General features: G+C 42.1%; 2 protein-coding genes and 1 pseudogene across 2 annotated transcripts; 1 reads left to right on the top strand and 2 right to left on the bottom strand.

Annotated features, from left to right (window-relative positions):
* Positions 1 to 5,324: 5,324 nt before the first annotated feature.
* LOC144494465 (5S ribosomal RNA) lies at positions 5,325 to 5,442 on the bottom strand (annotated as a pseudogene).
* Positions 5,443 to 43,738: 38,296 nt separating this feature from the next.
* Positions 43,739 to 80,514, top strand: serinc1 (serine incorporator 1). Its single transcript, XM_078212740.1, has 10 exons — positions 43,739 to 43,897; positions 50,163 to 50,324; positions 55,715 to 55,908; positions 57,412 to 57,491; positions 58,895 to 59,032; positions 59,465 to 59,634; positions 62,036 to 62,126; positions 65,173 to 65,314; positions 75,504 to 75,734; positions 79,056 to 80,514. Exons 1-10 carry the CDS (start codon positions 43,859 to 43,861, stop codon positions 79,192 to 79,194), a joined length of 1,386 nt encoding a protein of 461 aa, XP_078068866.1. The 5' UTR covers positions 43,739 to 43,858; the 3' UTR covers positions 79,195 to 80,514.
* Positions 80,515 to 81,183: 669 nt separating this feature from the next.
* hsf2 (heat shock transcription factor 2) lies at positions 81,184 to 107,146 on the bottom strand. Its single transcript, XM_078212739.1, has 12 exons — positions 106,923 to 107,146; positions 106,391 to 106,499; positions 101,078 to 101,205; positions 98,919 to 99,043; positions 97,537 to 97,612; positions 96,187 to 96,248; positions 94,454 to 94,535; positions 94,232 to 94,362; positions 90,415 to 90,663; positions 89,430 to 89,535; positions 85,739 to 85,808; positions 81,184 to 81,879 (listed from the first exon to the last, which is right to left on the bottom strand). Exons 1-12 carry the CDS (start codon positions 107,040 to 107,042, stop codon positions 81,584 to 81,586), a joined length of 1,554 nt encoding a protein of 517 aa, XP_078068865.1. The 5' UTR covers positions 107,043 to 107,146; the 3' UTR covers positions 81,184 to 81,583.
* Positions 107,147 to 144,179: the final 37,033 nt, after the last annotated feature.

The following is a 144,179-nucleotide window of genomic DNA, read 5'->3' as shown; positions in this document are numbered from 1 at the left end:
TCTTCGTCACTTCCTCAAAAAACTCGATCAAGTTCATGAGACACGACCTCCCCTTCACAAAACCATGTTGCCTCTCACTAATACATCCACTTGTTTCCAAGTGGGAGTAAATCTTGTCTCGAAGAATCCTGTCCAATAATTTCCCTACCACTGATGTAAGGCTCACCGGCCTGTAATTACCTGGATTATTCTTGCTACCCTTCTGAAACAAAGGAACAACATTGGCTATTCTCCAATCCTCTGGGACCTCCCCTGTCGCCAGTGAGGATACAAAGATTTCTCTCAAGGCCCCAGCAATTTCCTCCCTCGCCTCTCTCAGTATTCTGGGGTATATCCCATCAGGCTCTGAGGACTTGTCTAACTTAATGTTTCTCAAGAACCCCAATACCTCCTCATTTTTGATCTCAACATGACTCAAGTTATCAACACACCCTTCTTCAGACTCATCATCCACCAAGTCCTTCTCTTTGGTGAATACTGACGCAAAGTACTCATTTAATACCTTGCCCATTTCCTCTGGCTCCATGCATAGATTCCCTCCCCTGTCCTTGAGTGGGCCAACCCTCTCCCTGGCTACCCTCTTGTTTTTTATATATGTATAAAAAGTCTTGGGATTTTCTTTAATCCTGCTGGCCAATGACTTTTTGTGACCCCTTTTAGCCCTCCTTACTCCTTGCTTAAGTTTCTTTCTACTTTCCTTGTATTCCACACTTGCTTCGTGTGTTCCAGCCTCCTAGCCTTGACAAATGCTTCTTTTTTCTCTTTGACTGGGATCACAATATCTCTCGCTATCCAAGGTTCCCGAAACTTACCATATTTATCCTTCATTTGTCCTGAATTCCAACCAACCTGCACTTGAAAGCCTCCCACATGCCAAATGTTGATTTGCCCTCAAGCATCTCCCCCCAATCTACATTCTTCCGTTTCTGCCTAATATTGTTGTAATTAGAGGTAACAAAGACATGGATGCCAGCTCCAGCAGCAAAGCAGGGAGTTAACAGAGGTGCATTCATGATAAATGGCAATGAATTGAATATCTATATTAAGAACTGGAAGATTAGACTGTCTGCAGGATTAATGACACCAGTTTCCTTGGAGACAGGTATTTCCAATGTTAGGATCTGCATTTCTGCCTATCTGGATTCACTGCTGACCTTGAAGAATATTATAATTAGCAATGTCTGTGGTGGTTATTTCCCCTTTTCTCACAGCCGGTTCAATCTGGTGCCAAATGAAGGAGGTGTCTTGCCATGTGGCAGCAATGATGCTAACAAGACTCAGATAGGCAAATCAAATTGAAGAACTCACACTGAACAAACCGGGGAGTTAAAAGCACTTTAAAAATTTTAATTAAATTTTCATTTTCAGATAATGAAATAAATGAATGACTGTATTAAGATAAAAGATAAAATAAAGATAGACATTGAAAAAAAGATTTTTTCCTGTTTTTATAAAGTTTTTGGTTATTGTGCAGAAAATTGACATTTCACAGATAGAACATTAGCTTTTTAGAGCTAGTAAGGATGTTCAACACTAATTTGTGAAGTTTAACTCTGTTAAAAACTTATGTTACATCTTACTCAAGAGCAGGAGAGTGGGACTAACTGAATAACTCCTTCAAAGATCCAACACAGCCACAATAGGTTGAATGAATGCTTTTTGTACTAGATGGAAGCATAGTGGAGGACATGCCCATATCTACATCAATGGGGACGACGTGGAAATGGTCGAGAGCTTCAAGTTTTTAGGTGTCCAGATCACCAACAGCCTGTCCTGATCCATCCATGCCGATGCTATAGTTAAGAAAGCCCACCAACGCCTCTACTTTCTCAAGAGGCTAAGGAAATTTGGCATGTCCACTACGACTCTCATCAACCTTTATAGATGGACCATAGAAAGCATTCTTTCCGGTTGTATCATAGCTTGGTATGGCTCCTGCTCTGTCCCAAACCACAAAAACTACAAAGGGAGATGAACGAAGCCCAGTCCATCATGCAAACCAGCCTCCCATCCATTGACTCTGTCTACACTTCCCGCTGCCTCAGAAAAGAAGCCAGCATAATCAAGGACCCCACACACCCCAGACATTCTCTCTTCCACCTTCTTCCGTCAGAAAAAGGATACAAAAGTCTGAGGACACGTACCAACCGACTCAAGGACAGCTTCTTCCCTGCTGCCATCAGACTTTTGAATGGACCTGTGTTGATTTGGTTGATCTTTCTCCACACCCTACACCCTACACCCTGTAACAGTACATTCTGCACTCTCTGCTTTCCTTCTCTTAGATATGCTTTGTCTAACACGCAAGAAACAATACTTTTCACTTTATACTAATGCATGTGACAATAATAAATAAAATCAAAACATGACTCTATGATATGCCACCAAAAGTGAACATTTAGGATTAAGGATAGTGTTTATACAGCACCAACTGAATTATACCGAATTGCTGATGAATTTGCTTTGGATTTGCATTGGCTCTACAAAAATCCATCCATTCTTTCTGGTTTTCAAATCATAGTGCAGTCTGTGACTGGGGTTTTATCATTGTGACAGTCAGAGTATCTGTGCCCACAACAATTTGCTGCATCAGCAACAATAGAAAATATTTTTTTCATTATTATCGCGAGGAGATGAATCAAAATTTACATGATTTTGCGACTGAAATTCCAAATTTGTTAACCTTCTTGACAAAATTTTTGACATGTCTTTGCTGAACCCAGGTTGCTATGAATGGATGAATAAATGTGTAGGTGAGATAGTTTCTCCATGCAGCTTTCTTTTTTGTGGTTTATTTGGATGATTCAATACGCCCAGTTATGATAACAGGAAAGTTGCTCCAATGATTAGTGTATTGTTAAAGTCCATGTGCTCACTGTATCTCAGCAGTGTCTCCATGAAGTGACCCTCTTCACAGAGTGTAAGTGCGCTGCCCTCAGCCAGACAGGTGTCAGACCTCTCAGCTGCAATGTGAAGACCTCAGGGATGTCCTCATTGCATCCCATCATCATCTGTGTGGAATCTTTTGGCAATTAAGGTTTCACAGGCATCCCTTCCTTCTGGCTGGTGCAATGGCCATTGAGCTTTCATCCTCACCTTCCAGGACCTCATCACCTTCATCCCCTTTGACCTCGTCCTCATCAGAGGAGACTCTTCCATCTCTTCATCGTGCAGGTCCTCCCTCCTTTCCATCTCCAGGTTGTTTAGAATGTAACAAATCACATTGATGTGTGACACCTTCTGGGGAATCTACTGGAATGCACCGCCAGATCTTTCCATGGACTTGAAGCTTATTTTCAAGATCCCTATGGCATCCTCCAGCAAAGCCTGGATTGTGGCATGATCCTCATTCTACCTTCCCTCAGCAGGAGTCCGAGGCTGCCACACGTCCTTTTTTCTGAGGAGCCAACCTTGTAGCCTGTGTTCACTCTCAAAGATATCAGTGATCTGAGACCGGTTGAGGATATATGAGTCATGGTTGACTCTGGGGTATCTTGCGCAAATGTGTATGATCCATTTGTTATGGTGGTAGACCAGCTGAACATTGAGCGATTGGAAGTCTTTACAGTTGACATAGTGGACTACTTGGTGCCAGAGAGATTCTAGAGTCATATGAGTTAATGGTACCCTGCACCTGTGGGAATCCAGAAAGCTCAGAAAATCCCAGTGCTCTTGCTTCCTGGCTCATCTAATCTCTATTGAAGTTGAAATTGAAGTTGGAAGTCCATGACCTCCAGGATGTATTTTTGAGTGGAGACTTGCAGGATCCTGTACAGACCCCCACTGGAGCCCTGCAAAGAACCATTGTTGTCGAAATTGAGTGCAGCAGATATTTTCACTGCCACTGGCAGTGGATGCTCTCCAAGTTCCTGTGGCACCAAATCCTGCAGAAGATGGTATATGCGAGTGACCAGTGCCCTTGACATGCGGCTGTCTTGGTGACAGTGTTTCACTCTCATCTACAGGTTGCACATGCACCATCTATACACCCTGGGTCTAGCAAGCTGCCTCCAATTAATGGCTGTCTGGAAATCATCCTCTGAGTGCAGAGGAGGCCTTGCTGCCCCAGTCTTGAGGATTCTGCTCTTCCCTTTTGCTCAGCCAGGTACGTGCAGTACCTTGAAAAAGACTTCCATTGACAGTTCAATGAATTTCTATCATCCTCCAGCCACCTGTAATTAGTTTCATTTCCCTTCACACTTGAATAAACCTCAAGTACCCCATTGATCCTGACTACAATGTTGACAGAGTCTAAGCCTGACTGACAGCCTGTGATTTCATCAAAACGATTCTGGTTTGCAAAAGAGGAAGTGAAACCACTTGAACACCATCATGTCCCAACTTCATGATTCCCTTCATGACCCCCTTCAAGATCCCACTCATGGGCTCCCTTCATGACCCCATTCATGTACCCCCTTCATGGCCCCCTTAATGTCCCCCCTTACAACCCTCCCTTCATGCCCCTCTCCCACCCTCACTGGGCAGGAGCCAGACTATGAACAAGTGCAGTGGCTGAGAGGATTGCATTGGGGTTTCATATGGCGCTGAATGCACGAGACCCCCTTATCCAACATGAGCTGCACCGGGTGCGATGTGGCCGGAAAACCGTGGCCACTGTCTCTTAGTGTTTTATGGAGCAATTTATATTGTGAGTAATATGCCACAAATGTAACTGTAATGTCTCTGTGAATATGAGGCTTTGATTGTGAAAAACAATTAAGAACCAGAGGATCTTATGTGGTTACATTGTAGTTACATTGCTGCATTTCCGTTAATAAAGACACTGACATCATGCAGACATCAATGCGTTGAATTCAGACTTAATATTCAGTTCATGTGAATTAATGTGATCTCTATTGGGGAAGCAATTGCTGCTCCGTAGAATTCCTACAGTGCAGGAGGAGGCCATTCAGCCCATCAAGTCTGCATTGACTCTCCAAAAGAGTATCTTAACCGGGTCCCTGGCTCTGTGAGACAGCAGTGCTAACCACTCTGCCACCCCATAACCTAATGCAGAGAGAAAGCAAAATTTAAACCCCCTGCGCTCGATATCTATTAAGTAGCTTGTGTCTGACCATAAGAAGATGACAGATTAGATTTGACTGTGACACCTTGTGCGCTGCCAGTATTCACAACCCAGATTTCTACAAGAAGGTTGTCTAGTTAGGTGAAATCTGAGAGTTTCAATGGAACATTTCAGCCGGTTCTGTGATCCCAGGAGGGAGAGCATTCACAAGATGCAGTGCATGCTGGGCCAAATGGCCTCCTTTCAAAGAACAAAGAAAAGAAAATTACAGCACAGGAACAGGCCCTTCGGCCCTCCAAGCCTATTGCACCTGGTATTCCCAGGCGGTCTCCCATCCAAGTACTAACCAGGCCTGAGTCTGCTTAGCTTCCCAGATCAGATGAGATCGGGCGTTTCCAGACTAGCATCGCACTGTCTCATTCCATGATTCCATGATATCAAAGGAGATCCCAGCCAAACATCACACATCCCATTCAAATTAATCATCAGAAAATGACAGGCAAAGTATCATACCAAAAATTGTACGCGCATTTCCGAAGCACAACCGAATAAATGGGACATAGCAAAGACAATGACTAAAGCCCGCAAGGTCCATCTGCTTTTGTAATACTGCTCCTGGGACTTGTTATCTAATAAATTGTTATGTGTAACACAACCCATGGAACAGAATAGGAGGAATTGCCAGTTTGGGTCTTTCAACAATACCAGCCAAGTAGGTTAAGAATTTAATCACATTCCATCTGCACAGAAAGCAATGCAACAAATAAAAATAGTAGGATTAAAATGATTAATAACAATTATTGAAATAAACTAGATGCTATCATATTGACTAACTCTGAGCAAACTGCAACCTGCAAGCGTGACTTAAGCTTCAGAATCCGAATAACCCCTCAAAATAAACCGTGTTGTGCTGCTGCCTCCTCACTCTCCAATTTCATTTCCAGTTTTGTTGAACTGTGTGCTCAGGTGTCTGGAACTAATGGTGATGACAAACAAAATGAACGCATTTCAGAATAATGATAGTCTAGTAGCAATTTGTCTGCAGAGTCCATTGAACTGAAAGCGGTCTGTAATAAGCACTGTCAACAGGAATCACCTCTGCAAGCCAACATTATATAAAATAGTCCCTGGAAAATAAAAATCCCAACCTTTATTTTCAGCTGTATTCTGTTTGGCTAATGATGTCTTATGACTAATGATGCGCTTACACTTGATCTGTGCAAGACTAACAAAATGAAATCAATTAGATAAAAATGTGCCATGCCAAATAATTCCATATATGTTATAGTTTCAAAGTTTATTATAAAAACTTATAAAGCATGAATTCTACATTTTTTGAAACAGATATTTGAGAGGCCTGTTTTTATGGGAATCTTTCCACTTTTTCAATTCTTATGTATAAAACTCTACTCTGACAGATGGATCCACTCAGCAATTGTATATAAAAGCTAAGCATCTTAAGAATTCCAATTCAGCATATTTTCATTTTCTGTATAAAACTGTTTTTATGTACTTACTTACCAAGCAGCAGAGCTACAAGAAGCTTATACGATCCACTCAGCAGCCTGTGTAATGATTAAAATCCAGAGGGAAAGGTTCAGCAAAAGAACACATGTTGGTCTATATTTGTTACTGGCTATCTCTGCCTGGCTGATTTTGATGTGAGCATCACATTGCGTCTGTGATATCATGACATCAGCCAAGCTTTTTTCATCCTTCACAATGGAGGCAGGTCTGAGGGAAAACTCAAACCTATTACCTTTCAGGATTCCGCAAGACAATTTTGTGAAGATAATTATTTAAAGTCAAATTGCCTGCCATTTATACTCTCAATTACATGTTGTAAATTCATTGAAAGTTTAAAGAAGTGAAAACTCCCCATGATTAACTATTGCAATAAATGTAATTCTTTATAATTGCACATGACATACACGGCATCAAACAAACACTGACTTAATATTAGGACATGATACATTTGCAAAACTGTCAACATCAGCAAAATCATGAAGAAAACATTTATAATCACTAAGGGTGACATTACTGTCAAAAACATCTAAACACTTGAGCTATGATTATAATTAAGAATGACAGACATCAAAACAAGTCACACTTTAAATCATGTAGAGCCACTGTCAATCTTCATTGCTTGTCAGGTCTACTTTTCATAGAGGCACACCAATGTAAAAAACGCTGTTAGAGAATGGGGCCACTTTAAAGGAAAAAGACTTGCATTTATATAGCGCTTTTTAACAAGCACTGGGGTGGGGAGGGAGGGTGGAGATTCTCCCAGCATGCTGTGCTGCTCTAGCAGTGCAACGGGCCAGGAGACATCGGCAGAGACCATATAGCAGGCTCCCCGCTGGTCGCTGCGGCCCCTGCGTATCTCTGGCTTCAGGATTTTTGCAGTAATCAGATCTGTGATAGAAATTGGCATGGAGTTGATCTAAATATTGAAATGCCTATTTTCATTTCATTAGCAGGCCTGGGACTGAAGTCTCCGGACCCACTCGCGTCTCCCCACACCACCAGGAGTGGTTCACTCCAGTGGGGGTTACAACAGCTCCCACAAATGGGAAACAGGTGGCCGACCCCGCTGGAGGGAACAGAGGCCATGGAGATAAAAGCAAAATACTGCAGATCCTGGAATCTGAAACAAAAACAGAAAATGCTGGAAAATCTCAGGTTTTGTTTCAGAGGCCATGGCGGTCCCCCCAGGAGGTCAGGGTGAGGGGGGGTTCCCCCGGACAGTGCCAGCCTGGTCCCCTAGTTTTGCCGAAGGTGCAAACTGGCAATGCCCAAGGTATCTTGGCACTGCCCACTGGGCATCGGCAGTACCAAGGGGGCAGGGTCAGTGGGGGGGGGGGCACGGCCAGTGGGGGGGGAGCAGGGCCAATGGGGGGCAATCAGTGGAACGTCCCGCTACCACTCTGCATTTGAGATTGGTGGCAGAGGGAGGGAGGATGGTGATTGGGGCTGGCCATCTGAGTAGGGGAATGTTTGGGGCTTTCGGTGGGTCGGGGCTGCCCAAGGGCGGGGAGGAGGGTGGTGGTCAGCACTGCTGGGAGGTGAGGGGTGGGGTTGGGGAGATCGGGGCTGGCCGGGAGGGGGGTGTGGGGGCGGTTGGGGGACAGGGGGAGGGATAAGGGATTTGATGCAGGAGGCCGGTGATCGGGGGGGTTCGGGGTTCGGCAAGGGCAACACTGGTCAGCGATCGGGCTTAGCTGCCTGTCTCTCCAGTGGGAATAGGTCCCGCCCACTGATTTTCAGAGTGAATTACGCTCAGGCACTCTGCAGTGCTCAGAGTGTGGAAGATTCAATCTGAAAATCACGCTAAAAAAAACGATGGGAGTTACTCCAGTTTTCACGCAAATTTGGCACTTAGAGTTTTTTTGGGAGAATCACCCCTCCCCCCCCATCCTCCAGAGTGCTTTGCAGCTAATGAAGTACTTATGAAGTGTGGTTACTGTTGTAATGTAGGAAAAATGCAACTAATTTGCGCTCAGCAAATTCCAACACGCAGCAATGTGATGACCAGATAATCTTTTTTTTGTCATGTTGAGGGATAAATTTTAGCCAGGACACCAGGGATAACCCCCTTCTCATTTTTTTACTCATTCCTGGGCGTCGCTGGCTGGCCAGCATTTATTGCCCATCCCCTAGTTGCCTGAGAGCAGTGGAGAGTCAACCACATTGCTGTGGCTCTGGAGTCACATGTAGGTCAGACCAGGTAAGGATGGCAGAATTCCCTACAGTGCAGAGGGAGGCCATTTGGCCCATCGAGTCTGCACCGACCACAATCCCACCCAGGCACTATTCCCATACTAGAGTTAATTTAGCATGACCAATCAACCCAACCGGCACATCTTTGAACTGTGGGAGGAAACCGGAGCACCTGGAGGAAACCCACGCAGACACAGGGAGAAAATGTGCAAACTCCACACAGACAGTGACCCAAGCAGGGAATTGAACCTGGGTCCGTGTGAGACAGCAGTGCTCATCACTGTGCTGTCTTGACTTTTGTGCTCAAGCCCTAGAGTGGGATTTGAATATCGAACCTTGTGATTGAGTTGTACTGAAGGTGCTGATCTGAACCTACTGTTCTATGAGGTAAGACTCCAGACTACCATATTAAGTGCAGCATTGAGTATATTATATATTATATGTACTGAAATTGAAATGCACTTTACAGCAGAAACTTTGCATGAGCCAGGTTTTACTGTAAGCAATGAATGAATGGCACCCACCATTACACACTAGCTCATAGAACTTCCATGGAGTTTTGTCGGGCAATTTGCTGTCAGCAGGACATCCAAACAGTGCATTGTGTTCCAATGGGTATCTGATACCCATGCAAACAGGGTAAGCAGATTGAAACATTGTTAATGAGTAGTACAGATGTTGAACCAGGAAGTGTCTGTGAGGAAACATTGAGTTTAATATTAAATCATGTATAGAAAGTGAAACAAAGAGAATGAAAGAAATATACAACTGAGTAAGGGGAGAAAGGAACAGTTTATTTCTTAAATCTTTAACATTGATGAAAAGCTGAAGTAATGAGGCTGCACATCCGCTACAAGTTAATTTTCAGTGTCAGAGATGTTGTTTTCAGTAATTAAGACTTTCAACATCATCAGAAAATTACTTCGATTGGAATGGACAAGCCATAACCTTTTGCACTCAGTTTAGTCCATATCTATGATGTCAGTACAGAAAATTTACACTTTTCAATACATTTGAAGCAATGGATCCTGGACAGCAACTTCTGGATTTTCAATTTTAACAGTGCATGTCCATTCACCGGACAAAGAACAAAGAACAAAAGAACAAAGAAAATTACAGCACAAGAACAGGCCCTTCGGCCCTCCAAGCCTGCACCGACCATGCTGCCTGACTGAACTAAAACCCCCTACCCTTCCGGGGACCATATCCCTCTATTCCCATCCTATTCATGTATTTGTCAAGACACCCCTTAAAAGTCACTACCGTATCCACTTCCACTACCTCCCCCGGCAACGAGTTCCAGGCACCCACCACCTTCTGTGTAAAACATTTGCCTCGTACATCCCCTTTAAACCTTGCCCCTCGTACCTTAAACCTATGTCCCCTAGTAATTGACCCTTCCACCCTGGGAAAAAGCTTCTGACTATCCACTCTGTCCATGCCTCTCATAATCTTGTCGACTTCTATCAGGTCGCCCCTCAACTTCCGTTGTTCCAGTGAGAACAAACCAAGTTTCTCCAACCTCTCCTCATAGCTAATGCCCTCCATACCAGGCAACATCCTGGTAAATCTTTTCTGTACCCTCTCCAAAGCCTCCACATCCTTCTGGTAGTGTGGCGACCAGAATTGAACACTATATTCCAATGCGGCCTAACTAAGGTTCTATAAAGCTGCAACGTGACTTGCCAATTTTTAAACCCAATGCCCCGGCCGATAAGGCAAGCATGCCGTATGCCTTCTTGACTACCTTCTCCACCTGCATTGCCACTTTCAGTGATCTCTGTACCTGTACACCCAGATCCCTTTGCCTATCAATACTCTTAAGGGTTCTGCCATTTACTGTATATTTCCTATCTGTATTAGACCTTCCAAAATGCATTACCTTACATTTGTGCGGATTAACCTCCATCTGCCATCTCTCCACCCAAGTCTCCAACTGATCTATATCCTGCTGTATCCTCTGATGGTCCTCATCGCTATCCACAAATCCACCAACCTTGTGTTGTCCACAAACTTACTAATCAAACCAGTTACATTTTCCTCCAAATCATTGATATATATTACAAACAGCAAAGTTCCCAGCACTGATCCCTGAAGAACATCACTTGTCACAGCCCTCCATTCAGAAACGCACCCTTCCACTGCTACCCTCTGTCTTTTTTGACCGAAAGCTTATGGTATTTGCTACCAAATAAACCTGTTGGACTTTAACCTGGTGTTGTGAGACTTCTTACTGTTTTTTGACCGAGCCAGTTTTGTATCCATCTTGCCAGCTCACCTCTGATCCCATGCGACTTCACCTTCTGCACCAGTCTGCCATGAGGGACCTTGTCAAAGGCCTTACTGAAGTCCATGTCGACAACATCCACTGCCCTACCCTCATCAATCATCTTCATCACTTCCTTGAAAAACTCGATCATGTTTGTGAGACATTGCTCACTGATTTATCTCTAAGTAATGGTGAATGCTATTAGCCTTAGTTGAACCAATAATTTTGCAAATAACCAACATTTTTAACCTACTGAAAGAAAAATGAATTAAATGATATACTATACTCTGGACCAAGAATCTCAGCACATCCAACTGCGAATGGAGGTAGACAATTAAATAACTCACTGGAGGTGGAGGCTCCACAAATATTCTCATCCTCAGATGGGGGAGCCCAGCATATCAGTGCAAAGGACAAAAACCGAGACATTTTCTACAATCCTCTGGAGGTCCTCAGCATCACAGAGGCCAGCCTTTAGCCAATTCAATTCACTCCACATGATAGCAAGGACTGGCTGAAAGCACTGGTTACTTCAAAAGCCCTGACAATATTCCAGCAATAATACTAAAAAGACTTCTGCTCCAGAACTTGTCATGCCCCTAGCCAAGCTGTTCCAGTATTGCTGCAGTACTGGTATCTACCAAGCAATATGGAAAATTGCCCAGGTATGTCCTGTACACAAAAAGCAGGACAAATCCAATCCAAACCAATTACCACCCTATCAATCTCGTCTCAATCATCAGTAAAGTGATGGAAGGGGTCATCAACAGTACTACACTTACTCAGCAATAGCCTGCCCACTGATGCCAGGGTTACTCAGCTCCTAACCTCATTACAGGCTTGGTTCAAACATGCACAAAAGAGCTTAACTCTAGAGTTGAGGTGAGAGTGACTGCCTTGACATCCAGGCTGCATTCCATGGAGTGTGGCATTAAGGAGCCGTGGCAAAACTGGTGTCAATGGCTATCAGGAGGAACTTCCCAAAGCCCCTTGGATATAATGGGTGTGTCCCTGACACCACCTGAAATCCTCGGCATCTTACTGCAGCATATGTGGAGATTCCATCATGACTGAAAAGCTTTGAAGAAGTTTTGATAGCTTCTAATTTCAGATTTGCCATTCTTCACTTCCTTTTTAAACGAAACACTGGCCTTAGATACACCACTGCTCTGCATCTAGATGCTTCGATGCATATTTGTAAACTAACAATGGAGTTTATTCCTTTGGATATCCTGACTACAAATATTTGTGTGGAGACTACATTGTAAGCATATGGTGGTGCAAGGATAGATTGATTATATGCTCCCCTGTGGGTGGGTTTAAAGCTGCCGGGGAGGAGAGTAAAATCCAGGAGCCAGTCTGCCCATCACTTACCTGCCTGCCCCTGCCCTCCACAGCTTTAGCTGTGCATTGTGTTTACCCCACAGCTTTAGCAGTGGTTGGGTTTGTGTCAGGTGGCCTAGGCCCTTAAGTGGAATTTAATGTCCACTTAAAGGCCTTATCCTGCCGTTTCATGATTAAATTGGTGATGGGAGAGGCATCTCCAAGCACCTGGCGTAGCAGTTTTACATGTGCAGGCTGATAGCAGGTGAGGGAGTCCCTATTTAGAGGGGCCCCTTGACCTCTTTGAGGCCCTGTCCCAAAGTTTTGCACCCCTGCTGAGGCTTCTCTTCCCAGGACCTGCCAAATCCAGGCCCCATTCCCGCTCTCCCAATTTAGCACCTCACAAGTCCCCAAACACTTACAAAGTTGTGATCCAGCTCTGAACTCAAGCCCAGTTTCGTTCCAAGTATCAAACATTTTCCTACCAAGGCCTTCCACTGCCTACCCATCTCCACAACCAGGCTTCCGACCACCCCCTGCAGACCACCAGGAAAGTAGTACTGAGCAAGTTGTTGGAGCTGTAGTATGACAAGTCCCTGCATCCTGATGGATTTTATCCTGGGGTCTTGAAAGAAATGGCTAGTGAGATAATTGATTCTTTAATTTTAACTTTTCAAAATTCTCTAGATTTAGGGAAGGTTCTATTTGATTGGAAAACATTAGCAGCTAATGTTATAGCAGGGCACTTAGAAAATTTCAAGGCAACCAGGCAGAGTCAGCATAGTTTTGCGAAAGGCAAATCATGTTTAACCAATTTATTGAAGTTCTTTGAAGAAGTAACATGTGCTGTGGATAAAGGGGAACAGGTGAAGCTATTGTTCTGGTATTTCCTGAAGGCATTTGATAAAGTGTCATATCAAAGGTTACTGCGGAAGATAAAAGCTCATGGTGTATTGGGAGTAACACATTGGCATGGGGAGAATATTGCACAGCAAACAGAAAATGGAGAGTAGGCATAAATGGATCATTTTTTTGGTTGGCAAGATGGGTCAATGCCCACTTCCCACCCCCATTACACCTCTTACCCCATCCCACCTATCCTCCACCCAAAACCCCATGACCATCACCATCCCCCAACACTACCTGACAGGTCAAGCATGTAAAAATCCAGGTCAAACTATTTATACCTCCCATATGATAATAAGGTCCAAAATCCTGGTGTGTTCCTCCCCCCCCCCCCCCCACCCCCCCGCCCTTCCTCCAGATGGGCATCAGGTTTTTAGAGAGGTATCATATCATACAGCTTTACTGAGACGGCACAGACAGCTCTGGCCTTAGAAATTGTTGGGAATATTTTAGGTTTTGGTTCCTCTGTTATTGTTGTAACACATCATTGACAGCAATCAAATGGGCCCCATTCTCCCATCCCGACGCGTATGTGTTTTGGCACATCGCGTTGGGAGATGCGTGTGTCGACCATTTCATGGGATTCGCGCATGCGTTCCGGAGAGTGTGCGCGATCGAGACCACACTGGAAACTGGCAGAAAGGCCACCTAAGTGATTTCAATCTATTTTTCATGTAATTTAAATGTCATTATTGGGCCCGGACTGAATTCTCCAGACCCGATAGCCTCTCCCGTCCCACCGGCGGAGTTCAGAGTAGCTCCCTACATTTGGGGAACTAGCAGGAGACCCTGCTGGAGTGAAGGGAGTTTCGAGTCTGACCTCCCACTGAAAAAACAATCATGATTTACATCAGTTTTCCCGCCAATTCAGCATTTAGAATTTTTTTGGGAGAATCAGGCCCACTCATTCCAATGACATTCTCTCACCCACCCTGGAATTTAGGAATCTGACTAGAAAACAGAGAACACCAGGGTGGTGAGATGCAAGTAGAATGTACTGATTTTAAATTTAAAATGTGCCGAATTTTCCTGCTAAATATTTTGAGCTGAGACACAGGTTGTGAACTATTCCGATTTAAGTATCTGCGTGGATTAGTCACTGAGACAATATAATTTCTACCGAAGTTAGCTACATAATAATAGAACAACATTTCAGACAAATGTTACAAAGGGATAGAGCATGCTGTTTTAAATACACTGGCTAAAGTATAAAGACAGTGCCATCTGTTCTCTCAGTTTTTATTTAAAAAACAATGAATAAATAGGGGTTAGGATTTATTTATATGCTGACAGATTTTGGGACATCCTACCAGAATCTGTAATAGCTTTTAAAAAGGAAGTGGATAAGTATTTTTTAAAAGGAAATAAAAGGAAAGGGAATACGGGAGTAGGCTAGGATAGGGTAATGGGATTAATTGGATAGCTTCTTCAGAAAGCCAGACACAGGCTGACCTCCTTCTGTGCTCGGAAATGCTACAAATCTATGGACATTAATTTGAAAATTCAGCCCAAATGTGGATCACATCATACTGAATTGTAAAATTTCAATACATTTTCTATCCCGGAAGAAACCTGATATCAAAATATGGGTCAGCTGTGTAAAATGAAAATCAGTTGTCCTGTTTTGTAGTCCCATGTGACTTTAGGCTGTTCTTCCTCACTGACAACACAGATGATCAACGATAATTAGAACACGTGCAAAAAAAGAACCCTGAGCTCATCTTCGACTTGCAATCTCTGCTTCACAAAATACAGAATGCAGACATCTTCTTTTGCTCCACAGTTCTGAGATTACACAGCTTTCATACTCAAACTAATGCCGGTGACGTGAAGGCAGGCACAATGATTTTTCTGAGCAAGATCTGGGAGATTGAAATATGTGGAGCGCCGGTTGAAAAGTGTGTTTTGTCACCAGACCAGAGCTTCCATTCTTGTTCAGACAGTACAGCTGGTGCATCCATTTTTTAAAAGAAAGAACAACCTCTTTCAGCTTATCTGACAATAAAGAGCAGTTTTTTCTGGAGAGATGCTGTCAATTGGACTCAAGTTGAAAGGCTGTTATACCCATGGTGATGTGCATTTATGGTTTCTATCGCATTTTCTAAAATGATGAAAGAGCAACAAACACTGTTGATTAAACACCACGATACCAATGCAATATGATACAGCAACAGCTTTCAGCGATATAACCAAGACAATAGCAACTGTCACAGTTAATACCAGCATGTGGAAACAAGTGAGAACTCCATTGAAGAGTACTTTATAACATCCGCCCTCTCATTATAGCACTCTAGAATAAGATGTCACGTCGGTGAGGTTTATAACAGGCTTTTAAAAATGGGAATCAGGCAAAGGGAATCCTTCAGGGGTACGCAGGTAATTATAGCCCCCGAGGGAAGAGGGACATGGCCGGACAGTACCCTGGCACTGCCCACTGGCATTGCCCTCTGTGTGCCTATGAGAGGTTTCTATGCGCAAGGAGGGGACTTTATCTTTTTTTATTACCGGAGATTGGGGAGGTGCCCCGATTTATGGATTTGTGACGTTGCTGACTTTTTCTGGCCCTGCCGCCCGCCCCCCCCCCGCCCTCCTCCCCCCAGTTTGATGGTATGGGCCATGCCTCTATTTGTTTTGCACCAAGTGCTGGATTCTCTGGTGAGAAAAGTCGGCTGTGCAGCCGGCGACCGTCACACTGATGCAAAAATGATAAAATTCCACCCATAGATTAACCACCCTTTCCATTCTGAAAAGGATGGGCCCCAAATACTGCGCGAAGCCCTTTGCCAATTTGATGCCAGACATTTCATTTCCTTAACTGTGACAAGAGGTTGTCAGGCAGGAATGCAGGTGCATCAAACAGCTCAGTGTACCTAACCAAAGCTGCTCCATCAATGTCCAGATCTGTGTCCTCTGCAATAAAACCCCTGTGTGACCTTGCCTTTTGGTGAGCTGGTACACAAGCCATCCTTTATTCCTAACCTGGTTGCAGCCCAATTAAGCTGGTGCCTCACCACTGACTGATCCTGACTGTACAACCCTCTAAAGTATATGCAGTATTAATACTTGAGATGGTAGCTGTGAAAATCAGATCAAGTGATGGTGGACCACATGGCAGTGGGGTGGGAGCAGGTCCAGACGCATGCCCAGTCTCCATTGTATTTTTTACCGGTGATGGCCTGTTCATTCGTGGACCAATTGAACCTGTAAGTGGCCAATTTGTGGCCACTTAAGGGACTCCTGCCACCACGATAGGGGAAGCCGGTGCCAAATGCCCAGTGATACTGTCACTGTCTGTGTGGAGTTTGCACATTCTCCTCGTGTCTGCGTGGGTTCCCTCCAGGTGCTCCGGTTTCCTCCCACAGTCCAAAGATGTGCAGGTTAGGTTGATTGGCCAGGTTAAAAATTGCCCCTTAGAGTCCTGAGATGCGTAGGTTAGAGGGATTAGCGGGTAAATATGTGGGGGTAAGGCCTGGGTGGGATTGTGGTCGGTGCAGACTCGATGGGCCGAATGGCCTCCTTCTGCACTGTAGGGTTTCTATGTTTCTATGTTTCTATGATACCTGGTGGACTGGTGGCCAGAGAAGTGAGTGACTCTCCATTTCAGGCCTCCTGTGCCAATTAGAGCCCCGCAAATATCCTGTGCCCACTCTACCCCAGCCCCTCAGTCTGCTTGCCAAAGGCGGCCAGTTTGGCCCCAGCAATACCCTGCACTTACCGTGAAGTCCAGGCTTTGTTGCAGCTTGCTGCCCTCCAGGACTCGCTGCAGTCCCACCAGTGGCCACCACTTCTGGCAGCTCTCAGATACAAGACTTCTTCCCTGATGAAGTGGGAAGTCCCACTTCAAACCAATTACTGGCCCCATGGCCATTATAATTTAAGCTTCTGGAAGAGAGAATGAAAAACTACAAGTGCCAAAAATCTGAAATCAGAGAAAATGCAAAGATTATTGATCAGATTTAATGGTGATACATCCACTTCTGTTTCTTGCCAACCCCTCCAAAGCTTCTCAGCCATAACGCAGCTTCTTTAGGTGGTGGAACCATTTTGATTTCCTTTAGCCCAGCAATGGCATTTGTGGGTGACTGTTGGGTAGAAATAAACTTCAGCTTTTGTTCCTGCTTGATGCTGTGGAATCTCCTGTGGACCTCCCGTCACAATCTCTGGCTGGTGACCAAAGTACTGATTCAGCTGATGAGCTTCTCCCAATGAAGATTACTTTCCCACAATGGAATGGGCAACTGGAGAAGGAATGAAATGTCAAGCAAACATTGCTGCTCTCTTAGAACGGACCACATGGACAAGCAATCTGCATTTTCAAAACCTCCTGGTCTATCTTTTAGATTTGACAACCAAGTTTTCGATGAACACAACTGTATTGCCAAGTTTGTTACTAAAGGGGATTAAGAAGTCCCTGTGCAACTTGTAAAATACTGTGTTCACAATGAATGGATTAATTAAAACATCATTTGGTAATTATAATGCATAGCACAAATACAAAACTAATTTGATATTTTAGACCGTGGGTATGCTATCAGGAAACAGAATGACATTCATTTTCAGTTCATTACAGCCAGGATCATTGCATTTGTATTTCATAAATATTTCTTTCTTCTAGGTTGCTGCAAATGTTGGCATTTGTTTTGTAAAAGCAGGATAATCATTGGTCCTTGGAGACTTAGGTAAAGGGTGACTCAGCAACACAAGGCTGAGAGATGCTGACATGCACCTGCTCGTTTGTTGTTTATCTGAATATTTTGCATCTTTATCAAAGTATTACTTTATCTATCTAATCGCTTGTTGAAAATATCAAATGTGTGATCAGAAACTCAGAGTTGAAATTCCCCAACTAAGTGGAGCCACTGAAGCCAGGTCAACAAAATCAATTCTCTTCCACAAACTTATTTGCACACATATTAATTTATTTGCAATTTCAGACTGTCTTTGTGTTATCTAATGTTGTGAAGGGAATTGACAAAGATAATCCAGGCAAGTTAGTCACTAAGGTGAAGGGTTCAAACACCAGGGAGGAAAGGAAAAAAATAGTAAGTTTCATATAAGAATCAAGTCAGGCTAATCATTAGCCCATTTACCTTTGAAACAGGTAGCATTAATCAATCAAGAGAGAGTTACATTCTGTAATTCAAAGGATCTTAATTTAAATTATTGGATAATTCAGGCTGAATCACATTCAAAAATGATCCAGGACTCAATTATTGCAGTTTTCTAATTTGAATTGCTGGTTAATTTGGTTTGTTTTCAAAAAATTATTTTGATGTTTTAGATGTGATTCTGGATAAAATGAAAAAGAAAAATACTTGCACTGATATAACATTTCCACAACTCAGCACCTCCCTAAATGTTTTACAACCAATGAAATACTTTTGAAGTGTTTCTACTATTGTAGGAAATATGGCAACTAATTTGTGTCCAACAAGATCCCACAAACAGCAATGTGATAATAACCAGTTAATCTGTTTTAGTGGTGTTGGTTAAGGGATATCTATTGGACAGGACACTATAGAGTGCTAGAAGCTACATACATTAAAACACAGGGTGCTATTCTTTACAGACCCCAAAGAACATGTACAACAAACAAAATAGGTGACAACTATTCACTGGTTCATTCCCCAGGCAATGCCTTGACCAATCAGAGTCAACCTGCTTGGTTTGAATTTAGACAAAGCTTGGCAGTTAACTATCAGTCATCAATTAATTGGTGTATTCTTCATGTAGCACCTCTACCAATCACAGTTCATTTGCCAACCAATGAAGTATAAATTGTTGTTCCCTTAACGTTTGGTATTCTTGCAAATATCCTGATGAGTGCAAGAGAAAAAGCTTTAATATGTGTCTTTTTTCAGGAATACTCAAGTTCTATGGTGGCTTTACAGAATAGTTATGATAATAAGTGATGTGGATCACAATGTAACAGTGACATTAGTAGTTATGTGCAAGAGACTCGACACAGCAGAAGTAATAGTCTGCACTCAAGGGAGATGTGCTTACCTGGACACTCATCATGCATATTGCGTAGAAAGTATAAATAAATCAGTTTGATGTAACAGAATCCCTATAGTGCAGAAAGAGGCCACTTGGCCCATCGAGTCTGCACCGACTCTCTGACAGAGTATCTTGCCCAGGCCCTATCCCTGTAACCCTACGTATTTACCCCATTATTCCACATATCTTGGGACACTAAGGGAGCAATTTAGTATGGCCAATCATCCTAACTGAACAACTTTAGACAGTGGGATGAAACCAAACCACGCAGAGGAAACCCACACAGACACGGAGAGAATGTGCCAATTCCACACAGTCACCCAAGGCTGGACTCAAACCTGGGTCCCTGGCGCTGTGAGGCAGCAGTGCTAACCATTGTGTCACTGTGTCACCCTGAGTCAAATTACATTTGCTCCAGATAACTTGGGCTATGAAACATGATAGCACCAATGGTGAAGCCAATCTAACAAATCATTGGTACCATTGGCAGAGCAAACATAGAGTGAAGTTGGAACAAAACTTAATTAAAGTGACCATCTGCAAAAATACCTAAAGAGGATGCAAAGAGGAAAGCAGTAGCAATGGCAGTATCCGACAAGGAATCACTGCTTCTAACCTACCTGATTTTCCACCTCAAGGCATGCACAGAGGCCAATATTGGAAGTTGTGGCTATCAGGCAGCCTCAGGTCTCCTTACCAAACAGCAAAAGCACACAGTCAGTTCACCCTCTCCATTGTAGTAATTATCGCTGATGCAGTCCTCCTGAGACAGGATAGGCGAGACCTCTGCAGACTTCGAATCTGTCCTAAAAGCCTTTGATGTGTATCTTACTTTGAACCTCACTGTCTGTGAGCATGATTAAATCATAGATCCCAAAGATCAGAGGAATCAGTCCAATCATTTGTTACTGACCTGTACAGGCTAGCTAGTCATTGCAAGTTTGGAGCATTGAAAGACAAACTTATCTGTGACTGTATTGTCATCTGAATTTTTGATACAGAGCTGACAGAATTCTTACAAACTCAAGAAAACCACAACTTGATCGAGCACTTCAATGAGTTAGCCAAACTGAAATTAGGAAGAAAAATCAGCTTCTTATCTACCAACATACCGAAGCATTGGAGAAATCCTCTAATTACCTAGGCCCAAAGGCCGCAGCTCTGCCGATTCAAAAGCCCCCCAAAATGGCCAAAAGGGCTGGAAACTCTACAATAGCCATCTTGAAGTGATTACATGCAACGCAAAGAAGTAGGAGAGCTACCAAGATTGCCTAGATGTGAGCAAGGAGTGTTTCTGATATGAAGGGACAAAACGCTTCTGGAAATTTAAAAATCTCATAATTGAGCTGTAACTCCCGTCCCCAACCTATGTCCAATTAGAGAATCAAATGGGGGAAGTTAAAATGACAACAGAACTTAAAATGAGTCCCATTTTATTTTCCGGATGCAATAATTGGCACTGGGGTCATCTGGCTGTTGTTTTTGGATAACAGCCAGACGGTGATGATGCATGTGCCCCTTTCCAAGAAATAATTCTCCTCTCACAGTTTCCAAAATCTAGGTGCTGCTGATAACATGACTGCACTGGGAAAGCATGTAGTCTTCATAAGTGACATGGTTTCAGAAATACAGGTGAGTTCAGTACATTTTTGGTGTATTCCAGGGACATGAAAATGGATCCCAAGGTTGTCAGTTCATTCAATCTGCATTTATTTGTGTCTGAATTTGCTGTTGCCGTCTTTGAGGCTGAAATTATGCTACAGATTTGTGCATTCTCTGCTTCTCCCAATGGACCTATACTGAAAGCACAGGAGGCATGTGTCACACACCGGCACAGGTCTCATTAGTGGATTCAATTTGAGGGCATGTTGAGGCTTGCCCTTGCTATCCTGAGAATTGTAAAGAATTGACATTGACATAGGGATATGGACATGCTGGCACTACCATCTCTTAAACCAAGAGACAAACTTTTAAAAATCAAGAAATTTGGTATAAAAATCAAGAGTTGCTATTTTCTTTCAAACATGAACTAATATAGATTGACAATCTGTTTATAAATCTTCTCAATGTCTTATTTAATCTCTAACTCTTTACAATTTTATGTTGCTGCATCTGAAAAGGTTTTTAGAAATCATTTTTAAAATCCTCTGATTCCTGCACCGATCAGGGAAAGACCTGCCTCCACCCTCTCCCTCCACCCCACCACAGTCACTATTGGCTGGAACAGTAATCTCCTGATAGAATGAAACCTAACCTATCTGCCCCAATTCAACACATCAATGATACATTTATCTACAGCAGAGTGACTTTCATCATTTCCAAATTCAAATTAGAACTATAGAATCCCTACAGTGCAGAAGGAGGCCATTCAGCCCATCGAGTCTGTACCGATCACAATCCCACCCAGGCCCTATTCCCGTAACCCCACATATTTATCCTGTTAATCCCCTAATACTAGGCCAATCAACCTAACTATTAAATTATTCAAAATAACCGCAGTTAAGTTCATACAACTATATAAATAACTGACAGGGAAAGACCTTCTGGTCTGTTTAGTCTATGCTAGACAATTGTCATAACCTGTGTATCGTGTATAAACACCTCCCATCTATAAAATGTAAAGGTTTCAATTATCAGTTCCAATGGCTATTTTTAATCATCATTTTCATTTACAGTTTTGTTATATTCAGGAGGAGGGATAGGATGACTTACCTCTTTCCCCACTCCTAGTTTGGCCACAGAAGTTTTTGTACAGGATATGCTTACAAATTCAGTGAATGTGTAACTAAAAACTAAAAATAAAAGACAGGTTTCGTTGAGTTTTTAAAAAGAGAGTAGTGATTATTGTACTTAACCTGACTTAGGTACTTCTGGATTCAAAAACATTGAACAATATCTTCAATCTTTTTAGTATAACACATGAATATTCTTATATAGAATACTTAGTGAATGGTTCACTTGCACTGCTCTTTTAACACTAATAGACAGCAATTTGCAATTCTGCAATAAGCCTTACACAGCAACATATCACAAAGTGTTTTGCCTTAAAGACAACAAAACAATGGCTGCTAATTGAGAATGGACATTTTAAAAATGAAGAGTAGTTTGCGAAATGAAAGGCACAATGGAAGAGTAATCCAAAATTTTGCAGATGCTGGAATCTGAAACAAAATGCACGAAAATCTCAGCGGGTCTGAAAGAAAAAAAAGATTCACATTCTCCCCCGTGTCTGCGTGGGTTTCCTCCGGGTGCTCCAGTTTCCTCCCACAGTCCAAAGATATGCAGATTGGGTTGATTGGTCATGATAAATTGCCCCTAGGTGTCCCAAAATGCGTACATTAGCGGGATTAGTGGGGTTACGGGGAAATGGTCTGCGTGGGATGCTCTGACGAAGGATCATCTAGACTCGAAACGTTGGCTCTATTCTCTCTTCACAGATGCTGTCAGACCTGCTGAGATTTTCCAGCATTTTCTGTTCTCGTGGCACAATGGAAGAATGTTTTGTGAAGTTTTTTTAAAGCAGAGAAGGTGGAAAGAGGTAAATACAGAGTGACTAAGTAAGCAGCGATTAATAGTGACAAAGCAAAAAACAATGGGATGTTTGGTGTTCAATGAGTAGAGGGGGTATGCAGGAATTTGAATATTTGGTCAAAAATTTAAGTCTGCTCTAAAGGGTTTCCATAGTCCCCAAGCAGAGAGAAAGAAAGGCACTGCCAGCACTCCGGTCCTCTGTGTCACCCTCTACAGCCTTTCTATCATGGGCGACTATCTCTTTAGAAGTGATGAGTGTTGCTTTGTAAAAAGTGGTGAGGACTGAGAGAAATATGAAAAAGCCAGTGGCAACATTGGAGGCCTCCAGAGCCTGCTCTCTACAGGTTGCAGATCAGCAAATAGTCAGCAAACCCGTCCAAACCGACCCCCCGAGCAAATGGTTCAACCAGGGCTTTCAAGTAGGAATTTGGTAATTACTTGAAAAGGAGCAATCTTCAGGGTTGCGAGGTGAAGGCAGGAAGATAGCACCCAATGCAATGCTCTTTCGGAGGATGGGTGTAGACATGATGGGCCAAATGGTCTTCCTTCTGCTGTGTAACAATGTTGTGATTCTGAGTGTCAGCAACAGAAAATCCTCAGATATAACCGACCTCTCACGAGTTTGCGAGAGAAGCTAAATTTGACCAAGAAGTTGTGTCTCTCACATCAACTTCATGAGAGAGGACAGTGCTCAGTGGGTTTAAAAGCTGTGGAAAAGCAGCCTCCGAGAGATGTGCCAACTTATCCTAACCTTTTGGTGACATTCATTCTTGATTTTGAGCCATTTTTGCTTTCTTTAGATTGAATCAATTTATTCATGTTTGTTGATTCCAACTTTACAACTTAACTATTACCATTCAAGATCGTTGAGCTGAAATCATTGTTATTGGAGCTGTGCAGGCATAAAAATGGGGTCTATTGGCTTATACCACCTCACTAACATCGACATTCTGGTTACCAACATTTTGAAAAGGAGAAGCTGGAGTACACCTGTTTTAGGAGATAGGCTTCTAAATTATACAAATCAAAGTTCTATGGTATAGATAGAATCATACTTCGAGGTGTGGTGCCTTTGAAAGATAGCATGCTGCTAATGCATGTTAGACATGAGATTTTTAATTATATATATGTAGCTATTGAGAGAACTAACCTGGGCAACAGGTGACAAAGGCTACAACAGTGATCTTTTTGGAAGTGTGAATTTTAACTACTTCTTGATGATCTCACAAATCTAAAAAATCAAACATGATGAAACATGATTTTTTTCATAAATAGCTTTCCTGGGCAAAGGAATCATTGGTAGATGTTACTTCAGTACCATGGTGGAAATGACCATTCCTTTCACTTCTAATCCATTATAGTTCAGTCGAGTTTAAGTGCAATAATGTCAAATGTACCATTGTATGTTCAAAGCTTTTAATCTTGTGAATTATTACTGAAAGATTTGTATCAAATATAGACAGAACTGGGAACACTGAGCTAGCAATCAGATCATGCGTATCCAAAATTCCTGTGAATTTATCACGGGAGATGCGATTTCAAAGTCAAATTGAGCCTCACTATTGTCTGAAACCTCAGGATTTTTGTTATGATATGGAAGGTGATTTTCTGATACAATAAATAATTAACTGAACAATGGCGGCTATATTCTGTAAATGGGACAGGGGCGTTCATCAACTCCCCAGTCCCATTGTCTCTTGTTAGAACAGACACTGAACGCCACAGCTGCAGATAATTCAATGAAGGTTTAGTGTTTGGTTTTATGGTCTTTGATGCTTACCTGGTTCTGCTTTAATCAAGACCTAAATAATTAACTGAACAATGGCAGGCTACATTCTGTAAATGTCCTGTAGTCCAGAAATTGCTCTTCTTAATTGGTCTGTAACACACAGCTCAGGATGGATGGGAATGTTGCAGACAGGAGTGGCTGTTTGCTGTGTCTACGCTCCTGCCACCTGGTTACCATATATAAAGCATTCTAGGTACAGTCAGTGACCATTGAGTAAACTGGATCTCTGGCTGAAAGGTCAGTTTTCTCAAATGGGACTGGGAGCGGGGCGGACGCAGTGGAGAAAAGCACTGAGGCTGATTGTGAAAAAACAAGTAGAGGGCAATCAGCCTAACAAGCCAGTACTTACTCTGGGGTATTTGAGGCTTCAGTGTGTCCTACCCATGCTGGACCTATCTGCAAGAGGAGGAGATGGGACCTGAAGGGTGGTGTTTTAGCAAATCTCTTGGTTTTTAAGAGTTTATTTCTTGATTTATGAGATGGTGGGTTTTGCCTGAAATTTTTTTTTCTCAGTTGGTGCACCAGCTCTTGGCAATCATGATTGCTAATGTTAATACAACAAGAATCTGAATTAAACTGAAAAGAAAATAATCAAATCAGGGCACGCCTTTATTTCTTTGCTTCCTGGTGCTACATTCCTAATTTGCTAATCACATATGTCCTTGTTCTTGGAATTTACCAAATGAATGACTACACAATGAGGTCCCTCTTCTACAGTGTATGCAATGTTCTAATATAGCCTTTAATGCTACACTCCAAAGTTGTGGTTCTCAAACCTTTTCGAATGAAGGACATCTTTTTAAATTGATTAGTAATCATTGACCCATACACACAGTGGCTCATAAGACCATCATAGCAGAAAATGGTATTTCGCAAATGTAGTTGATAAAGGTAGCAACAATTTCATTGTTTCTTTTACCAAATCCTAACTACTCTGAAGCAACAAATAACCAAAACCAAGAAGGTGTTTGTGCAGGAAATTTAATTCTCAGTTTCTAAAAGAGTTAATAATCACATATCAGCTGTAAGCTGTTAGGCTGAGAAAACCACAGGTCTTGATTAAAGCAGAACCAGATAAGCATCAAAGACCATAAAACCAAACACTAAACCTTCATTGAATTATCTGCAGCTGTGGCGTTCAGTGTCTGTCCTAACAAGAGACAATGGGACTGGGGAGTTGATGAACGCCCCTGTCCCATTTACAGAATGTAGCCCGCCATTGTTCAGTTAATTATTTATTGTATCAGAAAACCACCTTCCATATCATAACAAAAATCCTGAGGTTTCAGACAATAGTGAGGCTCAATTTGACTTTGAAAGGTAACTTCATAATTGTGTGTAAAGAAATATGTGCTTTGTGATATTATAATTAGGTAGACATGCACAAGTTGTAATTGGATAACTATCTTTGATTGGTATATGCTAATTTCTTGTAACTAGATCTTAACTATAAATGTCTGTTGAACTCGAGGATCTTCCTGGTGAACCATTATTTGGAGCACTGGGGGCGAGCCCATACTATAGTTCATAATAAAGGCCTTGTCTGAAACTCCAAGGGTTTTCATCTGGTTTTCTCGAGAGTGAAAGACTGAAGTACACTATAGCTGAAGAGCTGCATTTTTCTCCCTAACAGTTTCAAATGCTCATGGAGGAATGCAGAAGGCAGTCACCTCATATCTTTAAGCTACTGAAGAAGTGCGACCAAAACTCATAAAATCCCTCTCTGTCACTGGTATTGCGATAAGGCAGGCGACCACTAGACACTTTCACCAGCTACTCTTCTCTTTTGCCACTAAGACAACAAGGTGAAGTAACAAATGTTGAAAATGGTTCCAAAAACCAATCTTTCTTGCCTGTTTTATATATATTCAAAACAAAAACTGAAGTATTCTTCCAAAAGTGAATGATGATCCTTTCAACTGTATTTGTGTTTTCACCCAGAAACTCAGTAATGAGCAGGAACATATCTGAAGCCTCACAGTTCAATCTGGTTTTCTAAATCTCAATCTTCTTTCTAAATGTTGCAAATCTTGTCACTCACTTTGAGTGTGTTTATAATTGTAGGGATTTAACACCATTACTCACAATAGGATCTGATGTGACAAAGTTCAGTGATGGACCAGCTTTATTAAGATTGATGCAGGACAAACTTATACAGAAGAGCGTGAGGTTCATACTTCACTTGGAATATCTCAAGGCTGAGTGCACTTCATTTCATGTAGTTTTATTCCGTGTTTACAACTTCCTCTGTCCTGTTTCTTGCTGTTATGTAGTTCTTTGTTTTATTCTCCAACTGCAACATTCTCAAAAAGGCCCCTATCATACTGGCACTCCCCCTGCTGGCTCCCCTCACCCAGCAATTAGAACTGTCCATGTACATTTCACTATACAATCATATGGCTCTTGACCAAACAGAGGTGCCTTCATGTGAACAGCATTCACCTGTGCATAGCACACAAGCATTCCTCAGTGCTAACATACAGCATTGGCAGTTCTATTCATCTCACAGTTTTAAACTAGTACAAGCTGGTTTTTAAAGCATGGCAATATTTCCACAGATTCTATCGTATAGATCAATACACAGGCAAAGGAAGAACAAAATTCTTGCATAATGCCACTTAATTGGGGGAGGCAAGGTGGCACAGTGGTGAGCACTGCTGCCTCACAGTCCCAAGGACCCGGGTTCAATTTCAGCCTTGGGAGACTGTCTGTGTGGAGTTTACACATTCTCCCCGTGTCTGCATGGGCTTCCTCCGGATGCGCCGGTTTCCTCCCACAGTCCAAAGATGTGCAGGTTAGTTGGATTAGCCATGCTAAATTTCCCCTTAGTGTCCAAAGGTGTGTAGGAAAGGGGGGTTAGCTATATAAATGTGTGGGGTTATGGGGATGGAGCCGGGGACAGGACTGGGCCGGGGAAGATGCTCTTTCGGAGATTCTGTGCATACTCAATGGGCTGAATGGCCTCTTTCAGCACTGTAGAGATTCTTGGTCCTATTCTAACTGAATTAATAGACTTGATATATTTGATGGTTAGAAACGCCGACAAGTTTGTTATCCATAATTGGTCAGAGAGATTTCAGCTGATGCAGGATGGTGGACAGAACGAAAATCTGAAAGCTTTTTATTTAACTCAAAAAGGTTTTCTAGTACTCTAGGATAACTAAAGCACTTCAGTGTGAAACAATAATCTTTCATGTTCTGTACCCATTTCTGATCTTGCAGATGCAAATTCACAGGCTGGGTTTTACAAAATTGTCATCTGTCACAGCTGCATTTACACATCATGTAATTCAGTTTCCATTCTTTTTGAAGCGAGGGCTTGACAATGCAACATACAATGGGTCACCATTATCTGTGAGCTTGCAGCTCTTATTTTTACAGCAACATTCATATTGCTTAACATAGTGGGAGCGGCACATACGTAAACACAGGTGCCGTTCTTCCACGGAATCAATTCTGATTTTAGGAATTTATCCAGTAACCTGAATTTTGCTCCTTCTGTAATGGCTGAGGAAAGAGAAGATCTTCCAAAATTACTCTCAGCAAACATAGTGATTTAATAACAAATAATAATTGTGCTGCACTACCAAATTGTTCTCTTATTGAACTGAAATGCAAACCATTCACATTCGCAAGGTCTTTCTGTCAATTGACATTTCATACTGCTTTAAAGTTCCTCAATTCTTCTACTATCTCTGTCATTAGAAGGTGATTGGACCTTTAACTTTTGTGCCTCATCTTCACTCAGCATCAATTCACATGTTTCTACTTTAGCTGGAAAAATCCAATGATATGGGCATCTTCACTATTAATGTTTTGAAAAGGTGCCAACAAAGGTGCTTCAGGGCCTTTTCAAGCCCAATGTTGTATTTGTTAATAGAGTTTTCTGGCAACAGTATTGTCTTTTCTGTTTGTTTGAAGCAGTCTTTTGATTTATCTTTACATTCTGGATACCTTGTGATGAGGCATCATCTTCGAGTAGGAGAGTGGAACTCCATTAGTGTCTTGTCTTAGTGAGAGACTTTATTGAACTGGTCTTAAGATGTCTGCCTCCAGAGGCAACCTCATAGCTCAGTCACATGATTATGGAAAGCCAGATGTATGAATCAGACTGGTTATACTTCAAAACCCAAACATCCCCTTTTCCATATCAAACAAAAAATACAAAAATCCCCCTTTTCCTAGTGAAGAAAAGACACATTTGCATGCCGACCTTGTGTGACTGTGAGTTACCCAAGTTCTCCACTATACGCCTACTGTTCTCATTTATCGATAACTGTTTGTTCTACTAGTCCGTTTCTGCACATGCATTGAGAATTTAAACTGTGCAGGTGTATGGTCGACATGGTGGACAATGGGTAGCACCACTGCCTTACAGCACCAGGGGCCCGGTTCAATTCTGGCCTTGCGTGACTGTGTGGAGTTTGCATATTCTCCTCATTTCTGCATGGGTTTCCTCCGAGTGCTCCGGTTTCCTCCCACACTCCAAAGGTGAACGGGTTAGGTTGATTGGCCATGATAAATGGCTCCTTCGTGTCAGGGGGATTAGCAAGATAAAATACATGGGGGTAGTTTGTTCTTCTGGGGCGGAATTCTCTCCCAAAAATTCTAAGTGTTGAATTCACGGGAAAACTGGAGTAATTCACGCTGTTTTTTCAGTGGGAGTTCGCACTAGAATCTCCCACACTCTGTACACTGCAGGGGCCTCCAGTGTTAATATCTTTAAATGTCAGGGAGCCCGGGAAACATCTGCATTCCCGCACTGTCAGCCTCCGTTTGCTGGCCAGCCCACAATGCTGCCCCCCCAACCTGCCATGGCCCGATCGCGGCCCACCCATGACCACTCCCGGGCCAGCTCCAATCCCCCCTGTCCCACTCTCAAACCCCACCCAATCAGCCACCACCCCCCCCCCCCCCCCACCCCAGCTGATCCCCATCCAGCCCGCCCCGATCGCTTGCTTCCTTCGTGCCCCGACCAATCCCAGTGCAGAGTGTTAGCGGGACCCACCACCCCCACCGATCGCCCCTTAGGCCTTGCCCCTAGGCCCCACTCCCCTTGGCACTGCCCCATGCCCATGCCCGGGGCACCATCCCCCCACTGCCCGATCCCCTTGGGGGCCCCAATTGCCCCCCTTTCACTCCAGCGGGGTTGTCCCAATAATTCCCCAAAAGTGGAGACCTACCGTAAACCCGTAGGAATGAAACACTCTGACGGGGTGGGAGACGCTAATGGACCTGGAGAATTCAGTCCCAGGCCCACTAATCACTTTAAAATTACATTCAAATAATGATGTAAATTACTTACCTGTCTTCCCACGGTTTCCAGTGCAGAAATTTGGCGCTGGGAGATACATGCGTGGCCGAAACATGTGTGAATCCCGCACATGCCCAGCCACAAGATTTTCCCACCCTGCTGTGCTGGAAAATTAGCACGGTGGGGTGGGAGAATCACCCCCCTGGTTTCAATAGTTTTCTTGCTATTGGAAGAGTTGTTTGCGTGCAGTGTGATGTTAGTTTCTGGCCAGAACTACTTTTCATGTCTTCAGTCAGTCTGTATCTCCACTCAATGATTACCTTATATATGTCTGTGCTGGATTTTCTCAATTTCTTGACAAATCCTCTGGTAATTTCCACTGTCGCCTCAATCTTTCCATTTGACTGGGGATAGCGTGATGATGATGTATGGTGTTGCATTTCCCAATCTGCTGTGAATCGGCTGAATTTTTCACCTGTGAACTGAGGGTCGCCTCAACATTATATTGGAGGGCTTCATTTTCGAATTGCCATGTTGAGCTACTTCACACAGATCTGTGAAAGTCATTATGTTGCATGGTGCACCAGTGTCTATCTGACACTTCTTGTTCACTTGATACTTTCCTTCTGTCATCGTCATGGTAACAGTTACAAACCATTTGTCACCCATTGACTTGACTGAACCAACCTGTTGTATGCACTTCATTAGCATCATCTGCTGAAATCTTTTGAGTGGCCATCTGTATATTTGTTTTTTTTCTGGTCAAGCACTTATGTGTGAAATGATTCTGCTTCTTGCCGTCAAAACTTTGCTTTTTTCAATGCTGGGCAATCTTTCTTTTCCTGTGTATGATTTCCTCTGCAGTATTTGAATCCTGCCCTTTGTCTACGATTGCTTCTGGACTGTCCCTCAGCATAATATATCTCCAGGTCTGCTCCGCCATACATATGCTGTAGTTGACATTTCATAACTTTCAAACTTCGACACATGTCTATTGCTTTCTGTCATCTGTCGTTGTTGCTCATCAATTAAAGTTAGGGTGATATACACTTTGTACTCGTCCCTCTCCAGCAGTACTCGACATGTGGCTACTCTTGTCACTTCAGGCGTGTTAATTCAGTCTGTTGCAATCCCATGTTTTGCCATTGTAGGTGGAAAAAATGCCAATTTTGCCATATATCACTGTCCAATGTTACTGGAGATGGGATGGGAAAATTTACTGCAGCCATTTTCTACTCATTCACTATTTAATCACAGCCTTTGTCTGTTTTCTTTAGTCCTTTTCAACAACCTTTTTGTAGCTTTGAATCTTTCTGTGCTCTTTTCATCGCTGTGCCTTTTTCTGTTCCATTTCCAGCATTCAAAAATCAATGTTCTCCTCACTACCTGACACAATGGGCAGAAATTTATGCACCATTGTGGTGGGTGTGAGTCCATAAAATGCAGCAAGCCATTCGACCATCCATTGATTTTGACAGGACCATAAGATCCCACTGTTGTAAAACTCTGGATCATTTTTCAAATAGAAGGATATCAGAGCTTAATTAGTGGCTTGTCTCATTGAGAGTCCTCATTCATCTGGTCTTAAGATGTCTGCCTCCAGAGACTGCCTCATCGCATAGTCACATGGCTATGGAAAGCCAGATGTGTCAATCAGACTGGTTACATTTCAAAACCCAAACAGTCTTAGTTTTGCTTCTTTAATTTCAATACAATTTGTAAGGACGCAACACATTGTCGCCATCCATCACTGAGTCCCGTAAATCCAAATTCTACATAATGCTCCTCATACTTTCTTTTTTGTTGTTTATTTCATGCTATTGGGTTCAGAACTGTCCCTGACTTCAGGTGAAGTACTTACAATGACAGAATGAGGTCATTTCAAATACTTTTCTATCTTAAAATGAATTACTCACACGCTGTCATAACCCATCAAGCTTCCAAGCACTGTGAAGTCCTGGCCAAGGGCCTCCCACAGAAAGCTAAGCACGCTTCCCTTTACAGATAATCAGCAGCAGCTGGCTTTATTTCACAGTAAAGTCCCCAGATGCAAGACATCAAATTAAATTCACAACATGTGGAATAACGCCAGATTAGTCCAAAGATACTGGATAACTAATGTTCAAATGTTCTGTAGTGAAGCAGCTATTTTCCAATCAGCTGTTGTGGCCGAATCTTTCACTTTATTTTATTTTGTTGCAGTTCATGCCTAAAGGAAAGGATGTGGAGCCATATTTACATTGGTGTTACATGACCTGAAAGTGCCCCTCAGAATTGGAGTTCCTTGTTAGTATCATGGTTAGTAACATGCCTGTCATGCAGGAGACCGGGGTTCAGTTCCCCAAAATGGACCTTGGAAGTTGTGCAAAAGTTGCGCTGTGAGGCGAGGTATGTTTTTGAGTGAATTTCCTCCGGGGACTCCGGTTTCCTCCCACAGTCCAAAGATGTGCAGGTTAGGTGGATTGACCATGCTAAATTGCCCCTTAGTGTCCCAATTTGTGTAGGTTAGGGGGATTAGTGGGGTGAATACGTGGGGTTACAGGGATACGGTGGGATGCTCTCGATGGGTTGAATCTGCATGTAGGGATTCTATGATTTGTTTATCACGTAAGTCATATGCTATGTGTTCATGCACATTTAAAATATTTTCGTGCAAGCGCGGTGATTGAAGAAGCACTGTTGGGAGAAATACATGGTTACTGCAACAACAATTTAACTAGAGGGTTGATAATGTGTTGTTAATAACTGTGTTTATTTTGTGGACCCCTGAAGTGCCTCTGTGGATGTCCGGTGCTTTCCAGACCCCAGTTTGAAAACCACTGCCCCAAAGCACCTTCTGCCTTGTAGTGATCCAAAAAATGAATTTGTATCACGTCGACTATGTGGAGATCAACATAAATGGTAATCGCATGCTAGAAGCAAGTCAAAGAAAGTGTGAGGGTAGTAAGGAACAAAGAAGGCAATCTATAATGGAGAGGATACTAGAGGATAAATACATTGAACTCTTATTGAAAAAGCAAGACACTATATATTTATTATAAAGGGGGGAAATAAAGGCAACAACAGAACAACAATGTATATCTTTATGCCAGTATGGCTGTCATAAAGGAAAATGGCTATAGCACTTAAAAATTGCAGCTTAGATAAATTTAGCATTGCCCTGAAAAGTATAATGGCACAGAGTTAAGGATGAAGTGTCAAAGGTTTAAAAGGATGTAGATAAATGGGTCAAATAGGGGCTCAATGTAGCCAAACAACAAAATATGATATTGGATAATGTCTGGAAAAGTTCTGCTCCTACAAGGTTTCATAATTACCTTGTAGCTTTTGAAAGCAATTGCTAGAAGATTGTGATAATGAGTCTGTTGTATTAAATCAATATTTCTCAAATTAAACTTCAACTTTAATATTATTAAAAAATATTCCAAATCTAATTATTGCAAGTAAACAGGGTAACACGAATATTCCTTTTGTTTGCAGTCAGGCTAATGTTGATGGCATGCATAGAGCTCCCTCTTGTGGAAATTCTAAATGATCTTGAAAGAAGCTGTAACAAAATTTATTTTTCAAAGTTATTGGAATTTTTGGACATCAAGGTATATTAGACAGTTTTGTGGCATTGACCTTTATTGTTTGCACACTGCCACCAAGTATTCAAAATATTCAAATAAATAATTCTTGCTGATAGGTTCCTCTTATTTTGGAACAATTTCTCGAAATTTGAAAGGATTATACGTGGAGGATCTGAATGCTGGATTTTACAAATCCAAAATCATCTAAATGTTTATTATCATAATAAAAGGTCATATATGCTAGTTTTACACAATAAAATACACCAACAAACAAGAAAGAGAAAAGATATATGTGCTTCAGTAAATCCATTTAAGCCGTACAATCAGGTAAAAGTTAATCTTTCGCACTAAGCAAGAAAGCAAAGGTTTGAGCATATAGAAGTGAATATTCATGGAAGATCTTTAAGAGATAAGGTGGTGGCTGTTTGGTGAATGATAATTGATTATTGAGCTCACAGCTCTTTTGAACAAAATCACCTGGAGGATGAGATTTCCAATGAAGAATATTACAAAACTCAAACAGGCAAAAGCTTATGTTTACACTGATGCTGAAGTTTATTTATTAAATAATGTTCATATTAAGCTTTGCAAAATTCTGTATGCTGTGAGTGTACTGTGCTTTTAATGAATGTATTTTAATCACGCTTCTCTGCAGGATGTTTTAGCAGTCCCTGGGATTTTGTCGGTGCTGTGTTGTTTGTAGCTAGTGTCCTTTATTGTTACTAATACAGTATTCTGTTGTTTCAGTGTTTCCCTGGGATTACAGAATAGAGCTTATTGGGGGTGACTGACAAGCCAGGTCATGTGACTAGGGACAGCTATTTTCGCAGAGAATTCCAGTTTTAGTTTTGTTTTTCAGAAGCTGCTTAAAGCTGAGAGAGTAAGAAGTCTCACAACACCAGGTTAAAGTCCAACAGGTTTATTTGGGAGCAAATACCATAAGCTTTCGGAGTGCTGCTCCTTCGTCAGATGGAGTGGAAAGCTGAGAGAGACAGCAGTGTTTTCACTGAAGTTGGAGATTCTGTTGTCTGGGTAACTCTTTTTGGAAGCTGCCAGAGACTGGGTTTACATCTCTGAAGTTTGGCTGTTTTGAGGATATAGCCTTCTTTGAAAACTGTTGATTTGGATTTCCATCCATTGGTGTTGCAAAGCTGAAAATCCAGCATCACGAGAGCACGCTTGCTTTTGCGCTGAGTCTGAAGAAGGGTGAATGCTTTACTTTGAAACAACTGAGATAGCTAAGAGTTAAGAGTTATAGTGTGTTATGTTTAAGTCTTGTAATTGGTAAAAGATATGTTAAACCTTTTTATTATATGCTGTGTTATTAAATAAACTTTGTTTGATAAAAGCTTCCCACTGGGTCACTTGAATCATACCTGGAATGAAATACCTTATGCTCACCAATGCCAAAATCAAATGTAAAACTTAGGGTCTAGGCTAACTTCACAGAACACCTTGTAGTTTCTGGCCTGGAACATAACAATGCAATGAACTAATTATACAATATGTCAGTGTGTTTTTCAGTGCTCTGCACTGACATTACATTGGTTTGGACAGAAACAAACACAACAGATTTTGTCACTGTTGCAAAGCCACAGCATGCGTCAGATAAAAGAACCACCAGATTGGCTCTGGGTGATAATGGAATCAGGAGAATCAAGATTACTTACAGAAAATAAAATATACATTTCATAAAACTAACGAATTTGAACTTATGATGAAAGAAGGACAGAATTTTTTGTGAGCATGATATATAGCTTATAATGAAAATCCTAACTATACATTCCATGTTCAATAAATCAACATCACATATACACAGTGCATTTCTCACTGGACAGCACTGTCAATAAGTAATTCTGCCAACAGATTTTATTGTAATTGGAGAAAAAGATCAACATGGCATCAACCTGGGTGGAATTTTCTGTTCTGGTAATACTTATTCGAGATAGGACCAAGCTATAGCTGGAGACTGAATAAATGACAAGTAGGAAGATAATTATTGCTTTAACAGCCTGAAGAGAAACTCTAGGTTCACTTTGCAAAGTAGAACGTGAAAAATTTATACATGATAAACTAAAGGAATTACAATAAAAACAAAATACTAGAAAAGCAAAATGCTGGAAATCTAAAATAAAACAGGATGTGTTGGAAAAACTCACCAGGTCTGGCAGCATCTGTGGAGACGGAAATAGAATTACGGAGCAGAATTTGCCATTCTTTGGACAGCAACCTAGGCAGGAAAAGTGGAGAGTAGCCTGCCGGTGGCAATGTTATATTTTCCTGTCATATTTTTAAAACTCTTTTGCCAAAAAAAAGAAAGGGACTGCTCCCACTGCATCCCACCAGCAACTTAGGTTTTTAAAACATTGGGTCGCCCTTATGCAAATAAAAAGAACACTCCATCACCAACCACCCCTCCACCCCACCACCCCCACCCACCCAACACTGCCCCTTGGTACTGCCACTTTCTTTTGTAGCTTTTCCAATGTTACTGTGATGTTGATAATAAATATCTTGTATGTTGTGATGAAAGCAAAGTTTCATCACTGCATCAGAAGTTTTGTAATTTTTTTCACTTTAGATAAAGTAAATGCAAATGCAAATTCTATCTTTAAACTACCTCTGCCTTTATGCTAAGACAATATTTATTGTCAGGATTATTCCCAGCCAGAAAGGAAATAATATTCCTCTGTCAGTCACACCTGGAGACCACACTGTAAGTGACTGAGATTGATTAAATGTGTATATTTGGAATTATCTAATTATTCTCCATTCACTGCATTTTATTGTTTTTTTTAATCAAGCAACATTAATGCAGTTTTGGTCACTTGTTCCATAGTTTGTACAGAATAAATTGACTATGTAAACAGCTTGCTCCAATGCAGTTTTTATATAGATGGTTTGCTGTGTAAATAGACTCAGTTTGTTATGTAATACAATGTTTGTTGTGAGTTTACCATTGGTCTCATTTCACCTCAACCTCATTGGTGTCGAAACACTGGCGCCAGGAGCACAGAGACAGAAAAATTCCCAGCTCCGCTAACCTGATTGGGAGAAAGTGATTTTTGTTCCAGGGTAGCAGGTGTTAACTGAGGTTGGGTTATGCCACAGGGAAGAATTCAGAGGCAGCCACAGCTGCTGCTGGGTGAACAGACAGACGGTATGAAAGGCCCACCTGGGCTCTGGCACTTTGTCCCAACTGTAACAATAAACAAAAAATCGCTGTCTAGCCCACACTTCCCACACTGATTCACCCCCATACACTCCCATGCTAACTCATGCCATTACATTCCCCCACCCATTATGCCATAGACCCTCGTATCTGTTTTAAGGCAGTAGCACTTTAACATTTGCAGCTGCATCCGTGAAGCGCTAATGTGCAAAATACAACCTGTTCCAAATCTCCCCTGGTAAAAATGGTGAGCATGATGTGGAGATGCCGGCGTTGGACTGGGGTAAACACAGTAAGAAGTTTAACAACACCAGGTTAAAGTCCAACAGGTTTATTTGGTAGTAAAAGCCACACAAGCTTTCGGAGCTCTAAGCCCCTTCTTCAGGTGAGTGGGAATTCTGTTCACAAACAGAGCTTATAAAGACACAGACTCATGTAAATTGAGTCTGTGTCTTTATAAGCTCTGTTTGTGAACAGAATTCCCACTCACCTGAAGAAGGGGCTTAGAGCTCCGAAAGCTTGTGTGGCTTTTGCTACCAAATAAACCTGTTGGACTTTAACCTGGCGTTGTTAAACTTAAAAATGGTGAGTGCCAGGTTTGGACATGGGACCTCCGGAATTCAATTCTGGCATCATTTGGGATAAATAGCTCTTGCAAAGATTCAGGCCACTCAGTCTGAATTTTGCATCTGGATTGGCTAATCCCATTGTGCCATAGATCCTCAGATCCTTCAAGCTAAGCTATGCCCCTCTACCCACCCCCATAGTCCCTCATACCCTCCATGCCAAGCTATATCATTTTACCCAACCCAATGGCTCTTTATAGCCTCATGCCAACTTAGTGCCAACATATGCCAACACATGTCCGCACAACCATCCTTTACCCATGCAAACTCACCCAATATCCAACATTATTAGACCCCAGGACCCATGCATTGATTATGTAAAATTAAGTTCTAAGAATCTATTTATCATTTCACTTTTACAAAAACATTTATTAATTTAAAAAAAACATTCACTACATTTAAATTATTTCAATAGCTTAATCCCTAATAAAAAGAAACATTTGTATTCATAGTCCCACATCAAATCTTTATAACCACTTGTACTTGTCAATGAAACAGTGAACTTACTGGCAGCTCACTGTGATAATGACAGGCTGTGAAATCAATCATGTAGTATAAATCCTTTAATGATATTCCTCAGGTTTATGTTAACAGACAAAGTGAAATAGCAAGCACTGATTTTTTGTAACTGCAGACTATTTTTTCCCAAAAAAATTGAAGTCTGGAGATTTAAATGCCTTGAGAGTTTGACAGTTCCCTTGTCAGATCAACAGTCCCAATGCATTTATCCACCTTTTACGCATATTCCTATCTACTTTTAACAATATCAAATGCATTGACCCCTCACAAAGGGTATCTTAACTCTCCAAAAGGGTACTTGAACTCTCCAAAAGGGCACCTGACTTCTCCCAAGTGTATTCCTGGACTGATCCAAAAGGTGTCCTACCTCTCCGAATAACTCAGATAACTTTACATCTTCCCATGAAAAGTCTAAAGTGCACAAATCTTGTTTTGGACTTTCCAATAGCGAGCATTTGATCTGTTTTAAGGCAGTAGCACTTTAACATTTGCAGCTGCATCCGTGAAGCGTAAATGTGCAAAATATAACCTGTCCCAAATCTCCCCTGGCAAAAATGGTGAGTATGATGTGGAGATGCTGGCATTGGGGAAAGCACAGTAAGAAGTCTCACAACACCAGGTTAAAGTACAACAAGTCCAAAAATGGTGAGTGCCAGGTTTGGGCATGGGACCTCTGGAATTCAATTCCGGCATCAACTCTTGTAAAGATTCAGGCCACTCTGACTGAATTTTGCATCTGGATTGGCTAATCCCAACTGTGCAATAATCACTTTAAATTAACTACAATGCAGTTGGGCCTCAAGAGAAACTGTCAAAAATCTCATCATAAATTTTCCTTCACATTTTTGGGTGGCCAGGAATGAGAACAGAAGCAGGAAACTGGCCTAATGTTGTAAATCACAGATTTCCATTTTTCCGGTAAGTATTTTATGCAAAAAAAAACAAGGACATGGAGTTTCTTCTGACATGGAAAAGGGCAGGTCTCTGATGATAGTCTTCTCCAAATCACACTAGGATGCAAGGAATACAAAAAAAAGTACATGAGAAAAATAGCTTTTAAAAAATTTATAATCACCCCCTGCCTCCCAGCTGTTGTGCTAGATTTCAACAGAGCTAGTTGATTTGCCACAAAACAATGAAGTTGAGGATGATCTCTTAGGCTGGATTTTCTATGGAGCTGTAGCGGAAATATGGTACGGTGCTATTCCACTAGGTACTCAGCATCTATCACCCTTCTGGAATTTTTAACCAATCAATGATTAGATCTATTCATATCTGGGTAAACACATTCAATTGATAGGTTAATGAAACAAACACCCAGCCGGCGCATTTCCAATCATCAACGTTTTATCACTGATGAACATTAGGAAAATTCCATGTGCTTCCAGAATCCAACATTGCCAAACAGTTGAAAGGCAATTTTAAAAATGAAAAGTTTATCTTTCCTGGCGTAAATGCTTGTTTTTTGTTTAAAAGCAATTTTCACAAATAATTATCCTTTCATGACAACAGTGGAGGTGGTTGGCCACACGGTTATTGCAGTGATTATACTCACATCCTCATCTTAAAGCTGTGACTCAGTGGAGGTGAAGGCATTATTGGGAAACCGCCAAAAAAAATAAATCCTATGGGGTCAGTGCTCAGAGCTGAATCAGAAAATCCAGCACAGTATTTTCAAATCAATGCTGACTACTTATTTTGTTATCTGATTCCTTTGGATGAATGTTGATAGCATCCAATAAAATAACTCGAAACATCGTCCTTAAAACAAACAAACTTCAATGTGATTTCATGCCTCAGTCCTTTAAAAAAAATCATAATGTTTCAGCCCACAGGTATAGCTGCAAATGCTATAGATGGTTTAACTTAAAGACTGCATCTGGAATTTGACTGGAATCTTCACTTATAAAAATTGTTGTTAAAAAAGTTGTAGTTCCCTGATCACGTCTCAATTTACAGCTTAAATGATCAATTTGATGTTTAACATGCTACCTAATACTAGCATTTAAATTTAAAAACATATTTTGCAGATTTTACAATCTTTTTTTTTATTGTCAGAGAAAAATATATGTTCCTTTGGATATTTTGCAGGTGGTTGGCGATATACCATACTCAACCAGCTTACAAAATCCAAAACAAATGTCTGCTGTTTTAGATGTGATTACATGATTGGGCAGCAAGCTGAACAATCTTGAGTGTGCAAGTACCTACACTAACATCTAATTTAAGATAATCGGTTGAGTTCGTTATGTGACTCATGTATGCTTGCTCGAAGCGACATACATTAATATACAGGGATCTGTTTTCTGAAAACAAAAGGAATACGTTCAAGTCTTCTGCCTTTTTTGAATTAGATTGGAATTTGGGGAACCTATAGTTCTCGGTTCCATTCTCCATGGTAATGGCTTGGTGAATTAGAATCCATTGCCAACCAATCAGCACCCTTTTCTCCTGTAGTATAAATTGTTGTGATCTTTTGAAATTTGGCATTCTTGCATTTGTCCCGATCAAGACAAAAAACTTCAGCAACATGTTTATTTTCAGCAAAGTCTTTTGATTGTCATTTGACCTCTTCTAATGAATCTTTAAGTGCATCGCAACTGACTTTTATTTAACCACTATGCTTTGGTTCTTTATATATCTCTTCAAATATTCCTGTTTGGCATTATGGTAATTTTGACCACCAAATCTAAACTTTGAGTTCTAGGTTTCTTGCTACATTCTTTTTTCGTTTGTCGATTTTTCCTTTTTAGGTGCTCAGGAATCGCCGAGAAAAGTACATGGAGGAAAATCTGGCATCAGAGAGTGTGAGCAGAGGGCAGTAATGCGCAACAATGGAATTTTATGCCAGGAATAGGAGTGGGAGAAGAGAACCTAAAAAGGAATGATAAAAGCAAATTACTGCGGATGCTGGAATCTGAAACCAAAAGAAAAAATGCTGGAAAATCTCAGCAGGTCCTGCAGCATCTGTAAGGAGAGAAAAGAGCTGACGTTTCGAGTCCAGATGACCCTTTGTCAAAGCTAAAAGGCATAGAAAGTGGGAGATATTTATGCTGCAGGGTGAGGGAATGAAAGATGAGTCATAGCCACAGAAACCAGGGGAAAGGCAGCTAATGGCAGTCCACAGAGAGACGAGAAGGTGTGAATGGTCAAACAACAGGGAAGTTGAAATCAGAGGGTAAGCTGTGACAGATGAAGATGTGGGGGGAGGGGGAATGGGTGGGAGAGAGGTAAAATTGGGAAAAAGGGAAGCAAAGGGGGAGAAAAAATAAGGAAAGGGGTGGATAAAATAGGGGGATAGAGTTGAGGGAAGAAAAATAAAGAAAGGCAATAAAGAAACTAAAGTTAAAGTTAATTTATTAGTCACAAGTAGGCTTACATTAACACTGCAATGAAGTTACTGTGAAAATCCCCTGGTCACCACACTTCGGTGCCTGTTCGGGTACACTGAGGGAGAATTTAGCATGGCCAATTCGCCTAACCTGCACATCTTTGGATGGTGGGAAGAAACCGGAGCACCCAAAGGAAACTCATGCAAACACAGGGAAAACATGCAAACTCCACACAGACAGTGGCCCAAGCACAGGAATCGAATCTGGTGCTGAGGCAGCAGTGCTAACCGCTGTGACACCGTGCCATGGTAAAAGGTAGAGAACAGTAAAAATAAAATAAAATGAAAACAAAGGGATCGAGGTGGGGTAGAGCTAATCATCTGAAGTTGTTGAATTCAATGTTGAGACCAGAAGGCTGTAAAGTGTTTTTCCAGTTTGCATTGAGCTTTACTGGAACATTGAGGCAGGCCAAGGACAGACATGTGGGCATGGGAGCAGGATCATGCGTTAAAATGGCAAGCAATGGGAAGGTCAGGGTCCTGATTATGCACAAACCGAAGGTGCTCAGCAAAGCAATCACCCAGTCTACGTTCGGTCTCTCCGATATAGAGGAAATCACATTGGGAGCAGCGAATGCAATTGACCAAATTGAGAGAGTTGCAAGTGAAACACTGCTGAACCTGGAATGAGTGTTTTGGACCTTGGAAGGTAAACATGGAAGAGGTAAAGGGACAGATGTTACACCTTCTGCCATTGCATGGGAAGATGCCATGGGTGATGGGAGAGGTGTTGGGTATAGTGGAGGAATGGACTAGGTTATCCCGGAGGGAACGGTCTCTGCGGAATGCTGACAGAGGGAGTGAAGGGAAGATGTGTTTGGTGGTGGCATCACGCTGGAGTTGGTGAAAATGGCGGAGGATTATGCTTTGCATGCAGAGGCTGGTGGTGTGAAAGAAATGATTTGATTTGATTTATTATTGCCACCTGTATTGTTTCTTGTGTGCTATGCAGACAAAAACATACTGTCCATAGAGTACACATGGGAGAAGGAAAGGAGAGAGTGCAGAATGGAGTGCTACATTCATAGCTAAGGTGTAGAGAAAGATCAGCTTAATGCGAGGTAGGTCCATTCAAAAATTTGATGGCAGCAGGGGAGAAGCTGTTCTTGAGTTGATTGGTATGTGATCTCAGACTTTTGTATCTTTTTCCTGTTGGAAGAAGGTGGAAGAGAGTGTGTCCGGGATACGTGGGGGTCTTTGATTATGCTGGCTGCTTTTCCGAGGCAGCGGGAAATGTAGACAGAGTGAATGGATGGTTTGCGTGATGGACTGGGCTTCACTCATGACCCTTTGTAGTTTTTTATGGTCTTGGTCAGAGCAGGAGCCATAACAAGCTGTGATACGTCTGGAAAGGATGCTTTCTGTGGTGTAACAGCAAAAACTGGTGAGAATCGCAGCCTTCTGAGAAAGTAAAGGCATTGATGGGCTTTCTTAGCTATAGCGTCAGCATGGAGGGGCCAGAACAGGTTGTTGGTGATCTGGACACCTAGAAACTTGAATCTCTCGATCCTTTCCACTTCATCCCCATTGATGTAGACAGGAGCTTATCCTCCACTACGGTTCCTGAAGCCAATGACTATCTCCTTCATTTTACAGACATTGAGGGAGAAATTATTGTCATTACACCATTTCACCAGATCCTCAATCGCTTTCCTGTACTCTGTCTCATCATTGTTTTATATCCGACCCATTACGGTGGTGTCATCAGCAAAATGGATGGCAATCAAAGAGGAAATAATGGATGCCAGTGAAATGGGAAATGGATAGCAATTGAGGGAATGGGGAATGTGGTAATGAGGGGGAAGTGGGAGTAATTTAGGGAGAAGGAAACAGCTGGGAATAGAGCTCACAGGTAGGAAATGGTTAATACAGCATTGCCGGAATGGGAGAGCAAAGGAAGAGAACCTTGAATGAATTGAGATAAGGCGTATCAAAAAATATAGAACAGGTAAACCAAATACAGAAGGATCTGTACAGGTAGACTGCTCGATGGCAAATCGCAATTAATGGAATGGACAAATGCAATGTCATGAGACTGGCAAAAGGAAACAAATGATGAGAATAAACCGATTCATCTCCACCCAAATGTAGTGCTGAAGGAGACTGTCGACTAACTACTGAGGGATTTGTTAAGGCAGATTTGTTTTCTTGAGTTCTCTGCCTGAAGGCAGGTCTCACTAACAGCACCACAACCTCCACCTCTGGTAGGGCAAGGAGGCAGGTCCCAAATCCACCTTAGCTGGAACAAAGATTGGACCCTGTGCTGTTGACACCAACCTGACCCACACAGGCCATCCCTCTCCCTCCCTCCACTCTAAGCTTCTCGCTCAAGTGGCAGGAATGTGCGTCGCAAGAGCTTTATTATAAAATGAGGATTTGTAAAGGAGACGGGATTTATAATGGTTCTGGACACAACAAAGGAGACAGCTTTGGAGATACTGGTGAATGCATATTGAAAGCAGCAGAGTCAACATTCATCAATAAAATAGTTTAATTTCACAATTTGCAACTTAACAATATTGGAATAATGCAAAAAAAAAGTAGCTACTTGTATCGAGGAGGGAACCATATCTCTGCACATTTTGGTAACAAAAGATGCTGCCAGGTTTGTTGCTGAGCCTTGGCCGGCTCCGGAAGGGGCTGTGCTGCTGGATCAGGGCTGGGGGATGAGACTGAGAGCGGATGTAAACAAGCTGTCACTCACTCTGCGGCTTCCACTCATTCCCAGCGCCAGGAGCCGGAGCGGCAGCAGCAGCGGCAATGGGAGCCGTGCTTGGAGTTTGTTCGTTAGCCAGCTGGGTAGGTGCACAGACCCAGCGCAGTGATCCGCAGATAATTTAGCGAAAGCGCTCGTCCCAAACCGGCTGCAGATGGAGATCGCTGTGCGGGAGAAATACGCCGGCTGCCTTCTGTCATCACTGCACAGAGAGCGGATAACAAAGAGGGAAAGTAAAGCTTGTGTCCAGAGCCTGACTGCTGCCTGCCTGGGGCTCTTCCCTCTGTGTATTTCAGCTGGTAGCTTTAGGGCGGGGGGAAGGGCACAGGATTTGTTTAAAGCTCTGCTCCTGGGTCTGATATGAGGTTTATTTTAGATGTGCTGACCCGGTGATGTCACTGATTTGTGATACAGATCTGAGTCATGCTGCATGGAGGCCTTTAAATAGCGAACCGTCTCGATCTGATTATGTAAAATTGCAGATCGCTTTCTGTTTTTTTTAAAAAGCTGACAGCCGGTCAGGGGAGGAAAGTGCCTGCATTGCTCCAAATGTCCAGCAAACCCCCACATTTGATGCCACTCCCTTCCCCACACACACATACCCCATCCATAGACAAGTTGTGAAGGAAGCTGGGTTGAGTGTTGCAGTGAAAGATGTGCCTGCTGAAGGATGTCATTTTGACTCGATACAGCCTTTCCTGGCAAGCTGTAAATCAATGCTCGCCTGCGTTAAAGCCGTGAAAGTGCTACCTTGATGGGTGATGAAGTGCTACCAGACACGTCTCCATTACAGTGGGGGGGGGGGGGGGGAATGGATGATATCGTGCTGGTCCTCACATATTTACATTTTTATTTGGCTTTTATGAAAACTGTGTCAAATGACTATACTACAGCAAATGCAACGTTTTCAGCAACAAATCTCTCTCTAGTTGCCAATTCGATTGGGTGCAAATTGGACTGTTTTCGGACCTGCAGATAGAGCCTACCTTAAAAAAATTCTAGTTGAACGATTGGTTTCCCTTTAATTGCTCTTAGATATTTGTGCATCGGTCCAACAGATGGGTGGGAGATGTGGGGAGATGTATTTGCCTGTGAGTGATTGTGTGTGGGTTGAAGTAGCATAAAGGAGTGAAGCTTGATTTAATGCACAATAGCGCAATCACTCATGTAAGTACAATCATTATTAAATAACTCATCAGGTACAAAAATGCTAACTAATTTCTGTTGTGATTTTATACATCCTTCCAATGAGTCCAAGCTCGAACAATAAATCTAGCACCACCTCATCTAATGATTATATTCTCCTGTTGATACCAAATAATTACATTCATGGCTTATTCAGCTTTCAGACTACATCCAACAGATCATGAAGGAGTAAACTATACCACACAAAGCACTAAACGAGTATTCCAGTATTGAACTATCACTTTATTACATTTATTACAGCTATTCTTGTTGTTGGATATAATAAAAACATAACTTGGTTCAGTGCATAGAGTAATACCAGTTTCTAGTCTGTGTAATTCTCTTCCCCAGAGAGCAGGGCCCTCATAGGGCTTACTCCTGCTCCCAAATCTTGTATTCCTGTGTGTTTTCTAACTCAAGTCAGTTTGAATTATAAGTTAACAACTGCCCAGCATATCGTAAAAACATAGTCAAACTTATATCCCGGTTCAGTATCCTTCGTTGCTCGGCTACACTATACAAAAAATAGATTTCTACAAATTGAAGCTTTCGTTCTTCGTAAAAAAAGGCATTTCTATGGTGATACCTCACACAATTTCATTTGTGCAGTTCAGACATCATCCAGTCTCCAATTTCAATGTTTCTAATAATCCTCTTGCTATCACACAAAGAATGTGCTATAATGACAGCGTATTTAACAACAATTTATGAATAGAAATATATCATCTTACCCAAAACAAAAAAAATCAGGAGCTTAATTCAGTTAGCATAAAGGAGTGATAAAGTTCCTACTCCAAGGTACAGTGTGACCCTCTCCTGGGAGGACTGGTCCATCGTCCCAATGGGGGTGTTTGGATGTGTATTTATATTGAAGAGAAAAAGCTAACACGGTGCAATGTTAAATAAACCAAGTGATATATAAGAAAAAATACCTTGTTTTAACTGGGGAGGTGATTTCTTTGGGGGAGTGTGGTGTCACAATATATATTTTGAAAGATCAAATGTGATGGATGGCTGTGAGATCTCAAATCTCTAAATGAGGCTAGCCAAATGTGAATTATTCACTAGAATATCATGTTAAAACAATGAGTTTGCTGCTGCTATCAGTTGTTCATTGCTGTATTCCAAAGGATGAATATGATATTACAAACTTGTGTGATTTTTGTATTAGAAATATACAAAAGCAACATGGGAAATGAAAAGGTACATCTGGGATATTAATTTAAGTTACATTGTAAGATTAGAGAAAAAAAACATAAGTTCAAAGTTAAAGATCAGTTTGAGACTGAAAAAGGAAATTCTTTTTGATGCAGAGATTGATCAATATTTAGAATAGACCTCCAGGCAGCAAACAAAACAAAAACCTCAGGATCATTTAAGAAAAAAATGTAATTGGCTGTGTTTTTCTGGATGAGGATTAATTTAGTTGAACAAAGGCTTTCCTTATCCATAATTATGACCATGAGTGCTGTCTGCCATTGCACAAATACCCCTATGCAAACCCTCAGTATAGGTCAGCATTTAATCTTTGCAAGAACATCTTAGAATTCTTCTAATGCAACATTTATGGTGGCAGTTGCCATATTATGCCTTGCTGTATTAAAGGAGCAAATAAACTAATTTATCTTTCAATTGCCATGTCTGCAAAAATTTCTGTTGGAATTTGATGGTGTTTTTTCCTCTGTTAATGTTTTAGAGCAGGTGTTATAGTATTCTGTTGGATATCTGAGCTCTCATCCAAGCCTGACTATGTAGTCTCATTAAGTTTGTTGAAATAGCTCCTCCCAGCAGAAACATTGCTTGATTCACAGCTCAGGCTCTCTGATCTCTCCTGTCAGTTTCACAATGTTTGTTTACAGAAGTTCAATGGTTTCAAGGGTTTGTGGTTTTTGATAACTTAAAGGGCTAGTATGATTGACGCTTTCATTAACTTGAAATGAAGGTTTTTTCAAACATAGGAGCAAGCTATGAATTGACTACTTTTCAAAGCCTTTTTTTACACATACCACTGTACATTATAGGTGTGTGTTGATTCTAGAAATGTGCAATGAGTCAATGTGCATAGAAAGGGCATAGTTCGGCATAGGGTGCATCAGCCATAGGGGGTGAGTGAAAGGGCAGAGCTTGACAGAGAGGGCATGAGGAGGACCGTTAAAAGGTAATCTCATGCAGACTATGGTTCACTACTCCTTTGAGGAGTCAAGAACCTTGGTCTTCTTGGTCATGAACCTCAGCTGTTTTAAAAATCTGGCCTGACTCCATGAAAATTGTGGAGAAATAGAACATGTCTATCTTGGCAATGGAGCCAGCCAGATGTGGCATGCACGGTGTGGGTTTTTGGCTGGAACCAGCCTGCACCCTTTAAAGGCACTCTGAAAATCAGACACACAGGAATGGGATTGGGAATCCCGGAAGCGGGACCCACTTGTTATTGTTAAAGGGCTCCGTGTCAAGCGAACTTGGTGAAAATCCAGGCCCTAATGCCTGTATCCTATTCCTCAGCATGTTACTCTAAATTGATCCACATTACATTCAGTGTTACTTAGCAGAAACATTTAATTTGCCCAACCTTCCAATATATTATCAGTGCTCATCAATGTATTATTTATTTCTGGATCACAAGAGAATGTTGTGCTATAATAAAGTGCCCCTCTTCCCCCAATATAATTTGGGTATGATGTGAAAACCAACAATGCCCAAATAAATCTGTGCTGATATGTTTGCAGGTTACTTTCCATAAATGGCATCTACTTAATGTAACTTCACACCTGGCTTCTATTTTAAAAAAAAGATCTGTCATGTTTGGGATAAGAGGAATGTGTAGGTTATCTTGTCCCACTATGTAGATCACACCATTAGTTTGAAAGTTAAATTTACTCACCAAAATAGCCAATTATTTACCTTTGTTGTTGTTGTACCCAGCATAAAAGACTGTAACCAGGCTTCTTTCAATAAACTCACAAGGATTGATTTATTACAAAACAAAACTTCTTTAAAAACAAGTTGCAAGAACTGGTTAGTACACAATTGTACTCTGCAAATGTAACTATCTATTCCTTTTTAATGAATATCTCAGCACACAAACGATGAACAAATAGGGTCTCTGCAGAGATGGGCTTTGGAGGACAGGCTTTATAATATAAAGGATAAAGCTTGCAGGGTTTTGATGCTGTCAACCTGGAGCTCCTATGTGTGAAGACAGGCTGATTTTGACCCTAGTAAATGTCTGGAGGTTCTCACTAATGAAGCTTCAGCTTGAATGAGAATATAGATCAGTTCTCTTTGTCTCAACCTCTCACATTTCCAAAGACAGACAAGTTCCACTGAGCTGAGGATGCTTAGCTGGACACTGCAAATGACTTTATTTCAGTCAAGGCTATGCAAAGGCAATCCAGCCAGCTTTAACTTTCTCAGTTCAGCCCCAACTAACTTCAAAAACAAAAGTCCAAAACCTAAAGCTTATTATGATATCCAGTAAATCTTTGCCTTTAAACCTGTTCCCCACTCCCCTTTTAATTAAAATAATTGCAGTGCAAGCAAGCAAACAGCTTTTGCCCCTCAAGCACCACACTGGTCAGGTGATTTGGCAATTTTGCTCCCAGTCCAAAGGTACTTTGCAAAAAAAAACAAGTGTTCAAATGATGCAATGCCCTTCGAAATTTTGAAAGAAAAGTGCAGCTTGTGAAGATATGGTGGTCCCAATCGATCTCACATTTAGACATTTTAGCAAATGCTATTGCTATTCTAAGTGAATTATTTCCAAGTAGTTAGTTGCTGAATGAACCCCAGTAGATTATTGTGGTATAGTTTAATGTTTCTAAATCCATGCTGATTATTCCATTTAGTTCATTTTGTTTGGGTTCATAAAACTACTAACCAGAGCTCTTTAGCACTTTAGTGTGTATTTGATCTTATTCAAGTTTTCAGTTGAAAACAAATGAAGTAAAGTTGTGCTAAACACTAAGAATGGTTCCTTGGAAGTGCTCTCAATTGTACTGATGCCACCCTGCACTGACAGGATTATACTTTTTGTTTGGCATTAGCATGCTGAAAATGTTGAGGTGACAAAATCATGGCATGATGGCAATGCCAAGCTGGTGTCCGATCTTTGTGCATGCAGGTTCTTTTAAATTGTTGATTTCATAGTGACATTTAAAATACTTTTTTAAAAATGTTGATGAGCGGATTTCCCTTTCCCACCTCAATATACTTTGTGAAAGAACCATAGAATTTTACGGCACAGATTTTGATCCATCTCTCTGAAAGCCTCGTTCAGTTGGGCCCATTTTCCTTTTGTTTCCCAATGCCCTTTTTCTTTTTATTTGCAAAAAAACCTATACCAAATCGCTTTCAGAAATTTCACAATTTAAAAACCTACACAAATTTTGTTTCTCTATTTTTTCTGATAGACCAGCAATCTTCCTATACCTTTCTGTCTACGCCTTTGATTACCTTCAACTCCCATTATCGTTATCGGTCAAAACTATTGCAAACATATTGGAGAGTCCCAGACATGAATTGCTGTGGAGAATCACGACATGTTCGCATGACCTTCCCCTCCTCCCTGTAAACTGTTCCAAGACTTTTTTAAAAAACTTGTTTGTAGTGCCAATGTTTTATCCAAATTCACTTCAGCAATGTTTGAAAATAATCCCATATCATTAATAAAGGAGAGAGAATTGATACAAAAATAAAAACTATTCAAGTTATTTCTTGCATACACTGTGCAGTATTATACATTTCACTTATATGCCCAATGTCAATTTTATTTATTTATTGGTCACAAGTAGGCTTATATTAACACTGCAATGAAGCTACTGTGAAAATCCCCTAGTCGCCACACTCCAGCGCCTGTTTAGGTACACTGAGGGAGAATTTTAGCATGGCCAGTGCACCTAACCAGCATATTTTTCAGACTGTGTGAGGAAACTGGTGGACCCAGAGGAAACCCATGGGGAGAACGTGCAGACTCTACACAAAGTCAGGAAACAAAACCAGGTCCCTGGCGCTGTGAGGCAGCAGTGCTAACCACTGTGCCACTATGCTGCCCTCAAACATTCATGTTATAAGTAGTTGGAAGAAAATATCCAACACTAAATACCTGTTTCATGATCTGCTTATATGGAGGTACAGTTTCATTGCTTCTTTTCTCTCTCTTTGCAGATACCCTGTTTATGTGGCAGTGCACCATGTCTTCTCTGTGGATGCTGCCCAAGTGGGAAGAATTCAACAGTAACTCGCTTGATCTTCGCATCCTTTCTGCTGCTTGGAGTGGGAGTGGCTTGTATTATGTTAATACCAGGAATGGAGGAGCAGCTCAAAAAGGTTGAGTACCTGTTGGCAGTATATTCCACTGCAAGTGCAAGGCATACAAATACATCTTAATGTTTTAGATGTAGGGAATTTAGAATAAACTATTTACCCAGAAAGTGGTGAAAATGTGGAATTTGCTACCACAGAGTATAATTGAGGTAAATAATATAAATAATATTTAAATAATATAAATAATTCCTAGCTTGGGTCACTATCTGTTCTCCCCGTGTCTGCATGGGCTTCCTCTGGGTGCTCCGGTTTCCTCCCACACTCCAAAGCTGTGTGTGTTAGGTGGATTAGCCATGCTAAGTTGCCTCTTAGTGTCAGGCAGATTAGTGGGTAAAATACTTGGGCTTACGGGAATAGGGCCAGGGTGGGAATGTTGTCCGTGCAGGCTCAATGGGCCGAATGGCCTCCTCCTGCACTGTAGGGATTCTATGATTCTATTCTAATATAAATATTTAAGCAGAAGCTTAGGTATGCATTGTGGGAGAAGGGAATAGAGGGTTTTTTGATATAATTAGATGAGGAAGGATAGTGGTGGTGGGGTGGTGGGTAACTGGGTTTGGTGAGGGGTGGGGTGGGTGAGTGGGGTGCAAGTAGTTATAAATGCAAAATGTGGCTATCTCCACTAGATACACTAATATCTTAATAATTGTGAGTGCCCTATATGCACTGTTAGTGGTTTGGTTGCTTAGCATTCTGAGGTAGTAAGGGAACCTCCTTTCAATTCCAGAAATTCTACCAGTATAATCAGCATTGACTCTCTGATTCTGTGTCGGGACATTGTAGCATTAGTATTTATTTTATTTAAATTCAGCTGGGTGGCACAGTGGTTAGCACTGCTGTCTCAGAGCTCCAGGGATCTAGGTTTGATTCCCAGTTTGGGGTTACTGTCTGTGCGGAGTTTGCACATTCTCCCTGTGTCTGTGTGAGTTTCCTCCGCGTGCTCCGGGTTTCCTCCCACAGTCCAAAGATGTGTGGGTTAGGTGCATTGGCCATGCTAAATTGCCCCTTAGTGTCTCGGGATGCATAGGCTCGTGGGATTAGTGGGATAAATATATGGGGTTATGGGGTTAGGGTTTAGGTGGGATCGAGTCTGCACCGAATGGCCTCCTTCTGCACTGTAGGGATTCTATGATTCTATGATCAAACTACCACGTTTGGATTTGAATCCTTGTTCACTGGTTTATTAGCTCAGGCCTCTGCATTACCAGCCCAGTAATATGACCACAATGTTACTGTGCTCTTTACTTACCAAAGAACACTGACATAGTTTTATTTCTACTTCTTACGAAGTAGAAACAAAGGATCGAGAATGGAGTTCTATTTTGTTAGAAAATAGACTTGGTTCAAGTCTGCTGTAGTCGCAGTAAAAGTCTTGAGTTATTAACATAGACTCAAAACATTAACTGTTTCTGACTCCGTCTCCACAGATGCTGCCAGATCTGTTGAGTTTTTCCAGCCTTTTCTGTTTTTATGTTTGTCAATTATTAAATGTGTGCACTGAAAGGGGTTCTTTAGTCTAAAAGGCAACCCCAGAATTCTTTAATGTACTGTAAACCATCTTACTAAACCCTTTCCTCCTGTCTTCTCCACTCTCACCTGCAACAACAAGCCTGAGGAGGCCATGGATTTTTTTTGTCACCCCCTGTATCTTTCTTTTAGTTTCTCTCCTATCCCTGTTCATGCCACCTCTGAGCTCTTCTTGTCTGTGACCCGATCCCCACTAAGTTACTGATCACCCAACTTCCCTTCTTGGTATTGTTAATGATTTTCTATCCTTGGGTTTTGTCCCTCCTTCAAGTCTGCGATCATCATGCCTTTCCTTAAGAGATCAACCCTTAACCCTTCAATCCTGTCGCTTCATATCCAAACTCTGTTTCCTTGCCAAAATCCTTGAGTAATATTGTCACCTCTTTAATTCGTGCTTCTCTTTTTTGAATCCCTTCAGTAAGATGTTCACAGTGGTGAACAGCCTCTTATCAAAATCATGTTTGTTTCTCAATGAGACTGTGACAAAGGCAAACTATCTCTCCTCATCTTTCAGCTAGCTGTATAAATACTGTGGGCAAGAGAGCAGGTCAGAGGCCAGGAATACTGCAGTGAGTAACTCACCTCCTGACTCCCCAAAGATTGTCCACAACCTACAAAGCATAAGTCAGGACTGATGGAACACTCACCACTTGCCTGAATGAGTGGAACTCCAACAACACTCAAGAAACTCGACACCATCCAGGACAAAGCTTGATTGGCATCCCTTCCAAAAACATTCACTCCTTCCACCGCCGATTCACAATGACAGCAGTCTCCCATCTACAAGATGCACTGCAGGAACTCACCAAGGCTCCTTAGACAGCAACTTCCAAACCAACAACCTCTACTGTCTAGAAAGGCAAGATGTGGAGATGCCGGCGTTGGACTGGGGTAAACACAGTAAGAAGTTTAACAACACCAGGTTAAAGTCCAACAGGTTTATTTGGTAGCAAAAGCCACACAAGCTTTCGAGGCTCTAAGCCCCTTCTTCAGGTGAGTGGGAATTCTGTTCACAAACAGAACTTATAAAGACACAGACTCAATTTACATGAATAATGGTTGGAATGCGAATACTTACAACTAATCCAGTCTTTAAGAAACAAAACAATGGGAGTGGAGAGAGCATCAAGACAGGCTAAAAAGATGTGTATTGTCTCCAGACAAGACAGCCAGTGAAACTCTGCAGGTCCACGCAACTGTGGGGGTTACAGATAGTGTGACATGAACCCAATATCCCGGTTGAGGCCGTCCTTGTGTGTGCGGAACTTGGCTATCAGTTTCTGCTCAGCGACTCTGCGCTGTCGTGTGTCGCGAAGGCCGCCTTGGAGAACGCTTACCCGAATATCAGAGGCCGAATGCCCGTGACCGCTGAAGTGTTCCCCAACAGGAAGAGAACAGTCTTGCCTGGTGATTGTCGAGCGGTGTTCATTCATCCTGCAGAGTTTCACTGGCTGTCTTGTCTGGAGACAATACACATCTTTTTAGCCTGTCTTGATGCTCTCTCCACTCCCATTGTTTTGTTTCTTAAAGACTGGATTAGTTGTAAGTATTCGCATTCCAACCATTATTCATGTAAATTGAGTCTGTGTCTTTATAAGTTCTGTTTGTGAACAGAATTCCCACTCACCTGAAGAAGGGGCTTAGAGCCTCGAAAGCTTGTGTGGCTTTTGCTACCAAATAAACCTGTTGGACTTTAACCTGGTGTTGTTAAACTTCTTACTGTAGAAAGGCAAGGGCAGCAAATACCTGGGAACACCATTACCTGGACATTCCCCTCCAATCCACTCACCATCCTGATTTGGAAATACATCGCCGTTTCTTCACTGCTGCTGGGTCAAAATCCTGTAACTCGCTCTCTAAATGCACTGGACTACAGCAGTTCAAGAAGGCAGCTCCCCATCACCTTTTTAATGGCAATTAGGGATGGGCAATAAATGCTGGCCTAGCTAGCGACACCCTTATCCCATGAATGAATTTAAAAAACACTTGCGACCTTTGACATAGTTGTTCACACTACCTTCCTTTAACACCTCTCCAACATCATTCAGCTGGGAGGGACTGTAGTCACCTGATTCCATTATTATCTATCTAATTTTAATCAGGGAATTGCCCTCAATGGCTGCCCTTCCCATTCCTGCACAGTTCCCTCTTGTTTCCCCAAGGATTTATCCTTGCCCCACCCCTTTTTCTCATCTACATGCTGCCCATCTACAACACCATCCAGAAACACAATGCCAATTGTCATATAAGCGTTGATGACAACTAGCTACTTCTCCCAGTTCCTCCACTGTCTCTAATTGGTCAGAGAATACAAGTCAGGTATTCAGTATTGAGTGAGTAGAAATCTCCTCCAATTAGATAGTTGGAAGATTGAAGCCATTTCCTTCGGTTCTTGACAGAAACTCTGCCCCTTCACCACAAACTCCGGGCGCGATCTTACCTGCCGTTCACACCACGCTCCTGCTGCAGCGAGGTCAGAGAATTTGGGGGCCAACCAAATCTCCGTTCACCGCAGCGGGAGGGGACAATCCCGCTGGTGTGAACGGTGATAAGAGTCCAGCCATGATCTCTTTCCCTGACAACTGTCTGACACTGAACCAGACTGAACCCAATCTTGGTTCATATTTGATCTGAAGAAGAGCTCCCAACCATATATTTCTGCCATCACTATGACCATCTCCATAGCATTGCCTGAATTTGTCCCTGCCTCAGCCATTTGCTGCTAAAACCCTCACCCATGTCTTGTTACCTCTGGACTTCAATATTCAAAGACATTCCCAGCCTGCCTCCCACATTCTACTCTCCATGAACTTTTGAGGTCATCCAAATCTCTGCTGCCCATTCCCTAATTTGCTCAGACTTCTTTCATTCATTGTGCCCCCAGTTAAATGATGCCTCATTTTTCAAATTCTCATCCTTTTACTTTCAAATCCGTCCATGGCCTCAACCCTCCCTTGCCCCATAATCTCCTCTAGTCCCATAACCTTCTGAGGTATTTGTACTCTAATTCCAGCCCCCGGAGTATCCCTGATTTTAATCACTTCACTGTTGGTGGCAGGGCCTACAGTTCCCTAGGCCCAAAGTTCTGGAATGCCCTCCATACAACTTTCCATTTGCCCACTACCTTGGTTGCCTCCTTTAATGTATTCGTTAAAACCTACCTCTTTGACCAAGCTTTTGGTCATCATCTCAAATCTGCTTGTGCGTCTCGATGTCATTTTATTTTAGAATGCTCCCATTAAGTGCCCTGGGATACTTTATTACATTAGAGGGGCTAGATCAAGGCAAGTTGTTGGTTCAACAGCAGGGCTTTTAAATGGGGCGCAAGATTTGGATGAGTTCCATTTCTGATGCTCCAGTAGCACTGAACTGGATAATTCCCATTCAGTAATTTTATAGTAACAACAAATCAGCTTGAAATACTGGTTGGTGCTGAGTAGAAGCAGGATTGAAATGTGAGGGTTACACTGGGTTGAATGGCACTGGATCACTTGCTTATTTTTAGAAAATTTAAAGTGGTTATTTTTATTTGTTTCCTTGTAGTTCAGCATCTTGTGCAATTTCCATGCAACTGGAGGAATAACCTGCGTAGAAGAATTGAATGTGAATTGTTTTAAGAGAACACCATGTTACTTCAAGGGTAACCCTTGCAAGGTGTTCTAGAATGCTGGTTGACACAAATTAAAATGCAAAGCCCTTATTTGAATGAACACTCAAGTTCTTCAGACGTATGGAGATCCAAGAAATGTGTTTTTAGTTCTACTTTTGCACTGAAGTGTTTTTCTTTGAATGATGGTGCTATAATATGTGTAAATAAAACCAGCCTCAATAGTTTTAATTTTCCCTATCACCTCTTTCCTGCGCAGATTCCTGGATTTTGTGATGGTGGAATGGACATATCCGTTCCTGGAGTCCATGGTCAGGTGAACTGTGACGTGCTGGTTGGATATAAGGCGGTGTACCGGGTTTGCTTTGGCATGGCAATGTTCTTCCTTCTTTTTTCCTTGCTGATGATTAAAGTGAAGAGCAGTCAGGATCCAAGGGCTGCAGTACACAATGGGTAATATGCACCATTCCCATTTTTAAAAGGTGTAGGCTGCTAGCCGATGCATACTTCAGAGACTCAGTTATTAGCAATTTGATTACATCCAACAATTGAGTAATCAGCGATATAGTTTGTAGTTTTCTTCATTAGTCATGTGATTAGTCATGTGATTTGTTGTGGTTCAGCCAGTATATCTGCTCTTGAGCCAAAATTTGGTACCATGTTCTGACTTTTTGGCATGAAATACCTGAGTTGACCTCATGGATGCAGTGAACAGGTAGAGAGATCTACTCTCAGTTTGTGCCATTACCACGCAGTTCCGGCTGTAAGAAGGTTTGTAAATGGGCATCTAGTACATAAAATATTCACTCCAAATGCCATTAAGATTGGAAATATGATTTAAACTTGTTTTGTAATGAAGTTTCCTTGAATAATAGAGATTAGCAAATTAACACAATAAATGTACAAGCTTGAGTTAGGCCACTAGTGCATTCCCCCTCCTTCAATTCATCATTTGTGTTTATGCCTTTAACCACCTTGGTCCCAAATTCTGAAATACTTTCTTTCACCTCTCCATAAAATCCTCATCTTTGACAGTTTTTGATCGCCCCTATCCAATTTTATCTACTTATTTATTTAATTTTAATTTTGTTCTTTACGTGTTTATGGAACATTTTCTACATTCAAGGCACTGCATTTTACAAGCTGCCGTTTTTTGCCTTGTGTAGCTGTTTCAGATTACCTCGAAGATGCCTCCTTTCAGGCTGTAAAGTTCAAAATTCTTCAGCTCTTTCTAATAGCTCAGACCTCTGACAATACTGATCAGTCTTGATGCTCTTCCCTGGGCTCCCTGCTATTGCTGTAATATCTCCCTTTGTTTCTTGGTGACCAGTGGTTAAGGGGCAATCTGACCAGAGCAACTGTTGCCAGGCTTAATGAGTACTCTCTATTTTGAGTCATTTATCTTTTGACAATTAGACTTTGATATTGGTCAATTAAGTGTGTTTATGCCCATAACATTTGACATCGTAGAAATCTTCCCTCAAATAAAAGATCACTATTGATTATTTTGCACTTAAGGGCAAATAAAATGAGACAGAACTTTTATCTTTCCAATAGTTGGTTCCATCTCTATCAAAATATATGGGTTAGGAAGTCTTAACGTTTTTAGAAGTGGATGAACAATATAATGAAACATAAAGAGAACACAGTGATTAAAGAACAGGATGTACTGCTAACTTCTGACCTTGTGTTTTCCTACCCTCTTACATTGCATTGATACTATCAAGCTTTTGGTATATAATATACTTGACTACATTAACAATATGTACAGTAGATGGGAATGAAAATATTGATGAGAGACATGATAAGTTGTGCAAACACATTGAAATGCTTCATTAAATTTCTCCTTGCTGCTTTCCAATCTCTGCTGCAGTGATGTTAAGGATACAGTATTGTCTTGTACTTCAGAAATATCCATTGTGAATGGCAACCTGACCAACTATTCTTTTCTTTTAGGTTTTGGTTTTTTAAATTTGCCACAGTGGTTGCTTTCACAGTGAGTGCTTTCTTTATTCCAGAGGGACCCTTTACAACAGGTTCGTATCAGGCATGTGATGATAATGCTACTGTGCTGAGATTTTTGAAAGTGTCCTCAGACTAAGCATTTTGATTGTGTGGGCGGAATTTTTCCAGAATGTGTCAAGAGTGTCAGACTGAAAACCGATGCGCATCTCTCCAGAAACAAGCTGAGTTTTCAGACCAGATTTTCTGGCAAGTGCACAGAAAATCTGGGGGTGTGGTGCTGCCACTCTGGCAGCCTGATAGACCCGGCAAGGCCGGCTCCACAGAGATCGGGGAATGTTTAAAATATACTTCCACCCCACTACCCCCCCCCCCCACCCTCTCTTGGACATAGAAGACCCCCCCCTCACAAGCATCAGGGTGACCCCCTCACCCACAAAACAAGTATTGGGAGTCACTCTTCTACCCCCTACTGTGACAGCAGTATTGCAGGCACTGTCTTCCTTCACAGGCATCACTCTCCCCAACCCCCAATAGGGCTTCACAGAGGGCACTGTCCGGACATGTCCCCTACCACCCACCAGTGTCCACTTGCGTGCCCCCGGCATGCTGATCACGCCTGATTTTCATTTTTGAAAACCAGTGGTGATTGGCTAGGTGGGAAGATCCGGCGAGAGTGGAAGTAGTGGCGTTAAGACAGCCTTGGGACTTGCTGACTTTGGCAGAAAAAGTGATTAATTTAAAAACCAATTGTACACCGTTACACGTCTAAATTCATGATACATGGATGAATGGATGAGGGACTTCAGTTATGTGGATAGGTTGGATAAGCTTGGGTGGCTTTTAGAGAAGAAACATTTGAGAGTAGATTTGATAGAGGTGCTCAAAATCATGAATGGTTTAGATAGAGAGAATTCTTTCCCATTGGCGCGGAAGAGACCAGAGGGCCCAAATTTAAGATGCTTACCAAATGAACTAAAGCTGATATGAGAAAAAGTATTTTTATGCAGTGACTGGTTACGATCGGTGATTGGTGAAGACAGATGGCTTTCAAAGGGGAATTTGATAGCTACCTGAAAAGTGAAAGTGCAGTGGTATGAAGGAGAGTGGGACTGGCTAAATTACTCTTGCAGAGAATCAATATCGACTCAACAAATCAAGAAACCCCTTTCTGTGCTGGAATTTTTCTATATTTCTTTCTCTTTTGATTAAGTATTGTATTTCAATATTGTGACTTTTTTTGTTTCTATATAAAAGATGAAAAGAGGAAAAAACGCCCAGTTTTACTCAGAATACTTTACACTACTCTTAGACCTTTTACATTTCAACTATGAAGTTCACGTTCAGTGATCTGTGACTTTCGTAATATATTCAAAATACAGATTTTTGAAAATAAAATATGTGCTGAAATGATATTACATATTTCTATACTTTAAATGTAACGTAAGCTAAACCATTTATTTTATTTTACTTGCAGTCTGGTTCTATGTTGGAATGGCTGGTGCATTTTGCTTCATCTTAATCCAACTGGTACTACTCATTGACTTTGCCCACTCCTGGAATGAATCATGGGTTGAAAAAATGGAAGAAGGCAACTCTAGGTGCTGGTATGCAGGTAAGAGAAGTAAACAACAGTAACTCCTGAGCGTTAACTCCCTGTAACCCCACGTATTTACCCTGTTAATACCTCTGACACTAAGGGGCAATTTAGCATGGCCAATCAACCTAACCCGCACATCTTTGGACTGTGGGAGGAAACCGGAGCACCCAGAGGAAACCCACGCAGACACAGGGAGAATGTGCAAACTCCACACAGACAGTGACCCAAGCCGGGATTCGAACCTGGGTCCCTGGCGCTGTGAGGCAGCAGTGCTAACCACGGTGCCACTGTGCTGCCCTTCTCCTTCTCTTGCCTTGTGTCTCGGAATATGTCTACCTGAAAACAGCAACAGCATGGTGATTTTAAAAATATATATAGTGTGTTGAAATTACTGTTCTAGAATCTCAGAGAACTAATTGCTCACAATTTGCACAATCTTTCCAACAGCACTGCTGTCAGCAACAGGAATGAACTACCTGCTATCGCTGGTTGCCGTAGTCCTCTTCTACTGTTACTACACACATCCTGAGGGCTGCACTGAGAACAAGGTCTTCATCAGCTTAAATATGCTGTTTTGCATAGCTGCCTCTGTCATGTCCATCCTTCCAAAGATACAGGTATAATCCAGAAACTTTAGAACAATTGACCTAAATTTTGGGAATTGAATCATAAATGTCCAGCTCTTTAAGTTTATTTTGTTTTGCCTGGATAGATGCTGTATCAATGGTGTTGTGTTGTAAATATATTCACTGCACTAACAGAACTTTAATAGAAAAAAAATCTAAAACAATGCCAAACGAATATTGTTCAAGAAATGTACTTAATCAGTATAGTTTTGGACTGTTCATTGCAACTACTTTCAAACATGGACAGTTATTGTATTTTGGTGTCTTAGTGAACTCAGCTGTGACTTATAGTGACCAATGAACAAAGAAAATTACAGCACAGGAACAGGCCCTTCGGCCCTCCAAGCCTGCACTGACCGTGCTGCCCGTCTGAACTAAAACCCCCTACCCTTCGGGGACCATATCCCCCTGTTCCCATCCTATTCATGCATTTGTCCAGACGCTCCTTAAAAGTCACTATCATATCCACTTCCACTACCTCCCCTGGCAGCAAGCTCCAGGCACCCATCATCCTCTGTGTAAAAAAAAACCTAACTCGTACACCTCCTTTAAACCTTGCCTCTCGCACCTTAAACCTGTGCCCCCTAGTAATTGACTCTTCCACCCTGGGAAAAAGCTTCTCACTATTCACTCTGTCCATGCCCTTCATAATCTTGTAGACTTCTATCAGGTCGCCCATCAACCTCTGTCGTTCCAATGAGAACAAACCAAGTTTCTCCAACCTCTCCTCCTGCCCACATCCTATAGGAATTGGAGTAGCCCATTCAGCCTCAGAGCTTTCTCTGACTTGCTTAGTTCATGATTGTCGTGCACATCACCACTTACCTACATTTTGTTCATTTTCCTTGATATTCACTACCCGCTTGCTTCAAAATTTCATTTGGTCCAGACTTCACAGCATTTTTCAGTGAAGAGAGTTCTAGATTTCCAGTCTTTTACGTGGGGGTAAAATGGTGCTTTATTTCATTTCTAACTATCCTAGCTCTAATTTTAAGATTATGGTCGCTTGTAGATTCCCCCACTGAAGGAAATAACTCTTCTTTGTTCACACTGTCAAATGTTTCAAAAAAAATTAAATACCTTTAAAAAGCAAGACAATACAAACCAAGTCTATACAACTTGGCCTCTTAACTTTCAGGCCTTGTTATGTTTCTGGTTAACCTGTGCCACAGAGGGAGATGTTGACATAGTGACAATGTCACTGGACTGGACAGAAAGCTAGACTAATGCTCCGGGGATTAGAGTTCAAATCCCACCATGGCATCTGGTTAATGGCACCATTATTGATTGTCATAAAAACCCATCTGGTTGACTAATGTCCTTTAAGGAAGGAAATTTGTCATTCTTACTTGGTCTGGCCTATATGTGACTCCAGATACACAGACTCTTAACAGCTCTTTGAAATATTGTGGCAAGTCACTCGCTTCAAGGGCAATTAGGGATGGGCAATGAATGCTGGCCCAGCCAGTGATGCCCATATCCCATGAAAAAATTCCCTCCATGGCCTCTATGACATTCCAGAGGTGTAAGTGCTTGGAATTGAACACATTACTCCAGGTCACTCTACAAATGAAGAGATAATTTCCTCACTTTTGAATTCCATTTCCCTTGAGATAAAGGTCAAAGGTACCTGTGTACGAGCTTCGAATGATTTTTGTACATTGACAACCAAAAACAACCGCAGATGAAAATATTCCTAATGGCTTGCTTGGATCCAGTGATTGGCATTACACCCTCCAACATTGGACTTCATCTACCCAGTTTAGCCCACTCACTTACTGTGGAACTTTCTTCTCCCATCCTCACAACTTATTGTGTTTCCTAACTTAGAGTGATCTGTAAATATGTGTCGGCAGCTCCATTCCTTCATCCAAGTTATTTATATGATGAATAGCTGAGGCCTGAGCATGATCGTACATATCCAGCCAGTGCGAATCAAAGAATGTTCCCTTTATCCCTGCTCTGTCTCCAACCTGCCAATTAATTATCAATCCGTGCTGCAAGGTCATCTCAAATTCCGTGTGTTATCATTTTTGATACTCTCTTATGCAAAGCCCTTTTGAATGCCTTCTGGCAGTTAGTGTTAAAAATATCGATACGACTACCCTGCCAGTGAACTCCCTCCCAAAAATCAACTAGATTTGTCAGACATTTTCACAAATGTGCAAATGAAAGGTGTTTTGTGAAACATAGACAGACCTAAGGAAGACAAAGCTGTGACAGGTGAGGTACAAGTGACAAATTAGGTTATGTAATAGAATCAGACAACAAGTGTATGCTGTCTGAATGAATGAAGTGTGCATATGAAAAGACTGCTGGAACTAAATAAATTATGCATCTTTGTGATATGCATGTTATAAATATATTGAAGAAGTTGTTGATGCTTTTGTAGGAGTCCCAACCTCGATCTGGTTTGCTGCAATCTTCCATCATCACGTTGTATACCATGTATTTAACATGGTCTGCTATGACTAACGAGCCAGGTATTTTGTTCATTTTTAGTTATTGTGGTTTGGTTCCTACATTCCAATGTCCATAAATAATGTCACACAGGAGATAGACTATTTTTGTGCACGTTGTGAATGATACCCCGTGATACAATCTAATACAACGTGGGGAGAAAATGACCTCTCAGGTCCGATTGTCTTCTAGCAGCGAAGGACAGCATTTTCATTTTGTATTATGACACTTTGTTACTCCAGGCTGCTGCTTGATTGCCTTTTTATTTTTATCTAATTTAGATTGCAAGGATGGCATTGAAAATTGCATTGATTTAACTGTCTTCACACACTTGGGTTTATAATGTGGTGCTGGAATTCTGTCCGTTTATTTTCCTCTTTGGCACATAAGCTTTATGGAAGCAGTGGGATTTATTTTACCTTGCCTTTTAAAATGTAAATTTATTCGTTCCTCCAGATGGTCCCTTTTTTAAAATGCTTGTGTCTAGTTGTTTCTTGGAAATCTGCAGTCAAGCTTGTCGAGGTTTCATGCGTTGCTCTCAGAAATGATGCCAGATTGAAAATAAGTGGGGAAAATTACAGCTGGTGCTGCCTCGACCTGTCTGCACCGAAAAATGGTGCTTGTTGAAGTAACACAGTCCCATTAAATTTGAAAAATTGTTTTCTTTGGCACTCGTGGTGGATAGTATTGACGAAGCGGGGTGGTGGGCTGCAGAAGGACTTGGACAGGTTAGGAGAGTGAGCAAAGAAGTGGCAGATCGAATACAATGTGGAAAAGTGTGAGCTTATGCACTTTGGAAGCAGGAATGGAGGCATAGACTATTTTCTAAATGGGAAAATGCTTAGGAAATCAAAAACACAAAGGGAGTTGGGAGTTATTGTTCAAGATTTTCTTAAAGTTAACGTGTAGGTTCAGTCAGCAGTTAGAAAGGCAAATGCAATGTTAGCATTCATGTCGAGAGGGCTAGAATACAAGGGCAGGGATGTACTTCTGAGGCTGTATAAGGCTCTGGTCAGACCCCATTTGGAGTATTGTGAGCAGTTTTGGGCTCCGTATCTAAGGAAGGATGTACTGGCCTTGGAAAGGCTCCAGAGGAGGTTTACAAGAATGATCCCTGGAATGAAGAGCTTGTTGTATGAGGAACGGTTGGGGACTCTGCGTCTGTACTAGTTGGAGTTTAGAAGGATGAGGGGGGATCTTATGGATACTGTGAGGCTTGGATAGAGTGGACGTGGAGAGGATGTTTTCACTCGTAGGAAAAACGAGAACCAGAGGGCACAACCTCAGGCTAAAGGGACGATCCTTTAAAACAGAGATGAGGAGGAATTTCTTCAGCCAGAGAGTAGTGAATCTGTGGAACTCTTTGCTGCAGAAGTCTGTGGAGGTCAGGTCATTGAGTGTCTTTAAGACAGAGATAGATAGGTTCTTGATTAATAAGGGGATCAGGAGTTATGGGGAGAAGGCAGGAGAATGGGGATGAGAAAAATATCAGCCACGATTGAATGGCAGAGCAGACTCGATGGACTGAATGGCCTAATTCTGCTCCTATGTCTTATGGTCTTATGGTATTATATGATCTCAATGTTGCTAACAGCAGTCAGCTGGTATGGTGGAACAGTAGTTAGCACTGCTGCCTCACAGTGCCAGGGACCCGGGTTCAATTCTGGCCTTGGGTGACTGTGTGGAGTTTGCACATTCTCCCTGTGTCTGTGTGGGTTTCCACCCACAGTCCAAAGATGTGCAGGTTAGATGGATTGGTCATGCTAAATTGCCCTTAATGTCAAGGAGATTAGAAGTGTAAATGCAAGGGGTTACGGGGATAGAGCTTGGTTGGGATTGTTGTCGGTGCAGGTTCAATAGGCCAAATGGCCTCTTTGTGCATTGTAGGGATTCTATGAACAATTACAAATGAAAAAGTTTGTTGCCCCGGTAATTAGAGCAGTTATTTGGCTGGTCAAAGCAGTTTAGTTGTTAATTTGCTTATGTTGCCTATTAATATAGGCCACAGACCTAAGGTCTGCTTGCCTAGTACGCTGAGGGGCTGTAAACCATGTGCAACTCATCGAGCTGTATGCTTTTCATGGAACGTACCTAACACATGCATTGCAGTTGTTTGAGACACTTCAGAGTTAACATGCTCTATGGAGGAAAGTTAAATTTTATTGCACCTTTTGCAATGTCCAATTTGAAATCTTTTGCAAATGTATTTTTTACAAGTTTTGTGAATAGTATATATTTTTGGTAAAACATGATCACACAGGTTTATGGTAAATTTTAATTTACATCAGCAGAGCAAAAATTCTTAAATAATTCATTAAAATGAATGGGCTGGTGGCGGAGATTTACTGTGGTGTAAAGCTGAATATGTTTTGTACATTGTAATGTATATTGTAAGGGCGGCACAGTGGTTAGCATTGCAGACTCACAGTGCCAGGGATCCGGGTTTAATTCCTGGCGTAGGTCACGGTCTGTGTGGAGCCTGCACATTCTCACCGTGTCTGCGTGGGTTTCCTCTGGGTGCTCTGGTTTCCTTCCACAGTCCAAAAGACGTGCTGGTTAGTTGCATTGGCCATGCTAAGTTCTTCCTCCGTGAACAGGCGCCCGAGTGTGGCAACTGGGGGATTTTCACAGTGACTTCATGCAAGCCTACTTGTGACACTAATAAATAAATTTTAATTGGATAGAAAATGCGACTGGAAGTCGGATGGAAGCACGTTTCAGAATTATAACCATTTTGCCTGCGCCGAGTGAATAAAGCACAGCTACCCCTCAGGCTTTATGGATCGGCATGAGTCCAGGACCTTCTGTGCCCTCCCTTCAATTAAATTAGCAAACTTCATGAATAATTTATTTTTCATGGCAGATTAAAAACACTGGCAGAAGGCGAATGCTTTGCCTTGTTCACAATTCAGTCAAGTCAAATCTTTAAATCACCCTGCCTACAAAATAATGGTTCTTTGAAAGAGAATACTATGTAGCTGACTATCTAGGTTTGGTTAAAAATTTACAGTAAGTTGAGAATTAGCCACATCAAGGGGAATTTACTTTTGCATCTTTCATTGCTTGCAGATCGAAAATGCAATCCCAGTTTGCTGAGCATGATTGGGTACAACAGCACAGGAACCCACGTCCCTGGTCAGGTCATCCAGTGGTGGGATGCACAAGGAATTGTAGGACTGATTCTATTTTTGCTCTGTGTTCTTTATTCAAGGTGAGTAACCATCAGGTCTATCCTTTCGTTAATAGCTGTCCTTTTTCCCAGCGATGTCACTTCGATTAGGAGGCACTTTTAAAACAAAATCCATTTGTCAGAAGGGTAACAACAGTAAATGTTAGCTAAAGTCACTGCTGCATGTGAATTGTACTTGCACTACTTAAAATAATGTGGGAGGAGAGGGGGCTCTCAGTTCACTTGTAATTTAGATACTCACTTTCTACCATACAGGATTTGGGTTGTCACTGCCTCAAAGAAATCAAGCAATATATCAGATAGGATCTTCTCCATGTGAAGTCATGTTGCTTGAGTCATTGAGCATTTGCAACACAGAAGGAGGCCGTTAGGCCCATCAGGTCTATGCCAGCACTCTGTAGAGCAATGTCATTCGTCCCATTTCTCCGGTCTAACCTTGTAGTCCTGAAAGTTTATTTCCCTCAAATGCCTAACCAATTTCCTGTTGAAATTATTGATCATTTCTGCTTCCCACCACCTTTGTAGGCAAAGAGTTCTGGGTTATTACCACTCGCTGCATTAAAAAAAACTGCTTCCTCACATCCTCCTTGTATTTCTTGCCCAAGGCTATAAATCTGTGTCCTGTAGTCCTTGTAAAACTAGTAATGAGTACAGCTTTACTAATCTTTCATCCTCATGTACATCTCTAACAAAGTTTTTCCCTCAACATCCTTTGTTCCTAGGAGAATAACTTCAACTTCTCCAGCCTAACTTTTCAGCTAAATTCCCTCAACCTTGGAAGCATTCTGGTAAATCTCTTCAGCATCCTCACAAAGACCCTCACATCCTTCCTAAAGTGTGGCGACCATATCTGGACCAAATACTCTAGTTGTGGCTTAACCAGAGCTTACTAAAGGTTGAGCATAACCTCCCTGCTTACCCACTTACTTTCCCGAGATCCCGTATGCTTTGCTATCTACCCTCAGTATGTTCTTGCACTTTCAAAGAGCAATACACATGCACCCTAAGGTCTTTCTGTCTTTTTATAACTGTGCCATTAAACCTGGATTGCCTCTCCATATCCTTTCAGCCATCACTTCTCTTTATTAAATTCCATCTGCCACTTCTCTTTTCGTAGCCTGTCGATGTCCTGTTGCAGTCGATTGGTATCATCATCGCTGTTTCCCACACTTTCAAGTTGGGTATCATTGGCAAATTTTGTAATTTTACTCTGTGTTACAATGTCTGAGCAATTTACATATATAAACACAGGAGTCTGAGCAATGGTCCTGTCTACCATTCTCCAGTTTGTAAAACAATCTTTCACCACTCATTGTTTTCTGTCCTTGAGCTAATTCTTTTAATTCAAGTTGACACTGACCCTCCTATTTCATAAACCTCAATTTTGCTAACAGCCTTTTATGTGATACTAGGGGAATAATAACATTGTGGTAATACAACTGGGTGAGTAATCCACAAGCCTGGACTAATGTCTGGAGGCATGAGTTCAGTTTCCACCATTGTAGCTGGTGGAATTTAAATAGAATTAGTTAATAAATCTGAAATAAAAAATTAATCATTAACAATAATTATGAAACTACTAGATTGTTGTTAAAATGTCTTTCTGGTTCACTCATGTCCTCTCGGGAAGGAAATCTGCCATCCACACCTTGTCCAGCATAAATGTAATTCCAGGCCCACAGCAAGGTGGTTCATTCCTAACTGCCCTCTGAAATGGCCCAGTGAGCCACTCAGTTGTACCAAACCACTGCTATGGGTGTACCTATGCCACATAGACTGCAGGGGTTTAAGGAGGCCTCTCGGAGGTAATTTGGGGGATGAGGGGAGCAACCTTGTCAGTGATGTACTCAAAGTGCTATAAGGGCAAGGAGAGAGTCTGTGGATGGATAGCCACAATGCATTGTGACTGAGAAGGCTGTCCTGAGCAGGGAGCAGAGGGAAAGAACAGAATTTCCCTGGTACAAATAAAAAATCTTTGTCCAACACTTTCTTAAAATCCTTATAGACATCATCCACTGTGTTTCCTTCATTAACCTTCTGTTTCTTCATCAGAAAATGATGTTCATTAGGCGGTTGTGTAGATAATCCTCCAGTAACATTATTTTACATGGAATTACAAAGCAAGGACAATAGGTCTATAGTTGTCTGTATCTGTCTTGTCACCTTTTTGAACATAGACAATGTTAGCTTGTTTCCAATCAGCTGGTTCATCTCTGGTGTCCGTTTGTCCATCGTAATCATTGTCAGTATCTTGTAAAGCCATGGACTCTTCTCACATAATTCCCGAGGATAAATGCCATCAGTTTGAATATTTGTTTAAATCCATTTCAGCCTGTATCAGGCTTCCTTCTCATTGTTATTAAATTCCCAAATGGATGTCCATTATGTGTTTCACTTTAAATAACTGGAGGCAGCAATCAGTCAAAATATTAACTGCATTGTGCTCTTCATTAGCTTCAAGGCCACTTACATCATTTAATGTTCTCGCCTCTTCTCTGATGGTCCCCTTACTGGAGTCATGTTTTACCATTATACTTTGACTCTGCTAGTGTGCTTTTTATTCCCAAATCTTCCTTTGTTCTGCATATCAATCTTTTAACTACTTTTCATACATCCCTAAATCAATTTCAGCAAGCTCCTTTTCCTTTATCCATGCAGGATTTCTTGTTTTTTTTTGTTTTATTTCACTTTTAGTTTGTTTGCTAATCCATCTAGGGACATGCATGTTTAATCCCGAGTTTGACTAATTTTAGACGTGTACGTCCTTGTATTTCTTAAATTTAATTCATGGTAAAATAATGCTTTTGACATAAAATGTGCAATCCAGATAATTAGTGATTAGAAAGAACTATAGCGACAGATTTATTTTCCTCCTCTTGTGCAGTTTGTTTTATCTCAATCTGTAACATTCTCTTGTCATATAAAATGATTACTACATATTTGCAGAACACAATGCAGTTCTTTGTATGGAAGTTCCAAAATCTGATTGAATTTCTAGTGTACATGGTATATAAATCATCCAATAAAGGGAGACAGAGAAGGTTTTCATCTGATCTGTACTGGAAGTATCATAAGGACATGGACAGAGTCTATGGATGGAAGACCAGGACATTGGGATTCAGAAGGTTGTGCTGAGTGGGGAGAGGGGGAAGAACATAACAGAATAAAAATGTGGCCGTGATAGAGGATTCCATAATTGTGGAAAGATAAACCAGTGTCCTGAAAGATGTGCTGCCTACCTATTTGGAAAAGGAGGGGAAACTCCAGTTGTCCTGGACGTTGTCAGAACAAATTAGATAGTTGAGGACAGGATGGCGTCTCATAGAATTGAATTTTAAAGATGGCAAACGATCAGTGCTCGCCATCCCCAGAGTCGGTGCCTAACGCACAGCAGCTGACACTCGATCTCCCACAGCCATTTAACCCTCACTTGAGCATTGATTGGCAGTGACGGAGTGAAGTCCCGCCACTGAGAGTTGACAGCCAGTCGGATTGGCCAACAGCTCTTCAACCACGCCAGTCACAGCGCTGCAGTGGCCAGAAGTGGTACTGCAGTGCTCTGCCTGGAATAGGGGCAGGAGGATAAGGGACGCCCGGTGGCAGGGCGGTCAGGAGGGGGATGATCATGGCATTGGGAGGTAGGCCACGCTGGGGGAGGGGGCCCGGATCCCTAACATCTCGGGTGCCCCAACTGTGAGGGGGCCTTCAGAATGAGGCGCCTTGTCTGCCCAAGATGGGGAAAAGTGTAAATGTCACTTTCGCACCCTACTCGCACCAGCTCCCGCCAGTGTAAAAATTGAGGCTGAGCAGGATAAGGCACCTAAGTATCAGGCCTGAATGTTACAATGATGCAGAGCAGCAATGGAAAATATTTAAAACTGTGATCAACAGATCCAAGCTAAAAAAAAACAAGAACAAACTAAACATTAATCAGGCACCATGGATAAATATAAATATATGGGAGAAATTGAGGATAAGGAAAGTGGCATGCATTAACTACATGGACAGCAAGAAGAGAATAACTAGGGCGAGTACAAAAGATTAGGAGAGAAATTTTTAAAAAGAAGACAGTGAGAAAATATATCACGTTATCAAGAAACATAAAATAGTAAAATAATCTACAGAAACCAAAGAAAGATTTCTCTGGTGATTGGGACACAAAGGAATGGACAGGATAAAATCATAGGCAGCAATAGCAAAATAGTTTTTTAAAATTACTTTGCTTTAGTACACTAAGGATACAGATCAATTAGCCATGACATCAGGAAATGAGATTAGAAATGTTATAACTGCATTTAGAATAAAAAGAGGCAAAATATTAAACTTATCAAACTCAGAGGATAAAATCCATGGTCTGGATAAATTGCATCCAAGCATTTTAAAAGAGTCTAGAGAAGCGACAGTAGAGACACTATTATATATACTTAGTAATTTGTTCGAAAAAGGTGTACCAGTAGGCTGACTGCTAACTTATATTATACCTATATTTAAGAAGGGATATGGAACATGGCCAGGGAATTATACACCAGTGAACGTAACATTGGTAGTAGGAAAAATAATGGAATTCCTACTAAAAGAGAACATTTTAGAAAGACAGAAAGGACAGATATAGCACTGCTTGACCAACCTCATTAAAGAGGTAATGAAGAGTTGTCAGGAGTCACGCAGCTGAACTAACTTAACAAGATTTCCAAAAATGTTGTGATAAATTACCACATAATTGATTAATGATACATGCAGAATCAGGGAACTAGTTGCAGAACAGGTCTGAGAGCTGGTTGCAAGCCAGAAATCAGCGTAGGAATAGATGGAAACAATTCAGGGTGGGTGCAGCTGAAAAGTGGAGTCTCAAGGATCATTTTTAAAAAATCATTCAAGAGATGTATTCTTCACTGGCTAGAACAGCATTTATTGCCCAGTCTGAATTGTCCTTGAGAAGGTGATGGTGAGCTGCCTTCTAGAACTGCTGTAGGACAAAGAACAAAGAAAAGTACAGCACAGAAACAGAACCTTTGGCCCTCCAAGCCTGTACTGACCATAATGCCGGAACTAAAAAAAGAATCTTCTGCCGTTACTTGGTCCATATCCCTCTATCCATCCTTATTCATGTACCGATCCAGATGCCTCTTAAATGTTGCTAATGTGCCTGCTTCCAACCACCTCCTCTGGCAGTGTGTTCCAGGCACCCACCACTCTCTGTGTGGAAAACTTCCCCCTCTCACCTTGAACCTGTGCCCCCTTGTAATTGACACTTCCACCCGAGGAAAAGCCTCTGACCATCCACTCTGTCTATGCCTTTCATAATTTTGTAGTCCTCTATCAGGTTTCCCCTCAGCCTCCATCTTTCCAATGAAAACAATCCTAGTTTATTCAACCTCTCCTCATAGCCAACAGCCTGGAGACCAGGCAACATCCTAGTGAACCTTCTTTGCACTCTGTCCAAAGCTTCTTCGTCCTTCTGGTAGTCTGATGACCAGAACTGCACACAATACTCCAAATGCAGTCTAACCATGGTTTTATATAACTGCAATATGATTTCCCAACTCTTGTACTCAGTGCTCCGGCTGATGAAGGTAAGCATGCCATATGCCTTCTTAATCACCTTGGCCACCTGTGTTGCCACTTTTAGGGAACTGTGGACCTGTATTCCCAGATCACTCTGTAGTCCATATGGTGATGGTACAGACACACTGCTTTTAGGGAGGGAGTTCTAGGGTTTTGACCCAGCAACAGTGAAGGAACAGTGATATATTTCCAAGTCAGGATGGTGAGTGGCTTGTAGGGGAACTTTCAGGTGGTGGTGTTCCATATATCTGCTAGCTGGGTCCACTGCCATGTATCAGTGGTGGGACCACTGTTGTTCACCTTTGATATTGAGATTTTCAACCATTGAACCAAAAATGCATTTTCTCAATTTGCAGTTGACAGCAAACTGGTGTGGGGGATAGTCAATGGTAACGAGGACAACAACAGATTGCAAGAAGATGTTAATAAACTTACAGAATCAGCAGAGAGTTAGCAATTGAATTTCAAAACAAATCAGTATGAGGTAATACATTTTGGTTATAAAACTAAGGAAATCATATTATTTGGAAAATAAGAATCTAAATTGCGCAGAGTAGTTGAGGGATCTGGGAGTGTAAATGCACCAATTACTAAAGCTTTAAAAAACAAACTAAACACTAGGGTTTATTTCTAGCGGGATACAATTAAATAATAGAAAAGTTTATTCTCAACTTGTATTGAACCTTGAATAGACTTAACTTGAGATGCTGTGTACAATTCTGGTTGCCGTATTATAAAAGTGATATAGAGGCACTGAGTGCAAAACATTTTTGAAGGGTGATGACAGAAATGTGATGTTATAGTCATAAGAGAAGGCTGGACAAACTAGGTTTCTTTGTTTATGTCCAGATTTGGAGAAGTATGGTAGTACAGAGCATGAGTATTGCTGAAAAAAGGGACATGCTGCCTAACCTTTTTGTCCTGCACTCACCAGGACACCATTGTAGGTTTACCAACAATAGGTGGAACAACAACTTATACCGCATGAGAAGAGAGGGCTGATTGGTTGGCAAATGGACTCTGATTGGTAGAGGAGTTGTCATGGAAAATGCAGCAGAGAATAGTTAACGGACAAGCTTTTGCTCAAATTCAAATCAGGCAGGTTAACCCTAGTCGAGGTATTACCATGAAGAATAAATCAGGGAATGACTGTCCCCAAGTTTTTGTTTAGTTGAAAAAGGTGCTATGTGTGGACATGCTCCTTCTGTCTGCAGAGGACAGGGCCATGTGTGTGAATATATGTGGCTTCTAGCATGCATAAGTGAGCCATGCTGTGAGCACAACTGATAATGTTAAATCAGTTTACAGTGTAATTCTTAGCACAATCGGTCATTAGCTTACGATGCAAGTTTGATGCTGAAATAGGGCACATCAAAGCCATCCTGAAGGATAATGGCTACCCTGATCAGATCTTTGCTCGCTGTATATCGCACAAGCTCATGAATAGGCCTAAGACCACCATATCTGGTCCTGAAAAATGCCCAGTTTACTGCACATTACTCAGGAATAGTAAGGTGCCTCAAATATTTGAGCAACTAGCTGTTTCACACTGGTACTATGCAGTAACATTACAAGTGGAATTCTTCACGAACAGGATGCTGCCATAAAGCTGTTGTCTGTGAAATATTCTATATAGACACTTCGACCAGTTTATTACACATTTTATGAGACAGACAAAGGACTGTGGTTCAAAACTTAGCTTTATTAAAAGTACCCACCGATTAAAGTAACAATTCTTACACAATAAATTAACTTTCCCCAAACTTTTCTAATAGCCTGAGAAATTACTTGGTCTGGTGAAATCAGTTGGTTGTTGGATTTAATTCACTGAGCTCAGGGCAACAAATAAACTCAGAGTCCTCTTAGCATGAAGGTGGACCTCGCTTGCTGGAGTTTGTCTTGAATATGGCTGTTTTATCCTTCTCTTCCCTTCTTCCTTGGTTTTCAGCCAATGGGGTGATGGGGCGGGGGGGTCACAATACCCAATGAGGTTAGGCCAGGTCATCCTAGTTGCACATATCTCTTTAATAGCAGGTAGTCTGGCTGAAACTAGGGAATACACAATCATAATGTCTTCTCGCTGAGACCTCCTGATGGGTTTTAGGCCAGAACAACTCTCCATTGTGAAGTTTGAGCCTCTCTATTCAATATGTAAGAGTTCGAGTTTCAGGCCATGATGACTACCCTATTGTTAAAGTGAAGTTCCCCGGTTTGGTTTGTAAGAGAGTTCTGATATGTGTCCCTGTTGGCTTTTGACCTGTGGTAATCTCATAGAAACAGTTTTTAGATGTTTTATGCTGGGCCTAATTTCTCAGACCTCATCCATTTGACCACAAAGCGAAAAGGATGCTTTGCCTATCATGCAAATGAGTAATGTGGTATATGAATTTCCATGTTGTAGCGATGCCAGATATGTAGGCTGTACGTCCCAGTGATTGGCGGACTATATCAAGCAGCACATATCTTTAGCTGTTTGCAACACAAAGTACTGACCATACCAACTCAACTCCTGCTTGCAAACTCAAAACATAGTGTCCAACATTTGTTGTGATTCCACGATTGGACGCTTGTTTTAAACAACCCTGATTGTGTTAACTATTACACTGAAAACAAATGTAAGATTATCAATTCGGCTTGCAGCATGCCTCACTTACACATGCCAGAAGCCACATATATTCACAGACAGAGCCCTGTCCTTTGCAGACTGAAAAAGGATGTCTGCATTGTGCCTTTTTCAACTAAACAAATGCCTTGGGGGGCAGCCATTCCCTGGTTCATTCCCCATGGCAATGCCTTGACCAATCAGTGTCGACCTGCTTGGTTTGAATTTGCTAAATTCTTGACAGTTAACTGTTCCTTGCTGCATTCTTCATGGCAACACATCTACCAATCTGAATTTACTTGCCAACTAATCAGCACTCTTCTCATGTAATATAAATTGTTGCTCCCCTTAGTGTTGGTAATCTTGCGATCTGTCCTGATGAGTGCAAGATGAACAGCTTAGAAAGCCAGTGTGAATTTGGCTGAGGCATATGATGTATAACTAACTTTGGTTTCTTGATGAAGTAACAGAGGGTTGATGAGGGTAATGGGTTGATGTGGTGTACATGAACGTGGTATTTGATAACGTTCCAGATGTTAGGCTTGACAGCAGGTTGAAGGGAAGATGGCAGCATGGATACAAAGTTCGTTGAGCGACCAAAGAGAGGGTGGCGAATGTTTGTTTTTAGGAGGAAGTATGCACCTGGGGGGGTGGGGGGATTCCCAACTAGTACTTGAACCGGGATTGGCGGGGGGGGGGGGGGGGGAGGGGGGGGGTCCCCAAGCTGGTACTTGAACCATTGCTTTTCTTGATCGATATTAATGACCTAAAGTTGGGTGTATAGGGCAGAATTTCAGAATTTGCAAATTATCCAAACTTAAGTATTGTGAAGAGGATATTATAGACTTCAAGAGGACATAGATAAACTGGGGAATGGGCTGATGGAATTGGTGGACGTGTGGCAATTGCAATCTAATGCCTTGTGCAATTCTGAAGGAGCTGCATGAACAGAGAGACCTGGGTGTGATTGGCACAAATTATTGAAGATGACAGGACACATTGAGAAAGACCTTAAATTGGCATAAAGAACCCTTGACATAGAGGCATAGTTAACAGAAGCAAAGTTATGACAATCCTTTACTGAATGCTTTTTAGCCTAAACTGGAGTAATATACATTTCAGGTTAGAAAGGATATAAAAACCTCAAAGAGGATACAGTAAAGATTTATGAGAATGGTTCCAGGGATCAAGGCTTTCACCCATGGAGATAGATGGGATAAGCTGGAGCTTTTTAAAAGGGGTTAGTACTGCTGCCTCACAGCGCCAGGGACCCGGGTTCGATTCCTGGCTTGGGTCACTGTCTGTGTGGAGTTTGCACATTCTCCCCATGTCTGCATGGGTTTTTTCCAGGTGCTCTGGTTCCCTCCCACAGTCCAAAAATGTGTGGGTTAGGTTATTGGCCATACTAAATTACTCCTTCGTGTTAGGGGATGTCAGAGGGATTAGTAGGGTAAATATGTGGGGCTACGGGGATGGGGCTTGGGTGGGATTGTTGTTGGTGCAGGCTCGATGGGCCGAATGGCCTCCTTCTGCACTTTAGGTATTCTATGATTCTATTCTATGATTCTAAGTAGAGAGAAGATTTTATAGAGGTGTTCAAAATCATGCAGGATCTAGACAGAATAGTGGAGATAAATTATTCCGATAGCAGAAGGATTGTGAACTAGAGGACATAGATACAATCTGAATAACAAAAGAACCAAAACCTACTTGAGAACAAAACATGTTTGCGCAGGTATTGTTAGGACTGGAAATGCACTGCCTGAGAATGGTGGAAGCAAATTTAATCATGACTTTCAAAGAAAATTGGATACTGTCCGAAGAGAAAACATTTGCAGTGCCATGTGGAAAAGATTGAGGAGTGAGACCACCTGATTGGCTCTTGCAGAGAGCCAGCATGGACATGACAGGCCCAATGTCCTCTTCCAATGTTGTAATCATTCCATGATTGCCTTGATCTGCTCTCAAACGAAATTTCAGCAGATGTATGTTGGTTTTAAATGATCCCTTAATCTGATTTTAAACATTTTGATTTTCTCACAGCATCCGAACGTCAAACAATAGCCAGGTTAACAAATTGACTCTAACTAGCGATGAATCTACACTGATAGACGAAGGAGTTGGTCGAAGTGATGGTTCCCTCGATGATAGCAGCAATGCACATCGTGCAGAGGACAATGAGAAAGATGGTGTCACATACAGCTACTCCTTCTTTCACTTCATGCTGTTTTTGGCTTCTCTTTATATCATGATGACATTAACCAACTGGTACAGGTGCGTAAGCATTTTCAGTCAAAAATCGTGACTGCTGATAAACTAATATCAACAATTGGTAGTCACTGGTTTAGTACTCTGTTCGTTTTTCTAGCAAAAATTGTGAGCAATGTCTATACAGTAAAGAGAAATATAAAAATGGAATTCCAACATTAAAGATTTAGAAACTGTTGGCTAATACTTGAAAACTATGAACCATTTTGTTACATTAGGAGGTGCTTTAAAATTAAATGAATAGGCATGATAACTTCAATGAAACATGATAAATTTTGTGATTTTAGCTTTTGTTGCAAAAAAATGAATCTTGTTCCTTAAAGTTTTAGTTGTTAAATTAACTGTTCATTGTAAGCCATAAAGATGAATGAATTCCCAGACTTGATCGCGGTTTGTGCAAAGTACTTCATCTTGGGTACATATGAAATAGGAGCAGGAGTAGGCTAGTTGGCTTGTTGAGCATTCGGATATATCATGGCTGATCATCTATCTCTGATGCTATTTTTCTGCACTGTTCCCGTATCCCTCGATGTCATTAGTATTCGGAAAACTTATCGATTTCTGTCTTGAACATTCCTCCATGACGGAGATTCCACAGCTCTTTGGTGCAGACAGTTCCAAAGATTCACCACCTTCTGAGTGAAGAAATTCCTCCTCACCTGTCTTAAGTGGGCTGCCCCTTATTCTGAGACTGTGGGCCCGATTTTACCATCACGTTGTGCCTGTTTTCGGGTGCGAAAACTTGGTAAAGTCGGATGTGAGGTGAGTAGCGCGATCCGTGTCCGCCTCCACACCACTTGCCCCTTTACCAAGGCCCAAAAATGGCTGCGATCGGGACCGCGCCCGAAATGGGCACGATGGCCATTTGAATGCATTTGCATGCATTTAAATTGACTTAATGGGCTGCACGCCCAATCTTACCGGCACTTCCCCCTTTACCACCGCATTTGCCCATCCAGATTCGGAGCAAAACAGACATGCTCCACAAAAATCCGATTTGGGCGCTCCAGTTAGTGAGGAGGTAGGTGCTGAGCGTCCGATGACTAGTTGAGATCAGTTGGGCAGGGGGGAAGGTGGGTCCAATGGCTCTCTGCCTGTGATCAGTGAGGGGGAAACGGAGGGTCCATTGCCACTCTGCCTGTGATCATTGAGTGGGAAGGGGGGTGTCCGCTGCCACTCTTCCTGAGATCAGTGAGGAGGAAGGAGGGTCCGCTGCCACTCTGCCTGAGATCGGGAAGGGGGGGGAGGGGCCCGCGATTGGTCTGGATGGCAGAGGGGGTGGAGGGATAAGGGGATCAGTAATGTTTTTGGGGTGGGGCAATGTCTGTGGGGGCTAGGGGGAGGCATAATCCGGCCCTGGTGCAATGTGGCAGGGGAGCCGCATTCTATCATTTTTCTGCACATGTGCAGTTGGAGGTGCCGATCAGAGCTGCAGGGTTTTGGGTGGGTTAAGCCGCGCCCACAGGCTTATGCAGCCCGATTGCTGATATTTCTTAAGGCAAAGTGCGTATGGGGGCGCCTGAGAACGGGTATAAAAGTCAGATCTGAAACACTCCCAGTTTCTAATCCGCCCAGCACTTAGAATCAAAATGTTGAAATAGGGTCCTGTGTCTCTTGGTTCTGCTCTCACCAGCCAGGAGAAACATCCACATCTGCGGTGTAAGAATTGTGAAAGTTTCCATAAGATCATCTCTCATTTTGCGAAACTCGAGGGAGCACAGACCCAGTTTCCCCAATCTCATCAGACAATCCAACCATCTCAGGAATTAGTCTGGTGAACATCCGTTGCACTCCCTCGATGGCAAGTTTTTCCTTAGATAAGGTGACCAAAACTGCACACGCTACACCAGATGCGATCTTGGGGTTGTAACAGGGTTGCTGTATTTTGTCTCAATGGTCCTAATTGGCCATGGTTCCAGTTGTTGACGACTATCTGCAGTTCTGCTAGAAAGAATGCACATGTGGATTTTGGGTGAGAATTGACTTTGTGATAATCGCTGAAAATCTCCATCCTCGTTTGGGGCTGGGATTCTCCGGTATTGCTCAAGTGAATGGAGCTTTGGCTGGAATACCAAATTAGCTGTTCTCATTTGCATCAGGGCAGGCACGGATGAGATCGGAGAATCCTGTCCAGTGACTTCCCTACAGTTGATTTAACATATAATGTTCAGCATTTGAGTTTACCTGAAAGGATAATTTCCTACTGCGCTCCTAGTGGGAAACCTTATCCACTGAGGTCATGTATCTGAAATTCCAGCATGTCCTGTAGTCTTCTAAACATTAATACTTGGAAAATCAGGCTGAGAATTTCTACTATGTGCTGTCCTAAGGGAAGTTTGAAAAATGCTCCTATGAATGACCACTTGGTCAAAGTGGTGGAGGGAGTTTGCAACTATTGCCATATCCATTGAACAGATAGGGATAAGTAACTGAAATGATTGGGCGGGATATGAGCCCGAATTCTCTGTCCATGAGATCGCTGGCAGGGGCTCAAGATTCAGTAAAACTCAATATCACGAATCTCTCCAGTGATATAATCAGGTCATCCATAATGGTTGAAAACCAGGTTTGCATTCATTTCAATAAATTTTAATATAATTAAAGACCTCCTCACCAGATCTCCCTCCCCCACTAAATTTTCATATCTTGCCGATGTGACGTCACATTGGTGAGGTTTACAACAGGTTCATCCAGGGATTCCCCCAAGAGGGCGCAATGATCATTGTAGCCCCCGGGGGAGAGGGATATGGCTAGGTAGTGTCCTGGTAATGCCCTTGCCACTGCCAGGTTGGAGGTTCAACCTGTGACAGGGGTTAGTGCCAGGGGCAAGCACTAAAGGAAGCCTCACCTGTGCGGACTCATTTATTTGGGGTGAGGGGAGGGAGCGGGCATGCAAGCGATGGGGATGCCGCTGATGTCCAGGGGGAAGGGCAGCATGCCAAGATGATTGGAGGTAAGAGGGCCAATGTCAGTGACGATGATCAGGGGAAGGTTATAGATATCTCTGTGATGGTGGTGGGGTGGGGTGGGGTGGGGCAGATTAATTTTGTTTTAAAGGTTATCTTGATTTTAGTGGAGGTGGTCTTAGCTCTAAAAGGCCCCACCTTGCCAGACTGATGGCATAAACCACACCCACTTTTTTTTGTCAGCTAGCGGGACAAGATCTGGAGAGAAAACTGGCCAGCTGGGGAGCTCCACACCAGTTTTCTCACCAGAACTGACACTCGTGGGATTCTGCATATTAAGGATGTTTAATTTTAAGTCTGGCATAGTGTACATTAGCAACTTAATGCATAAATATTGGATTGTTTTTTCTCTCCTGCTCAGCCCTGATTCCTCATATGAAACAATGACTAGTAAATGGCCATCGGTTTGGGTGAAGATTTCTTCTAGCTGGATCTGCATCATGCTCTACGGATGGACCCTGATTGCCCCACTTGTTTTGACAACTCGTGATTTTGATTGAGTAAATTTAAGAAGCATGTGATTTTTGTTGCAATGCTTAGGTTTGTCTTGTGATTAAAATTCAAATTAAATTCAGTATTTGAAGATGACGATATAAGTATGGGTGTGCTACCATGTGGTAGAATTTTTTCCCTCCATTTTATTGCATAACTGGAATAACTCACAACTGTTAAATGTTAAAAAGGATTTTTGCTTAATTCCACCCAAAGCACTAATTGTCCTTGTAATCTGGTATTGATGACTGAAATAAGAACATGGATCAAATCTTTTACATCTGTTAGAAAGGGTGACTGACTCTCCAAATAAAGTGAATTGTTGTGCATACATTTAGCAAATCTATCTTTGGAAGGGGTAAACGTAACCCATTTGTTTGCTTTAAGATACAGCCAGTCTTAAGAAACATGTAACTGATCTTTATAGAAGTTTTCTGCTTGGCTTAGTGATGTCTAAGAAAAGGCTAATCAGCATTGTATACAATAGAGCACTCTGCAAAATAAATTTGAGTGCTACGCTGTTACAAATGCAACACTGTTTTAAGTATTGTAGGAATTGTTTTATTGGCTTTTTGGGTGCACTTACTAAACCTGTAAGTTTAGTCAGCTAGTACTGATAACATTTGACTCACCTTGCTTTTATGTTTTGCAGAAAATCCCTTTTGCTGTGTGAACTTGGTTGTGAAGTTTAATGTAAACAGTATTAATGAATTTATAAACTGTATTGAATGAATTTAGAGTTCCCAATGTCGACACTGATCATTTATTTGACCCTCGGCTTATTAGCTTCAGTAATAGAAATTTGCAATCTATATTGGTTGATGTATTATGAGATCTTCAGACATGGGAATTCAATGTAGCTTATTGTTTTTGTGCTTCAAAGTACTACTGTCTTTGCTGCATGCATTTTGGTAATTGAGACACCATTCACAATCACATGCAATAGTAACTATATATCTGTTCATGAGCGATGACAACTATAGTTTTAAAGCATAATCTCCAACTTATTGATGCTTCTGAGGACTTCTGGCAATGATTGTATTGAATACTGTATCGCTAGCATTCTTTCCACTTTGATTTATAAAATTCACCATTACTGTTCCAGTTGGCCTATTTTAGTTATCACTTGAAGAGAATGACTCTTAAAACACCTTCTCAGTCTGGTTTCTAATTTCACTTTGATACCTTCTTGGAACTTATTAGCCACTTTGAAATATGGAGATTGAGATTTAATTGTGTATTGTTAAGACTGAGACTTTTGTTTTTTATTTATTAACGTAAACCATGTATTGTAACTGTTTCAAAATAAACCTCGACAAAGCAATTGAGTTTTTTATTCTCCAAAATCCTGTTAGTTTTCAAATCTGAATTAGTTTTGACTATGTCGCAGTTCTATAAAGCACAAAATTAGCTTTTGCTTAAGCGTGCAATCATTTTAAAATTAACATTCTATTGTGGTGTGGCTCACTTGCAACAGGTCACAAACCTACCATCCAATTGTCAACTCTGGTGCTAAAGACTTTATTCCCAGTTTATATAATATTTTGAATGCACCTGATCTGTTTTTTGGTTTACATTATTTATGATTAAAATCTTATACTGCACAGGGTGACTGCATAGTTTACTGACAGAAGAGCACTACTCATAATCGCTCAAGTACAAGTAAGTGCACACGTCATGGCCCAAACTTAGCCGACTACCAAAAGACACTAGTAAGAATTGGTTTTAGCAATGTTAACAGACACAGGCCAAAATCATCACATTTTACTGTGGACTACATTAGAATGTTATTTTCTTCACACTTTTAAGCAATCTATACCTACTTTTATTTCCTTAAGTCTATCTCTCGAAATAAAACAGAGACTTAACAGTCTTAAAGAAATGTAAGATGTAATATTTCTGCACTTCAAAAATGATTGCTAAGGTGAAGAAGAATCTGGTTACAGCTGCTATAATACAGGTCACTGAACAATGCCCAAGCTTTATCCAAAACAGGATAGTAAAGTTTTCTTTAATGGTCATGGAAAGTAGGTGGTGCTTTCAGTTGTCCCAACTTGGGGCAAACATGACATTTTGCACAATACAAAAGTGCAGGGTATTGATTTCAATTTCACACATTACTGCCATCTGTAATAAAATAAAACAATGCCGTGGAATGTCCCAGCAATAGTACAAAAAAGATCACTTGACATACATAAAGCTGCATTTCTGATGAATTTTTTAGAATACAGGAAACAAGGTACTTTGTATATATTAGCAAAAATTGAATACAACATATTTACATGAAACATAATACAGGACAAACTACACAAATCATTCTTACAGTATAAATTAAATGTTTCAAGTTTTAAGTTAGTCATTAGCTGGACGTATGGATATGAACCTTTAATGTATTAGCTAACTGTCCAGTAAAGAATTTTCACCATCTAGAGAATCTGAGGGAGCCAATTCACACAAATAAAACAGTGTTTCTTCACTTGCTTCTTCTTCTGTGAGAGGTTCCAATTTAAAAAGTTGACTTGTCTTTTTTTTCTCATTGACCCCTTCTACTATCTCATTTCTCTGTAGGTGATTGTCTTCATATGTACAGTTAAGGCCTGAAGTAGTAGTGTGTTCCTTTTCCAATATAGATGATGCATTTCCATCCAAGAAAGTTAGTACAGGGTACATATTAAATTGCATCAGCTGCTTTCCTGCAAATAAACCAAAAACAAATGGAGCTTTTTAAAGAGAGGACAGAAAACTAAGCAGGCAGCAATCTTTCAACAGAACTCATACAAAAGCATTAAAAATGTATTAAACAAATTAGCATCAGCAATCTTTTCTCTGAATAGACAATTATTTTATAAACATCCTGGAAGGAACAGTACAATTGTGATTATGTTAAGGGTGTTGTAATCGTTTTGTCATAAAAATCCATCTGGTTCACCACTGTCCTTTAGGGAGGGAAATCTGTCCGTATGAAGTCTGGCCTGTGAGAGATTCCAGATCATCATCAACTGGCCTCAGAAGACCCCCAAATGTTGGAAGGGAGTTAGAAGAGCAAATATGTAAGCAAATTTCTGAGTGCAAAAACAATAGGGCAGTAATAACATAAAAGCATCATACTGCAGATGCTGGAATCTGAAACAAAAACAGAAAATGCTGGAAAATCTCAGCAGGTCTGACAACATCTGTGAAGAGAGAATGAAGCGAATGTCGAGTCTGGATGACCCTTCGTCAGAGCCAGCAGTTAAGGCAGTAATAGTTGGGGATTTCAACCACCCTAATATCAATTAGGATATGAACAGTGAGGGGCACAAAATTCCTGAATGCATTCAAGAGAACTTTTTTAGCCAGCACATAGCAAGCCCAGCAACATAAGGCACATTTCTAGATTTAGTCCTAGGAAATGAAGTTGGACAAGTGGATGAAGTAGCAGTGGAGGACCTATTGAAGATAGTGACCACAATAGTTAGATTTAGTGTAATTCTGGCAAAAGGACAAAGACAGAACAGGAGTATAATTCTAAATTGGGGGAAGACAAATTTTGCAAAGCTGACGTGTCATCTGGCAAAAGTTGCCTAGATGCAGCTACTAGAACGGAAAAGAATGTCAAATCAGTGGGAGGTATTCAAAAGCGAGATTCTATGGGCACAGTGTAGACGCGTCCCCACAAAGAAAAAGGGTGTTACTGCCAAATCTAGAGCCCCTTGATTATTCAGAAACATACTTGGTAAGATAAAGCAGGAAAAGAAAGCCGATGACATTCACAAAAAGCTTAATACTGTAGAAAGCCTAGAGGAGTATAGAAAGTACAGGGGTGAAGTAAAAAAGGCAATTAGAAAAGCAAAGCGAGGATATGAAAGAATATTGGCAGGTAACATCAATGAAAACCAAAATGTGTTTTACCAGTATAAAGAGCATGAGAATAACTAAGGAAAGGATAGGGTCTCAGAGATGTACATGGTAACTTGTGCGTTGATGTATGCAGAGTTTTCAATGAGTATTTTGTTTGTTTCCTCACCAAGGAGGATAATGTGGACATTCGAATTAGAACAGGGTGAAATATTACATACAACAAGCAATATGAGAGGGGAACTACAGGAGGGACTGACATTCCTGAAGGTGAATAAATCACCAGGTTGGATGGACTGTAACCCAGGCTGCTGAAGGAAACCAAGGAGAAAGTAGCGGATACTCAGAATTATTTTCCAATTCTCACCAGATAAAGGCAAGGTACCGAAGGATCTTTGTTGTTCTTTGATTGCAAGACTGCGAACACCGTACCATTATTCAAAAAGGGTGCTTGGGATAGGCCAGAAAATTATAAGCTAGTCAGTCTGACTACGGTGGTGGGCAAATTACTGGAATCAATTTTGAGACACAGGATAAACTATCACTTAGAAAGGCACAGATTGATCAGGGATAGTTTGCATTGTTTTTGGGGAAAATTGTCTCCAACTCAATTGATTTTTTTTGAGGAAGTGACAAGGCAGATTGCTGAGGGTTGTGCAGTGGATGTTGTCTACATGGATTTTAGTAAGGCATTTGACAAGATCCCACATGGCAGCCTCGACAGAAATATGAAATTCCATGAGATACAGAGGAAAATCCAAAATTGGCGCAGCAACAGGAAACAATGGGTGGTTTTGCAAATGGAAAGCGGTTTCCAGTGGCGTTCCATAGGGCTCAGTGTTGGGGCCCTTGCTGTTTGCTGTGCATGTAAATGACTTGAATGTGGAAGGCATGATTGGGAAATTTGCAGATGACACCAAAATTGGCCGTGTAGTTTATACTAAACAGGACAGCTGCTATCTCCAGAATGATATCAACGTCTTGTTTGAATGGGTGGAAAAGTAACAAATGGAATTCATCCAGAGAAGTGTGAGGTAATGCATTTGGGGAGGGCAAGCAAAGCTAGGGAACACAAAAGATAGTAGGATATTGAGAGGGGTTGAGGAAGTGAGAAACCTTAAGAGTGAACGTCGACAGATTCCTGAAGCTGGCAGGACAGATGGATAAGGTGGTCAAGAAAACATATGGAATGCTTTCCTTTATTGAGCAAGATATTGAATACAAAAACAGGGATGTAATGCTGCAACTGTATAAAATGTTGGTTAGGCCACTGCTGGAATTTTGTGGACAGTCCTGGTCACAGGAAGGACATAATTGGTCTGGAGAGCTCAGAGGAGATAAGGGCAGAGAATAGAAGGAGAACAAAACCTGCTGCAACTTAAGGCAGGGACTGTAGAGTTTTGGATGATCTGAAGTTTACAAAGGTTAGTGATCATCAGAATACTTGACTCCAGAGGAAATGATGGTATAAATGAAGTTTTTAGTAGTTGATTGAGCACAAGTGGCTCAGTAGCTCTCCTCCTATCTAAACTGGAAGGCCGTAGATTGAAATTCCACTCCAGCCATAGGCCATGGAAGAGTATTCACTCAGTTCAAAGAAAGTTGTTCATCAATCTGCAAAATCCTTCCACATGCCACACCATTCTCCAAGGGAAAAAAAGTGTATGAAAATACACAAAACCGATGAGCTGAGCCAGCTGCTGGTTCAATGACCTTCCTTCTGTCAAGGTCAGAAGGTGGCATGCTAACTTGATGACTTCACTGTTCAGTGATGTTTCTATGGGTTATAGGTAGGTCTAGAAGGTAGGGATGTGTTCGGCACAACTTGTGGGCCGAAGGGCCTGTTTGTGCTGTAGTTTTGTGTCAGGTTTTCTTTGACAGCACCCAAATCAAACCCATGACCTCTAATGTTGAAAAGGACAAGGGCAGCAGGCACATGGGTACACCCTCACCTTCAAGTTCCACTCCAAGTCACACAACACAACTTGGAAAAATTTCACTGTTCCTTCAAAAGCCTGTACTTTGCTCCCTGACACCTCTGGTGCTGCACCTGAACTGCACAGTCTGTAGCAGTTCAAGATGGCTCACCAGCACCTTCTCGAGAACAATTGCGGGTGGGTTGGCCAGGGATGCACTGCTTCATGAATGAAATAAAAAAATTCAAGGAATCTCAAGACTTGCTCAAGATGATGCATTCTGCCAGGGAGGAAGTACACACCTTCAAGGTGTTTGTGGATGATATAATGCTTTAGGTCTAATAAAGTCCATTCAGGATAATTTGGATCAGGACCAAGAGTTAGAAGTACAGAACTACAAGTGCACGTCACCAGGAGGACACAGGACTGTATCTCACGGAAAGATTGTCCTGACACAGATGACTGAAAAAGTTGCCATTGCAGCTGGTGCCCCTCAGATTTTAAGGCAAGGGAGGTCCAAAAAGACATACTTTCTATTCCAGCTTTATCAGAGATTTTAAGAATCTGGAGGTGGGACCATGGTCAGAGTATGAATGGGCCTCACTCATGCTCCACTAAGTTCTGCATATTCAGAACTGATGTACAGGCATGTTGTTCTTATCCAGCATCTAGATGAATTTGTGCAGGGGGGGGGGGGGGGGGGGTAAGAGGAACAGGAAAATTCACCTATAATCTCATATAACTGCTCTAACTGCACTCTTATAGCAATTAGTATACCACAAATCCTATAACCACTAACCAGTATCAGAGGACTTGTTTTCATCCACTTTAGATTCTGTTCCATTGCAGTTTTCTTTAGTTCCCGATACCTAGCATTAGAAAAAGAAATTCACACCTGAATATATTAAACTTAAGGATTATATGCTTTTGTGAACTATATATAATTTTCTAACAATTTTAAAGTGCACAGTTTATCACGCTCACCAACCTTCCAGTTACATTCCACTCTGTTCAGGAAAGACTTAAGATTTACATTTAAGCTTTCTAATGTGACCAGAATTAACATTGTCCCCATGGATCTCAGTTTGCTCAACAGGTTCATCCTTTGAGAACTATTGTTACTAAAACCGAAGACAAACTGCCAAACTATGCTTTCCTGGTTGTTAATAATATAACACAAAGGACATTCAGATGCTATTCCTTGAACATCAAAAATCAAATAATCTAGTACGGTTAAGATAAATAATGTTTACAGGTGGTTTTATGTAAAATATATAGGAAATTAAAGCTATTCTGTAAATACGCAGACATCAGATATACAATTCAGAGGGAAGATCTGAGAATAAATCACATTCAAGAATATTCCGTTTTCAGAATTCAAACATCACATATATAAAATTACAATGTAGCCTTATACCTTATGTGAGGGGCGATATTTTTCCACATGCTGGTGGCTGAGGCAAGACCTTGCTGTACTCGAAAAATTATGTTATTTATTTTAGCGAACCTAATTCAAATTTGTTACAATCAGCCCCAGATGAGGTTCCCCAAAAGTTGTTGATCCAAGTGAGACCCCTTGATTTGTCACCCTCCAACTGGGATACCCCCAAATTGTTACAAACCCAGGTGAAGGGAGATGACTGGCTCCCTATTCAACCCAACCTCTGCTGGTAGCAACAAGGTTTAATCCCTTTCCCTTGGGTACCTTTTGCAAACCCAATAGTTATGTTTAAAAAGCCATCAATTTAAACAGTCTTCATTACAAAAAGGGAGAAAAAATCACTTAAAACAACGAAACACTCTACAAACATATTAATTCTCTTAGCAATAGTCAATACCCAGCTACACTCCGTTAGCTTTTTAACTGGGGGAGGCATTTCCCTCACTGGCTCTGGAAGTATTTTGGAAACCCCGGGTCTGCCTCTGAATTCGGAGTTAGGTTTGGGTAGCCAGACCTCCTGCTAAAGCAGGGGTAACAGGATTCTTTTATTTAAATCAGGGCAAGGTAATTTCCTCCTTAATAGAGTATCTGTTTGGGGACTTCTCTGGAATCCCTCTTCTCTAAGTGAAAAGATTTCAACAACCAGACCTTCTGCTCACCCAATAGGGGTCCGGGCTCCCTTTTTAAAATGTGCTGCTGGGGTCTGACCTACTGTGCTTCTATTCTGCATGTTTATATCTTTGGGAGTACTTCCACTCACGGGGGTTGGCCTAGCATTCCCATCCAAATGTCCAATTCATGGAATCCATACAGTGCAGGAGGAGGCCATTTGGCCCATCGAGTCTATTCCCATAACCCCACATATTTACTCTGCTAAACCTCCTGACACTAGGCTCAATTTAGCATGGCCAATCAACCTAACCTGTACATCTTTGGACTGTGGAAGAAAACCAGAGCACCCAGAGGAAACCCACGCAGATACAGGGAGAATGTGCAAGCTCCACACTGACGATGACCCGAGGCCGGAATTGAACCCGGGTCCCTGGTGCTTTGAGGTAGCACTGCTAACCACTGTGCCACCAATTCTTAGACACCAGGATTTGATTCTCACTATGACAAGCTTGAAATCCCAGGCTTGGCATTAGAAAACCAAGTCAAGCAGCTTTTATTGAATGAGGAAAAGCAACAAATCGATTTCAAAAGCATGGGTAGAATCTCAGACTCTTCAATAAGCAGGATAAATAGCTCAGTTCCTTTTACCAAATAGCATTCCAATTAAAACAAGAAACACCTAGAAATGGTTAAATTCTGGTAGAATGTAGTTCAGTAAGAGAAATACAGCATTTCAGAACTCAATTATAATTGCACTATTGACTGTTATTATACACATTTAGACCTGTCAAAACTTTTGCAGTTTTTGATTGAGAGCTGCATAGCCAGCGGTACCCTCTTGCAGAGGAGTTTGTAACTAGAGCCCGAAAGCCCTCCCTCATGTAGCGTCCAACATTTATCCCTGAACACCTAAACAAGATGGCAGATTAACTGATGGTCATTATTACCTTGATGTTTACGGGGCCTTGCTGTGTGAAAATTGGGGTGCTGTGTTTTCTACATTCAGATGGTTTGAATGCAGACTTAAAAACTGAACACAATTGAAACCTTTAATGGAAAACACTTCTAAATTGTGTACATGTTGAATAAAAATGTTGCATTTCACACGCAAATGGTGATAATGCTTCCACTGAAAACTTCAACTCATGAAAATTGCATTAAAAGGTGCCTTGATGTGCTTTTATGAGGTTTTAGAGATAAAAGGTTTTTGTTTGCGAGCAGCTCAGTTGGAAAATATCAGAGGAGTGCCTCAAGATTTTTATAGTATGATGGTGTGCCATGACAGATAACAGGTTGGGAATCAATGCCTTAGCGAAACACCCTGCAGCTATTCCTGTCAGTGGCCAACTGTACATTTTCAGCCATCTTCAGGGTTTGCATCCATTTTATAATATGAAATGCAGGTCTTTTTAAATTCCAGTATTTCCACGTATAATTCATGGTTTATTCACCATCATCATGACAGATATTTCAAAAATTATATGCTGGCTCCATAAGAAACAAATTCATATTAAATGGTCCCATTAGCAGCATAGATACCAAACCCACTATATGCAGAAAATTGTCCAATTTGTTAAAAGGAATGCAGTCAACTGGACTTTACCTTTTATAACTGTCAAGGTTTTCAATAAGAAATATTCAAGGTTGTATGTATTTGCCTGTAAGGGGCCCACTCCATCTCTCAGTTACTTATGCAAATAAATCATTTTGCATTTAAAGAAAAAATGCACCATCGGCAAAGTTTACATGAATATTTTAGGGTAGCATGGTGGCAGTGGCTAGCACTGCTGCCTCACAGTGCTAGGGACCTCGGTTCGATTCTGGCCTTGGGTGCCTGTATGGAGTTTGCAAGTTCTCCCTGTGTCTATGTGAGTTTCCTCCAGGTGCTCCAGTTTCCTTCCACAGTGTAAAGATGCACAGGTTAGGTAGATTAGCCATGGTAAATGTGCATGATTACAGGGATAGGGCAGAGGGGAAGGCCTTATGAGATGCTCTTTTGGAGAGTCAGTGCAGACTTGGTTGGCTGAATTACCTCTTTCTGCACTATAGGAATTCTGATTCTCTTTAGTTTGCATTTCTCAACAAGACAACGTTGGATATATGGCAAAGAAAAAGACCCAACCAGTTTAAGCTATACTCAAACCACCTCCCATGAATGCAGGACATGGCAAAATTCTGTTCTTTCTCGAGCGTATATCTGGGTTCTAAATAAAACACATCAGCTTCTATACGTACATTAGGAAAAGTGACAGCACTTTTGAATAATAGGCAAAAAGAGATGAATACCATAATTTAAAATACACAAAGCCATTATTTAGGGTGTAGTTTTAGCACATGTGCCATGCAACAGCTTTTACTACAAAAAATACAGCTTAGAATTAGACTTGGAAATAAGTCAAAGACTAAACTAAGACCTAACCAAATGATGGGTACTTACATCTGATAGAACATCTGAATCCACGTTGAACTGCTTTCCTGATAATGTTGCCTGAAAGTCTTCTAAACTACAGTCAATACTGTCCAAATAATCCATAAGTTCTATCCTGTAAGACCAGAAATTCTTTAAATACTTTATTTAATAAGAACTGTGGTCAGAAAGACTTACCATTAATTAAATAGCACGTTTAAATACTCATAAATAAATCTTGTACTGAAAGAATCGCAAGTTAGTTTTCAAACAAGAACTAATTCACTGGCTATTTAATAAACTGCGGCCAGAATGACTCCATTAAGCAAATAGCAAGGTGCAGGGATATATAAATGCATGAATCATCGACAGAAAAACTATACTCAAACGATTTGGAGTCAGAATCAGGCAATTCACAGAATGTTGGTCTTCTGAATAAGCTTAAATTCAAATAGACTTTAGCACTTACATTAAGGTACAATGCAAAACAAGACAGGTATTGATCTTAAAATGAACACACTTTTAGACAACATGCAGAATATGGTGATGTAGGCTGAAACCAAAAGATAAAGTCGTCATAGTCCCAGATGATCGTTGGCTGTGACTAGTGATTTAACCTGAGGATCACCACACCTCAGGCGAGGGGCAAGGTTGAGAAGGCGGGGCCTTCATGAATAGCATCAGCCGATATGGGAATTGACCTGCTCTGTTGGCTTCACTCCGCATCACTAACCAGCCATCCAGCCAACTGAGCTAAACTGACCCCCACACTGATACTACGCTGCACAGAAAAAACAAACTAGAATTTACATTCCAATTTGAGGCACCTTCAACGTACTTTGCCAATGGATGAGTGCAATCACTAAAGAAAGAACACAGCAAGATCTCCCATACAGTAAATTAATGGATGACTAAATTATTTATTTTCAAAGATGTTGACTAAAAGGCAAAAATTGGCCAGGACATCAGAAGAACTCATTACAAATACATCATAACATTCCTCACATTTACTCACTTGCCAAGAAGGTTAATGTTCTGCAAAATAACTGCATTCTCATTCAAAATGGAGTCCATCATGGAAATAGGATCTTCAGAACTGATTGATGATTCAGTGCTCGTTGTTTCAATATTATCATTCATCATAGTGTTCATAACATGGTCAGTACTGCATACATCCATTACCTCAGATGATGCAAGCTGTTCCTGATTTTTAGCATTCTCTTCATACAATGAATTTTCCTCTTCTATCGTTCTGGATATGTCACTAAAAATACACAAAATGCTGAATTTAAAAGATGATTTAGGGAATGTTTCTTAATATGGTTTGAAAAACGATATACTAAACTAATATCAAGAAGTCGTCGCTTCTTCCATCAAGAGAGCCAAAGAACAATATCCATAATCTATCAACAACGTAATCTTCAAACAAAGGTTAACTAATCCGATAAGTTAGCCAATTTAAATGTCATTTCGTGGACCTCAATGATTTTTCTGGGGCTTGTTGAGCCTTTCTGCAAATCGTTGAATAATTTTCTTCCCACACACCATTTCTAGCACCATTAAGTTTCCCTCATTTGAATTTTTGGCAGAAGAGGATCACTGAAGTGTGAGGAATATCCCATGCCAATGAAAGAACAGTATCTACAGAGATGAATACATCTCACTTTGGGACACAATTAATGCAGACAGAGGCACCTAATAAAAAAGACTGAAATAGCAGACTAATGGCAACATAACATAGGGAAATGTTTGGCTGTATTTTCAGAAGCACCCTGGTGACAAGTAGGTTACATTTCAATTATATACTGCATGAAAAGTGGCATATCGGCATACTGATTGGCTACAATCACTAGGACTGAACCAACTAATTCTGCAGTCCCAGTACACTTTCTTAAGACTGCAGGAAACAATCTTCATAGTCTAGGTCAGACAGCCATCTGCAAAGCATCAACATTGGTCATAAAGATATCTGCAACCACTATGCTGTATAAGGGCATTGCAATCAACAGTCAGCTGTGACCTAAATATTTCTACATAACAGTAAGTTAGAAAGATGCACTTTTATGAAGACATTATAGCATGCATCGCAATGTTGGATGCATTCAACATTTCTGTGCTCACTATCTTAGTTTTTCACTTATTTAATTTGAAGACTAGTTTCTTTCCATTGGTAGGAGAGGCTAGGATTCATGGGCACAGCCTCAGAGTAAAGAGATAATCTTTTAGAACCAAGATACGGAGGAATTTCTTCAGCCAGAATGTAGTGAATCTATGAAATTCATAGCCACAGAAGGTAGTGGAGGCCAGGTCAATTAGTGTATTAAGACAGAGATAGATAGGTTCTTGATTCGTAAGGGGATCAAAGGTTACAGGAAAAAGGTGGGACAATGAGGTTGAGAAACATATCAGCATGACTGAATGGCAGAGCAAACACGATGGGTCAAATAGCCTAATTCTACTCCTGTATCTTATGGACAAAATAAAAATAGGCTGGTGAATGCAGAAGCAGGGAACCCCAGCTTGGGTGCTTTGCTGTAATTATATACTCTTCTGGAAATCTCAAGCACCTTGTGGCCACTTATGCAGGCATACACAGCAGCTTATTGGTGCAGCACAAAATGTAGATGAGATGAATTACCAGGTAAATGTCTTTTGGTGATGCTATCATGGGGAGAAATACTGACTGAAATACATTCAAAAAGTGTTATAAATCTTTTATATCCTCCTATGGATATGAATGAACGTAGCCCCAAGTTAGTAATGCATTTGAAAGAGGGCACGTTCTATACAACCTTCTTTCAGAATCGCATAGAATATCAGCCTAGATTGTGTTCAATCATGGAGCAGATCTTGAATTCACGATCTTCTAACTTGTGTGTCCACTGAGGGTATGAACCCTTAAAACGTAGAGACAAAAGTGCTATCAACCAAATCACACTGATGCTTTGTTTATACATTACGTTGGTAACCAATCATGCAATGCAATAAAAGGCAAAATTACTGATAAAAAAACTGGATCATAGAAGATTCAAATTTAGGACATGTTCTGAGTAGATTGTGAGAAGTCCATTGTATAGAACCGCAAAATTAAAAAATATTTAAAACTTTTAGGAATGAAACAATATAAAGAAAGTTTATCAGAAACAAAAACACCTCAGTGTTAAGACAGTGGTATTAATTGGAGAATAGGATATCAACAAATGTGGGGGTATGATCAATAAGTTCACAAATCACACGAAAATTGGTGGTGTGGTAAATAGCAAGGAGGAAATTCTTAGATTTTTTAAATTCATTTGTGGGATGTGGGGTGTCACTGGCCAACTAGCACTTATTGCACATCCCTAATTGCCCTTGAACTGAGTGGCTTGCTAGGCCATTTCAGAGGGCAGTTGAGAGTCAACCACATTGCTATAGCTCTGGAATCACATGTAGGTTAAAGTCCAACAGGTTTATCTGGTAGCATAAGCTTTCGGAGAGTTGCTCCTTCTTCAGGTGAGAGAAGGAGGAGCGACCTGAAGAAGGAAAGACACTCCGAAAGCTTGTGCTACCAAATAAACATGCTGGGCTTTAACCTGGTGTTGCGAGATTTCTTACTGTGCTTACCCCAGTCCAACGCCGGCATCTCCACATCATCACATGTAGGTCAGATCAGGTAAGGACAGTAGATTCGAACCCGGGTCCCCAAAACATTAGCTGAGTCTCTGGAATATCAATGACTAAACTATTAACCCATTCTCCAATTAATACCACTGTCTAACACTGAGGTGTTTTTGTTTCTGATAAACTTTCTTTATATTGTTTCATTCCTAAAAGTTTTAAATATTTTTTAATTTTGCGGTTCTATACAATGGACTTCACTCAATGGATTCAGAACAAGTCCTAAATTTGAATCGCACCCCTCCCCCCACAGGATGATGTAGACGGCTGGTCAGATGGGCAGAACAGTGGCAAACAGAATTTAACACTGAAAAGTGTGAGGTGATGTATTTTGGGAGAACTAACAAGGCAAGGGAGTACACAATGAATGGTAGGATACTAGGAAGTACCAGAGGGACCTTGGAGTGTATGTACAAAAAGCCCTGAAGGCAGCAGGACAAGTAGATATGGTGTCTTTAATTGCTGAGGCATAGAATATAAGAGCAGAGAGATTATGATAGAGCTGCATAAAACTTTCATTTGGCCACAGCTGGAATACTGTGTGCAATTCTGGTTACCACACTGTAGGAAGGATGCAATTGCAGAAGGGTGCAGACGAGATTCACCAAAATGTTCCCTGGGCTTTTCAGCCATGAGGAGAGACCGGATAGGTTGAGGTTGTTTTCCTCAGAGCACAGAAGACTAAGAGGTGACTTGATTGAGGTGTACAAAATTATGAGGGATATAGATAGGGTGGCTAGGAAGAAACTTTTCCTCTTAGTAGAGGAGTCAATAACCAGGGAGCATAGATTTAAGGTAAAGGGCAGGAGATTTGGAGGGGATTTGAGGAAAACCTTTTTCACCCAAAGGATGATTGGAACTCACTGCCTGAAGGGCCCCTCACAACATTCAAGAAGCATTCAGATGAGCCCTTGAAACGCCATAGAATACAAGGCTATGGACGAAGTGCCTGAAAATGGGATTAGAATAGTTAGGTGTTTGTTGGCCGAAGGGCCTCTTTCTGTGTTGTAAAACTCTATGACTAAAAGCAGCTGGCTTTCTTAAGGCAATATTTCTACCATCAAAACTAATGCAAAGCCATTTGTAATTTGGAACTTATTTCTATAATTGAATGCTATAATTTGATACTCAAGTGTAATAGAAAGGTCAAACTAATTTAGAAACTGAATTCATACTCATTAACAGTAAATGTAGATATGTCTTCTTCTTCAGTTTTTTCTGCTTCTGTGTCTGTGATGTCACAAATAACAATATCATCTACTGTTCTGACACATTGCTTCACACCATTAGGTCCATGCACAGGTACCTACCAAGAAAAAGAATATGTATTGTAAATGATTTTCAAGTTCATATCACTTCCTTAAAAAAAACACTCACATACAAAGGTTTTTATTTACATGAGTTGGATCGTCTGGCTCTTTTACAATATGATGAAAATATTTTGGCTTAGAAGGTCCAGTGGTATTAATCATTATTGGCCTAGGAACAAAGAAAATAAAGTTAAGAATGTATACAAAGCGAACATATATGCCATCCTATAGACATATCTCAAAGTCAAACAGAGCTATGTTAAACGATTCTTGTCTCCTGATTAGTTAATTAATATGCTTATGGGAGAAAAAAAACTGCAGAAGTGCTGCACTGGTCTATATTGACCATTAGAAAATAATGTATTGGTGGATAATTATAGAGGATGATATTACTCAACTACAGAATATAGCTACTAGCTCATTTCATATATAATTTAACTACAGCTGATACATACGTTTTAATAGTGACCAAATAATCTATTAGACATCCTGGAAATTATAATTTTGCTTGTGCACCTCTAATTTATCAGAATACATAACCCCCACCTAATTTCTTGTAACAATTTCTATGTAAACATGCAAAGATGTAGGTCCGCACCTAATCCAATGGAACTCTAAGCACTGTGCTGCCAACAGTATAAACTCAGGCTGTATATTACACTTTACAGGTTCCAGCACGAGGTGGCAATCTGCAGTGCAATGGCAACCTAAGACTCAGATCTGCAAAATCTCATTAACATTTTAGAAAAATCAGTACTGATTTGCAATCAGAACTAATTGTCTGACAAACGTGTTGCTGTGTGGTATTCAAAATTCAGATAAAAATAGCTGATTGTGAACAGTTGCACACTATAAAGTCTGTGTACTTTTAGTCCAGGATTTTCAACCTTCAATGGCAATTCATTAACATTAACAAGTAATCGGTGAGATTTCTAAAGATTATTGCTCAAATTTATAACATGTCCCAATTAGAATCAGTATCAGTTTTATAAACATCAACTGAGCTTATAAAGTACTTTTAAAGATTAAACTTGTGATGCTAAGTTTCCAACTTTAATATTAAACTGCTTTGCATTTGTATTCTGAATTAATACACAAGAAAAATCTGAATGCGTCTGTCAGATTTATCTGCTTTACACATATATTTTATGTTGGCAAACTCCAATATCTGAGGGGGCTAATTTTTATTGTATAATAGTGAAACTGATCATTCATAATTATCAGTTTTACAAACATTTACTCCAGAGCAAACTAAGATATGCAAATAAATAATTTCAGTGTTGGAAAGTGGAACAAGCCAACTAGAAAAAAGAAGAAATCATAAGATGTTTGTTTTATAATTGGTGAATTTTTATAATACAATTGTTTGACTGTTTAAACCATATCTGCAATTGCCTTGAAAAGTTGCAGATTAATGTTTAACTTTTAAATGTAAAACTGGTTGTGCGCATGTAGTCATAAACTATGAATTTCAAGAAATGAACAAACCTTGAACAATGTCACAATGTACCAAATAACTTACAGAATACTTGCTGCACAAATACTTTGTACTTTATGAGGCAAACACAGTAAAATTCATTAACACTTAACCACCTTGGAAACTTGACGGATGAGGAAGGGAATACTTAATAAATCCAGATGAATTAAACGCTCCCATTCTAAAAATTGTCTGCAATCTGAGAAGCTCGACATTCAAAGTTAAAATTATATTTACGCAAATTAAGTACATGAGTTAATTGGAAACTTAAAACGTTTCCAAACAACAGCAAAGAAAATGAAGCTCCAACATTAGTGAACATTAATAAAATAGGCACTCATACCTCTTTCGCTTCAAGGTAACAATTTGGTTGTTCTGAACCAAACTAACGATAAATTTAATAATCTGAAAAATATGAGTATAACCATTTATGATCAAACCCAAAATGAAGTCTGTACTGAAATCAACATTTTGACCTAATAGAAAATCATGCAATAGGTCAATCAAGTAGAACCTTACTGAAAATTACAGTAAAAAATTAATAGCCTTTACCAAAGATCAATCCTTTCTTTGTTTTTTTTACATTAAAGTTAAACAAGGGATAAGAACAAATCTCAAAGGTACATAAACTCCAGACAACTGGCATTTACACACCACCTTCCTAAAACATTCCAAGGTGCTTCATAGCCACATAATCAGACAAAGCTGGCACAAAGCCAACGGTAGCTAAAACTTAGTCAAACAGATGTTACAAGGAGGGTTTTACAGGATTAGAGATTGCTTGGGCCTAAATGGCAAAAGATACAGATGTCAATGGTGGGGCAAAGGGAATGGGGGTGTATAATACACCAGAGAGGGAGGAACGTAAGAAATGAAGGTTACAAAGCCGGAGGAGATTTGTGAGTCTGAAGCTGAGGGGCAGACATGGGGAATTTGAACATCAAAATGAGAATTTCAAAATTGAGGTGCTAGCGCGCCAGGTGTATATGCAGCTCAGCAATACACTGAATGGAACCTAATGTAGGCAGCAGAGTTTTGGGTCAGCTCAAGTTTCTGCAGAATGAAAGATGGAGGGCCAGCTAACAGGGCACTGGAATAGCAGAGTCAGGAAATAATAAAAGCTGAGACAGGGATGGGGTTGGTGATGTTTTGCAGGTAAAAGCAAGGAGCACTTGTGGTTGGGAGGACAGTAGGTTGAACATTCAGCTGAGGGTCAAGAAAGATGCTGAGATTAAACAGTCCCGTTTACATTAAGGGCGATCACAGAGGGGGATAGAATCAGTCAGTAGGGAACGAAGGTTTAAAGAGAAAATATTGCAGCCCATTCAGGACTGGATATTAGACAAATTAGTTTTGCAAGTCGTGTAGGTGGTAGTGAGATAGAACTGCATGTTGCCAGCATACATGTGGCACTTATCATGGACAAAACCGTACTACCTTAGTCTCTGGTGCAACAGCAAAACCATTTTTTGGTCACAAATCTCAACCTCCCAATTAGTGAGCCTTCTGGTTGCAGAATACCAGGGCAAACCAATTAAGTACCTTTCCACAGGTCCCTTGACATTTTGCTATAGACAGAGCTGAGGTGAGACGTGGGGTCACCTGACTGCACAAAATAAATTCTGAGGATATTTTTCTCCAGTCAGATGTCAAAATTGCACGCGAGAGTTCAGTAAATGAAGAAAAGTCTTACCTGTCGGATTACTTGCTGTTGCTGTGCGTGTTTCTGTCTAAGATCTGCAATCTCTCTCCAAAGTGTTTCATTTTCCCTGTTGGTGCACAGAAAAGAAGCCTCTTGTAAATACCAAACTGACATCAAACAAAATTCTACGCTATATGCCAAGCTGTCATTAGGCATTTAGTACCTTTAAATAAAAGTTGTTCTTCTTATTTAATACAAAATTTCAATTTCACAAATTTATATTTAACTTCTAGCCTGCCTCACTTTAAAGTAATGTTTTGCTACTCCATAGGACTAATCATCCTGCAGTACACCCAAACATCATCATTCTTTTGCAAACCTTGACTAAATGATGGCAGTCTATTTTACCATGGTGAATATTCAAATTCTAACACCTACATGAGATATCACTTGAAAGCAAGCTTGGAGATTTTGATCAGAAACTGATCCAGAGCACTATTTTAAATTTAGGTTCTATAAGCTGAGAATGCCTAACTCAACCAAGACTAGGGGCAGTATTCTCCAGCTAGGCATGCCCCAAGACCATAAAATCCCACCCGAGCTCAAGGGGCCGCCAAATGTTTTGTCTCGCCCACTACGATTCTCATGGCGGGTGAGATAGGAGAATTTTGACCTAGGAATCAAGCCCAAGACCTTCTGCTACTGATTTAATGAACTCATTGGGCTGTGACCTTAGTGATTGGGAAACCTTGATACACAGCAGACAGATCCTATTGTGAAACTTGATTGTAACTTGTAGGATTATGAAGTAAATCTTGCAGCATATTTATGGGCAGCATAGTGGCACAGTTAGCACTGCTGCCTCACAGCACCAGGGACCCAGGTTCGATTCCCACTTTGGGTCACTGTCTGTGCGGAATCCGCACAATCTTGCCCAACTGCCTGGGTTTCCTCTGGGTGCTCCGGTTTCCTTCCACAGTTCGAAAGCTGTGCTGGTTAAGTGGATTGGCCTTTCTAAATTATCCCTCATTGTACCTGAACAGGCGTCGGAGTGTGGCGACTAGGGGATTTTCACAGTAACTTCAATGCAGTGTTAGTGTAATGTACTTCTGACACTAATAAATAAACTTTCAAAGGTGTGTGCCTCTTTATTGGAAATTCAGAAAGGGCTCAACTACACAAGCTGATACTTGGGATTTTTTAAACTGTAAAATTCAGACAAATATAAATGTGTGTCCAATGGTCAGAAAAGGCATTCAGAGAAATGTTCACACTTCTAGGGGATTAAAATTCTCATTTCCTTCTTGCATTTGCTGCATTCAAGTGATCCAAAAGCCCCAAATCAAGGAGCAGAAAATTCTGCCCCCATTTGGTTGTCTAGCTAACAAGTTACTTTTATTAAGAATGTAATTACAAAAGACAAATAGCAATACCATTTCAAGGAAGTCAATCTTGAATCAAGGTTTTCTTGTTTTCCTTGCATTTCCTGAACACTGGATAAAATTGCATTCAAGCCTTCTTGCTGTATTTTAGCTTCTTCTGGCTTAATCGAGGATACCTAATATAATGTAAGCACAGTTACACAAGTTGAATAAGCACGATCAAAAACAAAGAGTTGACAGCTACATTTCCATTGGTTTATCTTTCTTTACTGTCTACTGAGATCCAAATTCAAATGGAAAGGATGTGGGAAAAGTTAGAAGAATGAGAGCATCACAATAATACAATGAGCATTATATTTGAGTTTAGGCATAATATTAGAACATGTAGAGTTTATAGCACTTGTAACCCATGACATACAATCCTCCTTAAAAAAACACAAAATTCAAATATATGCAAAAGCTCAAACATATCTTCACATATGCTAATATCTCTCGGCGAAACATCTTAAAAGAGGAAAAGAGGCAGAACCGTTCAGGGAGGGAATTCCAGCGCTCAAGGCTATGGCAGCTGAAGCCACGGCCACTAATGGTGATTAAAATCGCAGACGCTCAAGAGAAGGAACACAGATACGTCAGAGGGTTTCAGGACAATGACATGACAGAAAGGTTGGAGTGAGGCCACAGAACAAATCAAAAACAAGGATGAAAATTTTAAACATTGAGACATTGCTTAACTAGGGACCATCGTAAGACAACAAGTACAGGTGTGACTGGTGAACGGTGTTTGGTGTATTTTGGACACAGCAGCAGAATTTTACATGATTGAAAGCTTACAGGGAGTCGAAATTGGAAGACTGCTCAGGAGTAAATTTTAATAGTGATATCTGGAAGTAAAAAAGGCATAGATGAGGGTTTCAGCAGCAGATAAGGCAGGGCGGAGATGAATGCTGTTATGGAGTTAGAAAGTCTTAGATGTTAGAGAAGCAGTGTAATAATTTAGATACAATGAATGGAGTTGAAAGAAGTAGTGAGCTGAGTACTGTCAATATACACGTGAAAATTGATGCTGTTCTTTTGGATGATATGCAGCATGTGAAGAAGAGCCCAGAATAGATCCTTTGCAGACACTCCAAGTAATGGTGCAGGAGTTGGAATGGAAGCCTCTACAGGCGATTCTCTGATTATAACTGGATGGGCAATAGGCTGCAGTCCCACCCAGCTGGATGGAAGCAGAGTCTTTGGAGTACAGTATGTTCAACATACAATCATAGAATCCCAACAGTGCAGAAGAGGCCATTCGGCCATCGAGTCTGCCCCGAATCTTTGACAGAGCATCCTATCTAGGCCTTTTTCCCCACCCTATCTCTGTAGCCCCACACATTCACCAAGGCTAATCCATCTTACCGTGGGACACTAAAGGGTAATTTAGCATGGCCAATCCACCTAACCTTGTACAGTGGGAGAAAACTGGAGCAAACTCACGCAGATGTGGGGAGATTGTGCAAACTCCGCACAGACATTTACCCAAGGCCAGAATTGAACCCCTGTCCCTGTAGCTGTGAGGCAGCAGTGTTAACTATCATGCCACCAGACACATTGGCAATGTCTGATTTGTAGGTATATCAACTTGGATAGTGTAAACAAGGTAATGGAATTTAATAATGCACTTGAACTCACCTCATAGTGCAAAACAAATAAACCCCATCTCAGAATTAATCCCAGTGTGTAACCTAGTCCAAATATCAGTTTTCTTAAGATATTTCACAACTTAGTTCCTTCAAGTCTTTACATTTTCAATTATCAGCATAAAAAATAACCCTCATCAGTATCCGCCAACAAAATACAGTATTCTTTCAATTAAGCTTTTTTTAGTAAAAATGCATTAGGTCGCTGACATAATCATGGGACAAACCCTCATCATTTCAGATTAGATGCTATAGCATGAGTTCACACTGGATACTATACACCTTTAGTCTCAGCTATCACTTTCTTCTATTTCCATCCCTAACCTCCCACTGTCAACTACTTGTGATATCGAATAGATTAAGAAACAAGTTGTTGAAAGAAACACATTTGAAAAGTGCACAAAGTCAGCATAAAAAAAGTCAAGCAAGCAACAAAGTAACTGTAAAGTGAAAAAGGACAAGGCACAAAAGAAAACTAAAAACAAAAGCATTTTTCTGCAGTGCATTGAAAGTTATGGAGTTCACCTTTCTTTTTATATTTTCCAATAACTCATCTTGTCCTTGCTTGAAATAAGGATGTTGAAATTCTACAGGCCCATCACGTTCTTGTTTAACAATGCCTGCATCAACATTCAGTACTTTACGAAAGCCATCTGCAATACAATTATAGGTTATTTCATCTTTAGGTAGGATTTCTCAAAGCTTCAGTAAGTTTCTTTGTTCCAGACATAGAGGCTCAGTCCAACAACAAAGCGAACAGGAAACATAAATATTTGTGTCTAAATTCATTATTCAGACCACAAAGCTAAAGCCATTTTTCTATCATAATTTTATAGATTCATTAGGAACCGGTTTAATAATCTATTAAAATTAAACCAGAACCTTTGATTCAAATAAACTGACTTGCTGCGCGAATCTTCCCAAACTTAACAGATTATTAGCCATGAAAGATTTTGGTGATCATGTCACTTCAAAGTCAATGTTCCTCCAATGAAAAAAGTCCCAACATTTAAGGCTAACCTGCCAATTAAAAACCCAACACTAGGCATCAATCTAATAGTACTTTTTTAGTACCACATTTTTTCCAAGAGGGGACCAAAATTATTCTGTATCCTAGAAGCAAACATACCACAGATTTATACAGACAATCACATTTCTAGTTTTATATATTTAACTGTCCTGGCTATAACCGTATTTATTTTTCAGTAACCTCATGAATCTTAAGATTCAAGGATTAGAACTTTTGTGGTGCTGCCAATCCTTTTGGCAAATCAAACAAACTAAATCAAATAAACTGAGGGATAAAGCAAAAGGAGCAACCCCTTAAAGGCGGGGGAGGGAGGGGGGAACCGCCCAAAACAAAAAAAGTGTAAAGGAAACTTAAAACATTAAACCAAAATGTGATTAAAAGGGTCAATAATACACTCAGCTCCTGCTGGGCACAATGAGCATGGAAGGCCTTAACGGTGCCCATGGACTCTACATGCATCCTATCCAAGGGCATCTGGCCATGAATAGCTGCAGTAGAGGGGTAGACAGTCAGGTCAGGTGGCCCCCTTGGTCGCCCACTGCCGGACCTATTTATGGCAAGCATGGCCAGGCCCAGGAGCATGTTCACGAGGAGGTCCTTCTTCAATGCTCCCTCCGTACCAGATGCCCATAGATCAGGAGCATGGGACTGAATTGCAAACAAAACATTAAAAATAAAAGGTTTTTCAGATAACCAAAAGAGAGTGCAGCCTAAGACAATTAACATAGACGTGGTCCACAGACTCCCAAGACCACAAAGAGGGCAGGTTTCTTGGGAACCTATAAACCAGTGCAATTTTCGGTTGTATGGTACTGCTACATGTGCCACCTTCCACGGTAGGTCCCCAATATAATGGGGGAAGGTTCCTCCGTAGAGGGAACTCGACTAGGGACCTCTGCTGCCAGACAGCAACAAGGCATGCCAAAGCGTGTCCAGACGACAGACGAGGGCACGGTAGTGGAAGGTGTGCAGCAGCAGCCCATACAGGAAATCCTCCATGCAGTGGTGCAGCCTTAAGCATTGAATCATAGATTAATACAGTACAGGAGATCAATTCTGACATCCAATCTCTTTCAGTGCTATCCAATTGGCCCCCCTCCCCTGCTCTTTCCCACACCCACAAACAACTTATCTTTCAAGCATTTATCCAATTCTCCTTTGAAGGCTACAACTGTATCAGCATCTACCACCCTATCACTGCATTAAAAAATTCCACACTCTGGATCTTTCGCTAATCACTTCAAATCTGTGCCCTCTGGTTATTGACTTCAGTCAATGGAAACAGTTTCTTTTTTTTACTCTATCTAAATCCTTCATGATTTTAATAAACACATCTATCAAATCTTTTCTTGGCTTTATTTTCTTGAAGGAGAGCCCCAATTTCTCCAGTCTGTTTATGTAACTGTAATCCCTCATCCCATGCTAGTAGGTCTCTTCTACACCCTCTCCAAAGCTTTCACATCCTTCCTGCGAAGTGGTGCCCAGAATTGTACATGATACTCTAGCTTAGGCTCAAACTGGGCCTTACACCTCTCTACACCTTTCTCTACACCCTAGCTTATAACTTGCTGACTTTTGTACCATATGCTTCAGGAGTCCATGCATTTGCTTAACTGCTTTGTTAACCACTTCCAAAGATTAGCACACAAACATGCCTAGGCCTCTCTTCTGGTATCCCCTTTAAAATTGTGCCATTTAGCTTGCATTGTTTCACTGTTTCCCCCCCCCCGACCACATTATTCTGCACGAATTTCATCTGCCATCTACCTGCCTGCCCATTCCTTCAGTCAATGTCCTCTTGAAGCAATAGTACTGTCTTCCTCACTGGACACTACACTTCCAAGTTTAATCTCATCTGCAAATTTCAAAATTATATCCTGCATTCTTAAATCCAAGTCATTAATGTATATCAAAAACACTAGAGATGCGGGAACTCCAATCAATACCTCTCTCCAGTCTGAAAAACAGCCATGCACCATAACTGTTCCCTATCCCTTCACAAATTTTGTATTCATGCTGCTATGTTATACCACGGGCTTCAATTTTGTTAATATGCCCAACACGTGGCGCAAACACTTTCAAAGTCTGTACAAACAGCACATTCTCCCCTCCCAATGTATGGCGTTCTGGGCTTGAAATTATACATTACAACATTTATCCATCCAAGGATACCTGTACAGATGGAATTAATCACCCAATTTATCCAAATCAACCTGAAATTTACTAATTTTTCAAGTAAAATTTAACTTTCAAGAAACCCAAATTTAGTTCAGATCAACAATGTTATTCAAGTTTTCACAACCTTGAAAAGTTTGCAAGTGCTAAAATCAAGGTTATAACCCACGCTTATCTAAAATGAACCAAATGTTGTTTACTGTATATTGTATCCTGGTGAACTGGTGCGGCAACAATAATCTCTCCCTCAATGTCAACAAAATGAAGGAATTGTCATCGACTTCAGGGAGCGTAAAGGAGAACATGCCCGTCTACATCAACGGGGACGAAGTAGAAAGGGCTTCGCGTCTTGAGATGTCCAGATCACCAACAACCTGTCCTGGTCCCCCCCACGCCGACGCTATGGTGAAGAAAGCCCACCAACGCCTCTACTTTCTCAGAAGACTAAGGAAATTTGGCATGTCAGCTATGAGTCTCACCAACTTTTACAGATGCACCATAGAAAGCATTCTTTCTGGCTGTATCACAGCTTGGTATGGCTGCTGCTCTGCCCAAGATCGCAAGGAACTACAAAATGTCATGAATGTAGCCCAATCCATCACGCAAACCAGCCTGGTGAACTGGTACTTCAGGAAGCATAAAGGAGAACGTGCCCCTGTCTACATCAACGGGGATGAAGTAGAAAGGGTCGAGAGCTTCAAGTTTTTTGGTGTCCAGATCACCAACAACCTGTCCTGGTCCCCCCATGCCAATGCTATAGTTAAGAAAGCCCACCAACGCCAGCATAATTAAGGACCCCATGCACCCTGGACATTCTCTATTCCACCTTCTTCAGATACAAAAGTCTGATGTCATGTACCAACCGATTCAAGAACAGCTTCTTCCCTGCTGCTGTCAAGACTTTTGAATGGACTTACCTTGCATTAAGTTGATCTTTCTCTACACCCTAGCTATGACTGTAACATTACATTCTGCACTCTCTCGTTTTCATCTCTATGAACGGTGCAAGAAACAATACTTTTCACTATGTTAATACATGTGACAATAAATCAAATCAAAAACCTATTACATCTCTAACTTTCCCAATTCTGAAATGTTGGGTGGAATTCTCCCATCCGGATCTAAGTCCTGTGGCGGGGTTGGGGAATGTTTGCCCACTGGGGAGTTTGATTGGAAACCATGCCATAACTTCTGCCCTGGCATAATTAACTATGTATCTGCGCAGTTTGCGCCATCTTTCATGGTCGGGCAGGCTTGATGGTGCACCATATCTGGGTGCCATATTTTCACTGTATGTTAATACATGTGACAATAATAAATCAAATCAAAAATATCAAATCAAAAATTTTCTCCAATTAAAGGCACAGTGTCAATTTCCTTCCCAGTATACCCAGCCAGATCTGATACCTCTGCTAACGGGTAGACATCCAGTTTGAAGATGTCACCCAATACCCACTTTAACAAGCCTCCGAGATACAGAATAATTACTCTATGAGGTTCCAATTTTATTTCCCTACCTCCCACTGAGGTGTCAGAGTCCCCTCTGACACCTTTGCTTGATTCAGCTCAGAACTGAGTGGAGTAGAATCAATTTCAAATGAATTACAAATTTACTGGATAGATAACATTACTACTGGTGTATCAATTTCCTTTGAAAAACACAATGACCAGTAATTATAGTTTCAACTCACCCTAGCTACAACAGAGACATGCATTTCATTCAGTGTACTCCTGTCTACGTTATATTGCAAGTGCTTATTTTGCACCTCTAAACTTCACACTTTTACAGTAGTAAAATACACCCCATGACCCCCCTCGCAGTACACGAAACTTAAGGCCATGACTTCCAAAATGTTTTAACGCTTGCCACATTCTACACCTAGAGTTTATCAGCTTTTGCTACCTCAACCTTTTGGTTAACTGCAAACACTTGAACAGGCTATATATAAAAGGTATTTGGTCCACCTACTGATCCAGATAGTACAAAACAGAAAGATTAATTTTCACTTCATTTTAAATAACGCTCATGTGAAAATCTTCACATTAAGCAAATTTCTTGACAATCCTCACCACTACACACAGGCCAGACTCTCATCCAATAGTACCACACCCAAGCACCGAACCTACCCCCATCCACCTCTAAACAGAATCACACCTAGTTTCCCCCCCCCCACAACAACACCTAGCCACCCCCCTACCACCCCCCTTCCACTTACCTCCTCCCAGGCCTGTCATTTTCAATCAGATCTTTAAACCTATTTGCTTTCTGACAACCAGTGTAATAAAAAAGCAGTCATACCCTCCTTCAATCTCAGACTTCAACACTGGGTCCCAGGGATGGGCAGCATTGCCTGGTTCTTACCTGAATCGGAAGGTCAGGCATGGAAGAAATTTGGTGCAGGTAACTGAGTGTGGAGTGGCAATTCGACATGGACTGCCCTCCGTGGAAGCTATAGTCCCTCATCCCAGGAACCAGCCTGGTGAACCTTTGTTGTACTGGCTCCAGTGTAATCATATCCTTTCTTAAATATGGAGACTGTAACTAGATGTGGCCTCAGCAAAGTTCTGCACAATTGTAGCAAGACGCCCTTATTATTGCACTTCAGTCCCCATGCAAGTGTGTTTATACTTACACATATTGAGCTGCCGCACAAAGCTAGCCATGTTATTGTGTTTGAAATACTTGGGCAGGATTTCTTTGGCGAACCTCTGCTCATCCAGAACCAGGAATCCGTGGCCATTCTAGAGAGGAGAAAGGAAGCAGCAACAAGAGAATAAATAAGCAGAAAGCTCGGGCCCACTCCACAGTCAAACTTCACAAACTCCTCCTGACATCTGATATAGCCTGGCTGCCCAGCCCAGCCCAGCCTGCAGCCGCATCGCTGCCGCAGAGCCTCCCCAGCCGCAGAGCCTCCCCAGCCGCAGGGCCCTCCCCAGCCCAGTCTCCCCAGGCCCGGTCTCTCCAGCCCCCGGCCTCCCCCCGGGCCCGGCCTGCCTAGGCCCGGCCCTCTCCAGCCACCCGCCTTGCTGCAGGCTCCAGGCCCCGGCTCCCGTTGCCTTTGTTGTCCTCCCGGACTCACAAGCGGGCACCAGGCCGTGGATTGGACGTTATCATTAAGGGGGGGGGGAGGAGTAGGAGCGCTGCTATCGGCGCCAGCCGCTAACCTGGTTCCAGCAGATGAACTCATTGGTGTGCGGCTCCTCCACCAGGGCCCACAGTTTGGTGAGGAAAGCCGGCACCGGCACTGACTGCTTCATCCCCGCTGCGGCCCGGCCTCCCCTCATGCGCGGTCCACCATCACAACAGACAAACCGCCGGCACGCGCCCCCGCGCGTCACACCGCACGGCGTGCGCGCTCCTGGAAACTGCCTGTGCGTGCGCGCCCCCGGAGACTGCCGGTGCGTGAGCGCAACGAACGTCACTGAGCAACAGCGCGTGCCCAGTTCTCATTCTAAAGTTCGAGACTCGCGGGGTGGGGCAATGAGGTTTGGAGTGGAGGGGAGGGGGGAGGGTTTGCAAGGGCATATAGGAATCAAGTAATCCTTTGTCCCCTTCACCATCAAGGCAGACTACCTCAAGGTGCTGGGGTTATGGTTCGGAGCAGCAGGGGCATGCGCCAAAAACAGGCAGGAGCGCATCGCCAAAGCCAGACAAAAATTGGGATTGTGGGAGCAACGCTCCCTCTCCATCACTGGGAAAAACCTTGTGATCCGATGCGAGTTCCTGTCCGTGTTGTTGTACGTGGCGCAGGTCTGGCCTATCCCCAAGTCCTGCGCAGCAGCAGTGACCCAGGCCATCTTCAAATTTATCTGGAGATCAAAGATGGATCGTGTCCGGAGGGAGGCGATGCACAAATCTCCAGAGAACGGAGGGAAAAACGTTCCCAACGCCGCCCTCATCCTGATGGCCACCTTTGTGTGCGGCTGCATCAAGCTGTGTGTAGATCCTCGGTACACTAACAACAAGTGCCACTATCTTTTGAGGTTCTACCTGTCCCAAGTGTTACGGAGGATGGGTCTGGCCACATTGACGTGGAACGCTCCAAGTAGTTGGACCGTACCGCAGCACCTGTCCTTCGTGGAGAAATTCTTCCGGAAACACACCTTTGACCACATGGCTATCAAGCAGTGGTCAGCACGTAATGTCCTTGAGGCCCTGAGAGAAAAGGAGACGGCAGATCCTGTTGGATGGTTCCCTGAGCGGACTGTCAATGTCATTTGGCAGAATGCCTCATCACCAGAACTCACAAACAAGCACCAAGACCTGGCTTGGCTGGTGGTGAGAAGGGCACTCCCCGTCAGATCCTTTATGCATGCCCGAGGGCTCAACCTCACCGCACGCTGCCCTCGAAGTGGCCACGGGGCTGATGAGACGGTCGCACACCTCCTTGTGGAATGTGCCTTTGCAAAGAAGGTCTGGAGTGAGATGCAGTGGTATTTGTCACGGTTCATCCCGAGCAGCTCGGTGACGCAGGACTCTGTGCTCTACGGGCTGTTTCCGGGGACGCACACCGAGACAAATATCAACTGCTGCTGGAGGGTCATCAACTCGGTGAAGGACGCGCTTTGGTCCGCCCGAAACTTGCTGATCTTCCAGCTTAAAGAACTGTCTTCGACCGAGTGTTGCAGACTGGCACATTCCAAGGTCCAGGACTACGTGCTCAGGGACGCGCTCAAGCTTGGGGCAACCGCCGCAAAGGCACAATGGGGAAAGGCCACCGTGTAAAGCGTCTCAACCGAGGCAGACCGAGGGCCGGGTAACTGCAGAATACCCTCGGCCTGCGTAACTGTGTGCCAATCTGAAAAATAACAGCACACAGTAAACTCTGACATTTGTATATAGTTTTAAGTAATGAAATGTAATGTTTTGTAAATAAGCACTGTATTGTACTGTAAAAATGATTATTTTCTGGAATGTTTATAACTTTTGGATCTGTCGTTTTGCAATGTTTTATTTGAGAGTTTTTTTTTGAATAAAGTATATTTTTGAAATTAAAAAAAAGGAATCAAGTAATGGAGGAGGGGAAAATGCCAGAAGATCTCAGCAGGTCTGACAGCATCTGTGGAGAGAGAATAGAGCTAAAGTTTTGTTCTCAGTGGGGGGTGGGTGGGGGTTAATTTGGCAGTTGGGGAGTGGAGGATTAGTTGCGCGGGTCGGGAAGTTGGGGGGTTTGGGCAGTCGGGGAGTGAGGGTGTTGGGTGATCGGGGAGTGGGAGGGTTGGGCAGTGAGGGAGTGGGGGGGATTGGATAGTTGAAGAGTGGGGGGTGGTGGTGTTGGGTGATCGGGGAGTGGGGGTTGGGTGATCGGGAAGTGGGGGGTTGGGTGGTCAGGAACTGCGGGGGTTAGTTGGGCGGTCGGAGAGTGGGGGGTTGGATCTTCGGGGATGGGGGTAGGGGGGTCAGGGAGTTGGGGGTTAGTTGGACGGTTGGTTGGGAGTGGGGGGGTTGGGTGATCGGGGAGTGGGGGGGATTAGTTGGGCAGTTGGTTGGGAAGTGGGGGATTGGGTGGTCGGGGAGTGGGGGGTTAGTTGGGTGGTCGAGAAGTGGGGGGGTTAGTCAGGGTGGAGAGTTTGTCAGGGATGAGGAGGTTGGGGGGATTAATTGGGTGGTTGGCAGGTAATCAGTGGAGTGAAGGGGTTAGTCAGGAGGGAAATGTCGGGGTGGGAGGCGATTTCATCAGAGGGGGGGTTTCAGTCAGTGGTGAGATGGTGGGTTGGGTGTTTAGCTGTGTGGCTGGGACGGGGGGAATTAATCTGATCGTATTAGGTGGTTATGGAGTTTAGTTGGGTGATCAGAGGGTTAATCAGTGGGTTGGGGTGGTAGTTGGGTGCAGTTGGTGTTAGTTGGGAGATGGGGTGGTTTGAGTTGCTGGGTGAGTGGTCTGATTAGCAAGTTTGCAGATGACACGAAGATTGGTGGAGTTGCTGATAGTGCTGAGAATTGTCAGAGGATACAACAGGATATGGATAGATTGGAGACTTGGGCACAGAAATGGCAGATGGAGTTTAATCTGTACAAATGCGAGGTGATGCATTTTGGAGGATCAATTTTAGGTGTGAATTATACTGTAAATGGCAGAACCCTTAGGAACATTAACATACAGAGGGATCTGGGCGTGCAGGTCCATAGTTCCCTAAAAGTGGCAACACAGGTGGCCAAGGTGATTAAAAAGTCATTTGGCTAGCTTGCCTTCATTGGCCGGGGGGCATTGAGGACACGAGTTGGAAAATCATGTTGCAGCTATATAAAATCTTGGTTAGGCTGCATTTGGAGTATTACGTGCAGTTATGGTTACCACGCTACTAGAAGGACATGGAAGCTTTGAGAGAGTGCAAAGAAGGTTCACCAGGATGTTGCCTGGTCTTGAGGGAGTTGGCTATGAGGAGAGATTGAATAAACCAGGATTGTTTTCGTTGGAAAGACGGAGGCTGAGGGGAGACCTGATAGAGGTCTACAAAATTATGGGAGGCATAGACATGGTGGATAATCTGGAGGTATCAATTACAAGGGGGCACAAGTTCAATGTGAGAGGGGGAAAGTTTAAGGGAGATGTCCGGGGAAGTTTTACACACAAAAAGTGGTGGGTGCCTGAAACATGCTGCCAGAGGAGGTGATGGAACCAGGCACATTAGCAACCTTTAAATGGCATCTGGCTAGGTACATGAATAGGGAGGGATATGGTCAGAGTAAGGACAGAAATTTTGTTTTTAGTTTAGTTAGGGCATCATGATTGGCATGGGCTTAGAGGGCCGAAGGGCCTGTTCCTGTGCTGTACTTTTCTTTGCTCTTTGGCAATGGGGAGTGTCCAGTTAGCAATGGGGGGGCATGATTATTAGTAGTCAAGGGATGAGGAGGGTAGTCATTGGAGTGGGGGTTCCAGTGGAGGTTGCAGGGGTGTCAGTAGTGCAGTTACCCAGGAGTTAGAACTTGTTTTAGTTCTCCTGACCTTTCCTGGATACATATTCTGCGAAGAGAGTTGTAACCATCCCAAGTCTCCGACTTTAAATTGAATTTTCAGCAGGTTCCAGGCACAGGATAACTGCCCAACGGTAGTTGAAATTTCCTAGGCAATGCCTGTGGGAATTTCCGAGGGATCCCCCAGTGCATTTATTGGGACTCTCCGAGGAATGGAAGATCTGCTCCACAGTACGATTTAAAAATGTTTTCAATCAATCTGTAATTTTGGACTCTGGACACTGGGTGGCATTGTGCTGTGAACAGTCATTCGTTCCTATCTGCTCGATTATAATAATTTGACTATGGCAACGATTCCCATTCTCCCCAAAACAAATACTTGAAATCAGAAATAAAGACAAAATGCTGGAAACACTCAGCAGGCCTGGCATGATCTAGGCAGAGAAACAGTGTCAACATTTCAGGTCAATGAAAGGTCATGCTGAATATGTATCTTTTAGGTGGAAGTTAAAGATTTCAAAATTTAAGGATACTTATAATTCTCAATTGTTCAGTAACATATTGTGTGGGGAGCCAGTTAGCTCAGCTAGCTGGATGCCTGGTTCGTGATGCAGAGTAATGCGAAGAGCATGGGTTTAATTCCTGTGCCGGCGGAGGTTATTCGTGAAGGCCTGCCACCTCAACCTTGCCTCTCGCCTGAGGTGTGGTGATCCTCAAGTTAAATCACCACCAATCAGCTCTCCCCCTCAAAGGGGAGAGCATCCCATTGTGCTATTGTGTAGAAGACTAAGGAAACTTGGCATGTCAGCTATGACTCTGACCAACTTTTACAGATGCACCATAGAAAGCATTCTTTCTGGGTGTATCACAGCTTGGTATGGCTCCTGCTCTGTCCAAGACTGCAATAAACTACAAAAGGTCATGAATGTAGCCCAGTCCATCACGCAAACCAACCTCCCATCCATTGACTCTGTTTACATTTCCTGCTGCCGCGACAAAGCAGCCAGCATAATTAAGGACCCCACTTCCACCTTCTTCCGTCGGAAAAAAGATACAAAAATCTGAGGTCAAGTACCAACCGACTCAAGAACAGCTTCTTCCCTGCTGCCATCAGACTTTTGAATGGACCTACCTTGCATTAAATGGACCTTTCTCTACACCCTAGCTATGATTGTAACACTACATTCTGCACTCTCGTTTCCTTCTCTATGAACGGTATGCTTTGTATAGTGCACAAGAAACAATATTTTTCACTGTATGCTAATACATGTGACAATAATAAATCAAATCAAATCAAATGGTACATTTGAGTTAAAAAAATATTTTGAATGGGGAACCTATATGATGTGAATTTGGGGGTTCAAATTCACAAAAAATTAAAAACCCAGTGGGTAAAACAATTAGAAAATACATTAATGGAATAATTTTTAGGGTAATTTAAAAAAAGTAATTGATGGGATGCTGATGTTGCCGGCATGTATTGCCCATCCCTAGTTGCTCTTCAGAAGGTGGTAGTGAGCTGCATTCTTAAACCATTGCCGTCCCCAAGGTGTAGGTACACCCACAGTGCTGTTAGGGAGGAAATTCCAGGAACTTGACTTGTCTCTGCTCAAAACCACACAAACCTAGGTCTGAGTCATGTGCCTTCTTACATCATGTGGATGGTATTGTACACAGTCCCACATTAACCTTGCATATGCCAGATCCTTAAACTACACCTCCCAAAAGTCTTTATTCCATGGATAAAGTTATATTTGTTTACTTCAAGTCTTACATTGTTATAAGTCTGATGTATTTACCTTAGAGTTACAACCTTAATGCTATTCTAGTATTATTGTTATTACGTCTTAGCATTAACAATGTTCTAACTACCCTGTCTCCCCCCTTTCATATCATTGAAGTTAGAGGTCCAGGCAGTCTGTGGCTTTATAACCTTTCCATATCTTGTCGAGAGAATAGCAGGCCCTGTTAGTTCTAGTTCTTGTTGGCTTGGAGGTTGAACTGACATTTCTGAACCAACTTTCTGAAAAAGCCTCCCACCCGGGCCCTCCCCTCCACCCTATCTCTGTAACCCCATACATTTACCATGGCTAATCCACCTAACCTACACATCTTTGGAAATTAAGGGACAATTTAGCATGGCCAATCCACTTCACCTGCACATCTTTGGACCGTGGGAGGAAACCGGAGCACCTGGAGCCTTCTGCAACATAGATAGGACTCCTAAATCGGCCTCGCAGGTAGAGGAGGTGGTCAAGAAGGCGTATGGTGTGCTGGCCTTCATCAATTGAGGGATTGAGTTTAGGAGTCGGGAGATAATGATGCAGCTTTATAAGACCCTTGTCAGACCTCACTTAGAGTACTGTGCTCAGTTCTGGTCGCCTCATTACAGGAGGGATGTGGAAATGATTGAAAGGGTGCAGAGAAGATTTACAAAGATGTTGCCTGGATTGGGTGGCATGCCTTATGAGGATAGGTTGAGGGAGCTCGGTCTTTTCTCCTTGGAGAGACGAAGGATGAGAGGTGACCTGATAAAGGTGTACAAGATGTTGAGAGGTATAGATCGGGTGGATTCTCGGAGGCTTTTTCCCAGGGCTGAAATGGCTGCTACGAGAGGACACAGGTTTAAGGTGCTGGGGAGTAGGTGCAGAGGAGATGTCAGGGGTAAGTTTTTCACTCAGAGGGTGGTGGGTGAGTGGAATCGGCTGCTGTCAGTAGTAGTGGAGGCAAACTCGATAGAATATTTTAAGAGACTTCTGGATGAGTACATGGGACTTAATAGGATTGAGGGTTATAGGTAAGCCTATATATAAGCCTCGGTAGGTAGGGACATGACCGGCGCAACTTGTGGGCCGAAGGGCCTATTTGTGCTGTATTTTTTCTATGTTCTATGTTCTATTTCCGGATGCTAACAGTAAATCTTTACTAACTGCTTGTAACTATACACATATATACAGTATAAACAGTACCTTAGCACTTCTCTGCTCAATGCCATACTGACCCTAAGTCTGGGTCATGTGCTTTGCTACATATCTGCATGGGCAGACTACTCAGTCCCACATTAATCCTGTATGTGCCTGATCCTTATATGACATAGAAGAGTATGGCTTCAACTTGGCAGAAGGGATGGTGCAGAGATTGCCCTCTCTGTCACCTCTGTTCTATCTCCCCATCGTGTTACAGATCTAGAGGCACTGCCACCCCTACCCATGACCCCCAACTTGTTTTATCCTCAGGCCAGCTACTCCTCTGGGAGGATGTGGCAATAGTCTCTTGAAAATCCAGGAACTCACAAAGACACATTCAAAAATGGTCCATAGTACATCTAGACACTTGGCAATTTAAAATGTTTTAAAAATTTAAATTCACTGTGATCACATGGCCTGACCCTTCAAATAAATTCACTGCAGAGTCCATCTTGAAGCTTGAGGTCTGTTTTTGTTTTCTTCTTGAGTAAATATTGCAGACACTGCAGAGGCATGCATTGACCAAATTTAATACCTTGATATCGGTTGCATCAGTTGGCTGGGCTGTGTGACACCAGGGTAGTACAGAATAAGAGTCTCCAGCACATGCAGGAAATACACCTTACTCTGGCAGAATGCTATGTAAGCCATGCAGGAAGCAACTGCAGGCTGTGGGACACCATCTGTTAAACCTATTCAGAGCAGAATCTCTGAGAAAATATTTAACACAGAGTTAAAGTGCTTGTTCTTGCATGGGAGTGCCCTCTGCTGATAGACTCAAATATTTCTTCTCAAGTATCTTCATTTAGGACATTACATAATAAATCATTCTTCACTATTTCTATTGTACTTATACTGCGTATGTAGCTGGAATGATTTACTACGTTCAACAGCATTTCTTCCTTTTTTCTTTCTGACTGTTCTTGATGTGAAGGTTAGATATATAGAATGATATTGGAATAGTTTGGACTCTAACACACACCAGCACCATTATAAGTAATCCATGCTGGCTCTCTGCAAGAGTAGGGGCGGCACAGTAGCACAGTGGTAGCACCACCGCTTCACAGCGCCAGGGACCCAGGTTCGATTCTTGGCCTTGGTCACTGTCTGTGTGGAGTTTGTACATTCTCCCTGTGTCTGCGTGTGTTTCCTCCCACATTCTGAAAGACGTGCTGATTAGGTGCATTGACCTGAACAGGCACTGCACTGCGGCGACTAGGGCAATTTCACAGTAACTTCATTGCAGTGTTAATGTAAGTCTTACTTGTGACTAATAAATACACTTTTAAAAAGTAATTTGGAACAAATTAGTTAGTCCCACTCCTCCACCCCTCCCCCTGAATTTTCTTTCCTCTTCAGGTATTGATCTACATCCCCTTTGAAAGCCATGATTGAATCTGCCTCCATCAGCCTCTCAGGCAATGCATTCTACATCCTAGCCACTCACTGCATGAAGAGGTTTTTCTTCATATTGCTGTCGTCCAAACACAGAATTTTGGAAAGAACAAATATAGATTTGGGAGGCTGTAAGATAGTCAGGGACTTTGGAGAGGAAAATGAGGTTGGAAATGGGGCAATAGTGTGTCAGCGCAATGGGGTCAAGAGCATGTTTTGAGGGGGGTGGTGAAGACAGGACATTAACAAGATAGAGGTAAATACCTGAGGAGAGGGATCTATTTAAAACTCTGATGTTTGGTGCCACATGGTGTGTTACGTTGATGGTAGCCTCTTCCACAGGGCTGAGTATTTGCTTGCATTTAAAACTTTTGTCTTTTCCTCTATCTCTAATCTCCTTCAGCCATACAAAACCACACTGCAAGTTATTTGTACTTCTAACTCTGGCCTTTTGATGTGCAACAATCTATCTTTGACCCACCACTGGTACCTTCACCCACCTAGACCACATACCCTGGAATTTCCTCCCCAAATCTCAATGCCTGTAAGAGCACCACATTTCCTTGACCAAGTTCTTAATCATTTCTTTTTGTGAATGAATGTTGCAATGAGGGTTTAAGCTAACTTGCCAGAGCGGGTAAGACCCTGAGAAAAGGTTCCAAGGAGGGGGTGCCACAACCAAAATTAGAAGAGACAGTATGTACGTCAGGAAGGCAGAGAAGTTAGGGGCACAAGGGAATTTGGCAAGATTGGGTGGTATTTATTTTAATGCAAGGCGTCTGACAAACAAGGCAGATGAGTTGAGGGCAAAAATTAAAACAAGGGGTATGATGTAATTGCTGTCACTGAGACATGGTTGGGAAAGGGGCAGGATTGGAAGCTCAGGTTTCGAGGATAGGATCTTCAGGCAAGTCAGGGAAGGACTGGGCTGAAAAAGGAGGGTGGTGTCGCAATTTTGATCAGGGAATCAATTACAGTAGTAAAGCTGGATGGCATCTTAGAAGGGTGTTCAAATGAAGCCATATGGGTAGAACTTAAAACCAAAACAGAGCAATTACATTGTTGGAAGTGATCTATAGCCAACCCCCCACCCTAACAGTCTGAGAGAATGGGAAAAGCAGATACATAGGCAAATTTTAGAGAAATGTAAAAGTAATAGGGTAGTGATAGTGGGGGAGTTCAACTTTCCTAACATTAACTGGGGTAGTCATACGTGAAAGGTTTAGAGGGAACAAAATTCTTAAAATGCATCCAGGAGAATTCTTTAAGCCAGTACGCAGAAGGTCCTACAAGAGAGGGGGGAATCCTGGTCTTAATTTTAGGTAACAAAGCCAAGCATGTGGTTGATATTTCAGTGGGGGAGAATTTTGCTGACAAGATTCAAGATTGTTATGGAAAAGGGAAAAGATGGGCCTGAAGTTAAATTTCTAAACTGGGGAAAAGCTGTTTTTCATAAGGTCAGATATGATTTGGCCAGAGTGGACCTGGGGGCAGACACTTCTAGGTAAATCTGTGACAGAACAGCAGAACAGTGGGACACGTTCAAGAAGGAAATAGGGAGAGTACAGGGCCAATATGTTCCAATAAAGAAAAGAGTGGACCCAACAAATCTAGTGAATGCTGGATATCGAGGAATATACAGCTAATATAAAAGCAAAATACTGCAGATGCTGGAATCTGAAACAAAAACAGGAAATGCTGGAAAATTTCTGCAGGTCTGACAGCATGGCCGGAATTTTACCGGCAGGTTCACAGAATCCGTTGGCCTCGGGCAGGATTTTACCAGCCTTGCCCGAGCGAGGTTGTAAAATACCGGCCCATCTGTGAGGAAAGAATAGAGCCAACGTTTCGAGTCGAGATGACCCTTCGTCAGAGCAGAGGAACATACAATATTGGATAAAGAGAAAAAATAATGTTTATGGCAGAGGTTGAGGACTCAAAACAGCAGAAGCCCTAGAATGTGCAAGATGGAACTTAAAAAATAAATTAGGAGAGCAAAAAGTGGACATGAAAGGTTGCTGGCAAGGAAATTAAAGGAAAATCCTAAGTTGTTTCACAAGTACATTAAGAGTAAAAAAATAAATAGGGAAAAAGTAGGGACTATTAGTTTGTGTGTGAACCCAGAGGAATCTCGGTAGGGTTCTAAATGAATACTTTGGCAGGATTTTATGGCCTCGCTCATCCCAAAACATTAAAACCCGCCTGAGGTCAACGGACCTTTCCATGGTCCGCCCCTCGCCCACTCCGATTCCCATGGCGGACAGGATGGTAAAATTCTGGCCTTTATGTCACTGTTCCCTAGTAGAGAGAGACAATGTGGGTATAGAAATCAGGGAGAAGGACTGTGCTGCAATTAAAGAAATGAACATAGAGAGGAGGTCCTGAGTGGTGTGGCAGGCTTAAAAGTAGATAAATCTCCAGAGCTGGATGAAACGTATCCCAAGCTGTTGAGTGAGACAAGGGAGGAAATAACAGGAGGGCTGCCAATAATTTTTGATTCCTTTCTGGCCACCAGAAAAGATGATGTGGAGATGCCAGCGTTGGACTGGGCTAAACACAGTAAGAAGTCTCACAACACCAGGTTAAAGTCCAACAGGTTTATTTGTAGCAAACGCCACTAGCTTTCGGAACTGGCTGTTCCTTCATCAGGTGGGTGGGAGTTCTGATCACAAACAGGGCATACAAAGACACAAACTCAATTTACATGAATAATGATTGGAATGTGAGCCTTTACAGCTAATCAAGTCTTAAAGGTACAGACAATGTGAGTGGAGAGAGCATTAAGTACAGGTTAAAGAGATGTGCATTGTTTCCAGACAGGAAAGTTAGTGAGATTTTGCAAATCCAGGCAAGTTGTGGGGGTTACAGATAGTGTGACATGAACCCAAGATCCCGGTTGAGGCCGTCCTCATGTGTGCGGAACCTGGCTATCAGTCTCTGCTCAGCGACTCTGCGCTGTCGTGTGTCGTGAAGGCCGCCTTGGAGAATGCTTACCCGAAGATCAGAGGCCGAATGCCTGTGACCGCTGAAGTGTTCCCCAACAGGAAGAGAACAGTCTTGCCTGGTGATTGTCGAGCGGTGTTCATTCATCCGTTGTCGTAGCGTCTGCATGGTCTCCTGCATGTGGGAGGAAACCGGAGCACCCGCAGGAAACCCACACAACACGGGGAGAACGTGCAGACTCCACACAGACAGTGACCCAAGGCCAAAATTGAATCCAGATCCCTGGGGGCTGTGAGGCAGCAGTGCTAACCACTGTACCACCGTGCTGCCCTGTCAAGGCATACAAAGCTATGGGTCAAGTGCTGGAAAATGAGATTAAAATAGGTGGTTGTTTTTGACCGACACAGATGTGATGGGTCGAAGGGCCTTTTCTGTGCTGTAAACCTCTATGACTCTATGAACAGAAACAGGGATAGAGGTGGGAAATATTATGGTGGTGTAGATTTCTGATCCTTGTAATAAAAAAGCTATTGGCTGGGAAATTCAACACAAGGCCAAAGAGGATGTTGACATTGAGAACAGTCTGATTTGTCTGAGATAGTGGTTGATGTAGAGGATGGAATCAGCAGCAGTGGTATTGAGTTTGTCACACTGGTGAAGAATGGGATTCAGAGCCCTCAGAGCAAATTTATGAAAGGAAATCAGGGTTTCATGAGTTGGCTTCTCCAGAGCCTTCAACATGTCATTGATGAAGACGAACATCTTGCCAAGCCTGTCCCCACACCCCCACTTCTTGCAAAAAAAAAATGGCATCTCCACTTCATGAGTTGCACCATGGCAAAATGATACAGGCTGATTGGGCCAGCTCCTTTGGCATGTGTTCATTTGACATTCTGACCATTGTATTTCTTGCTTTGCAACAAAAAGTCTCTTGATATTGTCTGACCTTTTAAACTGTTGCGGTCCTTTAAATCCTGCAGCAATGCATTATTTTCTGTCTCCACCCAACTCACTCAAACAACAAGGAGAGACATTTCCACTACAAATACCCTTATTATTCAATGCAAGCTGACCCCCAATAAGGTCAGCACAGGTGATGTAATGCAAGTGAAAATCCCTCTGCCACACTTCCTGCAGAGTTCACAAACACATGGAAAATCAAGGCACTTGTGTCTCCAGTTGTTGTCAGTGAGTTCGCAAGATTGCCTGTACAAAAATTTACTTGCGTGCACGTTATGAAATTGAATCCAGATTTGTTTCACTGTTACTGATTAATGCTTTTATGTTACCCATTGAAGTAAAATGCAAGGCACGAGAGGTTGATGCTTAGCAGGGCATTGAAATGTTTCTGTCTATGTCTGTGCCAAACCTACCAGGCATTGCCGTCATTCACTGTATGTACTTTTTTTGAACTGCAATTTTCTGTAAAAGACATAAATCATTTGATGAAGACTTTTCTAATTTGTAGTGACTCAAAATGATGCCATGTTAAAAATATTTAAAATCCTCAACACAATGCATTCATACATCAGAAGGAAATGATACAAAATCTACAATTGTATATATTTCCGTTTCATTCAGTAAAGGGACAATTATACACTGCGCATGGAAATCTGTATTATTCCATGGAAAAGTTATCCAGACCTTGTTTGAAAATTAAATAAAATCTGTGTCTCTGTCATGTTTCAGGATTTTCTGAACAATTCTCCAGAAAAGACTTGGGGAAAAAAGTACAATTTTTAAAACAAATTAATTTTCTCGCTTTAGAACATAGATCATAGAACAGTACAGCACAGTACAGGCCCTTCGGCCCTCGATGTTGTGCCGAGCTTTGTCCGAAACCAAGATCAAGCTATCCCACTCCCTATTATTCTGGTGTGCTCCATGTGCCTATCCAATAACCCCTTGAAAGTTCCAAAAATGTCCGACTCCACTGTCACAGCAGGCAGTCCATTCCACACCCCAACCACTCTCTGAGTAAAGAACCTACCTCGGACATCCCTCCTATATCTCCCACCATGAACCATATAGTTATGTCCCCTAGTAACAGCTACATCCACCCAAGGAAATAGTCTCTGAACGTCAGGACAAGCTGCAGACATTTATCTGATATTGATAGTGTTATCCAGAACAGTACCTCCTCCCAAGGGTGCCTAACAAATATTTGGATGGTGCAGGAGAAATATGTTTCTTCCTGTCGATTTTTACATGAAGCTAATTTGAAAGAGAGACAGCATGAAGTAGCAGGCTTGATTAACAGTCTCTTGGAGCCTATCTCTGGACAGTGAAGAAGAGATCAGGAACCAGGTCTCAATGTCTTGTGGGAAAAGGGAAAAAAAGAAAAAAAACAAGTGAGATAATCCGATTTTTTAAAGGAGTTCAGTCCAACAGCAAATGTTGCAAGGAAGATGGAATACTTCTTGGCCTTTTGTCTAGTATCAAAGTGTCAGATCAAGCCCAAGATCAGATGCAATGCCTTTTTTGTCAGCTTGGATCTTATGGGGACCATGAATTGGATTCAATTTGAATTTTTTTTGGGAGCAAGCTAGGAGATGGATTAAGGGCCTGCCTGGCCCATTCTACACATTGACATTGTAACTTTAAGAATGGAGTAAAATTTAATTTTAAAAAAGGAAGATGGAATACAATAGAGAGGAATGAGAAAATTAACTTACAGATCAAGCATGACATAGAAGTAGGATAATGTAGTGTGTTCACTATTTTTAGACTGTCTGAACATTACATTTTACCAATTAAATTAAATGAATCAGATCATAACTGGTACTGTAGGTATTCACCTTAATATGGGTTAATGATATTTCACGATTCAAAGCAAATTTATCTCCATAATGCAGTCTCATAGCAAATGATAAACATTCAGCTCTTAAAGTAGTTGCAACAAAATATTTTTTAAAACATATACAAGACCAAAATAAGCTTGGAACTGATGTTTCAAAACCGATGCATTGACCCTGTCATGAAGCTGGGGAAGAACAATCCTAGCAATTACAGGCCAGTTAGTTTTACATCAATAGTGAGCAAGTTTTAGAAATAATAATGTGGAGTTGCCGGTGTTGGACTGGGGTAGGCACAGCAAGTAGTCTCACAACACCAGGCTAAAGTCCACAGGCTTATTTGGTAGCATGAACTTTCGGAGCGTTGCTCCTTCATCAGGTCACCTGATGAAGGAGCAACGCTCTGAAAGCTTGAGCTACCAAATAAGCCTCTTGGACTTTAACCTGGTGTTGTGAGACTATTTACTGTAGAAACAATAATTAGGGAAAAAATTAACAGGCAATTGCCAAGGTTTCAGTTAATTAAGGAGATCAGCGCAGGCTTGGAGGGCTGAAGGGTCTGTTCCTATGCTGTACTGTTCTTTGTTCGTTCTTTGTTCTTTGAGAGCCAGCATGGATTTCTGAAAGACCGGTTATGCTTGACTAATCTATTTGAAGTTTTTGATGATGTAACAGAGAAGGTCGGTGAAAGAAATTCCATGGATGTTGTCTACGTGGATTTTAAGAAAGTGCTCAACAAAGTACCAAATAAAAGACTGGTTGACAAATCTGAAGTTCATGGAATAGGAGGGTCTGTGTTTAATTAGATAAAAAAATTAGCTTAAGGACAGAAAACAGCAAGTGGTAATAAATGTCTATTTTTCCACCTGGAGGATGGTAGAAAGTGCATCCCCAAGGATCAGTACTAGGATCACTGTTTTCATTGCCATAAATAACTTGGATCTTGGAATACAGAGTGGAAGCTCAAAACATTATGATGATACCAAACTTAAAGTAACAACAAACAGTGAAAAAGATATGAATCACCCGCAACATGAAGTTGACAGGCTAACAGAACAAGATGACAAGTGGCAAATGGAATTTAATATAATGAGGTGTGAGGTGATATATATTTTGGCAGAAGGAATAAAGAGAGGCAATATAGACTTAATGACACCATTCTAAAGAGTGTGCCAGAAGAGAGAGACATGGGGGAAATGTGCAAACGTCAACACTAGTTGTCAGCAGGAGTTTGTCACCATGATGACATGTCGGGGGCAATCCTCCCATTGCGACCTGCAAATTTTCTGGTAGATCCGGTCAGGAGAATCACGTGTCAGCCATTTCGCGGGATTCGCACATGTGTTCCCGACGCATACGCATCTCCCAGAACCGGAGAACACTCGCAGTTGGCACCATGCTGGAAATCAATGGGAAGAAAGGTAAGTGATTTAAATATTTTTAAAATAATTTTAAATATGTTTTGCATGTGATTATCAGGCCCGACACGGAACTTGCCGGGCCCGATAGCAATCACCCAGCCCGCCAGGATTACTTCATTCCAGTGGGGTTTAGAGTAGCTCCCCACATTCGGGGAACTAGCGGGAGACCTTGCTGGAGTGAAGGGGGGGCAATTGGGGCCCCCAGGGGGTCAGGAGGCGGGGGGTGGTGCCCCTTGGGCATGGGCACCCTGGCAGTGCCAGCCTGTGCCTCCTGGCACTGCCCAAGGGACAAAGTGCCCATGTCCAGGGGGCACCTTGGCACTCCCCACAGAGCCTGTTGTGGGTGGGGCCTAGGGGGCAATTGGTGGGGGTGGGGGATCCCGCTGCCACTCTTCGTGGGGATTGGTCTGGGATGGAGGGAAGCCAGCGATCGGGACTGGCTGGTGGTGGGGGAGGGGTGGGTTGCTCTGCTGGGAGGAGGGTCTGCTTCCCGGGGGGGGGAGGTCTGACGCCAGAGGGGGGTCTGACCCCAGGGGGGGGGTCAGCGGGGGGAGTCTGCCGGGGTGAGGGGGTGGGGACATCACCACTGCTGGGGGGTAGGCTGGACATCGGGGCGCTCTGGGATGGGGGGGGGGGGGGAGCGGCGGTGGGGGGGGGGGGGGGGGGGGGTCAGGCTTGGCCCAGGAATTGTCGTGGGGGTCGGGATCGAGCTGGCCAACAAATGGGGAAACTGACAGATCAGGGCCATTGCGCATGCGCAGAGTTCCAGAACTGTCAGACACTGGCACGAATAGGCCCCGTGCCCTGGGTTTTTAATGATATTCCCAATTGTGCCCTCTGCAGTGCACAGAGTGTGGAGATTCAGGGCTGAACTTGCACTGAAGAAACAGTCGTGATCTAGACCAGTTTTCTCACCAATTCGGCACTTTTGGTAGAATCACCCCCCTAGTTTCAGAAGCTACAAAATAGTCATCTCTCCATGCAAACAAGGATTCAGCAGAGATCATCCTGTATTGCCGGCAAGGGACAGCTTTATGTGTGGCATTTATGACAGACTTTGCTCTCTGGAATCAGCTTGTTCAGCCATCAAGATCAGTACAGCAGATGATCTTATCTGACCTTGTCAAAGTTTTAAGCTGCTTTCCCATCATCCCTCACAAATGGAAGGAAGGCAAACATGGGAGTGCTTCAATCTTTGAAGGTGGTACAACATATTGAGAGTGGTTTGCAAAGCAGGTGGGATCTTGGGCTTCATTTTTAGAGGCATTGAGCACAGTGCAGGAAAGTTACATGTCTCTGTCAGGCCCAATAGAGTATTGCACCACACGTTAGAAAATATGTGAGTTTCCTTGAAGGGGTGCAGAAGAGATTTACCAGAATGGTTTTATGAATGGGGGATTTTAGTCATAAGGATAGGTTGGAAAAGCTGAGATTGTTTTCCTTGGAGCAAAGTAGATTGAAGGGAGATTTTATAGAAGTCTACGAGATTGTGATATGTTCGAATAAGGTATTCAAGGAAATACTTTTCCCATTAGGGCAGCATGGTAGCACAGTGGTTAGCACTGCTGCTTCACAGCTCCAGGGTCCCGGGTTCGATTCCCGGCTCGGGTCACTGTCTGTGTGGAGTTTGCACATTCTCCTCGTGTCTGCATGGGTTTGCTCCGGTTTCCTCCCACAGTCCAAAGATGTGCGGGTTAGGTTGATTGGCCAGGTTAAAAATTGCCCCTTAGAGTCCTGAGATGCGTAGGTTAGTGGGATTAGCGGGTAAATATGTGGGGGTAGGGCCTGGGTGGGATTGTGGTCGGTGCAGACTCGATGGGCTGAATGGCCTCCTTCTGCACTGTAGGGTTTCTATGATTAGCTGATGGTAAAAGAACTAGGGGACATAGATTTAAGGTTTTGGACAAGAGATACTGGGTGGGAAGTGAGGGCAAACATTTTTGCGCAGTGAGTGAAACTAACCTGGAGTCCACTGCCTATCAGGGAAAACAATTAATGATTCCAAAAGGAAATTTACTGGGCATTTGAAGGAATTAAATCTGCAGGATGACAGGGATCGAAAGGGGAGTGGGACTGAATGGATTGCTCCATTGAGAGCCACCTTGCTCTCAAGGGTGGAAAGGCCAATTCTATGGCATAAATGATTCTATAATAATATCAATAACCTAATCCGGCAGGCGAGTAACCGGCACAATCAGTTAAAACACTAATCATGAACATCATGGAATTTATTTTCTTAAATGATAAGATTGAGAGGGGACTGGATCTTAATCTTTGAAACAATTAAACTAATATAGGACACATGTAGAAAGAAGTGCCTAGAGTAAAAATATTTTTTTGTTTCTCTCCAGAGCTCTCAAACCAATAGTCCAAACAGAAATGATTTCTCCCATATATTAATTAAAGAAGAGATAGATGGGGATCCAATGAAGGATGAGATAAACATTGTTAAGGTAAGATACTCAAAGTTGATAAGATATTGTTGTTTAGACCATGGAATGCTTTGTGTAAAAAACAAATGATTGAATAATGTAGTGTATGAAGGTTAACCACTAATCTGGAGTTTCACAAAATTGCTTTGAATGATTAAGGAAAAAGTTAACCAAGCTTTGCATTGAGCCTTTGCATTCTCTCTGATTGAGAATAATTAAATATGCTCACATCTGCATAAAACTAAGTACAATTTCTGGAAGAAATAAGGCCTGATGAAGAAAATGAGCTTTACTTCCTTCATATTTTGCCTAATATTTATTGTTGTCCATCAAAATATTGATTTATTGCTTTTGAATAATTTTAAAATTATTTAACATAAGTAGAATCAGATCATAACACATTATTTTCTTCTTACAATGTAAGTTAATTGAATCTGAATTTGATTTATTATTGTCACATATATTAGCATACAGTGAAAAGTATTGTTCCTTGCGTGCTATACAGACAAAACATACCGCTCATAAAATACATAAGGGAGAAGGAAAGGATAGGGTGTACAATCACAGCTAGGGTGTAGAGAAAGACAGCTTAATATATGGTAGGTCCATTCAAAAGTCCACTCAACAGGGAAGAAGCCATTCTTGAGTTGGTTGGTACATTATCTTAAGAGAGTATATCGGGGCACGTGGGTCCTTGATAATGCTGGCTGCTTTTCCGTGGCAGTGGAAAGTGCAGACAGAGTCAATAGATTGGAGCCTGGTTTGCATGATGGACTGGGTTACGTTCACAACCCTTTGTAGTTTCTTGCGGTCTTGATCAGAGCAGGAGCCATGCCAACCTGTGATACATCCGGAAACGATGCTTTTTATGGTGCATCAGTAAAAATTGGTAAGAGTTGTAGTGAACATACTGAATTTCCTTAGCCTCCAGGGACAAGTAGGCATTCAAGGTAAAAAATGTAATTATCAGGACTTTACTATTACGATCAATCCGAAATGTTCTAGCATCACAATACCAGTAATTCTAGTGTAAGTTCAGTTGAAAAATGGCACCCGTGCCACTTCTGGCACAGCTCATGGCCTTACAAGGATAGCAGACTTCCTTACAGTGCAGGCTGTCACCAGCAGATGGCTTTGTGGGCACAAGAGTTCAAAGCAGAGTTCTACCAAAACCAAAAAGGTCATCTCCCAGTGTGCAATGTTGGTGTGTGCTGCTATATTGGCAACAGTCATGATGTGTTCATCGTGCATCAGTCTGTTGTTCCAACACTCTTGCAATCACTGCATTGAACCAGATGGTGGCTGCTCGAATACAAGGACTATCAATTCTATATTTAGCTGATGACTCCCCTTCACAACCCAACCATATGTGGCCAGCATTCATGTAATGAGATCCAGACTGGTATCATACCATTAAGCAGACAAGTGCGGTTCTGCAGCAATGGTTCCACTGCCTCAACACCTCTGGAGGAGCAGATTATGTTGCAGCAGGACCCTCTCCGCAAAGCTAAGGTTAAAGTGACAATGAGACTTTTGAGCTCTCTGTGTAAACTTTACTGAAAAAGACAATTCAGTGGATAACTCATATTACTATGAAATGCGTAATTTTGTTCTTAAATGTTATCAATGGAGCAGGTAACCTGTTACATCCTTCAAAACCAAGGGCACAGCCCTTGCTGAATCAGTGAACCTCAGCTGGAAGAGGAAGCAGAAGATGAGGAACAGAGGGCATCCTTCAACTCCAGCTTTCCTGAATAAAATCCCAGATCCCGATTACTCAACGCTTCCACTCCTTACCTTCTCTCTGTTACAGGCAGCCATCGCATCCTCTTAGTCACAATCCTCAAAGAAATGCCATCACAAAGCAATCATTTCATACTAACTTTATTCAACTCAACACCCAATATTCCATACAATACACAACTAATCACCCTTGCTCATTCTCTCCTGCCTTTCTTCTCTGTGCCTTTTCCTGGATTAGTGCTCCACCTCTGTATTACCCCAGTGGCTTCAGCAAGGCTGGTGGAAAGCTGCTGATATTCAATGGGGGAGACTCTACCTTGCAGGACACCCTCAAGCACTTCTGGGCCTAGAAACCCCAGCTTCGGACATGCATCACCTCAGAAAGGATAGTAGCAGTCTGGGCTAGATCATATTTATTAATGATCTGGATGAGGGTATAGTTGGGTGGATTAGCAAATTTGCTGATGACACCAAAGTCGGTGGTGTGGTAGACAGTGAGGAAGGGTGTCGTAGTTTGCAGGAAGACTTAGACAGGTTGCAAAGTTGGGCCGAGAGGTGGCGGATGGAGTTTAATGCGGAGAAGTGTGAGGTAATTCACTTTGGTAGGAATAACAGATGTGTTGAGTATAGGGCTAACGGGAGGACTTTGAATAGTGTGGAGGAGCAGAGGGATCTAGGTGTATGTGTGCATAGATCCCTGAAAGTTGGGAATCAAGTAGATAAGGTTGTTAAGAAGGCATATGGTGTCTTGGCGTTTATTGGTAGGGGGATTGAATTTAGGAGTCGTAGCGTTATGTTGCAACTGTACACAACTCTGGTGCGGCCGCACTTGGAGTACTGTGTGCAGTTCTGGTCCCCACATTACAGGAAGGATGTGGAGGCTTTGGAGAGGGTGCAGAGGAGGTTTACCAGGATGTTGCCTGGTATGGAGGGGAGATCCTATGAGGAGAGGCTGAGGGATTTGGGATTGTTTTCGCTGGAAAGGCGGCGGCTAAGAGGGGATCTTATTGAAACATATAAGATGATTAGAGGTTTAGATAGGGTGGATAGTGATAGCCTTTTTCCTCTGATGGAGAAATCCAGCACGAGGGGGCATGGCTTTAAATTGAGGGGGGGTAGTTATAGAACCGATGTCAGGGGTAGGTTCTTTACCCAGAGGGTGGTGAGGGATTGGAATGCCCTGCCAGCATCAGTAGTAAATGCGCCTAGTTTGGGGGCGTTTAAGAGATCCGTAGATAGGTTCATGGACGAAAAGAAATTGGTTTAGGTTGGAGGGTCACAGTTTTTTTTTAACTGGTCGGTGCAACATCGTGGGCCGAAGGGCCTGTTCTGCGCTGTAATGTTCTATGTTCTATGTTCTAACTGGCTGACAGACAACAGCAAGGGCATTGGCAGATTAGCAGTGGTGTGATGGTGAAAGCTGTTATCCTGAGAGAGAACAGCAGATTTGTGCTCCAGTGAGCCACAGCAGCTCTCGTTGGGTTGGAATTTGAGCAATCCAGTATTCTGCTAGAGGACAGATTTTTAGATTGTTGTGGCACTCTGAAAACCCCTGAGAGCAGTCAGACTGGCTTCTGCATGTGCTGCAGTGGAAGCATTAGACACTGCATCATGGTTGGTCTGAAAGTGTTCTCAGAGAACTGGCCGCCACTTCAACATTGGAAAGGATGGGCCCTAACCTCTATGCAAATCCCTGTGCCAAGTTGAAGCAGGACACCTCTTGCTCCATGACAATGACAGCAGACGTGCCAATGCACCAAGAATCTCCAAGTTCATATCTTCTAGCCTTTTCCTATATACTGCTCCAGCCCTCATCTGAGTCATCTGCTGCACAACTCCAATGTGACCTTGCCCTTCGGGAGCTGGCACCTGCATTAATGTTTCCCTTAGCCTGACTGCAGCTGATGACTCGCCACATGCTGATCACACCTCTACATTACCCTCTAAAGTTCTTGCAGTTTCTGAGTTGATAGTTGCAGATATCAAATGGAGTGACAGTGTTTCTTCCTCCACAGTCTTTGCTCCTTCGAGGTCTCCAGCTTTCTGCACCACTCATAACCAAATGGCAGTTCTCTGGTACCCGAAAGCATAAAGGCACAAAGGCAGGAGTGGGGTGATGGGACGAGGAGGGGGTTGAGGTGCGGTTGAGGTGCATGTTTACACCATCTCTGGGTTGTACATCATTACAGGCTATGGGATGAGAATAATGTGAGATTTAAGAAGGTGCATTAGGCAAAGACATACCATCATCCTTGGTGACTACAGTTGCTGACTTGGCCTCAGTGATGATGCATTCCTCCATAGGATAAAGGACATGCAGCCATCTCTGACCCCACCAGTTAGCAGCTATTATGTCCATCAGAAAGAGGGCAGTCTGTCAGTGAAAGTGGCATATTATTTTTGGGGATATGTCTGACACAGTTGAATAACTGGCAGCATGTGCAAGCTGTGAGGTTTGAATGTGCAGCTTCCAATGGGACTAAGTGTATGAAAGTTAGGAAATGCAAATGAATATGAGGTTTGTGTTGTGGCTGATATTATGAAAAGCGCATGAAACGGGTGTGGTGAATGGGACAATTTGTGAGGCTAGTAGAATATGGCATCTGAGCTTAAGCACTTGTGTGAGGTCATTAAACTTATTTTTGCATAGCATGCGTGTCCTTGGAGCTAGACTACTGACATTGACCAGCATGGCTACCTACTCCCACTGTTCCCAGTTTGTGCCTCCTGACTCCCTGAAGGAAATGAACTCTCTCCTCCTGTGTCCCTCCTGCATTAAGACCTCCAGTGTTTCATCCAAGGATCTTGGGCCAAACTTTCTGGCCTGTTACATAATTTCTGCAGCTTCCACTCATTTTTAAGCAATTCTAGCCCCTGCTCAGCCAGAATGCACCTTGCTTTGAAGAGGTGGATTCTGACTTTAAGTCAGGCAAGCTAACTTTAAGTGGTGTGAGCGTCAAATTAATAAGGGCCCCTTGCTGAGGTGTGCAATCATTTAGCAGTGTGGTTGGCGCTGGGCTGCATGCCACAATTGTTATAATTAACAGGCTGCACAAACTTTGTATGCTGCCACCATCACATTGAACAGGCACACAGGGTGATTGCACAACATGACCCAATGCCTGATTTCGGGCCTCATCCGATTTAGTCCCCTCTAGGCATTAGAATTCATCCTAAGATGTATATAACATAGCGCAGTAATAGTAAACTTAAAAGATAGTCAGAGCAAGCTTTATTAGACAATTGAAAGTGTATATTTGAACCAAAGGATATAAAGATACAAGTCATCTTGGGTCATTGTGATGCACTGCAGCTAAAGAAAGAAATGTGTTTATAAAAGGAATAGTTTGCTCTTGCCAGGAGTTTCACACTTAAAACATATTGACTTAAGACTTTTAGCAGCACGAAAGCCTGGTTCAAATGTGACTGATAGCTCAAGTGATGTAAAGGTTTGCTTATTTAAGTGGGATCCCTCCTCTGTTAATTGGCTCCATTAGTGTTTTTTAAGTCCATTAATGATAAATGTTTACCACAGAAAAGGGTCCATATCGGAAAATATGACATGGCTAGGCACCATGGGAGTGTGCTGTCATGCCAAGCCTTTTATTTTCTGCCTGGCATTGATTCATTTTTTAATATTATTGACAATTGGAATATATGGCCCACTGTTCCCTAAAATGATTTTATTTGGAACCTGAGCAAAAATGTATTCATTTCACAGGAATGCACAGCTGAAAGTCCTCAGTTAATTTATGTGCATACAATGAGTATAAACAACGAAAAATCTTTGACCTTATTAAAGGTTCTATTCACTTAACTTCCCCTTATCAGCAATGTTTAACCATATCCCGACTAAATATTCTTTCAAGGTTAAGAAGCCACATATTCTGTCATATTATCCACGGCTGTGACTCTACATGAATTCCTACAGTCTAGTCAAAGTACAGGTTGTGAATACACAATCTTCCTCCACTGATTAGGAGTAAAGTTAAGCACAGCAAGATAGTTTGTTAGAATCACTGCTGCGCAAATGTTTTTCAGAAGAGGAAAGTTTAGATAATCAATCCCAACAGTTCAATTGAATAATTAACAGCAACGGAGATAGACTATGAGAGGCCTGAAGTATAAACAACATTTATATGTAGTTTTTTTTCAGTGTTCTGTGTTTCGCTGTAACTGACATAAATATAGAAATAAATCAGGTTAGTTTTAAAGATATATGTCGTTCAATCATGAACGAATGCACTGGTGCCTAATTGTATTCTATGAACCTGTTTAATAAGAAATGTTTATGTGTTAAAAGGATCCCATTTCCATATAGAGTAACTTTGAAGGGAATTATAACAAAACATGTGGTCCTGAGGGCTGATTCTTGCGATCAGCCATTGACTGTTTGGCAGGAAGGAATACCTGATCCACACAATGGCCCTTTAAATATTTTTAATTTACTCATTCATGGGACATGGGCATCGCTGGCTGGCCAGCATTTATTGTCCATCCCTAGTTGCCCGAGGGCAGTTGAGAGTCAACCACATTGCTGTGGGTCTGGATTCCCAGATTCCTTATTTAAGTGGGATCCCTCCTCTGTTAATTGGCTCCATTAGTGTTTTTTAAGTCCATTAATGATAAATGTTTACCACAGAAAAGGGTCCATATCGGAAAATATGACATGGCTAGGCACCATGGGAGTGTGCTGTCATGCCAAGCCTTTTATTTTTTGCCTGGCATTGATTCATTTTTTAATATGAAATCAGGCCAGACCAGGTAAGGACGGCAGATTTCCTTCCCTAAAGGACATTGGTGAACTAGATGGGCCTGTTTGGCCAGGTCTGGTATATGAAATATTGATGGTCTATGTATAATTCCCTCTGAATTTGGTCTCTGTAGCCCACAGAGGGTTGTTAGGGTTTCTTCAGAGATAACGAGGTGTCAGCTTCTGAGAAACTGCCATATTAGCCGGTATTGTTTGAGGATCACAGACAAACAAAAGTTTAACCATTTGGTGCGTGATAAATCACACGGGAGGCTGGATGTACCCGGGAAATAAAGGCTTTTATTGCCATCAATAACGGAGCTACTATATACAATATACAATCCCAGACTAAAGGGTCACCAGGCAGAGCAGTGACCTTTATACCTCTCCCGGAAGGCGGAGCCAACTGGGGTGTACCATAGGACTATATTAACAGGTAGAACAGCCCAACCCTAACCCCAACAGTAACATATCTACAGACTCATAGTGCTGGCCAAACCATGGCTCAGCACTCCTGGTGGTAACCAACAATGGTTCACCACACCATTTTAACAGTTAGTCATTAGGAAATACATGAGAATGTGAGGTCTTAGCCCCCTTATATTTTACATCAGCTTCGCTCCAGATCTCGGTTACTTAATAATGTGATATTGTATCATAGTTGCACCAGTAGTTACATCAGTATCAGCAACTCTTGATGTTAACTCTTTACTCCAGAGTAAAGACACTGTTACAACAAGAACAAACAGCCAATAGCCAATTTCTCAAAGGTTGATACATATATTCTGAAACAAGGTATGTGGATGCAATATTTAGTGTGTGACAAGAGACCAACAAATACAGAAGCCAAAACCGTGCGGAAGAGTGTAGAGTAATGTTTCCTGTAAGTGGTGCATATTGGGAATTACTGCTCAGGTCATTCAAATTTTATCCCCTTTAAGATACCATGCACATCTGATCACAGAAAAAGATTAAAGATACGTCACAGTTAGATAAACAGGCTGTGCACAACAACAATAAAACATGTTAGTAAGGACATTGGTTTAGAAATATCTATATGTACTCAGCCACTAGAGTGTATTGCCCTGAAGATCCTCAACGTATTTGTGGAGTTACGTGTCGATAGCAAATGTACAGATATCCCTGAACATGCTCCTTCTTCCAGGATGCTGTAAATTGTGGAGAAGACCACTTTGACAATGCTGAAGAGGACTCTGCCACTATTCCTGCCATCTGTCAGAAATCATCAAAGGTAGACTGCAGAAGAACATGAGAGCTGCACCCAGAAGGCACACCAGAAAATAGACTAACTTTGCTTTATTGAGCGATACCAGCCCATGTGCCTGTTTGTTCAGACTATTTCTGCAGTTACGTGCTAAATGCTTTGGATGGCGCCATATAAATGCTGATCAAAATAAACACGATCATGTATTAAAACTTGAATATTAGTTCTTTGGGTATTAACAGACTATTTTGAATGAGATGTTTGCAGATTTGCTTCAGGATGCAATTAGCCTCCTGCTTTCACTTGCCTCTGAAGGAAAAATAGGAGTATAAGTGTAGGAATTGCAATGATTGGCAACCAGCAGTTAGCATAATAAACTATAACTGTTTATTTACAAGCAGAAACTATATACAGAGTACATTCACGATGTTAACACTTCCAGCTCCAGGATCTATTCGGGTTGCAAAAGCTCAAACTCTGCACCGAGATCTCTGTGTTGTTCCCTATTGGGTGATTGGGTCACATGACCCTCCCAATGAACACCCCTTAAAGGGTCCAGTTACCACATCTATCCCTCTTTTATTATATGATACATGAATAACTTATACAATTTTCAAAACAGTAGCAATAATGAACATGTTTAACACAGATAATTGGAAACTCAGTCTGTCAGGGGACTTTGTCTTTCTACGGGAGCGACGTAGCTCAACTGGTTGAAATTCAACTGTAGAGGTAGTTTTGGTTGGACTTGCTTCATGAGGACTCGCTTCTGGAACCTGTGCCTCACCTCCCACTGTTCCCTCAATTTCATTGTGAGCAGCAGTTTGGCCTGCCACTGGCTGATCAGCCATTTCATCCCTTGGACAAACAAGACTGCTTGCTGGCATAATTGGGTCAGGCAGCAACACTGGCTGTTGTGATGACTCCCACCTCCTCGAATAGGTGCGTGTTTCTTCACTAACTTGTCCTGCACTTTTACCTCATAAAACAGTGGCCACTTTCTTGCCACCATAGCTCCTGAGACCCAATTTGATCTGCTTCTAGAATGTTTCACAAAGACTGAAAGATCATCTATTTTACATGCTCTTTCTCCTTCTGACGAATCATGGTTCCCTTTCTGACAACTCTGCATTGGCTCTACCCTTCCTACCAGATTCGGAACTACCAGGCTCAACCAGGCCCAGTTTGAGGAGCTAGGTACAAAGATTAAGAAGCAGAACCTCAAAAGATTACTACCTGGGTCACCTGCAAATTGGCATATGGCAAATACGATTAGAGAGGTGAATGCGTGGCTGAAATACTGGTGTGGGAGAAGTGGGTTCTGGTTTGTGGGGAAAGTGGGGATGGTCTACACGTGAACTATGCTTGGACCATTAATTTGGCAAGGCAAATAACAATAGAGAGGGCTTTAAACTAAAAATGGGGGTGAGGGTGCGAGGGATCAAGCTTGTTTTGATGTACAAATCAAAGGGTAGAGTCAAGGCAGGAGAGCAAAATTGTAACTGAGGATCAGAGAATAGAAGGAACAGACAGAGATAAATACATAAGCAGTAAAGACTAAGGCCAGAACTTTCCAGCCGTTCACGCTGGTGGGATCTTCCAGTCCCATCAATGGTGCACTCCCACTGCAGGTTTCCAGGCAGAGAAGGGTGCATTCAGCGGGAAACCCCATTGACAACAACAGGATTAGAAGATCCTGCCACCAGCCAATGGCAGGCTGCTCCACCACCACGAAACATGAAGCAGGAACAGATTGTGTGGAAAATCTGACCCATAATGTTACAACGATAATAAAAAGATAAAACTAAAGGCTGAGTATCTGAATGTACATAGCATTTATAACAAATTGTACATTGGAGTAAATAGATATGATAGCCATTGTAGAGATGTGGCTGCAGGAGAACAAGGTTTGGGTCACTATGAAAGATACAAGAAACATTCCAGTAATAGCTCGAAGGGAGAGAGGAACTTGATGAAATTACAATCACTAGGGAAGCGGTACTGAGGAAACTGATGGAGCTGTGGGCTGACAAGTTGCCGGGTCCTGATGGACTTCATCCTAAGGTCTTAAAAGAGGTGGCTAATGAGATAATAGATGCGATGGTATTAATTTTTCAAAATTCGTTAGATTCCGATACGATTCCATCAGGCTGGAAAATAGCAAATATACCCTCTGTTCAAGAAAGGAGGGAGGCAGAAAACAGGAAATTAACAGTCAGTCAATATCAATTATTTGGCTTTGGTTGGGTGTCTTTGTTAGCCTCTCAGGAGAGCTGGTGAAAATTTGAATCATTCAGCTTCTAGACAGCTCTAGGGTGGGGAGGTAACTTGGGTGATTCTAACAGCCTGGCTGCTGACTATTGAATACCTGAAAAGAATAAAGGTTTGATTGGAGAAGAGTGCCCCAGGGATAAATGCTGGATCCACTTTTCTTTTCAATAAATAAGATTGGCATTTGAGTATAAGGAAAACAATTTTAAAAACAAGGCAGTGAGGAGAGTTGAGAAGACCTCAAATTAGTGGAATTTAATTTGGAGATGTGTTAACAAATACATGTGGGGAGGAAAAACAAGGGATGGGCTTTTCCTTGCAGCAGGAGGGACGAACCATGCAAAATGTCAGAGACATCAGTGGGACTGGAAAATCCAATGGCGAGCTGTCTTCGTTGCCAGAAAACACGATGCAGGAGGCCCTATATTTCTATTCCACCCAGAGAATAGAAATATAGGCCAGGAATTTCTGGTCCCTCTTGCGACGGGGTTTGTCGCAGGTGGGATGGAAAATTTGATGGACCGGCCCAAGGTCTGTTGACTTTGGGCAAGAATTTCCATTGGACTGGAGAATCCCTGTCATACAATGAATATGAAGATTCTGAAACATTTGTACAGAGAGACCTCAAGGTGTAAATAACAGCATTTACAGATAATTAAAACCATAACAGGCCAATGACCTTTCTGGATTTTGTGTTTTAGATTTTTTAAAGAGGGATATATAGTACAAGAGTAAAGAAGGAATGATGGATTTCTAAAAGTCATTGTTTAGGCAACAATTCAGAATGTGCACTGTGTGTAATCTTGAGTACCCTTTTATACAGGGCAAACAACAAAGATTCAGCCAGAAGATGCCAGGAATTGCAAACTTTAGTTTGTTGTAGGACTGACACAATTTCTATTGGAGCAAAGAAGACTAAGTGAAGATTCAATTGAGTTTTTAAAAAAATATTAAGATGGATGGAGCAAATAAGAACAAGTCTTTCCTCTGGTTGTGAGGCAGCAATAAAAGATCTTCAGGGAGTGCCATCAGGAGGAATTTCCTGTTGCAGAGGATTATTGGAGAGAGTGATACTTTCCCAGAGAGAATGGTTGAGCCAAAGAAGGTTATTATATGGGAAAATGTGATAAATTAAGCAGAGGAAGATACAAGACTTCAGGAGAGATTATGACAATGGAATTAGTTTCAGATTGCTCTTTGTAAAGGGCTTGAAACAGATAAAAAGGGCTAAATATTCACCTTCAACGCTGTCAATTTCTTTGGATCCATGGAGACATTGGCATTGCATTGTAAATGAATGGTTAGTGAATAAAAACACAATGTAGATACTTGTGTTTTTCTGACTAACTTGTGAAATTACCTTCAGGGTAACTTTGGCCCAAGTTATAAGTCCAGGGATATGTTCAGTGGAGGCTGTGTTTTGAACACGGGTCAAAAATCACTCAGGGAAAAAAAAATCAAAAAGAGAATGCATCTTCGTGAAAGTTACAAGGCTGGTAATATACTAGTTGAAGTGGGAACTCAATGTTCTAGCTGCAATTTAAGCCTTTAATTCAGCTTGGGGCATGATTGTGTGACAGAGACAAATCTTCCAGTCCCTCCAGCAATGGGAATCTTGGGGGAAGCATAAACAGTCTATTTCCCGATGGTGGAATAAACTATTGGAATTTTGTTCTCCTGACTTTCAAGGCAGATCGAGCTTCCTGACAAACAATGTCCGGATTCCCATTTGTGGGCCTTAGCACCTCATTAAGGACACTTCGCTGGAATTAAGTTCCCCCTCCAAATCAAGTTACCTGCCAGTAAGAATGTAGAATGTTCATTTTTACAACAGTATCTTAAGTGGCATGCACCAAGTAAGCTTCACTTCTTCCATGACTTTGAGGTCAGTAGATGCTGATTTCACCTTCCTGCAGACCCCACATAACTTTGCTTATATCGAATGCTGGTACCAAAAGCTGTACCAAGGCAGGACAGAGGAGACAGGCTAACCAGGTAAGAGGGTTGGGGGGTGTGTGGCAGAGAAATGTGTCCGAGTTTTGGGGGGAGGGGGGAACTATGGAGGGCATGAGAGGAGGGTGTCTGAGGAAATGGGTGGGGGGTGCGAGTATCTTGGATCGCAGAGTCAGAGATGCCGATGGTGGGGTCCTGGGAAGATTGCCTCAGCAGTCCTACTGCTGCAAAACTCAGGTTCACAAACCAAAACTGGTCCCACTGTCCAGAAAAAAAACCAGTAAGAAGTTTAACAACACCAGGTTAAAGTCCAACAGGTTTATTTGGTAGCAAAAGCCACACGTGTGGCTTTTGCTACCAAATAAACCTGTTGGACTTTAACCTGGTGTTGTTAAACTTCTTACAGAAAAAAAAAACCTGAGGTTGTAAAATTCAAAGATTCTAAACTCATTCCTATGCAGAAGGTTCCAATAATTAAAACTAAACCCACAGTATGCGGACATATCTCTTCATTTAGCATTCATAAATGGAGAGTGCTGAAAGTGTCACTTTTTTAAGTGACGTTGAGTGTTTCCTGGCTTGTTGGCATAGCAGCCCATTAAGTTCTGTTGATTATCTAACTTTGGATTGCTCCAGGCTGCTGGATCATATAAATCAACTTACCATCAACAATATGAACAAAGACAAATGATTTTGCAGCAGACAGCATCTCACATGATTTAACCCAGGCGAGACTTTCAAGAAATAAAAACAGAAAATGCTGGATAAACGCAGCAGCTCTGACAGCATCTGTGGAGAGAATAACACCATTTCAAGAGATGCTTTAGAGCAGCATCATTGCCAGACCTCCACTCACAACAAAAGAAACCACAGATTTCTTCTCACTGTCAATTTAGCGAATCAATGAGTAAATAGTCCACATTATCCTCTGTTGAGTTTCCAACCACTATTTTTACTCAAGTTAAAAGCTATGTTACACTTTTGTCAAAAGAACATCTTACGCCATCAAAAAATGTGTTGTGTTCAGGGTGGGGGATGATTCACAATCTACAGGATAGGATTGTCTTTCAGGTTGTGTTGTAAATGCTAGGTTAAGCACAGGTACTTACACATCTGCAAGTGATGAATGCAGGTTGTCATTTTTTATTGTTTATAGATGTGAAATATTAGTGCTGCCATAAGAAATAGGAGCAGGAGTAGGCCATCTGGCTCTTCGAGCCTGCCCCGCCATTCAACAAGATCATGGCTGATCTGAAGCGAATCAGTTCCACTTACCCGCCTGCTCCCCATATCCCCTAATTCCCTTATCGATCAGAAAACTATCTACCCGTGATTTAAACATATTCAACGAGGAAGCCTCCACCACTTCAATGGGCAGAGAATTCCAGAGATTCACAATTGCTCAATGACTGAGAATTAAAAGGAAAAATAATAGATGTGACCTTGTCTGAAAAATTACAAGAACCACTGAAAGTACAGAGGGTTTATATCTGCTGCAGCCGCATTTTATTTCCAACAGTGCACATCTATCTCTATTTGTGACAACAGCTGAGGCCTTTTTAGTGCAGCACAAACTTGTAGCTTGAAGCTGTTCAGCAGTTTTATAATCATTTGAAGGAATGCAGCGAGTTCAACAATAAGACTGCTGATGTCATTGCAAAAACAGAAAGAATACTAAATACAATAAAGTAGTTTTTTAATTCATTTGTGGGACAAGGGTGCCACTGGCTGGCTAGCATTTATTGCCCATCCCCAGTTGCTTGAGGGCAGCTGAGAGTCAACCATGTTGCTGCAACTCTGGAGTCACATGTAGGCCAGACCAAGTAAGAAGGGCAGGTTTCCTTCCCTAAAGGACATGAGTGAACCAGATAGGTTTTTCCGACTATCGGCAATGGTTTCCTGGTCATCAGTAGATTTTAATTCCAGTTATTTTTATTGAATTCAAATTCTACCATCTGCCGTGCTGGGATTTGAACGTGGGTCCCCAGAACATTAGCTGAGTTTCTGGATTAATAATCCAGTGATAATACCACTAAGACATCACCTCCCCCAAGTGCTAAGCGCCACAGACAATAGGCAGTTACCTACAGAAACTTAAGGAGTACTGAAAATAAAGCAACTGATAACACTGCTACCCTCTTAGAACATACATAAGAACATAAGAAATAGGAGCAGGAGTAGGCCATCTGGCTCTTCGAGCCTGCCCCGCCATTCAACAAGATCATGGCTGATCTGAAGCGAATCAGTTCCACTTACCCGCCTGCTCCCCATATCCCCTAATTCCCTTATCGATCAGAAAACTATCTACCCGTGATTTAAACATATTCAACGAGGAAGCCTCCACCACTTCAATGGGCAGAGAATTCCAGAGATTCACTACCCTCTGAGAGAAGAAGTTCCTCCTCAACTCTGTTCTGAACCGGCCTCCCCTTATTTTGAGGCTGTGCCCTCTAGTTCTGGTTTCCCTTCTAAGTGGAAAGAATCTCTCCACCTCTACCCTATCCAGCCCCTTCATTATCTTATATGTCTCTATAAGATCACCCCTCATCCTTCTAAACTCCAACGAGTACAGACCCAATCTGTTTAATCTCTCCTCATAAGCTACACCCCTCATCTCCGGTATCAACCTGGTGAACCTTCTCTGCACTCCCTCCAAGGCCAATATATCCTTTCGCAAATAAGGGGACCAAAACTGCACACAGTACTCCAGCTGCGGCCTCACCAGTGCCTTGTACAGTTGCAGCAAGACCTCCCTGCTTTTATATTCTATCCCCCTCGCGATAAAGGCCAGCATTCCATTCGCCTTCTTGATCACCTGCTGCACCTGCAGACTGAGTTTTTGCGATTCGTGCACAAGGACCCCCAGGTCCCTCTGCACAGTCGCACGATGTAATTTTTCTCCATCACTGCTGCCTCAGCACCAGGGACCCGGGTTTGATTTCAGTCTTGGGTGACTGTCTGTGTGGAGTTTGCACATTCTGCTGTGTCTGTGTGGGTTTCCTCTGAGTGCTCTGGTTTCCTCCCACAGTCCAAAAGATGTGCAGGTTAGGTGGATTGACCATGGCAAATTGCCCCTTAGTGTCCCAAGATGTGAGGGTTAGGTGGATTAATAGGGAAATACATGGGGTTGTCGGGCAATGGGCCTGGGTAAGATGCTTTGTTGGAGAGTCGGTGCAGACTTGATGGGCCAAATAGCCTCCTTCTGCACTGGAGGGATTCTATGATTCTATCAGCCCATTTTCCAGCATCAGAAGTATTTAATTATTTCAGTTAAACAACAGAATTGTTTATGTTATCACTGGGGCATCTGCCACAGGTGGGCTAGCAGTTTTAGTGAATATTTTAAAAGCCTTTAAAAAGGGACGTAAGTTTGAAGTCTGCCAATTTGTCTGCTATATTACTGATTGAATACTGTGAGAGCAATTGCATTTAAACTTTAATTCCAACCCAGCCTTGGCAATGTCAGGACACAGAGTAGTATGACATGTTCCCTTCATTTGATTAATTGGGTGCAATCTTACTGCCTTTAAAGAGGTTCAGACGGCAGAACCAAAATTGTGTCCCAACCCTGCTTGTGATGGCTGGCTGCCCGGACTGTGCAATCTTACTGGAGGTGGCAGATGAAGAGGTTGTTTCTGAGAGAGCTTTGCAAGTGGACTGAACAGGCAATGAGCTGAGCCATTGGGAGGGCCAAGAGGTGGAGGCTAAAATGTAGGATTTTTTTTTTAAATTCTGTGGCCGCAGCTGCCAGGATATCATTGTAGAGAGAGACCTCACCCACAGGATGGTCTGCGGCTGTGGTTCTGACCCTGTGGCAGAAACAGCTTGAGCAGTTAGGATGATAAAGACTCCTCCAGACTATCACTGAGGCAACCTCCAGGGACCCTCTCTATGTTTTGCCTATTCATTGCTGGTGAGATCCCATTGGCACCCGAATAGCCCTAAGTGGTCAGTTAATTGGCACTAATTGACTATCTGCTGCTGCCAGGCGGGCAGGTATTTCCATTGTTCAGCCACCTCTGGCAAGATTGGCCAGAGGTGGAAATATGTCAGGTGGTAGACCTGATCTGCCGTTTTCAAAACTTCCCCCTGCTTCTGCCCACAAAAGTCATCTTTCCATAGTTGGTAAAATTTGACCCTTACATTTCATCAACTCCTAATTCAGCAGAACTATTTCATGTCTTCGGTCACTTGCAATGCAAAATGTTAAAAGTATTGATTTGGTTGCTGAGCCAGCAGGTGTGTTCCCTACTCAATGGGCCGAATCTTGTGGAGGTGAGGGGGGTCTTGGCCACTGGCTGGCGAGCCGGCTAGGGCTCTGTGCCCCTCTTGCCAGGAGGGTCCACCTCATCAAATGCCGATCAGGCACTTGACAGACCAGAGCAGGTCTTCCCCGGGGAGGGGTGCAGGTGGTTGTCCTGCCCACCTAACTCAGCCAGCCAATCAGAGAGCAATCAATTGAATGGCAGGGGCATTGGGGAGCAGTGGCTGCTACCAGTATGACAGCCACCTGAGGACTAGTGGCATTGCTGGATCCTAAGCTAAAAAGCGAATGATGGCGGGAGAGGCATTTGCGGAATGGAGGTTGCGGGGGAGGGTGGGGAGGCTGGCCAACAGGAAAATTCCACCCCAGTTACACTGTCTCTAACCTTTTAAGCCAGGTTCTTGGCAGCTGCCTGAAGAGCTGGTGAGAGCTTTCTTCAAAACCGCCTGCGGCATCTTGTGTCAATCAGTCACTTAACAGGCAGACCTTCCTCTGGCAGCAAGGGCCAGGAGCTCTACTGAAAGACAGTCTCACTGAGAAGATGTTGGAAGATGCCAGTACGATACCCACCAGAGAGCTCAGATCGAGGAGGGGTGACCCAGATCCAGGGGAGTGATAGTGGGAGAGGGGTGTTGCAGGGCATTGATGGGTTTGGCAGCAAGGGCAGGGAGAATGGCTCTCAGTGGGCCCCCTTTCCCCTTGTCAGATCTCTTGATGAGGCACGGAATAGCTTTGAATGAGGGATCCTCTAACCTCCAAGTGAGGGTTATTTTTGCCGTGCTTCCTCCCATCTGCCACTAGGTTAATACCAATGGCAGCAAGAGGAGGCCCTTAAGTCAGTATTAATTGTCTACTTAAGGGCCTCAATTGGTGTTGGAGTGGGAAGGCTGTACATGGGTCTTCCCATCACAGACTTAATCAAGGTGGAGATGGGAACTTCGGAAACAGCATGACGAAATGCCCCACCACCACACAACTCACCATATGTTTAGTTTAGATCTATAAAGTGCCTTGGGATGTCTTTTGTACATTACAGACACAACATAAATGCAAGTTAGTTTTGTTTTGTTGTTCTTGCCAGTTAAATATCCTGTTGCTGTTTGCATTATTCATTTCCTCAGCATTTTACAAACATATATCTCTCTTCTCAAAGGAAACAAGTTTATTTCCGTGAATCACTTTTTATTACTTACAGCCTCAAGTCCTAGAACCTGCCTTGTTGTTGCTGTTCTCTGAACGCTCTCCAATATATCAATTTCCTTTTGAAGGTTGGTGCCTAGAATCTCAAACAGTATTCCAAATGTGGCCTCAGCAACGATCTGTTCAAGGCTAGAATAATTTGTTTCACTTTTTAATCATATGCCCTTGGGATGCCTTCCATTATAGGATTAACCTTGCTGATAACAGCCTCACATTGACTGGATACTTACCAATGACATTAGATTATATGTAATGTGTTTTTGATTTATAATTAAATGCCCTTGAGATACATTGCTGTACATGATTTATCTAGTTACTTTGTTAACTGGAGACTTTAGGTGAACGGTTCATAATCACACCCATTTAAAAAATATTTTGAAATTTTTTATTGGTCATTTCTTCTTCAATTTCTACATATTATTTCATTATTCTTATTCAATCATATATAATCCACTTATTTGCTGGAAACATTAGCATTCCCTTGCTTTTTCACAGGTTAATTGATTAAAGTCTCTTTGGATGCCATCGAAACCTATTATGCTAATTACATCAATACAATATAATAGACCATAGAATTATAAAATGATACAGCTCAGATGGAGACTCTATACATATTATAGTTGAACAGTGCAATACAGAGTCCAAGACAAATTCCTGCTTTAATCGCCAACCAGTGTATTTATTCCCACTTATCATCCTCTACTGACGAGCCAGTTATAAATCCAATTAGCCAATTGCCAGTTAATCTATGGATTTTGGACTCACACAAGAAACTTTCTGAAATTGTGTCTGAGAATCACTGGATTTCCCTTGTCAACCAATTTAATTACTTTCTTAGCAGTATGCTTGAAAGAAGAGCCCCAGCAGTTTAGCAAAGGAACCAATGCTCACACAGATTGGAAACAGACTGTCCTACTATTTAATTGGCATGCTTTGTTCCTACTTTGCACCTGAAAGACCAATGCAAGGCAACCCAATTTCAACCCCAAAGTACGATTTTATGCTTCAACTAATAAAGTCCATAACAAGTAAGATTTTGTTTTGCATCCTTTACAAGTATTAATCAAATTTTAGTTACCCATGGATGATATTTTTTTTTCCCATGGTTAACATAAAGCTCATAGAGGAGCTTTTTATTATTTAGCGTTGGAATGTGAGTGTTGGGGCAAATCAGTATTGATTGCCCATCCCTAACTACCCTTGAGCAGTTGGTAGTGAGCTGCCTCCTTGAAGCACTACAGTCCATCTGGTGTAAGTACACCTACAATACTTTTATCGAGGGACCTTCAGCAATTTGATCCAGTGCTGGTGAAGGAGTGGTGAAATAGTTCAAAGTCATAAAGATTGACTTGGAGGGGAACTCACAGGCGGTCATGTTCTGAGTGAGTGAGTCTGTGAATGAGTGACTCCATGTATGTGAGTGAGTCTATGTAAGTGAGTCTGTGTGAGTGAGTCTGCGTGAGTGAGTGTGTCTGTGTGTGAGTAAATCTGTCTGTGTGAGTGAGTCTGTCTGTGTGTGAGTAAATCTGTCTGTGTGAGTGAGTCTGTCTGTGTGTGAGTCCGTGTGTGAGTGAGTCTGTGTGAATGATCCCACACATCGGGGCACCTCCCCCCCACCATGGACATTGGGACACCCCCTCCCTGTTGATCACCCCTGTTGTGGATATGCCAGCGTTGGACTGGGGTAAACACAGTAAGAGCTTTATCAACACCAGGTTACAGTCCAACAGGTTTATTTGGTAGCAAATGCCATTAGCTTTCGGAGCGTTGCTCCTTCGTCAGATTGATCACCCCTGTGCCAGTGTACCCTATCCACCTGCTCAATGGACAGCGCCACCACCCCCGCCAATCATCCCCCCCCCCCCGGCCAATCATCCCCCCCCCCACCCCCCCTCGACAGAGTTCCCTCCCACCCCAGATGGGCAATGCCCAGCCATGTCCATGACAACTGGGTTTAGGTGGCCTCCGAGCACCTCCAGCATTGTCATCGTGCCTGGTCTCCGTTTGCAGATACCGGTAGTGATTCTCGCCAGGCTCCCATTGCACCAGGCATGAATGAGATTTTTAGCTTTGTGCGCTATTTTACCACCTCACCGCAGCAAACTTAAATGCTCATTTAAGTATGCTGCTCTGGTTCCTGCCCTG

The sequence above is a fragment of the Mustelus asterias genome, chromosome 5 (genome assembly GCF_964213995.1).
Source record: "Mustelus asterias chromosome 5, sMusAst1.hap1.1, whole genome shotgun sequence".
In the NCBI taxonomy this organism is placed as follows: domain Eukaryota; kingdom Metazoa; phylum Chordata; class Chondrichthyes; order Carcharhiniformes; family Triakidae; genus Mustelus; species Mustelus asterias.
This window is presented reverse-complemented; position numbering and strand designations above follow the sequence as displayed.

What these genes read in the sequence shown, in the direction of transcription:
- serinc1 (XM_078212740.1), top strand. Translation starts at nt 43,859, where the DNA reads ATGGGAGCCGTGCTTGGAGTTTGTTCGTTAGCCAGCTGG. An exon ending in CTCTGTGTTCTTTATTCAAG is followed by an intron (nt 65,315 to 75,503) that starts GTGAGTAACCAT and finishes ATTTTCTCACAG; the next exon opens with CATCCGAACGTCAAACAATA. An exon ending in ACATTAACCAACTGGTACAG is followed by an intron (nt 75,735 to 79,055) that starts GTGCGTAAGCAT and finishes TCTCCTGCTCAG; the next exon opens with CCCTGATTCCTCATATGAAA.
- hsf2 (XM_078212739.1), bottom strand. Translation starts at nt 107,042, where the DNA reads ATGAGGGGAGGCCGGGCCGCAGCGGGGATGAAGCAGTCAGTGCCGGTG. An exon ending in AGATTGACTTCCTTGAAATG is followed by an intron (nt 97,613 to 98,918) that starts GTATTGCTATTT and finishes GTGCACCAACAG; the next exon opens with GGAAAATGAAACACTTTGGA. An exon ending in TCTACATTTACTGTTAATGA is followed by an intron (nt 90,664 to 94,231) that starts GTATGAATTCAG and finishes GTGTATTTTTAG; the next exon opens with TGACATATCCAGAACGATAG.